The following is a 144,179-nucleotide window of genomic DNA, read 5'->3' on the forward strand; positions in this document are numbered from 1 at the left end:
CGCTGTCAAGCTGAAAGTTAGGCTGCATCTCTCTCAGTTTACTCATCATTCACCACCACACCATCTAATTAAGTGGGTTGAATCTTGGCCACATTGCATTGAAAATAAGTCATATAAAGCATTTTCTAACACAATTCTTTTAAGAATGGCTGGAATTTTGAGATATTACAGTGTGAAAGTCAAATGGTATCTTAAATACTTTTGATATTTACATGAGACCTCACAATTTAATAGCTTTCCTGTCTAAGAAAAAATAAGGCAACTTGAGCATGAAGATGTAACGCAGCTCAAACATCACCTCTTCCTTTTTTTCTTCAAGTGATCTGTCAAGATACTTCTCTAAGTGGTTAGGAGAAAACATGAAGGCATCCAGTTATTTCAAATTCTGGGATTAAAACGCATGAGAAGAGAAGGGCAAAAGGTCCATGAATTTGGGTAGCAGGTGGGCCTGTACCTCCACCCAGCACCCAGGAATAACATGTCCTGCTGTGGAGGAAATCTACGGAAACGCCAGTCCTCCTGCCCTCCTCCATGGAACAGCCCCTGCTGCTGCGCCTCCACAGCAGGCTGAAGTCATCATTAACCTGTCATGGGCATTATTGCTGTGTTACATGCAGTCGCACACATCTGAACTGCAGCAGAGGCTTCTTCATCAGGGAAGAAAGCCTCAGCAGTTTTAGGAAAGATGGTGAGAATTACATCATCACTCCTAGTTTCAAAGGATTTCAGAGCTTCCAAAGTGTCTGGGCTAAGAGCCCTTAGGCTACAAAATGCCTTTGCATGAAAAAATAAAAATAATATCTACAGATGCCATGCTTTCATCTTAGTAAAGGTCTTTTGAATATTTCAGTGACTGTTTCCCCATTTCTGCTCAGGCATGTTCCCTGGTCAACTCCTTGCTTTTGATATCACCATGTAGGAAGTAGTAAAGGGAGTGTATTGAGGAATAGATTAAAATGTTATGGGGCATGGTGGCTTGTCTCTTTTCATCCATGGAAGCCCAGAGTTAGATGAAGTCCTACTCTTTTGGGAATGACTAAGTTCAAACAAACATACCTTTCTTCAAGCAGAGCAATTTCACGCGAGCAGCTCTTGCACAGAAGCTCGGAAACCCTGACTGAGAAGCAGGTTGTGAGTGGCCCATCAGATCCAAATCTGCAACATCCCTTATTACTAATGTCAGGGAGATATGAGGCAGGGACTGGAAGCCAGGGCCTGTCCCACCAGCCCAGCCAGCAGCAGGGCAGCCAGGGGCACTGGCATAGCCACAGCCCTGGGTATCAGACACCTCCATAGAGAAGGTGATGGGCTGAGGATGGGCTATGACATGGACTCATGGATGGATCCAGCTTGGCAGGGCATGTGCAGGCTGTGAGGAGCTGATGACCAACCTGCTGCAGCATTGCTGATGGTGATGGCCCCAGGGACTAACATGGTGTCTTGGGCAATGGGCAGGGTGAGGGGATCCCTGAGGGGCTCCCGGTTTCTCAGCTTTGTTAATTACATTTCTGACTGCAGGTTGCTGAATCTTTAATCTTAGTCAGGTGTGACAGTCCTGCAAATATGTCTGTCTGGGAATACGACAGAGGAACCACTCTTCCAAAGAACTGAATTCCCTTTGCAGACAGACTCGGCACTTCCTTGTCTTTTTCTGTATTTCAAGAGTGGCTGTGACAAGAGGTCATGCAGCATGTTCAGGCAGCAAGAACATCTACACCAGCAAGAAGGTTGTGGAAATGATACCTATGTAGCATAAATGGACACAGCTTTAATAGTTCAGCAACAGGATCGTCAAGGGGCATCTTTCTCCTGATACTTCCATTCAGAAGTTGTAGTTTTTCCCATTTGCCACTTAACTAACTGTTCCCAGAGGGGCCAAGGGGAGCAAACACTCCAGAAAACATATAGCTGTTCATTACTTAAGAGTCCGTGGCAGTAAGAGCTTGAGAAGTTCCACCCTACATCAAAGGAAGGAGTTTGCCAATGTGTCAAAGGCCTTTCTGACCTCACTGCACAATGTCAATACCAGGGTAGCCGTGGTAGATCTAAACCCAGTACACAGACATTTTGGGGGTTCAGACCCACAATGAAACCGTGTCAAGCCCATTGTGTGCCAGGAGAAGGAGCCCTGTGTTGGTCCCTCTGCTTCACCATTGAGTACCTCAGGGACCTCATTCACCATCTGAAGCAGCACAGGGACACCACCAGACTGGTGCTATGACGCATGTGTACTGTGTCCCTCCTGGAAGGATGCCAGGCTTTCACTTGAGGCATTCACACGTTTTATTTGGTTGCATCAAGCAAAAGCACATCCTTAAGAATTACAACCCAAATACTTGGAGGTTCAAGGTAGATCTCTGAGGGGGTTCTCTCTTTTCTAATGAAAAGGAAACTTGGTGACAGTCCACCTTTGGAGAATCATCTTTGGACCATGACTTTCTGTCGTCATGCAGCTCATCTGCTTATTTTCAAGCCTTGCAGTACACATCATATTTCATTCATTGCTCCTCCTAGGGAGTCTTCAAAGTTTTGGTCCATTTCTTCATTTTGAGTTTTAGAGAAGAGGTCTCTCCAGTTTCCAACAACCCCTGTGTACAACAAGAAGTATCGAAAACTGGGGTAGTCGCTCCTAAGAGAAAATAGTACCTAGGCAGCAATGGGGCAGAATCATTGCCCAGTTGAGGTGGAAAGGATCTAGTCTATGCCTCAGAGAGGTCTGATTGCCTGGGAGAGGCAATGTAGCATAGGTAAGAAGTAAAAACTGCAGGCAGGCCACAGGCAACATGTCTTCCCTTCCCACAGGGGGTTTCCAAGGTGGTTTCATGAAGCTTTTATACATGGAAGAGAGGGGAACCTGGCTTTGTCACAGGGGAAATCTCATTCATGAATGCCTCCCTCTGAAGAGGGAAGCTATTTAGGTTTGTGGGGTAGGTGGTAGAGTCTTCCTTCACGGAGTGGTGAAGAAAAGCGATTAAAGCAAGCCCATGCCCACAGCAGTTAGAAACTCAAGACCCTTGATGCTATGCAGAGAAACTGGGCTGCCAGAGCACTGACCCTGGCTCCAGGTCTGACCATCTCTGGGGCCACCACTAACACATCCATTAAGAGTTAACCATATCAAGACTGTTCATCAGCTCTCATAGAGTACATAACAAGAAGGTGCCTGTGAGGCCAGCTCAGTAGTAAGCAATGTATTTGTTTGAGGTTCAAGAACCACTTGCCCCATTAGCACACCTCTTCCCAAAGGGGAAGTTCATGAAGTGATACATGCAGCCTGGAACTGTGGCCAAAGGAACATAGCAGAGGTGAAACTAAAATACTTGACCCTGTGGCTGTTGCATGAAACCAGCAGCAGGTGGGAAGCCTAGCAGATGAGGCTGTCTCCCACACTGTCACCAAGGGATTCTAGGAGCTCTGTCAGAGAGGGAACCTACACATGGTGGCCTCAGCTTCAAGGTCTTTTCTTTTCTCCCAAAAGTAACTGTGCCTGTGCCAGATATGACTCCTTCCATAAAGGGGCAAGTCTCTCCTCCTCCTAACGCCCGTGGGCCTCCCCCAGACATAAACAAGTAGCTCAGAAAGTCTGAAGGGGCAGACAGGATTGATCCAAGTGTTTCTTCTTCCCCACAGTCATATGTATCAAGAGGGGTGCACAGTGCCCTCATCAAGGAAGAGCTGGGTGACATGACACACTTCCTTGAGTTCCTTGTAGCTTACCATCATGATGTTGTCGTGGTCAATGCATTTGTTCCATTCCACTAAATGGTCAAAATAGGATCCCCAGGTCACTGCAGATGAAGGAACAAAGCTGTGTAGAGTATTCCCCAAGACAGGCCCTTATCAAATCAGAGGAGTCAGCCCAGATAGCTTTCTAAATGTGACATCAAGATGATGAAGTGGTGATGAGTTCAACATGTCTGTTCTTTGGTTGAAATCAATACAGGATCCCCCAGCTCTGGCCACTAGGTAGCACTGAACCACAAGCTTTGTTGTGGGAATGGAACTCAGGCTAAAGTTTTCTAGTGGTATCTTTCCATTCTGAATTAGAGACAAAAGAAACTCTGATTCTCTGGTATTCCCTGATCCTGCCATAACATGGGCCTTTCTGCCTGTCCTCAGAATGCCTTGAAAGGTATGTTGGAGTAAGATTGTCAAGCACAGTATCCCGTGTAGGCCCCTCATATAAGGAGGAATACCAGAGGATGCAGGACAAATTACATTTTCCCTTCATGAAGGCTGCAAAGTACTCATCCCAGGAGACAAAGGACAGCAGCACTGGCATGTTGTTGTAGAAATGGTAATAGGAAACAGCTGTGTCTTTGGGGTTCTGAAGTAGCACAAGAATCTAGAGGAAGAAAGCACAAAATATGGTTCTGATTTGGTGACTGACAAAAATGTCATCTTTTCAACACATCACACAGAATCATAGAGTCATAGAATAGTTTAGACTGGAAAAAAACTTTGAGATCATCAAGTCCAACCCTTAGTCTAGCACTGCCAAGTCTAGCACTGCCAAGTCTACCACGAAACCGTGTCCCTAACCCCCACTTCTATACAACTTTTAAATACCTGCAGGGATGGTGACACAACACTCCCCTGGGCAGTCTGTGCCAGTGCTTGACAAACCTTCTGGTGAAGAAATGTTTCCTAATATCCAATATAGAACCTCTGGTGCAACTTGAAGCCATTTCCTCTTGTCCTATCACTTGCTACATGAGACGAGAAACTGACACCCAACTCGGTACAACCTCCTTTCAAGTAGCTGTAGAGAGCAATAAGATCTTCCCTGAGCCTCCTTTTCTTCAACCAACCCCAGATCCCTCAGTTGCTCTTCATAAGACTTGTGCTTCAGGCCCTTCACCAGCTTTGTTGTCCTTCTCTGGACCATCTCCAGCACCTCAATGTCTGTCTTGTAGTGAGGGGCCCAAAATTTAATTGAGAATTTGAGGTGCAATGTCTCTGGTGCAGAGTACAGGACAATCACACCCCTAATCCTTCTGGACACAAGCCAGCATGCTCTTGGGCTTCTTGGCCACCTAGACACAAGCTGGCTCATATTCAAGCAGCTGTTGACCAGCATTCCCAGGTCCTTTTCTTCTGGGCATCTTTCCAGCCACTCTTCCCCAAGCCTGTAGTGTTGCATGGAGTTGTGGTGGCCCATGAGCAGGAGCCGGCACTGGGCCTTGTTGAAACTCTTACAGTTGGCTTCAGCCTACTGATGCAGCCTGTTCAGATCTCTCTGTAAAGCCTTCCTACCCTCTAGCAGATAAACACTTCTGCCCAACTTGGTGGGGTCTGCAAACTTTCTTGTCCACTAACACACACCAGACTATACAATGCTGGTTTAATTCCTTTTCTTGAGTAAGAAAGAAATCAGAGCATTCACAGGCCACTTGCTGCTAATGTGAACTTCAGGCTGAAAATAACAAGTTTTTCAGTGATGCCCTTGGGACATACTTCTGAGATAGTTTCATTTCTGACAAATGGGCTCATGGGCTACTGAACAGGAGAGCCATAATCAGGCTGTGTGTGTGTACCCTTGCTTCTTTCTGCAGCAATTCCCATTAAAGACAATCTTAGCCCTAGCTTGTAATGAGCTTTCCACAGGTACTGTGGTCTTGGAAGCAAGTTAAAGCAAGAGAATAACTGCTTGCCTTGCTGCATTTTCTGATGCGAACCTGTAAGCATCTTTCTGACGGAGATCAGAAGGGACAGGGACACTCAGCTCACCTCTTATGTTAGCAAAGCTGCTACTAGGAGAGGATGAGAGCCTCAGCACATAGCACTCTGCCTCTTCAACCTTGGAAATGTGCCTATGCATTAGCCAGCCCAGATGAAAGTGCAGAAAACACATCTCACTCAGACACAGGAAAGCTAATTTGGAGTGAAAAAGCTTTTGCAGTGCAATGCAATCAGAAGACTCACCTTAGGCTTACTTTGGAGCATGGGTGGTTGAAGTAGATGAGGTGGCATATGGATTTCTATAATTTTTCTTGAAGTCAGTTTCTTCATCCTCTTTAAAGCAAGTGGGAAGAAATATGGCAGGACAAAAGTAGCTTATTCAGTGACATGCGCCTTTTCAGGAATTATGGGTAATAAGAAAAGGTGAGCCCAGAGAAGTATCATATCCCTTAGAAAACCCACAGGGATGCACTGGTGGTGCAGGCTTCTACCAGCCTCTGCCACAGAGAACCATTTCACATGAGACAGGCTGTAGGACAGAGCATCCTAAAAAAGTTCTCACTGACAAAAGCCACTGGATCCAGTGGTCATGAGGTGGACCCTTGTAACTTTAAAACATTTCTGCTTGTGCACAGCTCTACAAACTGCACACAAAGGGGTAAGGATCAGTAATTCCTCATTTCAGAAGGAAAAAAGGATGCTTAGGTGAACTTACAGGAACATTGTCCATGAAGCTAGGGATCAGGTCTGTAGCGCTAAGAAGGCCCAATTAGAATTAAGTCTGGCTAGGGACGTCAAAGATAACAGGAAGGGCTTCTATAGGTATATCGCAAACAAAAGACAGACTAGGGGTAATGCAGGCCCACTCCAGAAGCTAATGGGAGAACTGGCTACCCTGGATTTGGAGAAGGCTGAGGTTCTCAATAACTTCTTTGCTTCAGCCTTCACTGGTGAATGCTCTGACCGCACCACCCAAATCTTGGAAAACAGAGGCAGGGACTGTGAGAATGATGACCTTAAGCCCACTGTAGGAAAGGATCAGGTTGGAGATCATCTTAAGAACCTGAATGTGCACAAATCCATGGGACCATGAGTCCTAAAGGAGAAGGCGAATGAAGTTGCTAAGCCACTGGTTGTTGTATTTGAAAAATCACGGGAGTCAGGTAAAGTTCCCAATGACTGGAAAAGGTAATATAACACCCATATTCAAGAAGGGGAAAATGGAAAAACCAGGAAACTACTGATGAGTCAGGCTCATCTCTGTGCCTGGGAAAATCTTGGAGCAGATTCTCCAGGAAACCATGCTAAGGCACAAGAAAAACTTGGGATTGGAACTAGATGATCTTAAGGTCCTTTCCAACACAAACCAATCTATGATTTTCTGTAAATAATCTATTAAGATATTTCTCTAAAGTGAATATGGAAAAAAATAAAAGCATCTAAAATGTCCATAGCGGAAGAAAGAGGAAATAATCTAAGAGTTCTGGTGGCATTCGTGTCTTTCCCTACATTTACATACAAGGGAATCAACTGCATTCTGCAATGAAGTAAGTCTATGGAAGTAGTAGTTCTCCTGCCCTCATTAACAGGGTATACTCCCTGTATTGCCCTTACAGTGAGTAGGGTAACAACATAGAATCATAGAATAGTTAGGGTTGGAAAGGACATTAAGATCATCAGGTTCCAACCCCCCTGCCATGGGCAGGGACACCTCACACTAAACCATGTCACCCAAGGCTCTGTCCAACCTGGCCTTGAACACTGCCAGGGATGGAGCAATCACAACTTCCTTGGGCAACCCATTCCAGTACCTCAAAACCCTTACAGTAAAGAACTTCTTCCTTATATCCAATCTAAACTTCCCTGTTTAAGTTTCAACCCATTACCCCTTGTCCTATCACTACAGTCCCTAATGAAGAGTCCCTCCCCAGCATCCTTATAGGCCCACTTCAGATACTGGAAGGCTGCTATGAGGTCTCCCTGCAGCCTTCTCTTCTCCAGGCTGAACAGCCCCAGTTTTCTCAGCCTGTCTTCATATGGGGATTGCTCCAGTCCCCTGATCATCCTCGTGGCCCTCCTCTGGACCTTCCCTTATTAGCAAGAGTGGTCAGAATATCAAGGGTTGTAATTATCCTGTTTTACCCAGCACTGGTGAGTGCCCTGGCTGAATACTGTGTGCACTTCCTGCGCTGAAGCACAATTTTGAGAATCTGGAGGGAGTCTTGCTGAATTTCTATGAAATTACTGGCAGCTGGAGCAAATGTAATGCATAGAGAGGTAGAAAGACTTGGTTTTCTTAGGCTGGAGAAATAAAAAGTAAGGCAAGGTGGAATATCACTGCAGTTTTTCGTCACTAGACTTACTGGCCAGGAAATTACAAAAGGGGCATATTACATATCACAACCAAGAAGTGTCTGACTGTATAAAAGTAAAAAAATATAAACAAACAACCCCCACACTAAAGTGGGAAAACACTGCAAGAGATTTCCAGTGGGTGGTGAATTTCCACCCTCAAAATTGTAAAACGTTTCTGGACAAAACCTTGAGACACAAAACCTGACTTAGAAGGTTGGGTCTTTCCTCTGCTTTGAGAAAGAGGTTGTATTATTTGATGCCTTACAACTTCAATTCATGATCCATGAGTCTTATGCCACCATAAGCTTTTCTCGTGTATTACTGCAGTGTAAATGATGACACAATCTTCTGGATTTCAGCATTGTGTACTTTACTACTTACCCAGAAAAAAACACTCACCTGTTTTAGGATAGCCTGCTAGAATCATGTTGCCACTCCAGGTTTCAAAGGATTTCAGAGTTTCCAAGGTTTCTGGGCTAGAATACCTCTGTAGCAAACAGTATGATTTCTGGGGGAATCTTTTCACTCTGTGAAGAAGAATTGTCCACTATTTCAATGACTCTCTCCCTATTTCTGTTCATGTTTGTTTTCTTGTGGAACTCTTTCCAAAGAAACAGATACAGGCTGCTTTTCCAATGCAGAAAACATTAATGCAAGGTATTAGCAAAGCAGATAGGGTGCTTACTCAGGAATGAAAGTACAAGTCACTGATTAACTCTGTACTCTGTTGACTCCTTTTGAAATTACAGGACTGGAGACTAACGATAGTGACATAGGGTCTTTGCTGCAGCTAGCTACTGCTTGATTGGTGTTCACCCATTAAATAATTGTGCCTCAGGTTTCTCTTTTCTAAATGTAGCGGTTTACACTTACCTTTACTGAACTCCATGTTCACCACTAACAGATATTGGTTTAATTGCCCTCCCAATGTTGTTGTCATCCAGTATATGCAGTCTGATCATGAGCACACTATTGAAACCAAGTTCACAATAGCCATGTAAAGAAGTAGATATTCCTGAAAGTATTGCTGCTGATGACCTTACTTCTAAGTGTCTTTTATCATTGCTGCATGAGTTTCTAGGAACACAAATCTACTTTCAGTACCTTAATTTCATTAAAAACCACATTCATAAGTTGCCATCTCCACATACAAAGCCATAAATTTGTTGATCTAGATTATATGTTGTCATACAAGTGCAGAGCCTTTCTGATGCTGTCATCTATTGTATCTTCTGTCTATGGCTTATTCAAGAGGTAAGTTTTCTTTTAAAGAAAGAACACAAACAGCTTTGACACAGTTTATACTTATTTCTTGGTTGGTTACTTAATCAGTTTTGCTAGTGAACGTCCAGGTATCAAATTAAAGTGACTGCTTTATTTGGATTCATTATTCTCCATTTTTTAAATTTATTATTTATTTTTAAAATATATGTATGTCCTCCTCTATGCATTTGGTACCTTTCTGGGTACCAAATAATTTCTAGTTTTTCAAAGATGGCTTGTGTCAGGGCTTTCACATAATCTGCTTTTGAATCCACTGATATTTTCCAAATATTTTATGTATTATTTCTATGCAAAACACTGCATGTCTACATGTCCAGGCAGAATTAACCAGCTTTAGAAGAATGAAGCAAAAAGTCATTGAATACTTTATTCTTTCCTGGTCTTTCTTCTGGTTTTACTTCTTACCTGCTTAGGTGAGGGATGTATAAACTAGGTGTGGGTTTTTCCTATTTGCAATTCAGCTATACTTAAAGAGTCTTATCTTGCTGTTTTCCAGAACAGGTGGCTGAAGTGTCATTTGTCTCTGGACAGGTCTAAAATGCTGTGTCCACAGGGCCAAATACCAATGCCAGTACAAAATACCCGAATATAGTAATATCCCACACCGTTACCGTTGACAAGCCCATTTTCCAATAAAGCCAGTTTCACCAAATTTTGGCACCTTCAGTTTCAGAGAATTTCCAGTTATGGAAAGTAATTTCTTTTACTGTTTAAGTATTAATTTAAGGTAAAGCTTAACTATAGGTGCATACTTAAATGAAGAATGAATGCAAGGAACAATAACTGTAGTTTTGTGGTAAGAGCACTCCGCTGGCATTAATGGTGGGAAACATCTTCTGTATTCACTACATTTCTTTTTCCTGTTTTATGGTTGGAGCATAGAAAACATAAAAGCAGTGCTTAGAAGTAGCAAATAGCAAGTAGTATAGACTAAGAAGTCTATTCAAACGCCAGAAAAAAGACATTAATTCATGATTTTGCCTTTGACTAACCTTTATACAGACAGAAACATGGTCTTTAGTGGAACAAGTACAAATTTATATGATACTAAAAAGAAAATTATCTGAGACTTTTATGATACAAAGAGAGAATTATTCATGGTTATACATAATAATAGAGTATTCAATTCCCGGGATTCTTGGAGAGTAAGGAGGCGGCTCAGCAGAATTGCCACCCTGGACTTCCAGAGGGCAGACTTTGACCTGTTTAGAAGCCTGGTTGACTGAGTTCCTTGGGAGGCAGCCCTGCAGGGCAAGAGTCCAGGAAGGCTTGACATTCTTCAAGAAGGAAATCTTACAGGCATAGAAGCAAGCTGTCCCCATGTGCTGAACAGAGAGCTTTGGCTGGAACTCAGGAAAAAAAAAGGAGTTTATGGCCTTTGGAAGAAGGGGCAGGCAACTCAGGAGGACTACAAGGATGTAGTGAGGTTATGCAGGAAGAAATTTAGAAGGCCAAAGCCCAGCTAGAATTTAATCCTCCTGCTGCAGTAAAAGAGAATGAAAAATGTTTCTATGAATACATTAGCAACAAAATGAGGGCTAAAGAGAATCTCTCTCCTTTACTGGATGTAGGGGCAAACAGTGTCACAAAGGATAAGGATGAGGTACTTAATGCTTTCTTTGCCTCAGTCTTTAATAGTAAGACCAGGTTTTCTCTAGGTACACAGCCTCCTGAGGTGGAAGACAGGGACAAGGAGCAGAATGAAGCTCCTGTAATCCAAGAGGTAATGGTTAGTGACCTGCTGCACCACCAGATAGAATCCACCCAAGCGTACTGAGGGAGCTGGCAGAAGTGCTCACTAAGCCGCTTCCAATCATGCATCAGCAGTGCCAGATAACTGGTGAGGTCCCAGTTGACTGGAAGCTAGCAAATGTAACACCCATGTACAGAAGGGCTAGAAGGAGGATCTGGGGAACTACAGGGCTGTCAGTGTGACCTCTGTGCTGGGGAACGTCATGGAGCAGATCATCTCGAGTGCCATCAGGTGGCACATACAGAACAACCAGGCAATTAGGCCTAGTAAGCATGGGTTTATGAAAGCCAGGTCCTTCTTGACTAACTTGATCTCCTTCTATGACAAGGTAGTCTGCCTAGTGGATGAGGGAAAGGCTGTGGATGCTGTCTATGTAGACTTTGGTAAAGCTTTTGGCACCATTTCCCACACCATTCTTCTGGAGAAACTGGTTGCTTGTGGCTTGGATGCATGTACTGTTTGCTGGGTAAGAGTGGCTGGATGGCTGAGCCCAAAGAGTGGCTGTGAGTGGAGTTAAATCTAGTTGGTGGTCAGTCACAAGTGGTGTTCCCCAGGGCTCAGTGCTGGGGCCAGTTCCTTTAATATCTTTATCAACGATCTGGATGGGGAGGTCAAGTGCACCCTCAGTAACTTTGCAGATGACACCAATTTGGGTAAAAGTGTTGATCTGCTGGAGGGCAGGAAGGCTGGATCAATTGGCTGAGGGCAACCATATGATATTCAGCACAGCTCAGTACAAGGTCCTGCACTTGAGTCACAACAACAACCCCATCTAAAAGCAGAGGCTTGGGGAAGAGTGGCTGGAAATCTGCTCAGAGGAAAAGGACCTGGGTAAACAGCTGCCTGAATATGAGCCAGCTTGTGTCCAGGTGGCCAAGAAGGCCAAGAGCATCCTGGCTTTTATCATATATAGTGTGGCCAGAAGGACTAGGGAAGTGATCATCCCCCTGTACTTGGAACTGGTAACACTGCACATTGAATACTGTGTTTAGGTTTTGGGCCTGTCACTACAAGAGAGACATTGAGGTGCAGGAGCAGGTCCAGAGAAGGACAGCAAAGCTGGTGAAGGGCTTGGAGCACAATTCTTACAAGAAGCAGCTGAGGGAACTGGAGTTGTTTAGCCTGGAGAAACAGATGCTCTGGAGAGGCCTTATCACTCTCTACAACTACCTGAAAGGAGGTTGTCACAAGGTTGGTGTCTTGTCTCTTCTTCCATGTAACAAGTGATAGGACAAGAGAAAATGGCCTCAAGTAGCACCAGGGGTTCTAGATTGTATATTAGGAAACATTTCTTCACCAGAAAGGTTGCCAAGCACTGGCACAGGCTGCCCAGGGAAGTGGTTGTGGCATCATCCCTGGCGGTATTAAAAAGTTGTGTAGAAGTGGTTGTTAGGGACATGGTGTAGTGGTAGACTTGGCAGTGCTAGGCTAACTTTTTCTTCATGGTCTCAAAGGTTTTTTCCCATCTAAATGATTCTATGATTCTATAATTCTGTTCTTCTCAGGTCATACCTGGAGTACTGTGTCCAGTTCTGGTTTCACTCCCAGGACTGGATTCTGAAAAGAGGAATGTAACATACTACATGACATTAGAACAAATTACACTGCTTTCAGAGTTGTTTGCACTTCCCTGTATCTCTGCTGGCTACATATATAGAGTATCCGTAGAATTCAGCAAGACTGGAGTAGTACATAGTGTTTCCTCCATAGTTATTTCAGACATGTGAGCTGTCATCCTATAAATCACAAAAGTTTGTGTGTGATTTACAGTTGAGCAAAATCTACACTGTTAAATATGTAAAGCTCCCCAAAAAAATTACTGGGGATTTTGATTTAAAGTGATTCAGGAAAGAGAAAACAAGAATCACTTTCACAAACAAAATTTTGTAAAGACTTTCATGTTTGAATTTCATCTTTCCCTCCCTTAAAGCAATAATCTATCTATCTATCTCATACAGCAATTTGAATACACTACATGAATATAATGGTTAGTTGGTTTGAAGCAAAAAGTATTTTCAAATATTGATAACCTCACCTCCTTTAGCTCTTCATAAGTTATTGTCATAACATTTTCATCAGCAACATATTTATTTCATTTGGAAAGGTACTCAAAGTAGCATCCCCAGGGCACTAAGTAAAACAAAAAATTCCTAAGATGAAACATAAATGAAAATTAGACAAGCTTTTTATTAAATAAACCAATTTTTACTCCTTAAGTTGATCACTCAGCTATGGTCATTACTAATAATGTCTATACCAGAGTTTACACCCTTCTGTGGGAATTATGGGGTTTTGCTCCAGGCTGTTCTGACACATGTACAGGTCTTGGTAAACTTCTTAGTATTTTAATACAAGTGTGAGTCCACTAAAGAGCTATAAGCGTCTTCTAGACTCCTTTAATCCAGTTTAAAACCTTGTTTAACTTCTGCTTCATGTGACAGAACCTGGGCATGTGACACGCCAGACTGAAGAATTCATGCAATTTTAAGCAAGTCGGATTATTTTCTTTCTTATTTAATGCACTAAACGTAAAACAAATCATTCCTCTGGTCCAGCTTGGCAAGGTGTTTAGATGTCTGTGTGTGCACAAGATGATGGATGTTGGACAGGATGGGTAAAGGTGATCCAAGATAGAGATAAGGAGGAACTGCTTCTTCCAAAAAAAAATCAATTTGTGTAAGTTGAAGCAGTTTGTGGAAGTGAAGTTTTGATAAGGATTTATCTGCAGGCATAAGACAGGCACTGTAAGCTTCAGTTCAAATGTCCAACTTTTTGTCTTTAATCTGGTTTTGCACTGTAGACCCAAAATCCTAATGAAGTTGATTTACAAAGTACAATTTTTTTAGACAAAGTCAAGGCATTGAATAATTGACACAGACAGAATTATATACTGTACTTTTCTTTGTCATGAAAGCTATGAAGAAGTCATCCCAGGTCTCATAAGAGGGAAGATGAGACATGCCATTGGAAAAATGGTAAAAAGATGTAGCTACCTCTTTTGGATTGCAGATCAGCAACAATATCGACAATAAAATAAAGTATTTTATTTGTAGAGAAAGACATAACAGACTATAATATGAAGAAAACAATAATTTACAATTTATAAATTTATAATTGCAATTTCTAATATCTCGTATACTACTTGCAAAAGTAGCTATTTCATTCTAAATTCAGAAAGTGAAGTAGTTTAATTTCCTTCAGTACCTTGTGAAGATGATTGCATATAATTATTAAAATATCTTTTACAGATTAATCAAATTAATTATGCAAAATCCATGTATGTTTTGCTTGATACAAACATCATTCATCATTTAGGTAGTGGGAAAAACCACAAAAATACAAATTCTTGACACGCTGAAGCCTTCATTTGTGACAACACCAAAAGATTCATCCCCATAGGAAATTGTGTCAAAATACTTTCTACTGCTTTGTTCCACCATCTCGCTTGTGAAGACTGACACTAAATTGTCAATAAGGCTGAACTGAGATTAAGTGAATTGAATGGCAGAAATTAAACCAGGCTAAACACTTAAGAACAAGAGTTATTTTACAGAAAAATATTAAATTGGCTTTAAAAAGAATCTGTTGGAGTGTTTGCTTTCAAGATTTTAAAATCAGCATTCACCTTGGCTTTATTTCTGAAGATAGAAGTGGGAAGATTTTCAGGAAGGAGATGAGTAACCATAACTCTTCGAAAAGGCAATTTGTTCATCTGCTTTAAAAATTGGAAGGAAGAAAGTGGACAATTCAGTACAGGTATTCGTTTCATCAGCCTATAGTAAAATATTGTCTTGTTAAACTTAACAAGTTATTGGTTGATAGAAGTACTTATTTTTTGTGAGTGTTATCCTGGGATCTTAGTAGACTGCTCTTAGTAGCTCTAACTTTCAATAATGCCTGAGAATGTGTTCTTGGAAAAAGATTAACCATTGCTAATTCTCTTCAGTGACAATTAATTTAACATATTCCGTTAGACAAGCGATCAAACCTAAAGGTAAGATTCAAGCTGTAACTGGCAGTATGTGAAAGCCAAAGGATCTCAAGCACAGAGAGAAAAGGTAAGGAAGAAGAGTTAGTATAAGAGACAAAAGCCAGTATTCCAATACTCGAAATTTCATTAAACTCTTCTCAAATGCTAAACATGCCACATCAATGAATTTCTGCAGTTGTGTATCTAACAAGTATGTACTCCTCCAAAGCCCCCTGAAGTGTCCACTTATTACTCAGCATATGGCAATGCAAATGAAATTCATCCTGACCAGATGCCATATACAGAGAGGTGGGGAAATTCTTATCAAAGTGGACTATTTCACACAGCATATATTCAATATTTGAAACACAACATTTTGACAACTTACTTACACATGTGTTCTGTGCCCACCTTATATTTCCCAGTATCTCCCATTTCAAGGTAGGGGAATTCTTGTATTTCCTCATAATTCGCACTGCTTTCTTTCTTCTGTGCTTTCTTTTCAAATATGGTTCCCAGACCATTTAAGATTTGACCCAGCCAGTTTGTGCCTGAAAGGGGAAAAATGCAAAATTGTTTGTAAAACCTTTAGAATAAACAGAAATGGATGTGCCAGGAAAGCCAAGAAGTAGATAATACTACCGGGTGAGTTGCTTGGTCTCCTGTCATGTGATAGAATCACATATGACTATCTGAACAATCACCTATCAGGGTCTTACCTTTGTTATTTGTAAGAACAGACTTCTCCAACTCAAATAGCTTAGTACATTGTAAGTTAATTTGTGTATTGTAAATTAACTTGTATGTTGTAAATCAACTAAGACAGGAGAAGAACCACCTATCATTCAAACAGGAAAACATACAATAATGTTATACATTTTTATTGTGACAAATATAAGTGGATTTGGAATGGCTAACCTGTACCTCAATACCCAGTATAGTATATATATTTTCTGACATGCTGCATAGGATTATCTTGGGATGAGTGGTGAGTCACTGAACTTGAACACAGGAGCAGAACTAGATAGGAAAGTCATGTTGTATGTGCTCATTTTCTTTACCAATTAATAAAAATTCTCTAAAGTGACATTTCCTATACACATTTACTATATTTTTATTCAAAACATCTTTCATTTATTATTTTCTGACTTCTAGACACCGGGTTCCTACATTGTTTCACTACAGTCTGAATAACTGCTTTCTGTGGCATAACATTTCTTCCAAAAGAAAATATGATAAAAAAGCAAAAACCTTACAATCCTCTCAGTTGTGGCTGGAAGACAGAGTGCACCCAATTGATGGAGGAGAGAAACAGCTACATTAAAATAGGTATGAAACAACCTTATCCAAACCTGTAGCTCTGATATGGGCCAATACAGGGTGTTTTCAGGAAGAAGGAGCGAAGATGTAAACTTGCAACCCTAGCAAAGATCTCCTCTTGATTTTCCAATAGCCAAAAATCAGTGTGTTCACTTCAAGTGTTAAAAATATTTCAGATATTCTTGACCTCTATAAAACTAAAACAAACAAACAAACATGCAAGACTAAAGAATATACAGCGCAGCATGTGAAGGTACCAAAGGCCCCATTTTGTGTAAAAATGTAAAACTAAACATTGCAAATATAAATGTAAGAGCTCCTGCAATATCAGGAGATCTAGTTACCTCTGGTATGAGAACTATATTCTAATTCTCTCTAATTTGTGCATTTAACCTCATAACTGCAAAAGGTAAAGATAACAAAAGCTTTTACATGCTATAGAAAACCAAATCAAATATCTTAGTCATTTGAACAATTCCCTATATAAAATCTTGATAACTAATTTTGTTGTGCTTTTTGAGAACAAAATCAGTTCTACATTTTTTTTTTTAAATTCTCAATGTTATTATCTAGTATAATATATATTGTTATATACCATATAATATATATTTTATATATTTAGTACAAACGTACTTATCTGTCATTACATAACTTTATTTATGAAGGAAGCAAACTATATTCACCAGATTTAGCACATCCTGCCAAAATGATATCATCGCTTCTGGCTTCAAGGAAGCCCATGCAAAAAGTAGCAGGGTAGAGAATCCCCTTGTAAGAAAAAAGCAGTTTGTCACAATCCATTGTGTTAGCAGCCACCATTGCCTCATTTATGATACCAGCAAATGTTTTCCTGGACTTCTCCATTCTTCAATCTCTGTCATGCACACAGGCTTCCTCATGGTGTGAAATACTATGCAGAAAAAGAGACAGAGATTACCTTTTAATAGGGATTTGATTGTTTGTTTTTTGGACCCTGTGAGCGATAATTTACTACTCTTTCTGAAACTATAAAGAAATATGCAGCTCCAGTCAAAGACCTTAGTTCATTTGAACCCCTTGAAAGTAACAGAAGTTGAACATAAACAAAGAAGAAAAAACAAGAAAGTGTGATTGCATTCTAGCTTATAGGGCTTAACTAACTTCAAAATATGCCAAAAAAAAAATAAAATCTGCAATTACAATACAGAGTTTGTAAGCAAAATATTTCAAAATAGAGCATTGTGAACTGCAGGCTGGGGTTTAAATAGCACAACCACATTCCTTATGGGAATTGTGCTCTTTCCAGCACTCAGTCTGCTGGGATTTCTTTTTGTTGTTGTTGTTGTTGTTATACCAGTGATCATTCTCAGCAAAATGGGATCAAATGTATTGGAACTGGGAGAAAAACTGTTCATTGTGCAGGAGGAGCAGGAGAACCAGCAGTTGCATACCTGCATACTTTTGCCATTTACTCACCCTGATGGATTCATGCCTGGTCCTTGAGGTATGCTGCAGTGCTCACAGGATGACCTAGTCCTACATTTTGACATCAGTTTTGTTCAGCCCATAGAAATCTTTTGCTTTTCCCTTCATGTCCTCTTTTCTGGAAAACTCTGTCAATACACAAAGACCACCTGAAAAAGTGGACATCATACAGCTCCTCCTCAGTCCATTTGTTGAATGAGATCTGTGCCAAAGCACATCCAGTTGGCACTACCTGCATCACTGCATTGATGTTATCTAAAAATTGCTATACCGTGAAATAGCATCTTTACTGATTTTTGAAGGGTAACCAGCAACACTAGCAAAACAAAAAAACAGCCTCCCTTAATGTTTTTCCTTTACCTTCCCTTAGTATTAAACTGTTTTGGACTGAAGCTAAGAAAATGTGTTTAATTGGTATTTTTACTTATGAGGAAAAAAAAAGGGGTTGGGACAGTAGACATTCCCTAAAGAAGGAAAAAAGGGGAAAATGCTATGTAAATTATTGATGTATTTCATACAGTAGCATAGTGTTGGAATAGGATTTCCATGATAGAAAGGCAGCTCATGTCAGTCCTACACTTCACTCGTCACAGAATAATCCAAAGAAACTTTGGTAGAGAAAACCCAGATTTCCAGTGTATTTTTGCCAGAGATGGCAGTCAGGCCAATTATTCCTTGGACGATGTTTTATCCTTAGGAACTGAAAAAAAAAAAAAAAAAAAAAAGTATTAGTGGAGAAAAACCCATTAGAAAAAGTAAGTCATGAGGAGGGATTTTGAGGGGAGTTAAATTTCTTGGTTTAGTAATTTGAACCTTTGATACAGCCGTCTGTCACAACACCTGAGCCAGGAGATGGGAGGAGTTTCCCTTGCACCATACATGTTACACAAGAAGACCCTTGGATCTGCCAAATACTGAACCAGGAGACTGATGGAAAACATCAGTTGATTTAAAGTTTCTAAGAAGCAGCTTTAAAAACATAGAGGTTAAAAACAGATTAAAGTATTCGGTAATCTCCAGATTAATAATACTTATTGTTCAGTGCCTCTGAAAGTTCCTGACTTCCCATACTTATCAGGCCTCATCTTTCCTGACTGTGGAGCTTGTGGCCTTTAATGTGTTAGCAACAGAATACTGTCAGCTTGCAGTTGCCTAGTGAACTGATCTCCTTATGCACATCCATTCCCCGTTAAATAAAACAACAAAGCAATACCCTCAAAACTTCTGATCTTGGGTGGTAAATGAGAAGAGGTGGGGTTTTTGTAAGTATTCCTATGAGTTGTGTTAATCTCAGTAAAACTCTGGAGAAGGCTTTCATAAATTAGTCCTCCGAAACGACCTAATAAGGTTCAAGATGGATCCATTAAAATTGATCCATTCATGAAGGTACTCTAAAATCCCCCTGATCATCCATCTGCAAAAAACCCCCACAAACTTCAGGAGGGGGACATTCCCTGGGATCCTTATGAATGAGTCCATGAAAAGTACGTCTTAAAGTAAAATTGGCTCTACATTGGAAATGCCATATGTGGCATTTTTTCCCTTTGAATAATTTAGCAGAAACTATAGAGGGTAAACCCAAACAATGCCCTGCCCACATAATCCCAGACCCATCAAAGTAGCCATCAGCTTGTCAAAGGCCCAGAGGAGCACATGGAGACAAAGGCAGGCAGTTCTTCTAGTCTTGTTCCAGGAAAGCATCAGCCCCAGTGTCCTGCTTTGAAGACGATCCATTAAGATGAACAGTGCTGGAGCACCTTTTGATGATTGACAAAGCTGCTACCTGGGGGTATAGGCACATTAAAGGGACAGGACTTGTGTCAGGAGTACATGACAGGAGTGAGACAAAGGCCACAAAAATTATTTACCAGCCCGTATGACACTATTGCTATTTACTTAAAGGAAATACTAGAACAGAGACAAAAAATAATTAATCCTCAGTACAAGATCTGGGCTCATTTTCTTGACTACTCTAAAAACCTGTTTGAGCTGGAGCCCAATCTACTGTAACATTTTCTAGGATCCTCCTTCGTCTTTGGTTTTCCTCTTGAATTGTAGAGTCTTATCCCTGATGGCCCCTTTCCCTGACCACAAATATGGTCACAACATCAGATTAGAACAGTATCCCTTGGATACAGAAATATCCCAAGTGTCTCTTCTAAACTTTTCCTCACGCAGCCTTTTCTTCAGACTCAGCTTTGCTGTCTCTTCAGAGTTTCCACTCCCGTAATCCCCCCTCTGGAACAAGGTAGGAAATAAGCAATTTTCTATGGCTTTCATCATCTCTGTTAATGTATTGGCTAGTTGCCAAAGTACAGATGCGAAAGTTAACTGCCCTCTCCCTCGTGTTAATACTCCACTAGGTAACAAGAAAGAGTATGCCAGTAAATTGGAAAATTTCATGACACAATGCTGGAGAAATAATCTTCTTATACTAATCTGAAGATGTCAGCTGTATGTCAACAGACTCCTCAAACCTCAAATCACCAAAAGATTTATTTCCTTTCTTATCTGATCTTTCCCAGCCGTATGAGTGAAATTAATTTTTAAAGTTGGAAGCCCCTGATGAGAACTTTGTTACCAAATAAATGTGCAAACGGAGGAGTCAGGCCAGTGACCTCAAGTCACCTGTTGCCTTACTGTGTGTCTATACGACTTGACATTACAAGAGGAAGTGAAAGAAATAGGGAGGAGAGAACAAAGAATAACGTTACAAAACACTCACTGGTGTTATGGAGGATTTTTTGATTCTTGCTAATGCACTGAATGTACTATGTCCTGCAAACCTGTCATTAATCCCATTATGGTCTATGCCCCTCAAAAAGTCAATGCTCTGGAGCCCTTAGTACAGAATTCTGTCATACAAACAAAGTGTAATGTAGCGATACAAATGAGGCCAAATGCAAAATGCAAATGTAAAGTATGCTAAATAAAGCTGATTAAAGATGTATCTTGAAACAGGTCATCCAGATGCACTAAAAAATTAGTCCTGTCACATTCATTGAGAAAAAAAAAACACAGTTTTAAAGCACATGAATTTGAATGCGCAAAGCAAGATCATTAAAGCAAATGCAACTTGCTCAGCAGGGCATATGAACATCAGTGGATATATTCCTATAAGAGCTGGAAGTGTGGAGCTTGGGTCTTAAGCATAAAGTCAAAATAGTGCATTTCACAAGAAGAAGACAATTTGATTTCTTGTCTGAAGACTGTTTTTTCACTTAACTTGTCAAAGACCTCTAATTGTATTCAAATATTGTAGCATCAGGACTGGAAAGTCATACAAAAAGAACCAAAAAAAAAAACCAACCCAAAAACAAAAACAAAAAAAAAAGAAAACCGAAAATGAAACAGAGTGGTTTTCTCCGTTTTTTTTGTGTTTTTTTCAATGTGTTTCTCCATGGATTTTGTTGAGTCCCAGTTATGACACTATTAATTAATGTTCTAGAAAGTTTAAAGAAGGACTGCAGCTAATAAACTGTGGGCTAATTCAGATGCTGACTAGCTGGCTACCAGGCCAACGTGGGCAACAATACTGTCGTGGTTTAAACTCAGGCAGTAACTTAGAACCACACAGCTGCTTGGTCACTCTCCCCTTTCCCTCCCCTCCCCAGGCAGGATGGGGAGGAGAACCAAAAGAATATAAATCCTATGGCTTGAGATAAGAATATTCCAGTAACTAAAGTACAATATAATAATAATAATAATGAGAATATAAAGCTAAAAGGGGAAAGGAAAAAAAAAACAATAAACACAAGTGATGCACAATACAACTGCTCACCACTTACTGACTGATAACCAGCCTGACCCAAGGAGCAATCATGCCTTTGGGGTGACACCCCCAGTTTATATACATGTTTATATACAGTTTTACACATGACGTGTTGTGGTATGGTATTCCCCTTTGCCTAGTTCAGGTCATGTGGCCTGACTCTGCTGCCTTACGGCTTCTTATGCCCCACTTCCCTAGCAGACCATGAGACTGAAAAGTCTTTGATCAGGGTAAGCATTAACTTAGCAAAAACTAAAACATTGGTGCATTGACAGCATTGTTCTCAGACCAAAGCCAAAATACAGCACTGCACCAGCTACTAGGAAGAAAATTAACTCTATCCCAGCTGAAACCAGGACAAATAACAACCTATTTACTCTTGGCCTATGATCTACTGCGTTCTTTCACCTTCTGTTGCCCTCTGAAGGACTAGGCAAGCTGCCTGTGCTCCACATGGTGGGTTGAGGAGGAGGACAAGGGCTGTAGTGTGTACTGGTGGAAGCAAAACTGGGACATGGGAGGAGGACATAGGGGCTTGTATCCGTACCCTCCTACACTTATAGAGTGTGGAGGTGAAGGTACAGGAGAGGCTAATTGATGTAAAGAAATAGAGAGGGAAATAATAATTTGAACGTGTCTTCCCTAGAAGAACCCAGTACACAACTATTTATAAGCAGTTTAGCCAGATTGAAGATTAATGGTAGCCAGTGCAGGAACAAGAGTTAAAAGCTCAGACATCACTGTGTGATAAGTACTTTTCGGATGCTTCCAGGTAGACTTAGAACCATAGCTCTTTTTGGTAGCATCAGCTCTAACAAACGCTGAGAAACATGAGATGGTTCCATGCAGAGCTTCTCCAGATGTCTGTGCTGCATTTCCTTGTCGTCTGAGTGCAGTGAAGGACCCAGGCTGGTTCCAGCATTTGTGCTGCACTGAGCTTTAGCAAACAATTTTTCCTAGAAGAAGCACATGGTGCAGAGTGCAGAGATACCTAACCACTTCCTCAGGGACCAAGCTGATGCCAAACAGGCAATTCAAGCCCTGCAAGACACAGTCTAACAAAGTCACTGTATCAGTATTGGGCTTCTCAGAATGTCTTCTGGTAGCCATATAATCAGACTTCCCCAGTGTGAACACAAAAATCTAATAACTGCCTGTTTCATAGAATCACAGAACGGTTTGGGTTAGAACGGACCTTAAGATCATCTAGTTATAACCCTCCTGCCATGGGCAGGGACACCTCACGCTAAACCATGTCACCCAAGGCTCTGTTCAACCTGGCCTTGAGCAATGCTCTGCTGCACACAACATCTCACTGTTTACAGATGACAAATTCCTGCATTGCATTTTCTTCCCAAGCAAACCTAGTTCTCATGAATAAGGAATTATTTCTGCAAAGGCATGTGCCAGAGTAGCTGACATTCCCCTGCAATTTCCAGGCAATCTGCATCAGATGTAACCAGAGGGAAAAACCTACAGCCAAGCAGTGAGTCCACTCCTGTGGCTGCTCATCTCTTGGCCTACCTCCCAGGAGTGCTCTGCTGCTTTCTACTGAGGGACCCTGCTGAAAAGCTTTCACAATGGGCCAAAAGTCAAGTGCTCACCATAAAGTTTCTACAAATACTCCTTTTTCCATGGTCTCCTCATGATTTTCTCTACCTTTTCTTTCATATGGTCAGCAGGTTTGATTCATTTAGCTACTTCATTTTTTTGAGTTCCAGCAGGACTGCTTGACTTTCATCTTCCCTAATTAGATTCCATTCAGTACTTCCAGATTCACTCCTAGAGGGGAAAGGTGAACTCATATTTCACTTGATGTACCTGATATTTAACTATTGTCTTTTCAAATCTCCAGTCTGAGGAACTTTTATAGCTTAGAGATAATCAAAATCCACAGTCCCCTTTGATCTCATGAGAAACACAGATACAAAACCACAAAAGCTTCTCACTCTTTCTGTTCTACCCTACTCCTTAGTCTCAAGGCTTCCTCATCTTCACCACTCTCTTTTTTGATCCTAGCACAGTTCCCCAGCAGTCACCTTTTTTTTATACATTCCCTAGGTCAACTCTGTTTTCTCTATTGAGTTTTGCTTAATTGTGTAAAGATGAAGGGATTTTACATCCAAAACAAGATAAAAATAGTCAGCAGTGACACAGCTCACCAGACCTACTAATCAGTCCATGAAATATATTTCCACATGTGGCTCGGATAAGGCAAAACTTCTGTGCCTTTTTATTTTTAGGTGGGTAATTTAACTTACTGAAGTCTTTTTCTGCCAATAGTTAATGGCTGTTCTATATCATAGTAACCCCATTGTTGCTGCCTTTGAAGAGTGAAAACAGGTAGTTAATGACAAAACTCCTAAATACCTCCAGCTTTTACCATCCTGATTTGAAGTTTTCTTAAACTGATGGCATTTTCCTAGATGTACCAGAGATACCATTCAGGAGCTGCTACTGAAGCTCAGTCCTCCATACTTTGAGGACAAAGTATGCGTCCTCCTCATACTTTGTCTCCCCCACTACCTCCAGCCAGAGATGGTGAAGTATTTCATTCTGGTAAGATAGACCTAGTTCAGTTTTAAATCTAACTCACCATATGGCTTGAAACCCGTGTTTCCCATTTTTAATAACAATTTTACAACAGCTGTAACTGCAGACTTTATCAGAATTGCTGGGATTTTAAAGTCAGTGCAACAAGACAACAAAAAGGCTCCTGCTAGTATAGAGTGCCAAGTCAGTAAATTATTTTTCACTCCTGATTAGTTCCAGTGCTGTTCCCACACGTAGTCTCTGTCTTGTGATCAGCAACAGAAGCTGTTTGGTAACTGGGATCCTTGAATCCCTACAGAAAGAAGTGAGACCACTAAGCAGAGGCCACCAAGACTAGCTTTGCTGGATCACCCTATTGGATTGATGATTTTTAAGGTTATAAATGGATTTTATTTGAAAGCAACATAGAATTTTATTTGAAAGAAACATAGAATTTTATTTGAAAGAAACATAGAATTTTATTTGAAAGAGACATAGAATAAGAATCAAACTAAATCATACAAAGAAGTTCAGATTGAATAGCACAACTCTTTAGTGAAGGCTTTATTATAAAGAGACCAGATCATACTGTGAGAAACTACCATTTCACTCATTAGGTTTTAATCCCTGCACTTACCTTTCTTCCCAGCTGAGTTCATACTAACCTTTGGGAGCTGCTGACTTCGGAAAGAGCAGAGTAATCTCTAGTTAAGGTGGCACACACCAAATGAAAGGAAATTGTGGAAGAAAAAGTGGTAGAAATGCAAAAAATGTCCTTTTTTTCAAACCTGAGTTTCCTCCCTCACCGCTTGGGAACCAGCAAGAGAAAAGCGTTTCTGGAACCACAGGCAAGGCAGACAGGGTCAGAGCTTTGTCTTACCAGGGTCTGTAGCAGCCAGTAGCAGGGGAAAGAATCTGTCTGAGAGTCTTTAATCCTGGTCTGGAGGAAAATGGTGCTGCTCAGTCTCTGCATGAGCATAGGACATGTTGAGTTCTGTCAAGTGCATAAGGCTGCAGAGATGCTCCTTTACTCTCCAGGGAAGGCATACACATTGACTCACATGTGTATGCAGACCTCAGAAAACCAAGTGACTGTACAGGTGTCCTTTAGGTCAGCGCACTGACTTCATGGCACAAGCAGCTGTTACAAGCCTTGCTGTGGTCAGGCAGAGTGTGCTTATGAAAGAAGAGCTGAAGTTTAGCTGGAAAGTTTCTTCTGAGCTTCTATGAGAGCCCCAGAAGTAAATACCCTGAACAGACCTCAGCAGACTTCCACAGTCAGAGCAAAGACACATCCCTCCCACAGATAATTATCTACCACAGACGCAGCACAGTGCCTTGAGTCCCAGGACTCCCAAGTGATAGCCTCAACATTTGGGACCAGTGCTTTACTTTTGACTGCAAAGCAGACCTCAATGGAGAGAAAAGTAACCAAGACCCAAATTTAGGGCTGGAACATCTACCCACCACATTTCCACATTCATGCCAGTCTGTTCCCTACAGCTGTTGATTAATATATAAAGCAACCACTAGAGATTACAAATATCTCCAACATTATCAGAAAAGATTTTACCTGTGAGTAACTAAATAACACCACCCAGAGATGTAACCAGTGCAATTATGGCTAAGGATCCATCTCTTGCTTCTCTGACCAGAAACAAACCTCACAACCAGGCAGGTCTGGGAAATGTTAGAAATCCATTAAGCAAAGTCAAAGGCAGCTGTAAACTGTAGCTTTATTGCATTCTGATGAAACCAACAATAAAAGCAGCATCTAGGAACGACACACATAAACATGATTTGTTTGGTTTGTGACAACCATTTTTATTAGGAAAAAAAAAAAGAAATCTGGAGGCTTAAGCTGTTATATTATGTGTCAATGAGATTCAGATTTCTGCTGATGCAGACTTGCAAAAAAGCACAAGGCCTGGCAGAGAATTTACAGAGCAAACTTTGCTAGTAGATACGCATCAAAATTACCCAAAGATGCGGAGAGAGACTGATATTCTGCCTATAAACAGATAACTATACTTTAAACAGGTTGAGCTACTGATGTATTAAAAGCTTCTTTCTCCTCAGTGTTTAATGCAGATTTAATTTAAATTCCAATTAAGCCAATTAAAAAAAAATCCATTCATTTGAATCATAATTGGATGAAAGCTCAACTATGGTAAAAATCTTTTTGTCAAGAAATGACCTGAATTGGCAGTCTTTAGAAAGGTCTCTAGGTATAAAATGCACTTAAGCACTCTAGAAAGACTTAAAGAATTCATTAATAAAAGGGGAAATAGAGTATTCCTTCAAGAGGGCATATTGTGAAGCAGGGTTGCTAGATTCCTCTGTATGTGATTAATTATAATGCTGTTCAGTAATTGAAAAACTTCTTAGGATGCCAAAGGTCTTACATTTAGCATTAACATCTGATATGCGCTGCAGTCACTATAAAGGCAGCTGTAGGCTGAATATTACAACACTTACCTGCAACATTGACTTTTGTGCCGTGAACCATGCAACTGCAATCCAGTTCAGAGTTCAGGGAATGATTTCTTGAACAGCTGTTTTATTTCTCAGGCTTGGCAATACACATCATATGTTAACCTGGAGTGGTGGCTGTATAGTGTTCCTTGTACATTTTCTTAATTTCCAAACTGCTTTTCCTCAAAAAGATTTCTCCAGTTGCTAACATCACCTACAAAGAGCCCTCACTGGCACTGTAAGATGTAATGTGCAGGTTTTCATATTCAGTGTATTTATTTTCTCAGGAAACATTATTTATATCCCTCTCTATTCCTTACTTTTTTAAATTATTATTGGATTTGATTCCTTTCCAAACCTGAGCAGTTCTCCTGGTCTGCAGAGATCCACTGGGTGAGGTCAATCTGCGGCCAGCTTTCCATGTTGTAACTACAGATAGAGCTTCTTTCCAGGTAAAATCATGCACTGCTTCTACAAAAAAAGCTTTAGAAATTAATGTGTCTTAACTGCCTAAGAAATACAGAGAAGATGATTAGCTCAGGTCATTGTTCTAAGAAATAACTGTTTATTCGATTCAGTAGATACGTTGTTTTGGAAATAACTCTCACATTTCAGCCACAAAATAGAATTAGATGTTAGACATGCAAATACTTGTGGTTTAACTGAGTTTGTGTTATAACTGCTGTTATCACTGCTTTCTTAGCCTTAACCATATATTACCTTCATGTTTGAAAATAATGGACAGATACCTTTTAGCAACCAAAAGCCATGGTGAGCAGTGAAAACTCCATTACTGATTCTAAAATTTTACCAAAGGTATGTCTTCACTGCTCAGCTGAGTTGGATGAAGTGCAGGAGGTCCTCAGAAGTGGCAAGAGCCTAGCCAAAATGAGAGCATCCTTGGAGAAAATCCATTTCTCTTACTGGATTAGGAGAGCATTGCAGTAGGAATTTGATTATGCACATCTATGTGCAACATCCCTCTAGTAAATATTCCCGGTCAGCTGGGGCAATTAAAGAGCAATTTATGAGAAGGCCATTTTGAAGGCAAGACAGTGTTTGTGTTAGGGACTGTTCTACATTGGTGGTCAAGAATAAAAGAGTGAGATTAAAACACCAGTAACCATGAGTGAATGTATCCATTAAGAAAGAATATAATACCTCTTCCAGCTGAAAAGTCTTTGAAGAAACTATCCCAGGATTCATAAGATGAAAAAGGAAAATACTAGGGAATAATCATAATAAAATATCACTAAATCTTTTAGATTTCAGAGCAATAGCAGTAGCTGAAAGATATAAACCAAAATCCATACATGGGTATTAGAAAAGGGCTGCAATGGATAAATAGCAATGTCCATTTTAACTACCACTGCAAAGGTTTCTTGGACCATGTACATTAATCTTGAAATACTGATTTCATCTTATAAGCAGAATTCAGATTATTTCACTATCCTTTACCTTGAGGAAAGTTTTTAAAATATATTTATTGAGCACATGTAGATCAAGTATGTAGAACTTAAGTATGCTTTGTTTGGCATGAAGTGTTTCAGATATTTATGGTGAAGAGTTGTTTTACTAAAATAGACCAGATAAAGAAATAAAATTAACAAGAAGGGTGACATTTGGGTAAAATGCTAGCATTATCTGCAGGATGACTTGAACTCAAAGTCCAGCCTCTTGCAACACCACAAGAAAATGATTCCAGTTGGAGACTATCTTAAAAAATCTAAATTGGCTTGAAAATCCACTGAAGTCAGTACATGTATAAACCATATAAAAAGCACTCTAATTTTTTTCTTGCAAGTTGACTAAGGTAAATTTTGAGAAGCCATATAGACACATATAAGTCTTCTTGGGGGTAATTTCTTTACCCACAGCAATAAAATCCAGAGAAGAAAGAATGTAGAAAGCCTAATTAACATAACATTTGTCTTTTGAAACCCTGTGCTGATGCAAAGGATTGAAGCGTATGGTCACTACTTTGATCCCAAAGGTAAACTGAAATGTTTACGTTCTGTAAATAGTGGTCCATACATAAGTGTTTTAAATGGTGAGCTAACAATTTAGACTTGGAATCATTCCAAGTGTTACATAAATGATGAACTGCCACACTAGAAGCAAGAGGAGACATAGTTCTTGATTCATCGTAAAAGTTTCTAAGAAGTTTAAGCAAAACCCTGCTGCAGGCAACTGTGGTACAGAAAGCTAAGAAGCTTTCAAAGGGCAGCAACAACTTCATGGAAGAGAAATTCTGAGGGCTGTTAAATACAAGTATTTCCAGATTCAGGAAGTCCTTAGGTCACAGACTGTTGGACCCTGGGAAACTATTTTGAGGAATTGTCATTATATGCTGGATATTCTGTGAGGCACTTGTATATAGGATGCATAGCTAAATTCAAGGTTTTGGCTCATTTGGGCCATTCTAGGGTAGGACATTAGGTTCTCATATTCTTTAAAGACTTAACTTGGCCTCATGTCACAGGAGTCTAGCTAGAATCAATATTTATCCTGTAATGGATCAATAAAATATCTGATCTAAAATAAGGCTTGAATGTCTATATATGTTACATTATACGATGTTTATTTAAAGAACAGAGTTAAGCTTGTTCTCAGGTTACAGTTGGCAAAAGGATAAGTTTTCAGTCTTTCATTTCACTGTTTTGTTTGCTTAGCTGACACTTAGCTGATTACTTAAAAATAGAGGGGTATAGCCTATTCCTGATGGATGTACTTGTAGGGCCTGTGAATATAGCTTTGTATTATTTTATCAGGAATGAATCACATCAATTCTGTCAATCATCTTTCAGACTCAGAATCTGACTTGTTGCCAAAGACTATATTTTCATGAGAATTTGAGTGAAAATGATCTTGCCACTTTTAAGTATGAAAAAAATGGTTGGGAAAAAAGTTTATTGTCCTTTTTATGTCCATTATGATTAAAACTTAGTGAAGTCATAACTCAAGCCTTGTTTTAGTTAGAGCTTTAGTAGGCGTGGTATAATTCATATGAGTTTTATCCACTTGTATTTCATTCTGCATACTCAAAAGAGTAAGATAAAAATTTTCAAGCCTTACCCTATTTGGAGCTTTAATGGACATAGTATAAATCATATAAGTTTTATCCACTTCTATTTCCCTCTGCACACTAAAAAAGAGTAAAATAACATTTGTATGCAAAGATACAGAGGAAATAGTATTATTACAAGGCATATTATTTTAGAGCATTTTCTGATAAAAATTTGTTTCATCAGGAAAGTTCTCATCAGTTGTACTGCTGATACCTTAAAGAAAAAAGCAGATTATGGAAGACACATGACATGAATGTTGTATTCTGAGACAGCAGATCTACCTGCTGTCCTCTATAGTGAAGATCATGAAGTTGGAGAAAGTTTCAGGCACTTTGATTTTTTAAAAAAGTGAAATAGAATAGGACTGAGAATGCTGCCTGGTTCCAAAGACAAATGCTAATGAATGTATTTTTTATGGGAATTGAGCAATTTTATTACACCCTGTTGATATAATTAGGCTTAGAATTCTTTAACTCACTGCAGTGCATTCTGGAAACCAAATCAGATGAATTACTTTGTTTGAACCTATTATTGCCGTGAAGTTGATATTGAGGAAATCAAGGACAAAGTATTTCTGAAAAACACAACTGTTTTAGCATTAAGTAAATAAAGGATTTAAGCTTCTTTTCTTTTTTATTCTCTATCATTTTTGCCCAGAGCCCAAAGGTTTATCCACTTTTTATTGTGATCCAATATAAGACCTTTTTCTAAAAAATATTCTTCATCTATGTATGTAGAACACCATAATAGCAAAGCTACTATTGATCTTTTCAGAATTTCACATCTATAAATAAATGCTATCCAAAAAACTTTAATTTCATTAACATATTCACATGTTCAAAAAGACATTTTACCAGTATGCATGAACAGTTTTATCTTTGGCAATTTGTCTTTGCAGAAGAAAGAATATTCTCATTCTCCATGCTTTTCTTGGCATCATTTTCCAAGTCTGCAAGTTACTATTTACAACAATGATTTGAACACTTTTCCCTGTTATTAAGAGCTCAAAAAATTCAATTATATTTTTGACACCCAGAATCTGGTTCTGAGAAGTCATAGGTGATTGATACACTGCAAATTACTGTCATTGAAAATATCTTCTCTCAGTCTATAGACCAGCTGGAAATACCTTTAACAAAGTTATGAGAAATTCAGATAGACTTCCCAAAACATTTTCAAGTAGCTTGAATGCTCTTATTTGATATCCCTGCTTTCATAATTGTGTAAATTGAAGCTCCGAGACATTAACCAGACTGCAGCTCAGAAGTGTGGAGCCCACACAGTGTTTGTTTGCTTCACTGGAAATCACAGAGTGCCAGTACAGTTCTCACTAATGTCTCATGAATGACAGGATTTTAGCAAGGTTGACACTGCCTTTACATCGTGTAAAGTGCTTTCTAAATAGCTCCTTGTCCACTACATATTTTTTTTGGACTGAAGCAGCCGTTCCAGAATTTTCACAGCTTATCCCACTTTACTCCAACTTCTTCAGGAACAAAACAAGTTTTTCAAACAGCAGAGAAGAAAACACACACAGGACATCCAGAGAAACTTTGGTCTCCTCTTTCTTCCTGTAATTAAATGAACAGCTGCCTTGACTTTTTCTAATGTTCTGGTATCATCTAAGTTGGGAGTGGAAAAAGGGGTTGGTCTCAGAGTTTAGAGGGTGCAAAGAACCGCATTTGTGAAACTGAAGAAATGAGGGAGGAAGAGGATAGCTGACACTAGCAATGGAGACAGGCATGGTGAGTTTTATGAGCAGCCTTGGAAAACACAGATATTGCAGAGCAAACACCTAGGCAGGTGGCTGCAGGAACAAAGAAACAGAACGGGAGCAGTAAAACAACATCTTAATGAAGATTTTGCTATCACAAAAAAAAAAAGGCTACGTTGCTTTATGGGATCCATCCATTAGTTAATACTACTAGCAGTCTGTGAATAAATGATTGTAGTTCCTTCAAGCTACGAGACCTCTGATAGGCCAGAACTACCACACAAGTGCACATTTTCCCTCCACACTGAGCTGGACTCATCAAACTCAAAGCTTTTTTTTTGTACAATAAAGTTGCTGTTTATTCCAGGTTTAAGAAGCAGGCACTGGGATCCATTTCAGCTGGTGTCCTTAACAAAGAGCTATAGCATAGGCACAGCTCTCTATATGAGTTGATTCCCCAAGGCCTCCATTATCATCAGTGAAGAGATGTAGTCACTGCCAGGGCGTCATTCTTTTCATCCTGAAACACATAACTAAGATGAGTCACATGAATTGCCTCCCTGAAGTACCATGTCTCTTGGCACGCTTGTGGAACAGAATAACCATTAACCACTCAAGAGCATGTCTTCATCTGAAGAGCTTTCAGCCACCACCATCAGCTTGTCTCAGGGCTAGCAAAGGGGCACGGCTGCTGTTGTTTGCACCCAAGTAGTGCAAAAGCAGCTTTCATTCTTGGCAGCGTAGTGGATGAGGAGGTTCAAAAAAGTTAGAGTGCTTGTAATAATGTGGGTCTTTCCTGGATGTCCCCAGTTCAAGATATGAATACCCTGTCTTTTCCGCATTTTTCAGCTGTCACATCTTTGTTTATCTTTGCATCTATTGAGAGTATGCACTACAATATCTGGAAAATATGTTGATTCAGTATAACAGATGAGAAATGGCTTTAATAAAAACACCAGTGAGCAACTGCATCACCTTGTGCTGAGCTTTCTGAAGAGTCTCCAAAGGGAAAAGAAGAATATCTGACATTTTTTTCTATATAAGGAGGTTATGGAAACAAAATGGAGAAAGAATAAATTATGAAAGAAGTAAAAATAGAGTATTGGAAAGAAGAATGGTCTTGGCTGTTGCTACCTCGAGTGTATAAATCCGATCCCTCTCAAAAACTGCTGCAAGCAAATATGGATAACACTGGAATAGATTTTGAGTCTTTGTGATGGATTCAATCACACTGAGCTTACAAATTGGACATATACTCTATGATAATGCGTGTGTCTGCTGAGAATTTGTTTCCTCCTGATGTGCAGCACAGCTACGTGTAAGTACCTGATGAGAGCACTTGCCCTTCTTTGGAATTAATGAACTTCCTATCAGCAAACTTTCCACTGTGTACCAAATACACAAGGAGGCTGAATTTTGCATTATTAACAGTGGATGCACAATAGAGGAGAACTCTGTTTCGTCAAATGTAAAATGCCTTCAAAGACAATGTCATACATTCAAGTTTCCAATTTTTGCGTTATTATTTCTACTTTAGTGTGTCCCACCTCATTTTTCTGAATTTCTTGCTACATTATGGCACAGTGCTCTGACTAACGTTACATTTCTGTATCTGCTGCTGCTGCTTGCAGTGCAAAGCTATTTCTGGTCTTTTCCCCTCTGAATAAGTCTTTCTACAGCAGGCTCAGATGCGACATTTGAGGTTTCTGAAGAGCAGGGTCTTCAAATGGGAGAATAATAATTTTCAAAAATAATCAAACCAAAAATGAGCACCATAAGATTAGTTTCAAAAGTGACATGTTCATATGCCCCGTGATCCTACATGGGAATTATGGTACAAGCTGTCACACAGAAAATGCCTTTCAGAGCTTTATGACTGACTGTTACAATTGCATCAGTCCCCAGCTCTAGTCCTTTATGCTCAGAGCTCTAATTGCATTTAAGCCTGGAATACAAAGCTAGATTTATGGGGGTTTTTTTAACTTCACATACGGACATAAGCCAAATATCTGGGGGCTGTTGTTTTGATGTTCAGATGTGCATTGTGCTGTTTAGCATACGGATTTTCTTTATAATCAGCACACACCCAACATTTCCTCTCCAGATGGTAATGAGAAAAACCCTTAAACAACTGTTATTAGTTACCTCCTTTATCGCTCATTTTGCAAAAACACTTAGTTATCATGCCAAGAGGCATAGCATGAGACACAGAGAACAGCCCTTCTCCTCTTGCTGACAACTGGTTATTAGATGGAGCACCCCAGAAGAAATAATTTTGAAAACCCCTGTAAAACGCAGGGTGAAAAAAATCCTGTAAAAAGAAGAAAAACAGAGAAGCATGAATCTCCCATTTTATGGACTAGATAATCTTCCCCAGTTATGTAAATGTTGTATAATGAGAGTTACTTCACATTACTTTTACTAATGGATTTGCTTGTTCCTCTCTTAAGCCATTTAGGTGTACAAATTCATAATCATAGCATTATACTAACAGAGCTTTTCTTTTCTTTTAGTTTTTCTTCTGGAGTGAAAGTTAATAAAAACATACACCTGATTGGCCACATGGTTTTCTCTGTGTTTTTTTCTTTATAACTTGTTGTTCTTCCAGTTTCTTCTTCTTCCAGTTTTGTGTCACAATGGATAATCCATATTTTGACAATTAACACCTGACATCTTGATTCTGTTTTCCAACGTGAAAGAAGATCATGAATGTTTGTGCTGTTACCTAACAATCTGGACAAGTTGACGTTTAGTATTCATTTTAAAGCTGCATTAAGTAAGCAGTAGTATTTGACGCCTTCCCTATGTTACATGAAATTTCAAGAAGACTCCATTTCTGTAAGTACTTCAAAAGGTAAAAAATGCTCTTCACTCCAGTCATATAAGCATTTTCAAATGAAACTGCTGCCTTCTACATTTATGTGCAATGGGGAGAATTGTGGCATATTCATAACTACTACTGAAAAAGTCCCATTATGTGCAAAGTGACAATTGTTAAATAATTATATTCACTAAGTGAGCAATAAAAATTCTGGTTCACCACTATTTTTCAACCAGCAGCAGTGGTCACTGAGGAGAGAAATGCTGGGAAATTCTTCAAGCATATGTCTTTGGAGCAGATCACAGTGTGCAATGTAACACAGGGCAGACAACCCTGCACCCGTGGAGATTAAGCATTTAAATTCATAATGCTCTATTCAATAGTGTAAGGGCTCACATGCATGGGTACACAAACAAAGTAACTCTGCCACTCAATGAAAACCATATCCCCAACTGCATTTAGTACAGCCCTACCCTTAATTTCCCCCCAGACCTTCCGCTGCCAGAAGTATGATTTACTCTCCCTTATTCCTATCAAGTCTGTTCATGTGTATGGAGGCACCCTATTCCCTATCCATCTTCTGCAGAAAGCATTTCCACAATCAATCTAGTTCCACCGGTATCCAAAATAAGATTTATTTTGAAGTCCAAAAGGAGCAATTAAGTATCTGGTCTGACCACATATACAGAACATTTACCCAGTTCCCTACAACTACAGACCAACAACTTGCTTTGACCTGAACTATCAGCAGTGATCACCTACTTCTAATTCTGTTTCACCAAAGTACAGTTGTCGAGATCTATTTCTGGACTTCACTGCACTGGATTTTAATTACTCTCTTCCCTTATTCAGCAGTTCTGTACCAGTGCTTGAGAGGCAGCGCTAGCTGATTCCTTGAGGGTGGATGCACTTGTAATGAAAGTACACGTAATTCTGCCTTCTTTCTGGTTTTTAAGTGTAGTATGCAGCAAACAGTTGCAAACAGTGAAATTATTCACATTTCCTTCCAATTGTTAAAAAAAAAAAAAAAAAAAACAACAACAACACCTTGATGTAAAGTTTATTTAAAACAAAACCATGCAATACCAGTGGAAAAAAGTGCAAGTCAGTAAAATCCTTTGTTGAAAGAAATATCATGAGGAGGCTTCTACATTCCTTATTTGAGTCTACATTTGGCAGATAAATTTATTCACCTATGACCACTAATGAGCAATAAAATCCCAGTGACACAAACCCTGTGTTACAAACTCTGACACAAACCATGGAACAGTGTCAAGGACGGTGGTGACATCTCATTATCTTACATTCACAGCCCACTGCAAAGTTACCTGACCAGCCCATCATTGTTCTAGCTCTCCCTGCACAGAAATCTGGTACAAAGGAAAGACAAACAGGCTCCGCTGTCAGAGGAAACTCTTCCTGACATGGCCCTGGCACATGATGGGTGCAGTGGAAAAGAACTGAGCTACTCAATGGCCATGCCCCTCACACCCCTTACAACCACAAAGCTCTCCCCCTTCAGTGGAAGAGGTAGTGGATTTGGCCCATATTAAATGTAAAGAGGAAAAAGCCATTGAGTACCACATACACCATGACAGTATGGCAGCCAGTCTAAAAATGCTTTGAGCACATTAACTTTTCATTGCTTATTTTTTACTTTGCATTACATCAATTATGAATTAAAGAAAATATATTTTCCAAACACACACACACATGAGTTTATTGAGCATACTTTTTATTAGCATTCACTTAGCAGCAGATAAAGATATCTTTTCTGTTTAGTTTTATTTAAATTTTTCATTCCACTCCTTTCAATTCCACTTCAAATGCTTCCTGATAATTTTATATACTGTCATTTCAAGCTGAGAAAAATTGCATATTCACCAGATTGAGTATATTTTGCTAATAACATATCATCATTCCTGACTTTAAAAGATTGAAGAGCTTTAAAAATTTCTGGCGTCTTATCACAGGATACAAAAGACACTGGAAGAAGAATATCAGCTTCTCTGGGTACAGATTATCAAGGGCAGTTATAACCTTGACCAGCATGTCAATGGACTTGTTCTTGGCCAGGTTTTTTCCCTATGGTTGTGTAACTCTGTGCAAGCAGTGACATGAAGGGGTAGTTGGATTATTTGTTTCTTGGCAATTAACTAGAAAACTTGTCTTGTATATTTATAAAGATAACACTAACTAAAGATAACTAGTGGATAGTTTTGAGGACTAGCAACAAATTTGTATGGCTTTGACCCCTGTAGTAGGAGTGCTGGCAATGACACAACTCATCTCCTTGTACTGTTTGCATGTGGCCATGCAAACAGATGTCAGCAAATGCTGAGCAAGGGATCTATCTCACTTAATAGAGCAGGGTGCAATGACTCCCTGACCAGATGTGGAAGCATGAGAACCAAAGCATGGATTTATCATCTCAGATATGATCCCATACTAATGATTTTGGCCACAGTCTGTTGTCTCTGCATAGCATCACACTATCAGGTGGATGAGCTAGCTTGGATTAGCACTAGTTAGAGTTTCTTTCCACAGACTTCTGTTACTCAATGTAAATGAGGCTGGAATCAAGAAATGACATATTGTGGATATGCTAAGAAGAAACCTAAAAGCTCTGAAAACATCTGGATAGCAGGGCTGTCCAATAGCCATAAATTCCAGAAGCTTGAGTTTGCCTCCAGATAGCCTGGAAAGAAACCACCTCCATTTCACCACAAGTTTGTTGAAGCCAACACATTATTAACAAATGTTTCCATTGGAAAACTGTTGGTTTCCAAATAAAATTTGTTTCATCAAAGAACCTCTTATTGCTTCCAGCCATTACCCAGGGCCTTTGTCAATGTACCAGGCAGGCATCCACTTCTTCAAGCCCTTCTTCTTTCCATGTCTTTCTGCAGCCCAGCATATTCAACATCGTTGAAGTGTGTTTTCTCACTCCCAGCTAGCTCCCAATGTACAAACACACTAATACTCTTTACAGTGCTTGACATCTCCTTGGTCCTCCCCTTTTAAAGAACCATCACCCTAAAAGGCATCCACTGTCTGTGTGCAGGCAACATCCCTAGCATGCCTAGTCCTCTTCCCATAGCTGCTATTTACTGCCAAGTTCACTCCTTCCTCTGTAGGAAACCTGTCTTTCCAGCTCTTTCCAGCTCTTTCCAGCTATACTCACATCTGCTTCCTACCTTGGCTCAATTTTGAGCACCCCCCAGCCTCCAGAGGTGCCTTTTCTGGAAGCACTTCTATCTATCCTGACATGCTGCCTACTCTTAGCTTTCTAAAGGAGATGACTTCCCAGACTTCTCTTTGCCTCTTCCCACCAAGCTGGCCTTACATGTAGGTACAGATTTTCCCTGATTTCTGCCACTCACCACCATCATACCAGCCCTTCCCTACTTCCCCTCCTGCACCCCAGAAAAAGCCCTGCACGTAGTACAACTGCCCTTGCATTTCACTGTCTCCTACCTCAGAGCAATAGCATGAGGAGCTGTTGTCAGCCCCTCAGAGTAGAGGATGCTAAGTGATTGCAGAGCATGAAGAAGAAAGTGCTAGGATCAATTTGGGGAGAGTGTTTTGACCTAGAGGAGAAAATTTCTGTTCCTCTTCATTTAAGCAGTTTTCTTCTCCCAGCCACACAGTAGTGGGAAACCATGTGGGGAGTCTGGTGATGATTCCTTCAGACTGACATATGTGTAAGGCTGTGAAGAAGACAGCAGCTCTGTGGAGGGCTATGGAGGTGCCCGGGCAAATAGTAACTGGCAAACTCACCAGCTCTATGTACTCCAGCCATGAGTAGACCCTGTGTGACTTCTGCTTACCCACAGTTCCATGATCATAGAGCCAGGGGCTGAAGTGGTGCTGGAGTCCTAATTCCCATATACCACCAAAGCAGGGAAATGCCACAGTGCTCTGAGAGCTGTCAGGGGAGGTTTTGTCAGGAAGTGCTGGATCATCATCGCTTTTCATAAGGATTCACTTGCTCCGCCAATACATTCACACCTAATTTTTGTTAGGGAAAGTTTCTCAGCTCCAGAATGAAACTTTAAGTGGGGAGAGATGGAAACAGACTAGCCCACCTCAAACTGGCTAATAACTAAGGCATCCGATGTACAGAGCCTGGAGTAAGGACATAGGGGAGATTGGAAACAAAGGAGTTAAATGTGCCTCTCTTATAACCTGGGTGTGTGGGAGCACTGCATGTTAGTTCATTATTTTGGAAAGCTCTGATGGCTTTGCTTCATCTCAAGGCAGAGAGGGAAACAGTGAACTTGAATGACACAACAGCTAAAACCAGACACACTGGAAAAAGCTACAGAGGTGTAGGTGGGGGCGTAATGTTTATAAAACACCCATCAAAATATTTTAGCACATAGCATTCGCAGACAATTCACTTTAAAGCAGCGATGTGTGGCACTTGTAGATTGCATTTCCTTCAGTTCTTCCCACACATGACCCTTGTTGGATTTTGAGCAATAAAGCCGATACACACCTATTGGAATCCTCTTCCTCTTGGCAAGCTCACCCTAAAATGTCTTGGAGCGTGATAACCAACCACAACGAAAACCCTGTTGTTGCGGCGTCTTTGCGCCATCTGCTGTCTTCCACAGATCTTGGCATGCAATTCATACATTGACTGCACAAGGCACTGATTAGCTTTCATAGAAATACCTTTTCTAATTATATGGTCTTGCTCCTGAGAGGTGATAGTTGCTCAGAACACAAACCCACTGGTTCCCCACCCCCAATTATCACAGTCAGATTGACCTCCAACAAATCTATTCAGGATTTCTCCAAATTATTTCCAGCCCTTTACTGTGTCACCTCCCTTTGGTTTTAAAATGTTCCAGTGCTTCATTTCCCCTGATTAAAAAAAAAAAAAAAAAGTCTGCCTTCTTTCTAATGACTTTTATCCCCAAATAATGTACTGTTTTTCCCCTGAGATGGAAAAGGCTCTTTAAGAAGCCAACACAATGAAAAGATAACATTCTTTGGTTTTCCACAAAGAAAGCCCACAGAGTACTCCGTGTATTCCCAGGCTACTTCCTGCATGTGAAACGATATATAATTAAACACCTTCCTCAGAGCTGAAGAAAGGACCAGCACCTAAAAATATCACCTCCAGCTGCTGGATACCAAATGTTTTGTGAGAGAAAGGCTCCTTGCCTGAAGGCTGGAGATGTTCAGCTGAAGCAATATACAGCAAAAGGAAGCTTGAGGCTATCAAGCCATTACATTTCCAGAACTGTCAGCTTAATAATTGTGTAAGATACTGGATATTGGGTTAAGGTGACATGGCCATAACAGTAACTGATTTATCTTTAAAACTACAGCCCCCTTACACTTTAAGGTAAGCAAATGCTTTTCCAGTCTGAATTAATATACTTGATACTTCAACACAACAAAACAAAAATTCAGATTGTTTCTGGTGGGAGAAAACAATAAAGACAAGGAAAGCTGTTACTGGAGTTTCATGGAACAAAAAATCAGCCATTAGAACAGCCATAGGGCAGCTAGCTGAAATGCATTTCTGACAGTAACTAATACTGCATGCTAAAAGAAATAGTACATGGAATGGCACAGTCAGAAAGTAATACTTTTCCCCTGTTTATACATCCATTCTTCAAAAATCAGCAGCTGTGAGTTCCTGAGGTGATGGATGCACTCCAACTGCATTTAATAGGCACCAGTGGAACAATCCTTCATGATTTTCCCAATCTTCTTTTGTCTAGCTATGTGAACTTTAGTCTCCACAGCATCTTGTAGCAGTGAGTTCCCCAACTGAATTTAGTGTTGTGCAGAAAGGAATTTATTTCTTTTTACTGCTCCTTGACTGTCACAAGTGTGTCCATATTTCAGTCACCCTATAAAGACTTCTGGGTAAAAGGGTAGGTAGAAACTCAACTTCCTAATCTAAAAGCCCATGAAGAATATAATTCTTTGAAAATAATATATAGGCATTTTAGAAATCACCTTTTAAAAGGTAAAAATTAATTCCTTTTCCCTTGACATATTATTGCTATAATAGACCATGCAAGTCTAAAGGATCAGAGGAGGAACGCGATACCAGCAGGTCATGATTAAGGATATACAAAACGCACCAAAGCCACCTTCTCCCTGGATTTACCATATGCTGTGCAGCCTTCTTAAGGACAGAAACAATAGTTATTTACATGTCTTAAGTACAACTAGGTATGGTTTTGTTTCTTGGATCCATACAGGAAATTAAAAACTTACCTTAAAACTGTGTGGGATATAATTCAGGCATTGACACTCTTTTAAGTGTACTATGGATAGCCTACTGTGTTTTATAGACCAACATACACACATATGTGTATATAGATCTAATACAGTCAGGTTTTTCCTTTTAATTTGGCAATTCTGAAACTATTCTAAATGGAATATCATTCAATGCCCATTACTGCAGATAAAACTCAATAAATTTAAAGAAAACAAAGAAAGTATTACTTCCCTAAAAAGTTAACCTGAATAATTCCAAAGCTTTTCTTGCTATTGTTATCCCTTATTTGGGATTACATGGTTTAAATTTTGGCATTCTACAGTTGAACACAACACATACAGTATTTTTCTTGCAACATTAATTAATGGTCCAAAATTGCCTTTGCTGGTGCCTGAAAGGGAACTCATTTTTTTTATATATATATATATAAAAATATATATATTAATTATATATATTATATAGAATTATATATAATATATAGAATTAATAATATATATAATATATATTATATATAATTAATATATATAAATAAATGTATATAAGTATTATATATATAAAAATATATATATTTTATATGTATATTTCTGTGTTGGTAAGATTGGACAAATCTGTGATCTACAATTTGCATAGTTTGAACCAATGATGCCACATGTTGAAATGTGGCACTGGTTGAAAATATCTGATGGAGCATACTTTATTACAGTATGCTGTTTCTGGCAAAACAATTTGGTAGGATCTTGTAGTTTTTCATGAAAGCAATTATATATGCTATATATATTACGTGAATGAAAGATGTACCTCACCTCAAACTCTCCTTTCTGGAATATTGTCCTGACTTCTTCCTTTCATGTTGTTCAAACTCACTGATACTTAATCAACCTAAAATAACATGTGAAACATTTTAAGTTTTTACAGGCAGTTTAACTCAGCCACTTCCTACATTTAGTCTACTTTATTTCCCTGCTTTATTCAGGTAATATATACCTAAGTATGGCTACAAACAGTGTTAAGTTTAATACAGTTCGCTTGTTTTTTCACCCCCGACAGAATTTACCTTGCCCTTGTCACTTGGTAACTGGTTTGCAACTATAGCTTTTTGTCCACTTAGCTCTTCACAGATGTGGCGCAGTCTGGTACCGTGCCATTAGATGTCACTCTGGACCATGCAAAAGAAGATCAAAGCCCGAGCTAGCATCTTCCCGCAAGCAAATAATGACAGTTTCAAAACAGGAGACACATCTTCCAAGACTTCATCTTACCCATGCGCCTTCTCTAATAAGGACACCCTGGCCTCCACCTCCACGTTCCTCTGTGGCTACTGGCTGTGTTGACACAACAGCACACGCTGGAAATCAGGTCTTTCTTTCATTTCACGGAAGAACACTTTCTAAGGTCTGTAGTTTTCAATCACATGGAGATACCATGAAAAAACACAGCTGTGGGGTGCCTCTGGGAGGACCGAAGGGCAATGCTGAGCATGGTGCCTGAGCTTAGAGCAAATAATCCAGCTAATGAGATGTCTGGTGTTTTGGATCTGAAGCCAAACGACTAACCACTCTGTTCCTGCATTGCTTCTTATGGGCTCTGCTTCCTTTAGTATTTTTGGTTAGTTGTTTGGTTTGTTTGATTATAGTTTTCTCCTGACTGAATTGTTCCCGGTGAAGCATTTCATCATTTGTTGCACCTTCCCCAGGGGAAGGGGGAAGTGATGGTAACTTTGATCTCGCAGGAAGTAATAGCAGTGGCAAGGTGAGGCACTCCCACATCTGCTGAGTGGATTCTGCTGATGCTAAAATCCTGGGGGCGAAAAACCCACATATTGAGTTCTCATGGCAGCAGGATCAGAGTCCAGCTGCATGTGTGGTGTTCACTGAATTCCCAACCTGCCAGTCTAGGGCAACATGGAGTGTTATGAATTTTTACATATAAACTGTAGGGAGCAGAGCTGCCATGTCAAAACAGGGCAAATTTTAAAGTCCCCAGATTTCATGCTGACATGACTATTGCACACGACAGCTGTGGAGTTTTGGGCACATCCTGGAATTTCAGCCAAACGGAAAAGTCCTGCTTCGGGTAAGATTTTAGACTTAGTTCCACTAATTATAAGCAGCTCACAAACAACTGAAGGTGGGACATCTTTGAAGTACCTTGTAGTCCAATCACATTTATTTATGTCTTTTTAGACAGAGCACCTCATATGTCACAGCAAGACAGGACTGAATTAATTTCAACGGAAATGAAATTAAATAAAGGATTATAAAACCCCAGAGGTTCTGCTTTCCGACAGCAGAGGCATTATACCCTCTCAGAAGCCACACTGCATACACACATACAGGTGGAAAACCAAAAGAACAGGGAGTGTGGGTGTAAGCCCTGATAGCCAGGTAACTAAAGTTCACTTTGAATCAAGTGAGAAGCACAGTGTTGTCAGGCTGACAGCTCACATACCAGAAACGTCAGCCTTCATTGGAGAACTGAGCCAGCGTTCCAAGTCCAGCTGGTGTGTAAATATTGACTTGATATCAGCATCAGGTGGGGAAGAGTGTTCTTCAGGGTAGGAGTAAAGCATTTCAAACTGAGGCGTTTCAAACTGAGGGGGCCCATTTTCCAGCAGGAACTTCTGACTGTCACCGTCACCTTCACCATTACAAGGGGCAAACTGCTGGAAAACGGACAGCTGAAGTTGCACTGCAACTGTTCTGCAAAAAACCTGTTGTATGATTCAGCTGGTGTCCTTGAAGGCTCTGAGGGTTTGTCAGATGGTTTTCTTTTCAGCCTGCAAGACAGCAAAGAGTGTCTTTTTGTCACGCTTTCATCCTCTTTGGCAACATTAGAAAGGGAAGCGAATATCTCATCCTCTGTTACACCTTCTTGAGTCTCATCTTCCTTCCTCATTTTCCTACATTTATTCAGGGGACAACCAGAACCTCATACCAAATCTCTGTCATAGGACAGATAGTAAAGTAACGCCTGCGTCTGCATTTCACCTGAAGTGATGGAGAGAATACACAACAATATGCATTTCAGCATGGCTTCCAGAGGACTATAAAGACAAAGATGGTATCTTAATTTGATATCCTGAGAGGAGTGGATTATTGTCTTCTAGTCAGGATGGATCTGCAATGGAATACACTGACTAGCAAACAAAAAATGTGCATAAAACAGATCTAACCTTCCAAATTTTCTCTAGGAAGAACTTTACAGCATTTACACAAGAATATGCTTGCAGGGAAGGAGATTTGAGCATCTAATTTAAAACACCCTGTTCCATGAAGATGGAATATTTCTTTGGGTTCCCACACATGCAGAGATGCTTTGTTTTTTCCAAGTGTTTCTGTGTTCTTCCTTAATCTGTACTGCAGCTGGTGCATCAGTGTTATTTTACAGGTATTAAAAACATACAGCAGGGTAGCTGCTAGCTGAGGTTTCAGACTCTCGATAACAAATGGCAGATGTTCTTCCTGATAGCAATGAGGATAGCAGCTGCCTCTGTTTTGGTAGTGAGGATGGAGAAAACTTGATCCACACTGATGTTTGGAGAGGGCTGGTCTTAGGGTTTCTGGCATAGCTAGCAAAGTTTAAAAAAGCACTAATGTCCCACTTAAGGTCAGAAGAAGAGGACAAAAGGTCTACCTTGCTGCTAATGTGGGTCTGGGCACTAACTTCTCCACCTTTGCAAGCAAATTCTGGGTAAGGATTTCTGCCACATATCTAGTCTGTTGAGAAAGAGCTTTTGAAAAACTTTATACAGAAGAGAGAGGAAATTTATCAGTGCTGCAGGAAGCAGGAATCCAGGAAGCAGGAATGGAAATGACCTAATGGACAATTTCAGTCCAGTGAAAGGGAAGAAAAGAGTGTGCTACTTGGTCATACTTTACTCAAGTTTCTGCAGAAGGCATGTATGTGAGAGCTATGGCTTCTCTCCAGCAGGCTTGCACAATGCTCTCAGGGGGTGCCCAAGTCAGCACCACAATTACAAACAATGTGGCTGTGTTAGAGTAGTGCTTGAGGCACAGAAATGCTAGGGGACACCAACACAATGACACTCACACAGTCCTGTCAGGACCTGAAGGAGTGACTCTGGACAAATACCTCACTGATGTAGCAGCTCCCTTCAGATATCCAAACCAGCACATGGTCAATGAGAACAGAAACAGGAGCAATCTCTCATGAGAGTGAAGAATGTCAGATCTGAGAGATTATAAGAAAACGTGCAAATAGGAGGACAAGCCACCAAATCAAAACATGACCTGAATAATTTTTCTATGTTCAGTTAATCCTTAAGTGACTTCTGATTTCCTTTATTTCTCTCCATGTCATTAAGGATTCCTGATGGTGTTGTTGTTTTTTTTTTTCTATAATAATTTTTAAATATCTACTTATGGAAACGCTGTCCAATAGATGCTGTAACTTCAAACCCCTTCTCCAAGCTCCAAGTTAAATTAATGTAGTGGAGCAGTCAGTCAGGTAAAGTTTTGTCAGAGATGTAGAAATGCCTGCCCCTCGCTGACATAAAACTCACGCTTACTTTGTGGCAGTGCTGTCCTTTTCTGGTTCTCACACCAATACATTTGGCAGTAACTGTGTATCAGTGCACCATGTTGTACAGTGTTGTATAAATACAATAATTACAAAAGTCAAACGTTCCTCTGGGGCAAATGCTCCTCTGAAATTCCTTTGACAGCTCTTTGGCATTGGTATTCAGGAGAACATATGTGCCCACACCATCATGCACAACTATCTCAGTCAGTGGAACAAGATCACTAGCAATTCCTGCAGTTGTGCTGCACCCACTCACAATGGCAGCATGTCTGTTGTCCAGAAAATCACTATAGACTGTTTCATAGGCAATCGGTCAAGCTCAGAACAAACTTAATTCCCTGGATATTTTTCAAGCTGGATTCAGATATGTCCAAAGTGGACCTCACTCAATAGCTTTAATAGATAGATAATTTATGTTTAGAGAGTAGTGAGTCATCACCATGCAAAATTTCCTAGAAGAGCCATAACTGAAATACACTCTAGTGTTACTTGTGCTTCTCTAGTAGAGGGTGGCATTCTTTGGGATAGTTTCTCTGCTGTCTCAGTCTTGATGCGGTTTTAACCCAGCACCCTCTTGACATAAGCTTCAAACAGTTCTGTAAGCTCCTCTCTTCCTGGTCCATTCAAGCAAGCCCTCCACAAAACCTCTGAAGCTGAATATAAGAATGTTCAGCAGGAGGTTCAACTCAAGATGCTTATTTTATAGCTTAGCAGGACAGCAAGACAAGAGATGCCTTGTATGCTCACATCAGAAAGACATGTGGAAAGAGAATGGGGCCATGTGGGGCTCCTGTTGTGAGGGATGAGATATTATGTAACTGTAGTATGTACAGAGCATAATACCATGTATTTCACACAATCCCAAGTCATCTCATGTCCAGTTAACTGTGTTATATGTCTTTGTGAATCAAATTATGATTAAGGATTACTTGGCCATGGGTTGCTGATACTAATTTACAATAAGTGATTTTAAGAACCCACTATTTTATAAAAAGCTCTATACAATTTCCTGTCCCCTGTCTTTCCCAGGTGTTCATATGGCAACATACTTTGCAGTCAGACTAGCTTAATAAAAAATCCACTTAAGAGTGTAACCAGGGAATCTTCACAGGCACCTGACAATAAACACAAAGTTGCTGAAGAGGAATAATTCGAGGAGAAGATGACATGGCAAAGTCAGTGCACAGATTATGTATATGTGTGTACATTTGTTCACAGACTATTCACACACAAAAAAAAATGGAAAGAGAAATGCACAAACTCCATCGTCTCAGTAGCAGAGGAATTAGAGATCAGCTATGCATCTCCCATTCATCTTCCCCATCCTGGAATGCGCAATATGTGCTTGAGCCCATCCCATTGCTGAGCACACAGTGTCTCAGCGTGCCTGTAAGTTTTCCATTTGTTTTTCCACAGCTCACTAACAACTTATAAATGCCCCAATCACCACGCTGCTGTAAAGACCATGATGAGTTCAGCAGACACTATATGCAAATGGCAAAGCAAGCACTAACTGTTGGTACTGATACTCAACTGGAGGTTTGCAATCCTGAAAACACACTGAGAAAATAATCTCACAGGATAAGCACCATCTTCCTGCCAGCACAGCTCTTCTGCAATACGCCTTAGAGCAAGGAACCATTGCCTGTAAAGTAATTCAATTTTCTTTCTTAACTAGTGTAGTTAACCTTTATAGGAAAGAAAGAAGTGAAAAAGAAATAAATAACACTATTTTAGTTTGCCACTGCTCTTTTTAGACATGAAAAAATGAAGCAAAGGCTTTGTTGATGAGAAATGTTTGCCATATTGTTCCACCGATGCAATTCTGCAGTGGTGTGATATACACCAGTAAATTTTGCCAATTTATGATCCTGAAGCAATCTCTGCTATAGTTTTATCAGTGACCTCACTCTGGGACCCCGACAGGCCCCAGTTTTGGGAAATGGAGACACAATTGGAGTTCTGTGATTAATTCTTTCAGGGTAGACTCAGCAGGAAGGCATGCTCCCCAAGGCATGTTTTCTGTATGTCTATTCCTTCGTATAAACAGGGGCAAAGCAATAGTGGAAAAAACAGGATTCAGTATATGTGTTTTCACACACATCCGTCCTAGTGAAAGGAAAGGATTTAACATTATGGGAATGAAATGAGGAATTTGATAAAGGCTTCTTCTCCCATCTCAGATGTTGCTGTCATTGAAGTGCTTCTGTGGGGATGCACCCATGTAAAAATCATTTAAGTGAAAATATTTCCCAGTCGCCACAGTGCTCAGTGTGATTCTTATACACCATCAGGTAAATCTTATTAGCTCACAGAACTCACAGAAATATCCCCACTAACCATTCAGGTCAATGGAGCAAACTGGATCTGCCCCATTTAATCTTTCCTAGAAACAGGAATGCATTTTAAAGCATACCAAATAAAACCACACTTTCTACAAATCAGCAGGTTGTTGGCTTGATTTTTCTGCTTTTTAGTGGAAGAATCCAAAAGGAGGAGGCCTTTGAGCAGCCAGCAAGCTAAGGGCGCATTATCTAAACACATTCAATGCCTGTTAGTCAATAAAAGTACATTACCATGTCATCCTCCGCATTGCAGTCTAACCCCCACTACCTGCACAGATCTCCAATGCAAATATGTATGAACCACAGCTAAATCAGCATGCTGTGAAACTATAAGGGGAATTCCTCTTTCATTCCATGTTCCTCCTGGATATCCTTAATCTAATTATTTTAATAAAAGATGTTTTGTTCTGAATGCCCTCACCGAGAATTTGCAGATGTATTTGGCAAGGTTACAATTAGTGGGTCCTTAGGCTTCAATTTAGCAAGATATTAAAGCATGTGCCTAACTTTAAGCACAGAAGCAGTACTTTTGAATTCAGTGGGGCCACTCACTTATTTTGAGTTAGGTGAGTGTTTACATATTTTGCTGAATAAGTGCCTTGGGGCTTTCTAACCATATGCCCTGAAAACTTTTGCCATCCTTAACTAAGCTCGTAGATACATCAACCACTAAAGGACTTTTCTTCCTCCCTCTTTTTTTCTCGCATTCTGTTCTATTCTCATTGGGAAAACTATTTGAGGTCCTTTTGCACTAACTAAACTTTAAACTACATCTACCCAGAAAAAATGTAGTGCCCTTCCTCTATAAGAGCTCAAGTTAACCAGTGGAATCTACAGCAGGGTAGGTGCAATACTTTTTCATCTGGAACTACACACTGGTGTGTAGCTTTGCCTGCTGGAAATGCATTCCTTTTTCAAAGAAATAGTCTCAGACCTTACACACACCAACTTTTGCCTTGTTTTGTCAGAGGACTATGGAACTTTGGAAACAGGAGAAGATACAGTTACACACCCAAAGACTTGTGAAAAGACAAATCCACATGCAAATGCTAGTTAAGAATCTGATGTGTAGCATACAATGTGAAGCAACAGAACAATTCTCTGACCAGTGTAACTATAAAGGCTGTGATGGACTTATTTCTCATTAATGCTGAACAAGAGAAAGAAGAAAACTGGGATCCCTTAGGCTGGAGGAAAAGAAATATGATAAATGATTGCATCAACAAAACAGCAGAGACTCACATTACGAATATTTTTAGAAGACAGCTGTGCAATCAAAATGTATTCCCAATATTAGCAGAAAAGCCCATAAGTAAAAACATGTATGTAAGAATTAGAGGAGATCCTGGAATGAGGGATTACAAATCACTTGGAGTAATCTGGCATACCAACAGCATCTTGGTGGCATCTTTGCCACCAACATGGAGTAATCTGGCATACCAACAGCATCTTTGGTGGCATCTTGGATATGCAAACATGATCACCTATATTGAAAAGCTATTGAAGGGAACAAAGTAAAGGGAAAGCAGTAAGAAGAGCAAGTCCCAGAGAGGAGTGTCTGGAACTGTACTTCAGTGTTGCTGGAATTTGTGCTTAACATTAATGATCAGAAGAGTTTTATGAGACACTAATGAAGAAAGCTTTAAACAATATTGTAACAAAATTACCAGGTGATGTGCACTTGCTAAGCATTATGAATGATACTTAGGGCATTGACCTGCAAATACTTCCTAGTGGGAGCTGAGGTGAAAAAGGGTAATCAGCACCAAGTGTGTGCAACGTAGTACAAGCCTACAAGCCATATCAGAGGAAGGCTAGTGCCAGTGTGGACACAACATGCCTTTCCTTAGCAAGGGCAGCAGAATGACTGCACTTTCATTTCCACTTTGCCTGTGCCTCAGCCTAAGCAGCCAGCCTGGCTCCTTCCATCGGAACGGAGAAGAGACTTCAGAATGATGGGGAAGGTCTGTTGCCCCTCTTGGCAGCAAGTTACTGATAGCTCCTCTTCAAAAGTGACCTTACTCCTATATCTGTGGGACAGCCTTCTGACCCAGCTCCTACAGCAGAAGTACCCAGCATCCACTTTCGGCATCTCATTCTTAGAGAAGCCAAATTAAAATTTCCTTTATTTCCAAAGAGTTTTACACCAACTTTGTGTCAATGACCACGAGGAGGTACAGCAACTCTCTAAGAGCTGGCCCTAGGCCAATTGTACTCACTGCATGTGCCCCCCAGGAACCTCTGGTTACAATCTGTTGTAAACTTAGAGCTCTTTCAGTTGAAATGATTTCTTTGTGCTTTGACTTCTTTCCTGTTAATTTAGGGTGGAAATGCTTTCACGATCCCTGTCAAGAAGCCATTATAGCCACACCAAATTGCACCTTTTTTCCCCACTCTCTATTAGGTTCCCACATCTCCCATTCTTTCTGAAGATGCCCTTGACTCTGCTTTCCAGCTTAACTCTCAGGACTCTGTCCCCAGACTCACCCTGGCTATCGTGTGCCACTCTTTCTGCCTATCTGGATTTCTGGTCCCAACCACTTTCTCCATTTTCCTGTATATTCTGTGCTTCTTGAGTCCCCAACCCGTCCCCCACCCCCCCAGTTTGCCTGTCTATTTGCAGATTGATGGATATGCACACATTTTCACATGGCCCAGAATATGAGCTTTTAGTTACAAATATTTCAGTTGGAGGGCATAAACTGAAAAAAGAATGAGCACTTTGATGCTAACCTTGTAAAAATCCTCAGAAAAGCCTCCTCCCTTCCCTGCAACCCCCACCATTGTGCTGGGAGTGCCACAAGAGAATCAATCTGCAACCCTGCGAAAAATAAACAGAAATAAGCACAAAAACAGATGGACATCTCCTAATCCCTGGTAGCTGAAGGCAGGATTTTACTGTATTTTTAAAAGATTCCTTTCTAAAGACCTCCATCAACTCAAATCTGGTTTTGTAGCAGAAGCTGTATCTGTCAGCTGCACTCTCAATTCTTTTTCCCTATCCATTAACATGTAAGCTAGAGTTCAAAAAGTCATATTTTTAAATTCAAAACAAATTTTCTGAACTCTAGAAAGAAACCTTCCCACCAGTGTTTTGCATCTTACTAATTAAATATAGTTATCCTTAGGACATCAGCCCTTGAGAAGAATGTTTTCAAAGGCAGCCTTTCTGCTAATTAGAAGGAATGCCTGGGTGATGCAAATTTACTTTACAGTCACCTCACAGAGGGACATACAATACTATACATTCTCTGAGAAACAGCGCTAGCTCAGAACTACCACTACCCACTGTGGACAACGTAAGGGTTTAGCCCATTTTCAGGATATTCTTAATGGCTGAACTTAACATTTCCAAAAAATGGCAGGTGGCTCCATCCCACATTGCAGCAGAACCTTTTACCACTAAGCAATGCCTCAGTCCTTTTACATGCAAGGATATGCTCAGTACACGTCTTCTTGGGCATGCAACTAACAGGAGGGCAGGAACAAGAATTGCACTTACCTTGTCTTGAGGCTTGTGCTAGGCTTGGTTCAATCTACATGTGGCTGCTCTGCATCCTCCAACTAACCTTCTACACATCTGACAGATGTTAACAGCTCAGAAGATTCCCTTAGACAGTATTTCTGCATGATACTCTCAGTGGGATTGATGGCAAAAGGCTTCAGAGGCTCCCAGGAGCAACAGGACAGCACAGACAACAGAGAGGCTGGCTGGCAAAGAGAAGATGCTGGTGCATGCACCGAGTTTCTGTCATGTCAAGATATAGTTCTAAACAAACAGATTCTTCCTCAACTATTGCTACACATGGCAATGTCAGTACAGGCTAAAGACACAACTGAAATACAGGCTGAAGCCTACATGGGGAGACTTTATATCCCTCCACAAGGTGATGCTACCAAAAAACCCTCTGAATTATTTTTCACAACAATACATAAGCAAAAGTGGAAAGCAAACTGCAGTTTAGCTGTTGAAGTTGTCTGGTATACAAAAGCATTTTGTTTACTCTGGACTTCATCCAAAGCAGACATTCAACTACTTTTCTTTTAAGCACATCTGGAGGTCAATACAAATTGTCCTACTCTTAACATTAGTACCACACAAACTGGCTAATATGCATCCACAAAACAGGGTGTAAAGTCATTTTTGTGGTCACATGAATGATTCGGCTTCACTTTCAAGTCCTACCACAGACTTCCTGTTCGATCCTGCATAAAAGGGTTAACCTCTTTGTACATCTCTATCTGCCAAACAATGTAAATAACACCTGCCTCTGTTCTGGTAGTTTATGAGGCTCTGAGAGCATGTCTCTACCACAGGTGCAGGCACACCCAAGCTGGCTCCATATGAGGAGCGCTAATTGTGTTCCTCATTTTTATAGGGATTCAAATTAAAATGCCTAGTATTCAATTTACCAAAATGCTGAGTGCTCAGAACTGCAACTGAAGTCAAAGGGAACTCTGCTTGGAACAATGAAATGGATATACATATAACGGTATAATTCTAAATACGCAGGAAAAGTCAGGCCAAAGGCATCTCCAATGGGTACCTAAAATGCGTAAGCATGTCTGAAAGGAAACTCAGAGCCTTGGTCCCCTCCTAGAAAACAAAACCAGCTTTATACCCTTTGGGATGTTGTAAAGACATTGTTTATTCATACGATAAGGCAATTAAAAGCTAGAATTCTAAGTATGTTTAAAAAAAACCAAAAGGAAATTCTATCAACAGTGCACAGCTTAAATGATCTGCAGTAAGTAAGGCATGGGCTGGAGCATGAGGACAGAGGACACTGAGTAGCTGCCCACTGACACTCATCTTTCATTGTATACGCTTATTGAGGAACAGACCTGTGGTACAACACTGTGTGATCACATCATACAAATTGGGACCTAAAACTAGGTTTTGTAGACAAACTGTTTTATTTCCTACTGTTTTGGTGTCTAATTTTGCAACCATATCATTCCTTTATTACAGCTTTTTTGTAAAATGTAATTTACCCCAGGATCTGTAGATGGAAAACAGAAATCTTATTCTGACTGTTGCAAAAATCAAGAATAGTGTCTTCAAAATTAATGGAATTAAAGTAACAGAAGTGAATAGTCAAACCTTTTGTTCCTTGAGAAGCACAAGCTACAGGTCAGAATTAGGATTCACTATACTAAAGAGCAAAATGGGATATTAGCTATAGACTGCTCTGTATTTTTTCAAGTCATTCTTAAAATCTAATGAAACTTTACAGAGCATAAATATCAACATTTTTCTCTGTCAGACATTAAGAATAACAGGAATTTTGAAAGTCCCTAACATGAAGCTTTCACCTTTACCGCTACTACTATCGTATGTAATCTCATAGTTTCAAATTTGGAGGCGATTCACACCTTTTATTCTCTTCTCCAGAAATTAGATAACACAAGCTATTTGTTGAGTTATCAGAAAAGATTAAGTGATATCACAAGGGTTCTGGGGAAGAAAGTAATCAGTACAACAGAGGGGATAATCAGGAAGCTGATTAGAATAAAAAAACTGCTGTGATATAGCCCATTTGGGATTTAATGTATGAAAAGATAAAAAAGATGAAAGAAGAGGAAGAACAAAAGAGCAAACGATAACAGGCCCTTGTAAAAGAAGGAGGAAAAGAAAAAAAAGTATATATGACCTTATATTATCTAATTCTACTAGCAAGAATTTACTAACTGGCATGTGTCAGTGCCTTGTATTTGGTCATGTTAGAACATGGTTTGAATAAAATAAGGAACTGTGCTGTATGTCTGTTTTAACAAGTGCCAAGCCAAGTGGTTCACAAAAACACTTCAGCTCCTCATACCTGCAATAGCATTTTGCAACATTCTTGCCATGTGCAACACATGCCATGGTTGCTTGCCACCCTCCATGGGAGAGGTGACAGATAGCATTTCATGCTGTCTTTTGTCAGCATCTTCAAAAGCATCTCAGTTTTGAGCTCTTTTTCTTTTCAATTTGTAGATGAAGTGTTCAGTCAACCTGGCACTGAGGCAGGTATAGCTCTGTACAGGGAAGTTTACTGAGATGAATGGGGAAGAAGTGCAGAGGCATATTCATTAAAAAGAAAGGAAAACAAAACAAAACATGCTTTAGATGATGTCATTCATGTCATACCTTATACACACTTTAACTAAGCACTGTAGTGCTGTGACCTTTGGCCACTCCAGTTCCTGCAGTTCCATCTGCAGCTAGAGACATTTGTGAATATTTGCGCTTGACTTGACAGAATAGGACTTCTCTGGACCCCTTCCAACACAGTTGAACCTTGCTGGGTAAGTATTGTTCTCAAATCTTCAAACTACATGAAAGCTGTAACATGGTGAAAGCAAGACTTGGTCCTACTGGGACCACCAAATAATGGTTTTGATGAACAAATACGTGAATAATTTGCCCCCCACCCCTCAGCAGAAGCTGGATTTGACATCACTCAAGTGTTTCTGACATTCCTACATATAGGGCTTTCTCTGTGGCAGAAATGGCACACATGGTGTTGAAAGAACGCTACTTGAAGAACAGATGACAGAGCAACTTGTCCCCCCCACTCACCCAATTTGTGTATCCCAGCACAAAGTCAAATTAAACTATGCTAGCTTTTAAAGGTACACCACAGGGTGAAGAGAAGATAGCCATGGACAGATGGTGTGTTTGCTCACTGCTTCATGGAGAATTGCAATCTCTTCCTGAAATTCTTTCAGTCTCTCAAGTATGGTACACAGTGAGCTCAAGATCTGTGGGATCCAAATGTTTCCTATTTCCGTGCAGGCAGCAGAAAATTAGTCTCCTGTAGCATGGCTTCCACTGTGTTCATCAGGCTTTTGCTATCAGAGCTGCTTCTACTCCTTTGCATCACTACTTTGCTTTGCTGCCTGCTGACCTCCTAAGAAGCTGAAGCTGCCTGTCTCGGGAGCTTTAAACACAGGTATTTCTTGGTAGCAACAGCACCATAGACTTGGATTTCTATGACCAACTGTGTTTTCAGGTCCCATTTAAAGCAAATCCTGAGCCCTTCAAAAGACTTTTTGAGGGGCTGAGTCACACGTTGACAATCAACAATTCAGTACAAGAAAGCAGATTTTTGCAATTAGATCCCAGTCGGGTCGGTTTCTGGAAAGCAAGGTGAGGAGTGCCAGTGCTGTGCCTGACAGGAGACATCAGTAAAGAAGGGAAGGGATGGAGTCACAAGCACCACGTTTTGGTGAGGGCAATATTATACCTGGGAGAGCTCTCCGCACCACATCCTCGCACCATCCCCATTTGCGCACGGCGGCAGCACGGCGACGGGCTCGGCTCCTATTTCCGCAGCATCCCTGGGCTCCCGGCCGGGACCGGCACCCTCGCCCGGCGCTGCCTTCTGCCTCTGCGAGGGAGGGTGGGCACCGCGGGCACCCCGGCCCTCCTCGGGGTGGGGTACGGGCGAGGGCTGCCCCCGGGAAGGGGCCGCCCAGCACGGGGCGGAGGGAGCGCACACGCAGTGGCTGCTCTCCGCGCGTATCCACCCCGGGAGGTGGCCCGGCACTTCCCTCCCCTCCCTCCCTCCCTCTCACCCTCCCCCGTCCCCACCTCTCCTCCAAAACCGCAGGAGCCGCGGCGGCCTCGCTTCACTCGCTCCGGTGCCGGGCGCGGAGCGGGTGGACGTCGCCGCAGGCACGGCCTGGGGCGGGCACGGCCCCGCCGCATCCCCTCCGCCCTGCTGCCATGGCTGGTGTCGCTGCACAGCATTGACGATGCTGCTGGGCGCCCCGCGGGCGGGCGGCTGGGATCGCGGCCGGGTGGGCGAGAGGCTGCAGGCGGCCCTGGCCGGCCTCCAGGAGCTCCAGGTGCTGCGGGAGAAGCAGCGGGAGCTGGTGCGGGCCGCCCTGGCCATGCCGCAGCGGCCGGTGGCGTGCGGAGCAGACCAGCCCCTGTCCGCACACAGCAAGGAGCACCGATTGGAAGCCACCCTCACCGCTCTGAAGGAGCAGCTGGTAAGGGACTGGACGGGACGCCCCTCCGACCCCGGAGCCCGTTACCCGGTTCGGGCTATCCTGTGGGGCCGCGGTGCTGAGCGCGGGCGGGCGGGCAGGCAGAAGAGAGCGCCTCCGGGCTGTCCCGCACCCAGCTGCCGACACCCGGCTCGGGAGATGCCGGCGCTGTTCCGGAGCCGAGAGCAGGCAGGGCGCTGGAGCCCCGGCCGCCCCTGCCGCTCCTCCTGCCCCGCCGGGATCTGAGACCGGCGGGGCCCGGGGTTGTCGCTGGGGCGAGCTGCGGCCACCGCGCCTGTCCCCGTCGCAGCCGCTATAACGGTCGCTTGTTTTCCTCAGGGAAAACCTCAGCTGAGCGCGTCTTCATCGCCCCGAAATGCGTGGCGTTGGTAGAGGGCTCTGTGCCAGGAGGAGCGCTGGGGAGAAGTTGCTGCTCGGCGTTGCTCGTTCATCGGAGCCGAGGAGCAGATGATTAACTTCAGCAATACATGTGTCACGCTTGTGGGCGCTCGGCTCTTTAACTGCAGCAGCCGCTTCAGTAGGTGATCGGAAGACACACAGAGTGGGATAGATTAAGCGCTCAGGGCTTTGGGCTTTGATAGGGGTGTGCGTGCATACACCTATGTGCTTCTCACAGCTGTGTGCCGGTGAGAGTCACTCTGTGAGGGAGGGGTTTGTGGGCCAAGAGCACTTTGTTCTGGCCACGGACTGGGTGATCAAAAGAGAAGAAATGAATGCCAGGCCTTGTATTTGAAGTGTCACCCCGACCGCTCACACGGGGGTTTTGTGAAGGAAAAAAACACATTCAGAATTGTGACTGAAATGAATTTCGTAGGTGAGACAACAATCAAAGGGTAAAGGGCTTTAATCTATAGTATGAGCAATTACACGCTTCAGTAAACTCGGACTTAATTCAGAGCCTTTTCCCTCCCTGTACTGGTGAAAGGCTTGGCCATCAGTTACCAATCAGGTGTGAAAACAGTAACGTTATTTACTTCCCTTAGACAGCTTTATCAAGCAGTATCTTGGAATAAAATTGGCTTGAACCTTCAGGGAAACCTTGCCACCACATGTGAAAACACAGCAGCGGGCATATCTTGATTAAAGTAAGAAATGCAGGACAAGTGGACTGCCAACAACTTGATAACCTGTCACTGATAATTTTAACTAATGGCTCTACTTTTATTTATTTTTTATTTTTTTTTAACTAAATGAAAGAACTGAAGGCATTTATTGCCTGTCTGGGGCCACTGGGTTAACAGAAACACCCAATGACCTCTGACCATAGTGACTGTTCTTTTTTCATGTCAGCTGTTGTGCTTTAATTACTCATTTGTTTATACAGTTTTCAAATATGAAAATATAAAATTAGCTTGTCAGGAATTTGCTGGCATTTTATAAGGCTTTCAAGGCACCAGTAGCACCAAAGTAGCCATTAAAATGGAAGAAAAAGATGGCCTTTAATTGCTGCCCTTAGAAACGCAGGAGTTGGGCAGATGAGGGTAATGCAGCACATAACCACCGGAGTGGGATGGATTTCGCCAGTAGGTGCCAGTGCAGATATGGGAAAAGTGTCTTCTGGGGGTGCCTGGGAGGGAAGTGTTGATAAAGCTTGAGAGGGATGACTCAGAACTACATAAATCCATGGGCAGGTTCTTCAGCAAAACCAAAGTTGTACTGAAAGATGTGATACAAAGCTCTTCCGATTGACCCGTTGCTGATGGAAGCTTTTCAGGCTGGCATACCTGGTACCTTTATTGTTTTTTTCCACTGCAAATGCAACCATGTAATTGAGCAGAGGTGCATACCTCAAAGCTGCTTAACAGCAAAGTAGACCCAGTTGAAAACAAGCTGTTTCACAGTCTTGTTAGAAGTAGTCCACATATCCTCGGAACTCAGCTGTCACAGGCTGAAAACTGTTTCTCAGTGGCTCATGAGCAGCATATTGCAGTGAAAACCCTTTAAAATTCTGTTCATGATCACAGGAAGTTAAGTTAAAACTAAAACCAACAGAAAATGCAAAGCACAGCATTGTTCAGGGAGTGTTACATCTTTGTTGTTGTTGTTCTTGGCCCATGGACAATAAAGTATGTGATTGCTGCTCTATAAGCTTTCAGATTGAGAAACTCATTAACAATGTAAATGTAGCTTTGCCTCACAGTGTATCTTGATCCAAGCTTAAAGCAGGGCTATAGCCCTGGGCTTTAACATGGTCATGGTTTAATTCATAAGGCTTGGTCCTTGCAACATGAAATGGGGAAGGTATATCAGCTGGAGCTGGCTCAGAGCATCTCAGCAGTGAAAACAAGGCAGATTAATACTCAAGCCAGGCTTCTCCTATAATGGTAAGGTGATAACAGAAGAGCAGAGGTAGCACCCTTAAGGAGCCAAGTGCCACTGGCGGGACTGGGTGGAGCAGAGCCATCCAATACCATTCCGGCATCCTAATCTCTTCCTCAACAACAGGTACCACTGACAGCCAGCAGCTGGCCTTTCCAGCAGTCTGCTGTAGGCAGCAAGGCTTCAGGCTTTCTGCTGCCTCTGGCAGTCATGACCTTTTTTGCCCTAGACAGTGGCTCTTATTGGTGGCCAGGGGCTCTTCTGGCAGCTGCAAGTTATATGGTGTAGGCAGGATCAACTCTCTGTAGCAGAAGAGAAGCAGCATTAAGTGATGCCATCTACTGTCGGTGATCCCAAAGGTGACAAACGATATGACACAGAGGAAATAGAAGAGGTGCAAATTTGAACAAATATATATCTATGATACTTTCACTGTCAAAATAAATAGATATCTAAGGCTGTAGCATCCAGTATTTTCTCAGCTATTTCCTCAGAGAGTAAGTTTATAAAAATTGGATTATTTGAATACGATTATTTTGTTTTGCAAGCTTTCAGGTGGCTTATGATGTTATAAATATGTGAGAAGGAATACATTAGGCTGAAAAAAACTCAAGCAAATGAACCATTCAGTACCCTGTACAGATTCACACACACCATTTAGGTAGTTTTAAATAGAAGAAAACATCTTTTAAACTTGGATTTTTTTTATTATTGTTTTTTTATATATTAAACTAATTTAAAGTTTGTGTAACTGCGAGAAAGAGGTGCTTCAGGAAGGAATTCACCTTACTCTAGAGTAAGGACTGGGATGGGTGAGATTAATTTTCCTCTGAAACTGGCAGCTTTGCACCATCGGTTACAAAAAGACAATAGATTTTTAGATGTGCAAAACTAAATAAGGTTAATGCTATCATTTCTCCATTCCAAAATACAATTGGATTAATAAAATTACCAAGTGCTAATCTATGACAAATAAATGTCAGCCCCTCCCTTTGATAGTTGAGAAGAATAGTGGAGTATGAGCAGTGGGTTTTGATGCCTTGATTTGGGGTCCAATTTGAGTTAAAAAAAACCTGCTTTTTAGAGAGTATTTTTCCTTCTCAAAAATGAATGATGATATCCGGGTTTGTGTCCCAAAAACTGTAGGCCATTGATAGTACAAGTTGATTTGGAAAGTCTAGTCCTGCTTTGTGCAGAAGTCTTCACAGCTGCATTGCCCAAAGCAAACAGATGGTTTCACCTGCAAGGTTTTGTCTCATGTAAAATTCATGTTGTGAATTAAGAAAGAGTGTATTTAGGGCTTATTGTTCTGGGTGCTGCTTAGCGTGGTTATTAGAGCAATAACAACCTCAAACAAACACACCAGAAAAGTCATCCTTATCCAAATGGTTTGAGGAATGCCTCTTGTCTTGGAATGCAGAAGGAGTTAACTGAAAGATCAAAGCTACAAAGTCTGCCGGAAACACGAAAACCCAGTGGTGTGAGACACCATAAAAGGGTTAAAAACGATGATGTAAATCATGTGTGTTGCTTAAAATGCTGTGAAAACGTAGACAGAACCTGGAGGTATAATAAATAATCTTTGAATACCTGAGAGCCTTGTGGCCTCTCTGTCATTAATCAGAAACCACAGACTGAGGGATTGGCTGGCAAAACATTAATCATTAAGCAATTAATTCCAGCCGTGAAAACAAAACTCTGTGATTTCCTGAATAGGTGGGATTGGAGGAGGCATGGCATGTTTTTGCTTTTTCACTATAAAGGAAATAAAGAAGTACTGAGGAGGTCACGCATTCATCATTCAGATGGGATAGAAAATCTCCTTTATTATCCAGTTCTTCACTTCCTTTTTGTTTATATGAAACCGGAAAAGAGAAAATCACAGTTTTTCCTAGAAAGCAGTAATGAGCCTCTTGAGCTTAAACCTTTATATATGTGTGAAACTAACAAAAAGGGCTGTGTTTCTTGTGTCGTATATGTTCCTCCAGTTCTCCATAACAGCATGCTAGAAATACCTTTTTATTCTTCTCAGCAGCATCACAAGCTGGAACAGCTGTCTTGTGGGATTCAGGACATCTGTCTTTTTCCTCTTTCCTCAAATTCCAGTTTCTAATCATTTACCAATTACCTCAGGATCTTAGCTTTCCTTGCTTTTAGTGTTTATAGTTACGGGGAAGCCTAAAAATGCAAATACTAAAACCTCAATAATCAAAATACAAGGACAGCAGAGTGAAAAAATGTGTTCACACTGATTTTGATTTTTTGTGTGTCATTTAATTTGCAGATACTTTAATTAGTTTAAGGAACCTAGATTATATTTTTTGCAGATTTGGGGTTGGAAATGCTGCTAGAACTGCCACTTGTATTTTTAAATCTGACACATACACATAAAGAATCTTACTCATGTTTTTCTTGCCATTACTGAGTGGAAACCTGTCCCGTCAAGGTCTGTGAGCACAACTTTACAACCAACTTCAAGCGACCACCTTTCTGCAAAGTACAGTTAGATGGATAGTGAGGTGTGATATAATTAGAAGCTGCCTAAATAGCAAAAGAGCCTAGATAATTTGCCAAGTCCCACATGAGAAGCCCATGACAGAAACCAACTGTGGTTCTTTGGCTGGTACCTATCGCCTGGCCATCTGCCTCACCAAGCTGACGGCATAAGTACTGGGGGAGCAACTGTGGGAGTTGTTACCTCAGGTCAGCCTGGTCAGTGATCACAGAAGGCAAAGGACCTTGTTGCTGGCTTCTGAAGGATTGCTCACAAGCTTGAAACACCATTTATTTTAAACAAAGTCATTTTCACAGCAGAAGTATTCAGATGCCACCTTCTCCCTGCATAAAATGTGTGGGAATATCTCGCCACGAGACATACAAGGAAAACCTTCAGCAAAATAGATGTCATAGTTTGTGCTTTCAACTATAAAGACATGTCATCAAAGCCAAGGGTTTTACAGAAATGAGTATGCTGCTTTTACTTTGTGTGGCAATAAGATACCTTTACATACAGTGGTTTCCTTTCATCAGGTGGTATCCTGAGTTCATGAAGACATTCCATAACATTTACCTCATCCTCTACACAGAGGCACTGTATGGCAAAATGCGGTGAATATACAATAATACACTAATTAGTGAAAAGATTGCCATCCTCTTTAGAGATGCAGTTCCTGCTGTAGGTATAACAAAAACCCAGAGGTTAAAATAAGTATATTCAGTATGAAGAGTTTTGAGAAAAAGTTCAGCTGGACAGAAGACAGTATATACTGAGAAACAGAATGTTTTGTACTTGTCCATTATGTCGGTCCCATTACAGAGAGTGAGTTGCAACAGTCCCTAGCTAAGCAAAACATTTAATGAGAGCAGAATCTGTCCGGCACAGATGGCCTGAATTCATGTATTGCCACTGAGATTCTAACTGTGATTATTATTCATTTCCTCCTTCTTCCCTTGACTTGTGAATTAGTCTCGTTTGAGGAGACAGGATGTCGGGTTGAAAAGCCACCTGGATCAGCTAGACCAGCGGATAAGTGAGCTGAAATTGGATGTCAATAAAACCTCCAGTGAATACTTGGATAGTGACAGCCGGCCCAGCTCAGGTAATGTGCTCTTGGTTGTTTATTCCCAGGGCTGCGGTTCTAGGAGAACTGAATGGTGTCCACGGCCAAGCAAAACCCAGTGTGTTGTTTGGTCAGAAACAGTGCCCCATGGCTGAGATGGAGAATAGTCATCTGGCACAGAACACACAGAGCTGGTGGGAATTTTCCTGCTAAGTTGATTTAGTTGGAAAATACACTCAAACAGTATTATTTCTGGATTTTTTTTTTTTTCATTTTTATTTTCAAATGGATATTTTAGCCACAGATGGCAGGAGGAGGAGACAGTTTTATTAATTACCTTGTCCAGTGCAGAATGACCGTTGGCCAGAGTGGCTAGAGTACTTATTAGGAGTGAAGGAGACCAATTAATGTTAATGCTCTGCCTAAATCCAAGAAGGGTCCTGAACCTCATTAAGGCTTTGAAGATTGTTATCACTGCAGTGCTCTGGCCAATTGAATGTTTGATCACTTATATAAAAATGAAGCAGCTCTATTAAAAGACACTGGGAAAAGCCACCCCAACAATTTGCTGACTAAAGCTCTCACAGAGTGGGTTTCAGGTTCCTGGTCTGATTCACAGGGCGTGCTGTACTGCAGACTTGTATAACTAGGTTGTCTGTTAAGACAGTTTCTGTTACCTAGTCTGGAACAATGGGAATCCTTAAATAGAATTTTGAAAAGCCTTAAGTCTTCAGTGAGACAGGGAAATGTTTGGGGTTTTTTTATTTACAGCACACAGATTTGCAGCTGGTACTTAAAGTGGGTATAAAAGCACAGGTTTCTGTTGAGTGTTTAAGTTCAGGATTTGTGTGCAAATTGCTTCTGTAATTAATTGGCAATGATTACAAGACCTGGAGAGGGAAAATGGCCTCTGTTCTCTGCCCTTAGAGGTATCATACACTTGGCGGCTCTGATCACAGGCTAGTTTTATTCTACTTTCCCAGCCAAGCTGTGCCTGTATGCACCTCACACAAGTTACAACAGCGTTAAGACATAATAGTTCTCAAAGACGTTCTCCAGTGAAGAACTGGGAGTGATGGTGCTGCACTTCACCCCATCCCACCCTCAGAACTAGGCATGCATGTGCGTGCCAAGCTGGCTCAGAGCCTAAGTAAATATGCAAAAGCCCAATAAAAGGTGTTTGAATTAGAGTATACCTGTGCTATGATCATAAAGTTAGGCCTGTGGCACATAGTAAATGAAGATTTATTTTATTCTTTGCATTTTTCTTCTACAGAGCATGTTTAGTTACTGTAAATAAGAAATATCTTCATCTTTATTTTAACTCTGCAGGCTTCTATGACCTGAGTGATGGTGGTTCTTGCTCACTCTCCAATTCTTGTACCTCTGTGTACAGTGAGTCCATCTGCTCCTCCCACACCAGTCTGTTGCCCAGCTCTCAACACCCTAGAGCAAGGCTCAGTGTGTTTGATTACCGACCCAAGTCTGCAGATGAAACTACTGTGCACACCACCAGCTTCCAACAGCAGGGAGCCTATGTCAGCGATGGATGTCGGATTACAGCTAGCACAGATGTTTCTGGGACCCCTGCCAGGTCCCGACCAAGACCAGTTTCCACAGGTAATTGACTGCAGAACTGGATACTCATTCAGGAGAAGAGCAGAATCCTGGCTAATGCTTTTAGGACCTAATATACCAATGTGTAATCAATATATAACACTCATTTTCAGTATACAAAAGTGAGAATTAATAAAAAACCCAGAGCCAAACCATTTACTGTCCAACTTTAACTTGTCTCCATACTCAGATACTTTTAAACAATAACAAATACGAGGACATTTGAAAGTGGAAAAAAAAATTAAGTGCAGGAGATAAAATTGTACTGAATGATGAGATAATTTTGTGGGGTTTTTTTAGCTGCTTGTGAAATCAGAAAGATTGCAATATTTGAAATACCTTGTAAGAAGGAGCCAGGATGTGTGAAAAATATAAGGTGAATTCAGAATTAGAGGTGATGCATTTTACTGAGAAAGATTTTACAGAAATCTAAGGACAGACACTTCCAGACTTGGTGCCTGTTTTCTCAATCTGTTGTAAAATGAGTATGATAATACTTGTATATACCCTGTCCTGTTTATTCATATTAATGGGGAGTTAAATTACTCTCTTTTTCATGATTATTATGTTAAGGATAACAGACAGCAAAGGTTAATTGACTATCTAGGAACCAGTCATGGTCAATCGTGAATATACATCATATCTTTAGACAAAATGGACAGATATTCCAAATTTCTTGTTTACCCATCTGTGAAGTGACATCATACCATTTCTTATTTTGGGTCCTTCCATGGCCTCAGAGCAACCTTGTGTTAGTGCAGCTCTGCTGGTGACCCAGCCAGATGTGTCGTAGTTGCATTATAGACACAAGAAAGTCATCGGGACCATCAATTCAAGTACCATGTCACTCTGGAGTCATTCCCACAGCTGCTTGACCTGAGCTAACTCACCTCTGGCTTGGTTGGAACAGTAGCAAAGACCATCTGTTCTGTACCTAGCTGAGCAGACACACCTGAAACTGGTGGTAAATTATAGCATAAAAGCAAAGTCTGCTCAAGACTTCTCAGAGGCTGGGGATGGAGCTGAGTTTAGTAATCCATGGCTTCCATGTTCAGATTACAGATTCAGTGTTCTGTCAGAAGCTTTTCTGCCTTGCAACATTTTGCTGAGACTGCGGGGGCTTTGTGCTTTTTTGGATATGGAGGTAGACTAGCAGAAAAAGGGATAGATGATAAGTAGGGTGTGGGAGTGAGGATACAGACCTCCTTCAGCTCTCCTTCCTTTTTCTACCACTAGCTCCCTTCTTCCTGACTAAAACCCCTTACGTCCTTCAGTGTGAGAAACGTAAGTAGTGGAGTAGTAGTGGGTATAGTCTTGAAGAAACAATTCTCGCAAAGTTGAACACATTGCAGGAAGTGAGACAAGTTGCTAATTCAGAAAAGTATCATTTAGAAAGGGGAAGAAATTTCTCTTTTCCTCTCCGTAGCTTGTATCCACAGGTAACTGCAGGTACAGCCAATTGCATTTTCTTTCAGTGGCAAGCAGAAAGCTTGCTGGAATACTGCAAGCACAGCATTCTTTTGACACCTTCCTGGTTTGTTTGCACAAGAGAGTACCACTACAAACTGCCAACAATTTCCTAAAGAATTTTCATTATGAACATACTTTGTTTGAGAAAACATCATCCTAACCTTTGCTGTAGCAGGTCTGTAAGTGTCTTAGGTAGGACACTGCAGACAATGCCAAAAATCTTTCAAAATCTTCCAATCACAGGACAGAAATAGTCCCTGTGAGTGAAATATAAGGTTGGATTTGATGGTTGGGTTTCCTGTTAGCATGAAGCAGCCAGGAAATCCGTTAGCTGAGGATTTGTTGGCACTGAAGTTTTCACTGTTATACAGAAAAATCCAACTGCAGATGGTTCCAGTACTCTTGGTACTAGAGGTAATACAGCACCATAGTGCTCTAAGAGGTGAATTGACTGGATGGAACAGCCTTGCTTCACACAAGAATACAGCCTGTCTTCTCGGCGCACAGGAGATGCTCCTGCAAGGTGCTGCAGTCAAGTGTAACTTACAGCAACCTTGACAGTACTCCAGAATTTAAGAGATCTGAATTGGTGGACGTAAATGCCATCAGCCTCCCATCTGCCTGAGTCATTATCCTTAGGTTTGTTTTTTTCTCTGTAAAAGTAAAGGTTCTTTAGTCCATTTTCCTGTGTCCTTAAGGTTGACTTTTTAAAAATCCACACATAGAATTATGGCAGTCCAGGTTTTCTACCTTTTAATAAAACCTCTGACTATTTATTTCTGGAGTTAAATACTCAAAAAATTACTAACTTGAGAAAAGCATGAGACTGGTAATGTTGTTATCAAACGAAACGAGAGATCCAGTTAGGAGGTTTTGTTGGATTTGGGTTAAGGAAAAGCAGAATCACATGACTGTGACCTATGGGACACAGGAGTCTTAATGTTGGGTTGGGTGCTTCTCTTTACTAATGCCTTACTAAAGCAGAATGCAAAAGAATAAACAACTACAGCTTCCAGCATTTAAGAGGTTAAGAAACACTACAGTCTAGTGTCTGCTTAAGTCCTCTTAAAGCGGCTGATTGAGTACTATAGATCTTTCCAAGATACATGATAGAAAAGGGTTGGAGGAAAAGCTGGAAAAACAAATTTAGCCAATTAAAAAAAAAAAAAAAACCAACCTTTGACTCTGCATGTGGGAAATATCATGAATTTCTGAGTTACAGTCACATATCCAGAGAAGTCTTTATCCTATCCTGGAACAAAAACCTGTTTGAACTGTGTTCAAAAACGGTATCTGTTGTACTGGGTAATTTTACATGACATTCAGCTTCAGGCTTTCTGGTTGTTGGATTCACATTTTATCTCTGCTAAGGAATAAAAATAATCCCTTTATTTAGTTGGTTGAGTTCCTGTTAGTCTGTGACATTCTAGAACATTTATATATGCACAGATTTACTTTCATCCAAGTAGCACAATTTAAATTTCCTGCAAAGGCATGAGTTTTGTTATTGGCATTAAAAGGCATTCTAATCTCCATCATGCTCAGGTGAATAAAAGCCTTGAAGTTATTCAGTGGTCTTGGAGGACTGAAACTATTTTCTTCCTTCATGCTCCTGATTTTAGTAAAAGCTAGCACATCCCTCTGAAACAGCATTTATAGCATAAGCCAGTTTGAGTGTAATTGTCTCTGATTTAATTAGGTTGTTTATTTTCATCCACTGTGTAGGTGACTTGGAAAGACTCATTCCAGCAGATGCTAGATTTCAGAAAGAGACAGATCCCAAATCCATGTTGCCTCTGTGCCATGCTGGAGACAAGCACTTGCTAAGCGTGGACCCCAAGTTCCAGAACGACTTGGTCTCCAAGAATGGCATTGATGTGTATCCTTACCCAAGCCCCCTTCATGCAGTGGCTTTACAAAGTCCCCTTTTCTCCCTAGTGGGGACATCTCCAGAAGCAGACCTCCATGCTCTTCCCAGCAAACCCATGCCTAGTGCCACAGGTCCCAGCTTGATTAGGACTAGGCCAACCACTGAGGCCAAGCCAGGGGGTTATATCAATAAATTACTGCAGCTGACGAGATGCAAAGGGAACAATCGGGCTGATGCCAGTGAGTGGGTTTCAACAAAGAGCCAGCCAGCCACAATGCACCAGAGACTCATTATAACCCCCAGCACCGGTGGAGTGAAAATTAACAGCAGCAGTAGCCAGCTGGAAAAACAAGCGAGTTCTCTGGAAAGTAACAAAGCTGAAGGGAAGCTGCAGAGAGAGGTGCCGGAGGGGGAATGTGCCAAGCAGCAGGAGACCATGCACTGTGTGAATGAAGAACAGCCATCCACTCTGCCTGACACAGAGCCATCAGCTGTGAATAGTTGTTACCCTGCCAAGTCAACAGCAAGGGGCTCTCCTCTGGCAGAGGCAACGGAGAGCAGCACAGAGCACAGTTCATCCAGCTCGCAGCTGTGCCAGGAGGACTCCAGCCCCAGCATCTGGAGCACTAAAGCTGTCCCACCCAGAAAGCTGCCCTTCAAAAGGTGTGGCAATGCCAAATCGGCTAATGCCGGAGGTCACGAGCGAGTGGCATGGGGTGAGTTCGTTCATGCGCAGTTTGTCCCTGCAGAATCCCACCAGGTCCGAGTCAAGTTTGCCAGCTCCAAAACAAAGGCTGTGAAGATAAAAAGGAGGAACAGTGAAAAAGTACTACGGACTGGGAAGCAAGCCTTTGGCATGGAGAAGGTGAGAGGGTCCCATGGGGCTGCCAGGATGCCTGCTGAATGGAATCAGCCCCAAAAAACACACGGAACGAAGAGCCTTGTGCGGAGACCTTCGTATTCTGGTGATGTGACTGGCAGGTCTTGCTCAGAGTCTAGCCTGTTGCCTGTGCAGGTGAGGCTCCCCACAGTGCCATCCAGGCCAGAGCTCTGCAGAACTTCTGCCAGTGCAGAATTGTATTCCCTTGAAGCGGGCAGTGCAGACACAGCCAGCAAGAAGAAGCAGCGCAAGTGGCAGTCCACAGTGGAGATCTCTGCCAAGGCTCATCTAGCTGGCCTCTCTAGTAGCTTTGGCCTGGGAGCACCAAGGCAGTCAGCAAGGAGAGCTGGTGTCCTGCGCACTGTCAGTATGAGGGCTCGCTCCAAGAGTCAGCGCCATGGAGCTTATGCCAAAAGCGAGTCAGACCACTCTGAGTACTCTGCAGAGTGCGCATCCCTCTTTCACTCCACCATCGCAGAGACCAGCGAAGGGGAGGTCAGTGATTTCACAACTAACCGTTTTGGGGACAGTGAGTCCAGTGAAAGTGACTCGGAAGGCAGCAGTAACAGTAGCAGCCTTACCCTTGACTATGATGAGGGGGATGAAAGTGAGCTGATTTGGCCTGAAGGTTCAGTCAGACAATCAGGGGCTGCCCAAGCCTCTTCCAGGCCTCTTCCCCCAGTGCCCAAAATCTGTCGCATCAAAGCTTCAAAGGCACTAAAGAAGAAGATTAGGAGATTCCAACCTGCTTCCCTGAAGGTCATGACTATGGTTTGAAGGAGAGCAAGTGAGACATCCTGCTGGCTCTCATTTGCAAAACAAGAGAACCCATGTGCAGAGAAAAGGACTTGCTTAAATGAGCTATGAATAACCCCTGAATCAACACAAGGGATCTTGTTTGTTAATGCTTGGACATAAATGTCACTGTATCTAATTTCCTCTTTTGCCATTTATTCTGTAGATATGGATCTATGTATATTGTGTGATGCCTTTTTTTTACTATGCAGAAGGGTCACCATGGTGAAAATGAAAGCAACCCCTACCGTAAGGTGGGCTCTTTAATGGATTGTTGACTGTATGCACCTGCAGAATCAGTGCCAGACACAAAGGCTTCACAAGAAGAGGGGCTCTTTCCCAAGTGGATATTTGGTAACATCCCTCCCTCTTGTGAGGAATTCTTTGCAGTCTGAAGTCTGCATTACCCATCCAGCTGTCACTGTGCTCTTATGGAAGAGCTGTCAGTATTCTCCATAGTTTTATTTTCTTTCACATCAACCATCCCATACCTTCTCCCAGGCATCAGCAGGACAAGTCTGTTCTTCTGTAAAAACATACTGTGTTTAACCAAGAAGGCAAATGTCTTTGTGAACGAGAACAAGACTTCAGTTGGTTTCCAATGTTCAAAATTGAGGGTATATGGTTGGTTTCTTTTTTTAACTCTTTATGATGTTCCATGTTACTGTTCATTTGCTGAATGGGTGAAAGAACATGAAGGCTCAGTGCCACAGTGTGTCAATAGTTGGGACTGAGATTATAGCTTTGCCCCTGAAATTTCAAACTCAATAAATATTATTTAATGTACTTCTGAAAATTGTGTTTGTCTGACTTGATGTCTAAAGAAAATTACTCTGAATTCTAATGTCACATCAGGAATGCAGAGGATCTTTCTTTGGTGAAAACAGACCTGTTTTCATTATCACTGTGCAGAGGGGTTCTTTCTTATTTTAAGGAGGGTTTCTATGGCTTGGTCATAACCAGGGTCCTTCCAGCCTTTACCTCAGGAAACCTGCTTCATCACCTGATTCTAAATGCATGAATTTAAAATCAGTACTTGTATTGAGGACGGGGTGGTGTTTAACTGACTCACTTAAATTGATGCAATTTTGTCACAAGACAATTTAAAACGTATACTTATGTATACATAATGTGTTTTGAATGCATTTGAGAACACCTGTGTGAAGCTTTGAACTGGTTTCTCAACTGATGAAGTGATTTTTTTGTGTTCAAACACTCGATTCTTTCCTCTAAGCACAGTAATCTGGAAGCTGAGCTGAAGTTCACCCTGTGTTTACCAAAGAGCAGGTATTATCCTTCTACCCTGTTTCAGTGCCCAATCTGAATACATTCCTGGCCTAGGAGATGTAGGCATTACCTCATTCAGCCAAGTGTGTTGGGTCCGAAACAAAAGGCAAGTGCTTTGCAGAAACTGGGTAAAAGAGTGCTTGTTTACTCCAAGGATTCATTAGCAAACAGAAGCATTGAAAGTCTAAACTTTTACCCAGTGCCTTCTACTCTTTGGAAGCTATGATATGTTTTTAAATCAGTCCATTTTCAAATCGTTTATGGAAAATAAGGTAAAAGTTACATAACGTCATTTAATTCAAGTATTTGAGCTAGTGCATAACACCATTGTTACTGCAACTAGGAAAATAGTACATACTAGTCAGTGGAATATGTTCAAACTTTTTTCATGGTTCCTAGAGGATTGAACATAATCACTCCAGTAGGATTAATGGGAGAATTTCACAGGTCCAGTGGTGGTTTCTTGTTCAGCATGTCTAGCAACAGGACAAACAAAATAGTGATTTATGCCTTGTTGACTTTCTACACGACAAAAGGATTCTTTTTCCCATTAACACAAAAGGCTTCGTTTGGGGGAGTGTGCCAAAAGTTACATATGAACCTTTAATCCATGGATTTTCTGTATTGGGGAGGGGTTTATTGGTTAGAAAGGAATTTTGAGAGTGTTTGTTTCCTCAGGGAGGAAATTGTTCCTAACTAGAAAGCTGCTTTGGTTAGGAGCATTCTGAAACCTGGTAAAAACCGCCACCCGGTAGCTCCCTTCGTTTTTATCAAAGCAAGCTCTAACTGTAAGTCTGTGGTCCCACAACTCAGTAAATCCCGCTTTAGGGCTGTTAATACTCTGTCAGAAATGTTGCCAGACATGATGAAAGTGCTTATCCAAAATGAACTCACGCTGCCAATTCAAATAAAGAAAAATGATGGCTTCATTTTGTACTGACAGGTTTTATGCCAGATGAGGTATCACTGCCTCTACTGCTCACACTTTGTGCCAGGTCAGGTAACGTCTCTCCTCCCCAAGCCAGTATAAAGCCAACATAAAAGCATAAAGCTGGCACAAATGTCATCATCCTATGCCTCGGTTGATTTGATAGGTATATGATTATGTGCCCACACTTGATCCACGGGAAACCTGTGATGCTGGAGAGCCTCAGCAATTCAGAGAATCTACTGCCAAGTGTTGGAGTATCACCATGTGCAGTGATGCTACTGAGGTCTGACTTTTTGGGGAGGGCAGAACGGGTGGTGCCACCCCTTCTTATCCCGGTATATTAGACTTTCTCCCTAGCACTGCCCTTTGGAAACACTCTTCTGCTGAAGCAAAAACTGCACTGGGACCAAAGCACTGAAGAAGACAGTGCAAAGCAGAGCAGGAGGCTCAGATGGCCAATAGTCCATCAGTATTGTCACCAAAAATGTGATTGCGGTTCATTACACTGGTAAAAATGAGTACATTTTGTTGGCATTACACTGAGAATTCTGATAACAATTGGGTATGAGTGTGACACTTGCCAGTGCTCTGACCATCGCAGACTAACGGCTAGTTCTGCTAACACCACTCAGCCTCTTAAGCAAACAGATCATAAACATATTTTAAATCAACAAGTACCAGTAAATACTGTAATACACTATTAAATGTAAATACTACACATTGTAAAAACAGCCTTCAGCTCCATGTGAAGCCTCGCTGTGAAAGGAAGGGGTGCCCAGCTTTGCTCACGGTCATGGCATTACAAAATAGAAATATTTACTGTCTGTTTCCCCTCCAGAAGAAAACCACAAGATCTTTTTTACCTTGCAGCATTTTGTACTATAAAGGCCTAAAAGAATGCGAAAAATGTCAATTGGTGATACAATTAGAAGTCTAGCACCAAACCTAATACACTTTAGGAGTGAGAAGTTCAGCACTTTCACTGTGACTTGATTAGCAAGTGTATAGATCTGACCGCTATTTCAGAGCAGCTTAATGCAGTGTCTCTGTTACAGGAGCTAACATCTGTCATCATTCCTCCAAGCTCTAGTGAATCAAAATCATCCACGGCTGAAATCTATGCACTAGATCAGCAGTTTCCTTTGTCAAAAGCAGACATTTACATGTTGGTGTAGAAGCAAATTGCTCCTACACCACAAAGGAAAGGAAAAAAAAAAAAAAAAAAAAAGGAGGAGAGAATAACAGGGAATTAAGGAAGCTTTAAAAGCAATTTGCAGAACAGGCCATAATTATGATTTTAAAATTCATAACATTAATCCTTTTATTGCTTTAACATTTTGGAACTGGATAATTGCCTTGCTGGCCTTGATGCAATCTTTGTTTATCAAGTCCACATCCAGTACTCAAACCATGGGATAGAGTCAGAGAACTAATGTTTTGTTGGAGACAGCATCCTTCAGAGCAGACGTTCACTTGAAGTGACTTCTGGTCAGGCAGGGCACTAGTCAAAAAAAATGCAGCTGTCATGGGATAAGTCTCACACCAGCTATGGATGATTCTCATGGTGGTGAGTTTGAGTGCAATGGACACTGTAGGGCTGTGCTGGCATCTGTTTTGTGTTTGCTTACCCGTTCTGGTCCAAAGCTCTGAACGGGTGAGAGCTGAAGGCAAGAGGTGCAGCTGAAAGGCAGGTGACAGCGGAATCTCTTTGGGAAGCAAGTCACTGCCTGCAGGACGAGGCAAGCTGAGCATGGCCCCAGAGGGCCCCAGCAGCCTCGGTACCTTCTTCATCACTCCTAGGATTCTAACTCAGGCCCTCTACTCCTCGTGGGGCAGTGTTGAGATTTGGATGCTGCACTTGAGATAGTCACAGGCTATCTACACCCAAAGCCACAGACCGATCAGTCCTGAGCTACAAGGGCAGGGAGCACCCCAGCTCAGAGCATTCAATAAACGTAGTTAGGTAAGGGCTGCTCAAAGGAGCTGTGAAGCAAATCAAGGCATCTGTGACTGCTGCCTCAGACACAGTGCAAGGCAACAGCATGGCAGGGAAATATTGCCAAATTGCAACTCTGAAGCAGTAGCAGCAGCTTTCATATCCACGCCCCTTTTGAGCCCTCCTCAACCATCCAGAGACTGAAGGGGTCCCCCCAGTTGTGCTCAGTGGAAGAGAGTAGCTCAACTTTTAACTACAGCAGCCCCTCTGCCCTCCAAACCTCAGCAAATCCTTTGGCTCCCACAGGGAGATGTAGTACCTATTTCTCCCTAACTATAAACTTAACACTTCTTGCTGAATGTGGTCTCCAGGAAGCTGCCATGAGATGAAGAGTAAAGGAAAGAACAAACGTTAATCTGGAAAACAAGGAGTCCTATGTCTGAAACTTGCCTGTGAGGAACACAAACATACAATAACACAAATACAGCACCTAGGCAGTCTCCCATATCTCCCATATAGATGTGAAGGAGACATGGGATTCTACCATTAGCTGTTACTCTGTACACACAGCTACTGTGATACTGTGATACAGGTGAAGAGTGATCAACAGGAAAATGCTCAGCTAATGGCTGTTTTTTTGATATTTGTACTTCTCAGCTTTAAAACCATCACAGTATGTCTAATTCTGTCACAATGCAGAATGTCAGCAGAATAACAGCTGAAATGAGCTGGAATCCAACCACCATCAGTTCTATTAATTCCATGTGTTATCATTATAATGAAGCTGGGAGATTATTATTAGCTAATACTGGGGTTGTTTTTTTTTTTTTTCAAACATTCCAGTGTTTTTCCTTTCTTTTCCAGGATCAGCATTTGTAACTAAAGATCAGTGCATCAAATTCACCCATGACATAATTCCTGGGAATTCACTGGAGCTACCCCACAGATTCATTTATCCCCTCATGCTGTTCTCAAGATGTCAGGAAGTGGGATGATTGGCATGACAGATGGAAAATAAGGAGGATTTCAGACCTCGCTTTCATTCTTGATTGCACTGCAGGAAGTGGAAGTTACTGTGTTTATGACTGGTTTGCCTGAGGAGAATCTTGCTGCTGTGTCACATCTGTGTTAGTGGAAGAACAGGGGAGATGGTTAGGGCTGTGCATGGTGATGGCATTTCATGTTTATTCTGGCTTTCAAAAGACAAAAGTACCAGCAGTCTGGTTATCCTGTAAAGCTACAAACCAAGAGAGGAGAAAGCCCACAGATCAAATTGACCAAGCAGGGCTGTCTAGGCAGGCTTACAAGCCCCAAAAGAAGAATCTCAGTTTCAGCAGGAGACTTGAGCAGCTGAATGTACTCAAAAGCTCTGTGAAATCACTCAGGGTGCCTAGTCTTTAGCATCCAAGATAGAGACAACAGGCTAACAAGTTGCTCTGAAAAATATTCATTACTGCAAAGTTTCACTCCTACATGCAATATTTTCCATCCATTCGTAGTGTCCCAAAAATGAGTCTAAAATTTAAAGGTTCAAATTCACTCAATACATTATTACTATTAAGAATCTAGCAAACTCTTCTACAACTTCCAAGGTGGAATGATACGGATACATTGACTCTTGAGACATCAGGAAGTATCTTTCAGTGGGAAACTTGAACCCATGTGACAAGTTGTTCCATTAACAAGAGTTTTGCTACTTAACATATAGAAGTTCAAGACTTCGTCTTGACCACTGCAATGCTAAAACACAAATAAAATCTTAAATCTACTAAGATTATTAGCGTATTCACTAATGAAAGCGAAGAAGTTCAATGAGGAAAACAGTCTTCAAGTTTGACTACTGTCTGGGTCTACAGAATTTGTTAGAAAATGCCAGTAGTATGGCTTTTCATGCTCTTTTTTATTATTATTATTTTAATTTTCTACTTGATCTTCCCTAAAGAATAAAATCAAAAGAATAAAAACAGAAGTTCATTTTCACCCTCTCCATCGGGAGGGTCATCTGACAGCCTCCCTTGATGCAGTTGGACATGCAAAAGGGCAAAAACAGAGACAGCTGCAATCAGGGTGGAAATTGTTTATATCTTTAGCATGCAATGTAGAAACCATTTTTCAACCTATTCAATGGGAAGGAAGTGGAAGAAATTAACGGGTAGGGCATACCCCAAGTCTCTTGTGCTGAGATCATTGAAATGAAATAGATTCCATATATAAGATGAAATTTATGGCAAAGGGCTACGTGGACATAAATTATTTGCAAAGGGAAGGAGATTTTCCTGATTATAAACTACATGTGCTCGCTGTGCTGCTCACCATCCTTCTGTGCCTAACCTAATCAATATTTCTTGTCTCCCCAGTATTGATATTTCACTGTAGCATTAGTGGAAGAACGCAGTGCTTATCAGCTACACTGTGGCCTCTGATTGCTGAGAATTTCACCTTGGCGTTGAACTCTCTATACTCCGTAAGGACTGAGGGCTATGAAGTTATTTCTTGGAATGTAAAATTGCCACACATTGTCATCGTATTAAATGTATATACGGGTATTTGGGAAGAGTCAGTACAGTGAATGGATGAATGTGACTACATCCGCAGACATTGCTTTGGAGCAAAGTAGAAAGGGTTTAGGACTACATTGTAACTTGTCACTGAGTAATTTCTGAAGGAAATAGGTCTCAGTACTGGGGAGATACTGAGAACAAGGTGCTGGTGATTAAAATTAGTACTGTGAATATTTCTCTTATTTTGCTTTAATCATACCTACTGAAGCTAACGAGTTTGGGGATGGCTCTATCAAATCTGACTTTGGAGTGGGTTGAATTTCTTGAAAACAATTCTGTGATGTACTTTCTTAAACCAAGATGTTCAGGGAAGCTTCATATGCACTTACCTGATTTGCACCTGAATTCTGACTCATCTGAAATGTAGTCATAACTCTCTATTAGAAAATTCTCCCTATCCCCAAAAAGTAGACATATGTTGTACATGTACAAAGTACCTCTAATAAAATGAGCATGACTGTTAGAATGGCTTTTCTAGTTCTTCATGCTACATTTAGATTCTGTGGTTTTGATTATGTTTGCATCCTGGGTCTCCTTTGTTGTCACTGGGGCACTGGAATTGATATAATACTTGTATGCCTACAACCACAGCTTTATAACCAGTATTTATAGAGTGAGGACTGCTTCTAGGAGGTCAGAGAAAGGTAACTATGAATAGAAAGCCTAATGCCAGCAGGCTTAACTACACTGTACCACAGTACAGACTTTCATTTCAAATTTTTAGGAGCTCACAAATCAAAAAAAAAAAAAAAAAAAAAAAAAAAGGAAAAGGCTGAAAAAAGACGTATTGTCTCCTAGGTACCCGAGATGAAGAGAACTTCAGAACAAGGAATCTATAAAGCCAGAAATAGGAAAAATTCCAGGAGAGCTGAAATGAGAAAAAAAAGCAATTTCACAGTCTGATAATAAGTTACTGCAAATCAAGGGGAAAAGCTCTCCACAGATGGTGTTAAATAAGTACAGAGGACTGAAACAGGCTGCAAGGTAGGCAGGGAGAGTGATAAAAAGCAACACTTTAAAGCTCTGTTATTATAGGAGGGTTAATAATTTTCTAGCAGTGTGGTTAGTATATAATCACAGCGGCCTCCCACATTAGGTAACATCAGTGTGGTTGTCAGGGAGGTGTGTGTGCCACAGAAACACGCCAGAGTTAGCAGCCAAGTACCCCACAAGCGTTTGCTTCAACCGCAGCTGAAGGCTTCCTCACAAGATCAGCCTACGGTGTCAGCTACCTGGGGGTCATCTTAGTGCCTGGCTGCTCCTGCACCCCATCCCTTCTACTCAGCCTCTGTCAGTTCCCCAGCTGCTGTGTCCCATGTTTGTAGCTGGGAACCTTCTTCCAGAGGAATTCCTCTTTTGCTCAGAAGACTCATACAGCTATAAAGATTAACCTCGGAGGACTTTTAGCAAGAAAATATTTGGCCACCTCTCCATAACCAGCCTGCAGAAATGTACTCTTATGGCTCCTGTTCAGTCATACATCTGTGGGAGATGTAATTTGGGGACACTGGAGGTTAGCTACCATAGACAGTGAGGGAAGCTACTGCAGAGAAGGATGCAGCCTGGGCTAGAAAGCAACAACAAAAAGGCAACAAACAGACCCTCCACCTACTTTTTGTCACTTGCAACCAGGCACTTCATGCAAAGCAGACACCATGCATGTTGGTTAGCACATTGGGTCCATGTTATGCAGGGGAGAATGACCCCATGCAAAACACCACCTCTCAGTTACTCAGTACATCAGCTGCTTGGCACAACTGTACATGATTTTCACCTTCACAAATTAGAGGAAGATCAAGCCCTCTGTGGTTGATACGGGCTGAAAGCTCAACAGGAAGCCATAAGAATTAATAGAAATTAAATATGGCTATTTTCATACTAACTTTTCTCTGTATCATCATCGATAATTAGATACTTTAACTACAGAGCTAATTTCTCCCATTTTCCCCTTTACACAATTCTTTACCTGGCTTTTCCAAGATGGCCACCCCAGCCTGTAAAGGTAAAAATATGCCCTGTGGAAGCCAGGCTCCACAGCTTTTGGTGTCCATCTGTCTTAACATGAGCTAAGAAGCAGAGACATGAGCTGCAGTTTCTTTTATCACAGCAGACTTTGCTTCATGAGCTGCCTCTCTTTAAATCTAAAGTTACACTGCCTAACTGTCTGATGAAGAATACTAGTCTTTACATATTCCAAGACCAATTTCAGCACAAATTCCTCTTAATAAAATTGTGGTTTATAACAAAACTCAGTGTAATAATGTGGTTTGCAACAAAGGGCCAGTGTTTGTATTTCCCTATGGATTAAGTTCACTTAAGCTTCCCAGGTATAAGAAGGCCAAGTCTGTCTCCAGACTATAAAGACTATACTATATATATAAGTATATACTACGTATGCTATAAGTAGACAGACTTATACAAGACTATAATGAAGACAGCTAGGATAATTATTGTCTTCACTAGATACATATTGCTAAGAGAAATCCACAGCATGAAAACAATAAAGTATCTCTTGTAATATATAATACAGTCATTGTGTGTTGGGTCTGCGTGGCTGGCTGCACAACGGTATGTCAGTTTTAATCTCTCTCATTTACTCAAACACCCGTAGGAGAAGCATCTTGTTCCTGTAAAGCTAAAGGTCTTTCTCTGAGATACAAAGCCTCCTGTCTATGGTTTATTTGGCTTCCTGAATTAACCAACGTTCTGTTCTTCCTTTAATAAAAAACTCTGGATAATGGTTGTGGTTTGTTTTGAATATTCATCAGAAAAAAAATACAGAATTATGTTTAAAGAACCAAATAGATAATTAAATCCTTCCCAAAATAAACCTGATTCTTAAAGAGACTCAGAGCCAAAATTATCTCTTGTTTTAAATTCATGTCTAACACTTCAATAAGCGTTTGAGTTCAAGCCAGATCAAACCAAATCTCTAGAAGAATACCATGCTTTTTCTAATTAAACATTAGGAAGAAGATTATAAACTGAAGTTGTGCTTTGTCAGGAATTTGTTTTCAATGGAAATTATTCCATTATTTCATTAAAAGCCCTTTCTTACTATAAAAGTAACACTTTCCATGCTGTCATTATTAAAAAAAAAAAAACAACAAAAAAAACCACAAAACCAAAAAATCGTTCTCTGTCATCTCATCTGTAGTCTGTGGTTCATAATGTGCAGGAGGTCAGACTAAATCCTCCTTTAATACTTTAGAGCTTTAGACTGTATTAACTTTTATACTGGTTCCTATACTGTATTTCTGTTTTAAGGGGAGAGTGACCCCTCTAGATTACAAAGCAATTTCAAAATTTCCCAGCAAGCTAGGGGAAAAAAAATCTCTTTCAATGCCTTAAAGGCAAATATCAGTGGGTTTAGGATGGAATTTGTTACGTCTATCTTAAGGCATCTAAAAGTTAGGAATCTGGGCTAAACCAGTCTCCTAGGCACCTTGTATGGCCAGTGGAGAGTGAACACCACCTCTCCCAGAAGGGAAATTATCTCATTCCAAACAAGGTCTCCCAGATAGGTGGGCTGAATCATTTTCGGGAAGTGCTGACTCTAAGGAGCCAAACTGTCTCAGTTCAGCAATACCTGACTTTTGAGTATGTAACATCAGATTAAACACTTCTGATTTCTGAGGGTGTGGGTAACTGCTCTTGATTGTATTATACAGCTGTCATTGAGATATCTAAGGAATTGTTAGAAGCAATGGAAGGGGATTAATACATTTCGGGTGTTTTATAAAGGAGTTATTTTAGGCAGTACTGGCAATGCTGGCAATAGGTTTCAGGGTAGGCAAGGCACATTAACGTATGTATGATACAAGTAAAGGCAAGCAATAGCACATGCACAGAATAGAGCTGTGACATTGTTGCAAATTACATTCAAGCCTTGGATTAACCTAAGAACAAAGAAATAAAACAGGATGCTATCAATAAAAAATTGTTACTTTAATGATCCCTTAGACCTATGCTTTTTCTTCTGATGATTCTTTTTTTTAGTCCAGAGGACACCAAAGCTTGAACAGACTTGCAAAAAGTCAGCAATATCTAATAATGCCTGGAAAGTTGCAGCATCTACTTTTTTAAACATTAGCATGCAATGCTGTGTCCCTGCTTGGAGCTTTAGTTGCTTTTCCCTGTTCAATAATATGTTTCAGAAGCAATGAGGCCAGATTACCATTCCTGTGCACCTTGTATAGTCACTTAAATCAAATCACAGGGAATTTGCACAGAATTGGTTTTCACAGGGTTTGAAAAGTTCCGCTGATTTTTAAAATGGCTGTTTTTCATATGACTTCACATTGTTCCAAAAGCAAAGGAATTAAAACTTCCATTTTTCCATAGACAAAAAATAAATAGGTAAAAACAGTGACTTCCTGTCTGAAAGACAGTTAAATGACCAAACAACCTTTAATTCAGAGTAAAAAAAAAAAAGAAAAAACCCAAACCTGAAGCAAGAACAAAAAATATTCTCCGTCTCTGTCAAGGCTGCCCGAAACCAAAATCCAAGGCATGACCAAAGCTTCCTCTCTACTTGTATAAAACTGTTCAGTGGAAATAGAGTATGTCTTTGGCAGCCTGGATGCCCGCTAGATCTAGACATACTCTATTAACAGAAGAAGCGCTTGTTTCACAGGGACATATCCACAACTGTGATTGTCCTGGTTCCTTCATATTTCTGACCTGCTTTCATAGTATTTGTGGTATTCCAAATTACTAGATGCAGGATAAGAAGGAACCAAGCCATCAGACCTCTGCAGATTTACATTACACAATTTCATGCAATGAACCCAGAACTCCTATCGCAAATATCCTTCTGAAAAAGGGACTATAAAGTATTGCATCTCATTTCATTTGCTGATATTAAATGTGTAAGTAAATAAATGACTTCAGCTCAGGCATGCACACATATTCAGTTTTTGAAACCCTGTGACTTTCCTAGTTAATTTACAGTAAAAACAAAAAAACAAACTTTAAAGAAAAGAAGTTTAAAGGGGGAAAGCTGATGGCCCCAGAGCCAGGGATTTTCCCAGCAGGATACTCTGTTGGGTGGGCTGAATAAAGGTAACATGCATTCTTTTTACTTTAGTAAGAGGTGCAGTTTCGTAACCCATAAGGGAAATTGCTGAATAGTTTTGTCTGTTGCACTGCTGGGTTTGTTTCAGCTCTGGAATGTAATTCAGATATTGTTAAGACAAAAAATAACAACAAACTTCAGAGCAAGTTCCCGTAAGCTCCATGAGCTGTTAGTGTACATATGAATGGGAAGGGACAATTTTCCTGCATGCCAGAGAAGGGTAGCTTTTGATGGCAGGTCATTCAGCTATAGGGTGCCACAGGACTTAACTGTATCTTATGCAAGAGATAGCTTCCTCTGGTCTTGACTGAAAGCTCCCCACCCAGGGGGTCTGGTAGGAATCTCAGTAGCATTTCCATTTTGTTCAGCAGTCTGTATTTGGTTGACCAGTTCAAATGCACCTGTTTTCATAGAAACTGCTCTCTTTGTTCAGTGTACATTCCAGCACAGCGTTAAAAAACACCAAACATGGTCAAAAGGTCACTGCTTGTACCTCAGCTCTGCTCTAAGGACTGATCAAAACCTGCTATTTCTCTCAAGTACCCTGCAAAGCATCTAAATCACAGTAAAGAAGCTACAGATGCTTGCATGGGACTGTTGGGGAGGAGCAGGGTTTTGGTCAGCTTTGCCATAGCACTAGATGCAGTGTACCTGGGATAACCAAACCTCGGCCAGCACAGTAATTTATCACCATGTTATTACTCCTTGTATAGCTTTTTGGTTATCTGTTGGTCAAGCTCCTGTTCTCCAGAGATTTCCCATGTGATTTCATGCTGAGGGTCTGCCAGGTTTGCTTCCCCACACACACCCTTTCACATGGATGGATAAACCTACCTTTGGTTTCATTGCAAGCTGTTGGATATGCAAGTCTCCATCAAAGTGCTCTGTGAAGCACTGACAGACTATGTATGGCCTTAATCACATAGTCAACAAGTGTAGGAGCAACCTGTGTTATCCTTCCTGTAACAAACTGGGGTTTATGTGCACTTTATCCATCTCTTCCTCTTCCCATGCTCTGTAGCTGCAAATAACTCCACAAGGCAAACAACTCCACGCCCAACCTCAGCACTCCCTGACACCACACAATTTAGAAAGGCTGGAGTGACTATAAAAGCAAAAGACCTAATAAAACAAATGAGAGCAGCTGAATTGCTGTGCACGGAGACCCTGCATTTTCAGGGCTGCTCTGATAGCTCTGCCCTACCCAGCATTTCTCATGCACTATGGATGAGCCAGCTCCTGCTCTGAAAGACATGTGGATCCCAGTGTCCCTCAGCTGTTTGCTAAACTTTTACCAGCCTCAGTTCTTGTCATAAATTTCCCTGGCATCTGCCCAAGTCCTTCTGTCACTCGTGGTAAGTGCTGTGGGGCAGAATCCCCCTCTTCCTCTTTGCTTGCACCTGCCTCTGCAGGGTCTTGCCTACGGCTAGCACATTCATATCCTCCCAGTAAACATCCATGTAATAATAACAACAACAATAACAACAACAGGGATTTGATGAAGGGTGAAAATGGGATGCTAATGGCATAAGCAAACATAACAAACTTATATCTCCCTTGCTGCTTCCGGAAAACTTGTCCTTTGCAGGTGACACAATTCTGTCTTTCACACTCATTCTCCTGTAGTGCATATTTAAATCCAAAGGAATAAGAGTCCAGCTGCAGCTTGTCTATAATAAGCTACCGAGAAGCTTCAGAAACCAAGTTAACCACTGGACCTTTGTTCTGTGGCCCTAGTGTCCCCATGGCTCATGCCTCACCTATGAAGTCCTCTGGCAGCTTTATTTGCAGTCACCCCCTGCCCAGTGTGCCGGAGGACTGAAATCCCCAACAGTCCCATTTTGGCGAGCAGAGGGAGAGAAAACCCCTTAAAATACGTCTGGATCTCCAAGTGGACACAGTTCACCTCTACACTGTCGCCAAGACCTGCTGTGCAAACACTAGACAGCCCCACCCAAGCTGGGAAAGAAAGGTTTGGGGCTCTTAATGAGTGTCATGGCCGTTCTCCCATTATTTGCCCACTCACGGACAAACCCAGCTCTTTCCCTACTTTCTGGCAAGCTCATTGTATGTCTGCTTTGCACCCAGTCTTTTGCAGGACATAATGGTATTGCTAAGTGGATGCCTGGTTGTTGTTCGTAAATTAAGCGTCTTTTGTTTTTCCACCGGGAATCTTGGAGTGTGGTTCTGATTGTCTGTTATCTGTCAAGGCATCAGTCAGCAACCCAGCAACTCTCTGCTGGAGACTGCCCTGCTTTTACAATTAGCAATAAAAAGCTTTTGTGGCTGCACAATAATGCTTCTGAGGTCTGGTTCAGGGTTTCAGAAGGTTTTTCTTAATCAACAATAAGATCAAAACCATACATATTCTGTTTGCTTTAACAGTGAATTGGAAAGGAAAATATTTAGCTCAAAGAGAAAGAAACACTTCTACATGCCAGAGTAATTATTCTGATGCATCTAAATAAGGTTTCAAAACCTTATTTCCTACTTTTTTCATGCATTGCCTCCTCGTCTCTATTAGTTTTAATGTGAAATGTTTTGAAATACAGTTCTACAAAGGACATGAAAAACTGAAATAGCAATTTACACCATTTTAAAAGAAAATCAAGACACATTTCTCTTCACGGAGATGTGTTTTTTGCACAAACAACTCTTTTAGAAAAAAGTCAAGCACTTAAACGGACAAACTGGATACAATTAAGGTCACTTGATCCTTCTCCTAAGCGATATTAAAGCCTGCACATACTAATCATGAATCAGTCAGGGGATAGCAATGTTAATCCTAATTATGTATAGCTTATTTGAGTGCATTTAAAATGCAATTTAAGGCTACATCTGTCAAAGCAGTTCTATTTATATTACTAGTTTATGTGCAGCATTACAGATTCTCATTTCCATCAGCTACGACGACAGGATATATTGGGTTTTGTGTATGGCAAAATATAGATTATACAACCTGTAATTCTATCTTTAAAGAGCCTCTTATTTTGTGAAAGCTTAAATTTGTACCAGATGTCTGGGACTGAGTGTGGCTGGTGAGGGCTTTGACAGAAAGTAGTAGGTTTCATTTTCTTTTTCTCTCACAGCATTATACTTGTTCTGTGATAAACGTGTGAGTAAAGTGTTTGTATTGAGGGTGTAATTAAAGGGAAAAGGCATAAACAACAAGACTAAGGAGAAGTAATAGGAATATACTTAGTAATAGGAAAATAGTAATAGGAAAATAGTAATAGGAAAATTTCATGAAGATGTCAATTAGTGTATTACAGCTGGTAAAAAAGATAAACAGTAGGAAGGTGAAGAGAAGAGTAGAGGAGGAAAAACATCTTTCTATTTGGAAAACATTATATCATAGAACTTGTCAAAATCAAAAAGCAGTCACATCAGTTTTATTTTTTACTTTCATGATGACCTGCAAAAATAGCTACAAAAATACTAATTTGTGGAAAACAAAAAAAAACAAACCTTTGCAAATCTGGTTCAGGGCTTATATGTCATCTAGAAGACTGGTGTGACTCGTCTAAAGCTCTACCAACTGAGACCATTAAAAAATGTGCCTTTCATGAGAACATTGCTCAGAAATATAGTTTATTGAGGAAATTAAAATATGTTTCACATGCAACCTGCAAAGTTCTTTGAGACATCTTCCCCTTTTTATGGGTTCAAATTCTACCAAATATCTGATGTATTCTATGTAATGGTCATAGAAGAAAAAACAAAAATTAGAACACACTGCTGCTGTTCAAATATAAAACACTCTGTTGGGATTATAGTGAGTTTCCAGGAAATACAGCAGCTTCAAAAAGCAGCTTCAATTTTTAAATCATCTTGACAGAGTAAAGCTTTTATTAAACACAAACTCTCCTCTAGATATACTGTTTATCATGGGCCAGAGCCATCACTCATTTTTCAGCTTGGAACAGTTGTATGTGAGTTCTGTATTTTTATACTTAACTATTCAATGACCCATGCAAATTTTGTATTACATTATTCATAGTTTTTTAAGTATTTGTATATGTAAGTCAAGTTCATAGACACAAACTAAATTTTATTTACACAAAGTTTGTTCTCTCTGTGTGGTAGACACAGGGGAGAAAGTGTTTTATCCAATTATGAAGAAAATTTGAATGTTTAGAACATTCAAATGGCATACTTCATACCCAAATCTTTGATTCAGTATAAGTTGCATGTGAATTTGCTTTCATTTATTATGCTTTGCCTCTACTATTTGAATACGTAAATCAAGTAAATCAGATTTTCCCTACCTAATCTTCAGTAATAGGCCCTTCAGTCATGCATAGTATGAGATATTATAGTCAGGCTTCCTACACAAAGTACTCCACAAAGAATATCCTTTGTGATTATGTTTTAGTAAAACTTACCCAAGCCAAGAATTCTATCATTAAGTAAAATTTCAGCTTGAAGAGAAAGTGCTTGATCTGCTTCAGACATGCAAATAAACTGCTAAATCAATATCAGTATGCCAATTCTGGAGAGCAGAGGAATTGGCCTTCAAAAGAATTAATGCTTAAATGGCATCAGCAAATCTTCAGATGAAATAGGCCTGACGTATCCACTCCTTACCTACAACCATCTTCATCCATTTCCTTACCATTCCCTAGCTATTTCTTTTCAGCTGTCCAACAGATTCACATTCCCCTCTTTGGCCCATCACAGACATGCATTTTTAAATGGGAGTCAATTTTTATGTGTTCCCAGTGGGACTTAAGCACCTTGGGGTGTGCCAGCACTGCCAAGTAAGTGTGGCTATAAACCTCCTTTGCAAATTTGCCTCTTTTACTCCCCACACTGAAAACCCTCAAGACCTCATTCAGAAAGATGCCTCATCAGGGCTTCAGCCTGCCTTTTTCGTGGGTATATGATACAACAGCACATCTTCACCTCTCATCGGCATGGCCTGGCAAGGATATGTCCACTTGTATTCCTACATGCTTTCGTGGTAAATACACCAAGATTCCTAGAAATTGTGGATCCCATGAAGCTGCAAAAGCAGAGAGGCCCCAGACAACTTTAGACCTGTTTTCCATGTCCTGGAGAAAAATTAACATGAGTGGTTTAGGCCCTTTAGGATGCCTGCAAATGGAGGCAGCTATTTTAATCACAAGTGCTGATGAAGCAGGGGTGCAGCAGCAGCCAGGCTCTTTACCTTGTGCTGAACAGCTATAAGATTATTTGATGATGATGTGCAGGTGTAACAAAGCCAGGGCTGACTTTGCAGCTGGGATTGCCTATGCATTTTTTACAAAGGAGAAGTACCTTAGGCTCCTAGTAAATTATTAACTAATAAATGAAAAACAGTTTTTGAAGTAGGAAGGGAAGATGTTGTCACTCCTTTTGAGAGGAAGCCATTAGGCAGTTGAAAGGAAATAGGTAAGGACCAGAAAAGCAGATTATGGGTTTTGAACAAGCCTATTAAGAGATCATTGTGATTGTTATGTTAGGTAGGACTCCTGAATTTAGAATGAATTATTTTTGTTGATTAATATAATATTAAATTCACACTGGTATCATTTTTTTTTAATCTAGTGTAACAAGACATCTGTGCTAGGCTGTTCCGAAGGTCACAAGGGACTTGTGCCTTAGTCTATTCTTTCTGAAATTCCTCTCCTAGATCAATCAGATGTTTTTCTTCTGTGAACAAATAACCTCACTGTATTTCGCGTTCTCTGGCTGCAGTCCTCCTCCTGAAAAACTCAACTAAGGTTATCCCTGGTGCAAAATGTTTTGGAGAAGGCTACGCAAGGCTGCTCTCATTTGCTAGTGGAATACTGGCTGTGTTGCTTCTCCTCTTGGCTCCTCCTGTCCAGCCACATCCTGCTCCAGAAAGTACTCAAGCCCAGGGCAAAGACCAATTATTGTTGGTCTCAGTTAATTTAATCCACTGAACCACTCTGCTCTTGGCCAAGGTGAGCACTTCTGGAGTGATTCTCTTCTCTTTCTCTTTGAGATGGAAATGCTTTTCTGTAACCCCTGTCCTGAAGAAATGCAGCCAAAACGAGCGGGCTACAACAGAAAGTCTGTTTCGATAACCTGGCATTTTCCAGTGGAAAAAAGTGCCATTGTCATTTATGGTGAGGAGGGAACTTGTTTCCCCATGCAAGTATGGGCCTCACAAAATACTGTTGCAATGCTCTTTCCTGGTTTTCGTACCCTCCTTTGATCCTGACTGCAGACTTGAGGCTCTGCTACGGTCCATATAAACTTTTCTGTGGCTTGACCATAGTTTTCTTGCCTACAGCAGTAATTGTCTTTGAGCAGATGATTGTTTTGACTCTACCTAAATGGGGCTAGACTCAGTTGCTTTTCAGATGGGCTGGTCACTTTGAGGGAGCATGCTGTACATTTTATAGCAGTACTGTGCTTCATTTGCATCCTATCTCATTAATGGAGCTGTCTGTGTGTTTTGAAAGGTTCTTACCCTCAGGAACCTCTACAATTAAAATACCAGGTTTTATGCTTCTTTTTAATAATGTTTTCTAAGCTGACCTACATAGATTCAAATACTTCTGCTCTGACTGACCATGGATGGCTCTCGTCTTCCTCCTTGGGAGTATTTAAGTACTCAGGGCACAAGAAAACAGCCATGTAATTCCTGTAATTTATAGCAGAAGTTAATGTCCTTATGAGAATGTAACCTGTTATTAAGATATTATAAAAATGAGAAGTGTTCCTGATATATTGAAGCTACCTTCAGTAATAGCCTCAGACCTTGAAAAGTCTATGATCTGCAGCCAGAGATCTTGCAGGGAGGGAGCATAGCAGCTGTGTCTTTCGTGACATTTCTTTTATTCTCCTTAGGAGCTTACATGGTTTATATTTACTTACTTCCCTTTTCTTTTTCCTTCTGCTACAAATATTTAGTGAGGGAAAATTGCAATTGCCACCTCCTACCTGTCATTTAAATAAGTATGATATTACGTCTCTATATTTCATATCAACCTACCAGACCACTGTGAGACTGAATATATACACAGGGTAACTTCTTTCCTATGGTAGCACTAAAGCTTTTAAAGAGTGTTCTTTCTTATTTCCTTCCTTCTCTGTTCAGAGAAGATGCAGAGGAGCAAAGACTGGACAGTCTAAGGCCTCATGCCAGGAAAAAATTGTGTGTGGAATTTAAATTTACTTACAGAGTATTCTCGGAGGAGTGGGGCAGTTTTCCCTGGATTCAAAGTCCAGTCCCTAGCTATTGCAGCCACCACCATCATATCATCCCTTATTGCAGTGCAGTGTTTTGCCCTGCTACTTCCACACAAACCTGGTCCACCTTGGGTACCCCCCTTATCATTACTTACCTGGTTTGTACATACATGTCCTTGTGTCAATATTGCCTTTTTGTTTAAAGGCTTAAGGGGATTATTTCTAAGATTTGGTCAGTCTTTCAGCTTTCTTTGAAAAAAAAAAAAACAAAAAAACTGACTGTGAAAGTCATATAAAGAGCAGCCTGGATCAATGACATGATTATCTTTTATGCACACAAGGAAGGAGACTTTCCTGAATCAATGATAAACTCTTACATAGCTGCTAAATTGTTTCTGAGATACATTTGTGGTCAAGTCAGACTACACCCTAGCACCCCAAGTTAAGGTTGTGTGTAAACCTATGCAAGGTCAGTGTTTCAGCTGTTACATGATGCAGTGCCTTTTCTTCCTCTTTCTCCCTTTTAAAGTAAGTCAGTGGAAGGAAAGGAGGAACAGCATTAAGATAGTTTCCTTATACACCCCGTGCTGCTCTGTAACAGACAGTTTTATAGGCAGGCTTAGGTTTCCTGACACCATCATACTGATGCCTCATGTTGCTGGAGCCGTGCGATGCAGACATGATTGGCTATTGCATCATCTCCTGTCACCGGTGCCTGCATTTACATCAGTGAGCACAGCAGGACCAGGGTACTGGCTCAGGAAGCGGCACGTGTTTCTATCAGGCTTCTCAGCCACGGCTGGTGACCAGCCTCTCCCAGAAAAGCGAAGAACACACTTTGGGTAAAGGGCATGGGCCAGGGGCTGTTCCAAATAGGCAATTTAGACCTGGACAATTTGTTTAAGGATAGAAGAGTTTAACCGTATGGCCCCAAGCAATGTGCCCTTTCCTGATCTGGTTAATTCACCTTTGAACTATAGCTACTACATTCAACAGAGTTAGCATTTGTTCCACCAGCTAAGAAAACCATTCTTTTCTCATTTGTGACCAAAGTCTTGAAAACAGCTGCCTCACTCAATAGCTACAACTGCCTGTGAATGCCACAAATGTGTTTATTGCTTGGATACATCACTTTTGCAACCATCTGAGTTTTCCAAAGTACAAAATTGCCCTGAAAGGTTAATCTGTGGTCACTGCTGTCTAATTGCAGGCAGAGATTGGAACATGAATTCGCAAAGCTATTTGCAGAGGTCACTCTGCAGTGTGCTGCCTCCTTGTGCTATGTAAACCTGTAAAAAAACAAAGCAGGCCATGTTACAGTCCTGAGGTTGCAGTGATGAACAGACAGGTCAGAGGCAAATTTAAAACAACAGTGAGTAGTTAACATCCTCAGCCAAAATTACTCTTCACACCACTGCAGACAGCATAAAATCTCTCTTCCTTCTCTTTCTAATAACACTCATGTTCTTTTAAAGTCTATATATAGAGAAACTCATCTGAAATATGATTGCAAATTTTTTGGTTCTGTTCTTGTTTTATATTTCATTTAAAACCACTCAAAGCTAATTGATTATGGCTGAAATTCTCAGTGGCTTCTCATGGCACCATGTATTTCATGTGTGTGAATTTGCAGTACACAGTCTTATTGGTCTAGATTTTGTCTGCTTTATCCCATCTTCTCCCACTGATCCCTTCACTCTGCTGAGTTTTGCTGCCAGTTGCGCAGCACACAGCAATAGCTTGTGCTTGTCCTGGTGAAATCAGTTATTCTTCAGTTTAAAATACTTTTCCTCGAGATAGAACTTTATTTGAGATGAATGTTCTTGCAAACTTTCAGCATCAAAGCTGTCTAGTTCTTCGCATTTAGAGAATACTTAAAGTAAGCTAGAAGCTCATAAAATCAATCCTTATCTTGTAATTACCTCTCTGGACTATTGTTGCTGACATCTCTTTGGCCCCCAGTCACAACTGCATCTGAGAGCCTTGCAAACTTTGCTGTGCAACATCTCAATTTTGGGGGAGGTATTATCCTTCTCGGTTTAGGAAGGAAATGCCCTGAGGCACATTCACAGTGTTTGGCCAGCAGGAGAAAATTCACTGTGTCCACACTACAAATCAGACCAATGCTGCACAGTTGCATAGCTCCAGGCCCAGTTTGAATAGCCTGTCATTCAAAAGGGATGTGAACAATTTGGGGTGCCCTCAACAGCATCCTATCCTATCTGCATGTCTGCAGCTCCAGATTTAGGAGGCTTCCCCCTCCCAGAAAACAGGCCCTGTAAATATACATTTTGTATTCCTTTAAGCTCAGGGCTGTTGTTATGGACCAAAAGCATAGCACAGACAAACAGAGGAAAGATAGGGTCAGCTTGGGCAGTGGGAGGAAGCAGCTACTCCATTTGTGCATAGCTGGGGATAACATTGGCTGCAGATGCTCAGAATATCAAAGCAGAGCTTGGTATATTCAGTCATCCAGAAATGGATGTTTGCTATATGTCAACAAAGTGGAAAGCATGTGAGTATCGTGGGAGCAGACCTGTGAGTTAAAATGACAACGGAGTCTGTTGGCTGTAAAAAGCACCCAGGAGCAAAGCTGTGCCATTGCTCAGCTCAGAAACCCACAGCAGCCTCTCTGCCTCCTTGGAGCAGAGCACAGCCAGGAGGTTGGGAAAACACCTGAAGGTCCTGTTCCTCACTGTCCCTTCCTCTCAGCATCCTGTCCTTGCTGCAGTGAAGCCCATCCTGGCCTGGGCAAAGCCTTGAACCAGTGCCCTGCAGAGTGCAGAGCTAAGCACACCTGCACATAGAGCTGGTACAGAAAAAAACATCTCTCTGTGCTGCTTTCTTTGTCAGTGAGATGCTGCGGAGCCTGAGCACTGAACAACCATCTGAAAGTCAGTCTGTAAAATGAGTATTGTTTAACTAACTGTAATTTTCAGGCAGACTTATTTTAATAGTGATATTATACCCAAGACTACTCATAGTTGAATTTCCATATGGAGAAATTCTTACTGTGAATTGCCTGCAGCAGCAGTGTTTTTCACTTCATTTATACCAGCTCTGGCACACTGCAGCCTTCAGAGCCAAAAGCTCAGCTACAGGAACACCCTCCACTGACTGCTGGAAAAGGTTCTACAGATGTGCTCCATAAGGCAAGATCATTGGCTCTGTATCGGCTTAGCAGGGCATGGGCTCTGGGTCCTCTGCATGTTCTTCCCACCTTACTTTGAAAAAAGTGAGAGGTAGTGAGTATTCCTGCTAATCCCATTCTGCACAGAGGTTTATCAGCTGCAGTCAGGGGCACAGATAACAGCAAGGGCTGGAATTTCAAAGGGTAATGAAAGGTGTGATGGCAGCTTCTAGACATCTCTTCCTCAGCCCAGGAACCAGCCCTTGAGCTACAGGTGATACACTCTTTGTACCAGTTTTCTTCTTGTGTTGATTCCCTGATTATCAGAATAGCCAAAATATGTTTCATTTTACAGTTATTTTGAGAGAGATTTAAAAAGTAAGACAAGTGGAAAACTATAACAAGATCGATTTTAAAACTCAGCAAGAAAGGGTTTTACCACTAAAATAAAATGTTCTCAGGTTATGAACCTTTTTGTCTTCTCCATGAGGTACATTTTCACAAGAAGAGAATCTGAACCAATTCATCAAAAATGTCACTCACAAGAGAAACTTCCTGAGAGTGCTGGGTGACACTGCTACTGTATGGCATTAATAGTAACTATAAGCAGGGTCTAAGGAAAAAGACAGTAAACATTTGAAACATCACCATTTCATAAAGGACTCAAATATTTCAATAGAAGGTATGTCTCCCTCCTACTTTCACTGAAGTGGTGTTTACTTCAGCTAATGGGAATAGCCTAGCTAATGCAGCCTTTTCGTGTGTTGGGTGGTGAGTGTGCAGAGCAACTGGGTCAGGGTGTGCCTCATGCCTTTTCCGTGAAGTATGTCCTTTGTTTATATTGTATTGCCAAATTATGTCAGAAAAGTTGTGTGTGTGTGTTTCTGACACTGATCAGGACAGCCTCCTCCCAACATGGTCCTCTGTGATTAAAAAGAATTCTCTTAAAGGTCAGGCATATGACCACAGGGTAGCCTGGCAGCTCAGGAGCAGCTCCAGATATGGGTGTTCTCCTCATTCCGCATTGCCTGAACCATACTGATTTAACAATATGTGTATAAATATGTTAGTGTCATTGCTAGCAAGTGAGTGCAGGGAGTTGTCTCACCTCTTGGGATACTGAGAGAGTTGTTTTCTCTGAGGGTTCATGATGACGTTTGGGGTGGGAGTGAAGGAGGATTTTCTTACCTGCAGCTAAAGAGATAACTTAGATGAACATCTTTAGTGTTATTTTTCCCAACGTAGTTTGTAATTTACTTTTACAACTTCTTCATCCAACAGATACAGTGGCAGCCTCAATATAGAATCATAGAATCATAAAATAGTTAGGGTTGGAAAGAACCTCAAGATCATCTAGTTCCAACCCCCCTGCCATGGACAGGGACACCTCACACTAAACCATCACACACAAGGCTTCATCCAACCTGGCCTTGAACACCGCCAGGGATGGAGCACTCACAACCTCCCTGGGCAACCGATTCCAGTGTCTCACCACCCTAACAGGAAAGAACTTCCTCCTTATATCCAGTCTAAACTTCCCCTGTTTAAGTTTTAACCCGTTACCCCTTGTCCTGTCACTACAGTCCCTGACAAAGAGTCCCTCCCCAGCATCCCTATAGGCCCCTTGAGGTACTCGAAGGCTGCTATTAGGTCCCCACGTAGCCTTCTCTTCTCCAGCCTGAACAGCCCCAACTTCCTCAGCCTATCTTCATACAGGAGGTGCTCCAGTCCCCTGATCATCCTCGTGGCCCTCCTCTGGACTTGTTCCAACAGCTCCATGTCCTTTTTATGTTGAGGACGCCAGAACTGCACACAATACTGCAGGTGAGGTCTCACAAGAGCAGAGTAGAGGAGCAGGATCACCTCCTTCGACCTGTTGGTCACACTCGTTTTGATGCAGCCCAGAATACGGTTGGCTTTCTGGGCTGCGAGCGCACACTGAAGTTGGCTCATGTTCATTTTTTCATCAACCAGCACCCCCAAGTCCTTCTCCACAGGGCTGCTCTGAATCTCTTCTTTGCCCCGTCTGTAATTAGTAAAGCAACCTCCATTTAGGTCCAAAACTTACTCTTTTTGTAAAAACCTTCAGAAAAGTAATTCTCTCTTCTACCATCCAGGAGAGCTCCAGGATGTTCTTCTTGCTGTGTAGGTCTTCAGCAGCTTCTACTCTGAACTCACATGGCTGTGAGAGGATGCCCCAGCCTCACACAAGCTCCTTGCTAAAAAAGGGTTTGGGCACATACAAGTTTCTCAGATGTCTGAGCAGGAAACCCAGGCATTCAAGGAATTACAGCACACTGCAGCCAGACCAGGATATAGATAAAGGACTAAGACAGGCCTACAGTCTAGATGTAGTCAGAGGCAAATTCATGCACACCTCCATCCCACCTCCACTAAAAATGAGAATTGTGAGGCCTCATTATCAACAAGCAGGAGAAAAATTTCCCCACCTAGTTCCAGGAGCTATGTTAAAGTGAGATAAAATGCGTATATTTGAGGAAAAGAATTAGTTAAAGGGATAACTTTATCAGAAAAAAAGGAAGCCTAGGCCTGTGTACATTCAGGAGAGGCTGAGGGAGATGGGTCTCTTTAGCTTGGAGAAGAGGAGACTGAGGGGTGACCTCATCAATGTTTACAAATATGTAAAGGGTAGGTGTCAGGATGATGGAGCTAGGCTTTTTTCAGTGATATCCAGTGATAGGACAAGGGGCAATGAGTGTAAACTGGAGCATAGGAAGTTCCACGTTAACATCAGGAAGAACTTCTTTACTGTAAGAGTAACAGAGCACTGGAACAGGTTGCCCAGGGGGGTTGTGGAGTCTCCTACACTGGAGATATTCAAGGCCCGCCTGGACAAGTTCCTGTGTGATGTACTGTAGGTTACCCTGCTCTTGTGGGGGGGTTGGACTAGATGATCTTTTGAGGTCCCTTCCAACCCTTGGGATTCTGTGATTCTGTGATTCAGCTCTGTGAAGAAACGTTCCCTGTAAGATGGCTGTGTAGCCTGCTGGCATAGAAAGTTGAAGACTTCACATACATTTGCTAGTCTGTATGGCCATATGCATCAGATTTGAGACCTTTCATACGAAAGAAACTGACAAATAAGCTAATGAAAAGATTCAGTTCAGCCATAACAAGCCCTCTCATTTGGTCTTGCTCATACTTCAAAAGTCTTATTCAGCCTAGCTGGCCTTGGCTCTTGATTTAAGATCAGCTAAAATCCTGTCTCCTGTCAGATTGATTATATGACACCTAGATCTCTGATGCAGGACACAGCTGGGAAAGAATCCCTTATTTCACAGAAGGAGAAATGAGGCACATCCTGAAGGGGTCTCATATATATGGGTTCAATCTCTGGCTCTAATCTTATAGTGAGACATTACTTACTGAACTATGTCCTAATTGTTCATTGATTAACCAAATGAGCATCTAAATAGTATTTTTTCTGAAGACTTAAATAGTTTCAAATATCACATCAATTTAAGGTCTTCTAGTGCCAGCAATGTAATATAAGGCTATCCCTTCATCTACAAATGTGATTTTTAATGTAAGAGTGTCTTGATAAGCTACAACTGACAAGTAAGATTACTTCAGAAAGAGAGAAAACAGAAATGAGCATATGTTTCTAGCAGAAAAACAGACCTGCTGCTATGAAACAGTAGGTCAGCAAGAAGTCCCTTTTACGCCTTATATCAGTATCTCTGATACGGCTTTCAACATCTGCTCAGATGCTGTATTGCAAATTGACACCTGAATACCACTAAACACCCATGATTTTGCCCATGGACATGGACAAGTTTCATTCTGACACCACCAAGCTGTTCAGCCACCACCAAGAGACCAGACAAGGCCTGAAGGGATGCTCAGACACTGGTTTTCCGTCTCTTGCTTGAAGGACAAGCTCTACTTTATCTTCTCAGAGGGCTCCTAATAGCAAAGAAGCTGTTTTCATTGTTTTTCCTTGCTAGCTTAGTGCATTCTCCTACAGTTTAGGAAACCCAGCATTAAGGGCCTATTTCACCTTCCTCAGAAAGGGGCCAGCAGCCAGATCTGGTAGGAGATGTAGCATTTAGCCTGTGGGAATCCGACGTGAGCTCTTTCTTTGAAGTAAGTCCACTCTTCAAGAATAAATAAAGATTAGTGAGATCAGAAACCTGCAACTCCATAGTACAATGGTTAATGCACTTGTCAGAGTTGCAACAAGACAAGCCAAGTATCTTCCCTAAATTTTGAGTTACACAAACTTGAAACAGGTTCAGGCAAGAAGAAATGCAGAAGTGAGGGTACTCTCTATCAACGTGAAAAATCTGGACTCAAGGTCCTGATTCAAAGTATGTGAGATGGGAATTCCTGCACAGCTCAGGTCTTTGTGAAGGAGGGAGCCTTCACCCTGTAATAGGGATCACAGAATTACTGAATCATTAGGGTTGGAAGGGAACTCTGGAGATCATCTGGTCCACCCCCCCTGCCAAGGCAGGACCACTTACAGCAGGTTACACAGAACATGTCCAGATGACTTTTGCATGTCTCCAGAGAGGGAGACTCCACGACCCCCCTGGGCAGCCTGTTCCAGTGCTCTGCCACCCTCAACATAAAGAAGTTCTCCCTCATGCTGACGTGAAACTTCTTGTGTTTTAATTTATAGCTATTGCTCCTCGTTCTGTCACTGGGCATGACTGAAAAGAGTCTGGCACCATCCTCCTGGCACCAACATTCCTTTTGAATACTTCACTGGAGCTGGTTTGAGGAATCGCTGGTGGCAGCAGATGCCTTCCCTATATAGTCTGTCCATACCTTGGCACACACTGCCTTCTTAACAGACCTTGCTGCCTAGCTTTGCAGGTCCTTGCCAGCTTGCTGGGGTCTCGGGGTAGGACTTGCTGCTCCAGTACAGAAATCTCTGGAAGACCATGGGGAGCAAAAGCAGTCAAACTACAGTGCTCAGCAGAGGATCAAAACCAGCAAAATACCCTTCCTTTAGACAAGGTATCTATTCAGTCTGCATAAAGCTCCTCAGCGGGTGGGTTGAAGCCAGCTCAGGTAAGTGTGTGTGCTGTTGCAATGGCAGGTGCAGTATAGACAACTCATTTCCCTCTGTACAGCATACGGAGAGGTACAGGGCTAGGGATGTCCCAGGGTGTCAGGCACGAAGCACCACAAAGTCACACAGGGCTGATAGCTGACTGCAAACAAAGGTCTCTCCAGCAACAGTGGAGCTGTGTGCAGCCGACTTTCCAGCCTGCTTCTCCACATGGCTAATTTGTGCATGACACCACTGTGCCTCTTTGCTTCCATGACTCTTACTTGTCTGCACACAGGAACGTGGGATGCTCTTGCTGCCTCTGAACCACTCCAGACAGTGGGTGCTACCTGCCACATGCTGTAACCCTGTGGGCACGTTTCTGTTTGTGCATTGAGGATGGGAGGAGCAGGCTGACATCTAAGTCGACACAGGGGCATTATTAGACAGCAGAGCTTTTGAAAATGAAGTGCTTTACAAGCACTAATCTTCTTCCTAGCATCTCAGCAAACAAGAGTGAAAAGAAAGGCTGGAACAGACAACTCCTCCCAGTCCCGTTAGCAAGCATTGGTCCCTCTGTGCTGGGGAGTGAGTGGCTCTGCAATGCCCAGCCCTCGCACAAGCTCTGACAGTGAAAATTACACGAGGGTTTGGGAGTGCCTCAAGCCCAGACCACAAATTATGAATAAAGTGACTTCAGAGAGACTTCAATCAACTTTCCTGTACTGACACCCTGGAGATAAACTGGGAGGGTCTGCCTGCCTTAGCCAGCGATTACAGTCTGGAGTCAATCTCTTTTGTCAGACTTTTTCTGTCATAGGAGGCAACAGCCACAGGCCATAGTTTTAAAATGATTCGTTTCAGTGATGACTTTGCCTCAGGCCACCTTTCCCTCCCTGTGCTCCCCCTCTGCCCAGGGGACACAAGGCATTCCAGCTGCCTTTCAGTTCGAGGATTAGCTCCAAAACCTAGCTTTGGTGAGACAGTGTTTGGTGCTGATTTTCTGTGGTCCATTTTTTTGAATACGAAGTGCTGCGATGACATGTATGAACCTTCCCCTCCGGCCCCAGCCTCAGACACCCATGTGGGGTGTGCAGGTGGGCAACTGGCATGTTTCTGTCCTTCTGACCCAGGTTAGCTTTCTTCGAGCCAGTTCTTAAGTTAGTCCTTGGAGACAAATGTGGGGAAGAAAAGAAGAAAAGAAAAGAAGGAAAAAAAGAGCCTCTCAAGATTTAATCATCCCAAGGGTAAAGCAATGTGCAATTGGCAAGAAAGGTCACTGAGGGTCAAGAGGATTCAGTGAAGAAAGTGCCTTTCATGAGGAACTGCAAATGTTTACTTTAAACAAGCATTTAAAAAGTCAAGATCCTGAAAGAAGCCATATGTTTCAATTTTGAGGCCAATTAGTCTGCCTCATCTGCAGTTTGTTCTGTGGACTTTTGGCCTCTCACTTCTTCTGAGGGCAAGCAGGCTAATGTGTCGGCACAACCTCTGATAGGCAAGAGAAAGCTGGGGCAGCTGCCTGAAATGATTTTTGGAGATGCACTTATAAATGCTTTTCAGAAATGATACAAAAACTGACTTCACAAATAAACCAGGAATTTGGCTATGCCTCTTTGGTGGGGGAGAGCTCTGGCAGTTGGCAAACCACAGCACTGATCTCTTCATGTGTTGTAACTGTCTTTGATAACAAGAGTCCTTAAGAATTCGCTAGGGCTTTGTTTGCATATCTGATCAATCTATTTTCCCTCTTGCTTTTCCACAAGGTTTATTTGATATATTTTAACTTCAGAAAGGCGTTTTTCAGCATGCAGAATATCATGAGAAAATGAAAATGTCATGAATAACTGATGTCACTCCATGCATCCCACTAGCAGCCTTTAATTTGATATTTGGCCCCTGTTTCAGAGCAAGTAGTCTCTAAAAACAGCTAACACAGGACAAAGCCAATACGAAGGAGTTGTCCTCTTCATGAATAGGTGTTCCTTTTGCACTTTTTACATTGTTCGTGTGTACCTCAATCAATGCCAAATGCTCTGAAAGGAGGAACCAAAGTCTTTTGATTGCTCTCCACCAGTCAAGAGTATAGATATGGCATAAAAATCAGATAATTTGCACATCAGGAGTGGAAAATGGCACAAAACTAGGTGCTTAAGCACATAGCACTACCTCCATTTCTGCAGAAAGTATTCTAGGACTGAGCGGCAGTTTTGGTTACAAGTCATTTAAGTCCAAGTTGCTGATTGCAACCTCACACATTTTAATTCATAGAATCATAGACTATTTCAAGTTGGAAGGGACCCATGAGGATCATCGAGTCCAACTCCCTGGTCATTGCAGGACTATCTAAAACTAAACCATAGCAGAACCCTTTCCATGAATTCAGATGAAACTTAGAGTTGAGAACAGAAGTGAAGTCCTGATCCCACTCAAATCAGCAACAAAATAGGGTAGCACATGACCAGGTTTTCATTCAGCATCCGGCTTTCCTGACTGCCAGTCCTGTGTCATAAATCAGGTTGCACTTTACCACTCAGATCAATTGCCAGAGCAGGGATAAAATTCCTAAGAGTCTAAAAGCTCAGCTTTAACAGGTTTGCTGATATTAGAGGAAGTAAATATGAATCACTCATTTAAGGGAGAAAACATGTGAAATGTCTAGCTTTCCTGTTGTTTGGAATTTAATATCTGAAACCTCACCAAAATTGGTACTAAAAATTGGAATGTGTTTTATAGGGAAATAAAGGGCAGTGATTTGTCTGAAATATTACAATTCTTATGAGGCAGAAATCCACATAAACTGCAAAAAACACCTGCTTCTTTTTATCCTACTAAAAACAAAAAAAAAACTTGAATTTTTAGTGCCAAGCAAATATATCAGACCTTCTAGATTCTCCATTGAGAAGTATTCTACTACTTTTTCATCTGAGGAATCCTAAACACAGCAAAGCTTGAAATCACATATGTTTATAAATTACTAGATAAAAGGAGTCTTCCTGTGAACCTAATATTTATTGCCTGTATAGAGACAGGAAAATGGAACTGAATTAAGGGAAGAGTTCGGTCTAACATTAAAGAATACAGGATTTCTAAGTGAAGTTCAACTTCATGCTTTACAGTCTCACAGTATTGAGGACTGAAATGAAATGGAAAAAGTATGTATTTATTAAAATTACAGAGACATGGATGGAATAGTATAGTATCACCTAACCATAAGTATTCTGTGAATAAAAGTATAGTCTGGAAAGGGAAAAAGTCCTTCAAGATCATCTGGCAATGACATAGACTTTTAATTACAGTATCTATTTCATCCTAGATTCTCCATCTTATACCTCTGAGATCAATGGCATGTGTGAAAGTGGAAAAAAGCCACCATCTCTTTGGGCAAAAAAACCTCACTCTGAAATCTTTATTCTAAAACAGGTGCTGACTTGAGATGTTCAATCATTAAGGTAAAATGGGATTAATGGTTTTCAGGTTAACTGAAAAATTAAAAAAACAGTGCAGAAAGATAATAAGTTAGTTTGCAATTTACTTAATAAGTCAAGAAAGAAAGATTATTTTTCTCCCCAAGACACGTTAAAATCTGTTTTGAAGCTTGCCCAGTTCATTAAATTGTTTAATAAATCCAGGAACTGCAACTTCCAGTCCAAGGAAGCGCTATTGTATAAGCACTAAACATGATGGCACTGGATAATGCACAGCAGCTTCCAAAAGCAAATGCCCTAAAGGGCTCATCTGTTTGCTGCGGACTCTGTGGAGACACAATGAAGTTCCTGAATGGGAGGTTGTATTTTGGACCACTTTTGTTAACACAGATGTTTTCTATCTTGGTTTGAACCATTTGGCAGATGTTTTCGAATGCCTGGCCTTAGTTTCACAATATTTGTATTTGTTGGTGTAGGTAGAAACCATAGGTCCAACCCTAGGTCCAACTATAGTCCTACAGTCAGATGAGGTTTACCCAAGCTAAGATCTAATTCTGTAATGCTTCCAAAGGGACAATCAACCCTCACACAATGATGCTAAATGGGCAATTACAACTGTGAACTCTAATTATATAGAAAAGTACAGGAGAAAACGGAAGTATTGATTAAGTTAATATATATATATGGAGATATATAAATAAATAGGAATTGCAGTATGAGCATGACTAAGTATGAATGCATTGGGGTGTGAACTGTGATCACAGTTCACGTCTACATTCCTGTTAAGGGCTGATATTGCAGACTGACTGGTTTCTTAACTTTCCTGAGCCTTTCTGCTCAGTAGTGAGACGAAACTCCAGAAGAGATCAGTCAAGTGAGCTTTTATCCCTGCAGCAGCTGCTATCTCTCCCTTTCACCAGAACCAGCAAGTCCAGTAGTGGTGGATCTGCATCCTGTGGCAGCTGGGTGGTACATACGCAAACAGGCACAGCATGACCATGCATACAGAGCAGCACCACATTGCTCAGACTGTGTTCATCAGTCCAGGACTGTTGGATGTCTATCATTCATGATAGCCAGATGTCAGGGAATCCGGCAGGTCACCAAAACAGAAGCTGGCAGATCACCAAAACAGAAGGGCAGTGGGTTTTCTCTAAGAGCAACTGTTTGCTAGCAGACCTGGGCAGATAGTTCAGGTAGAAGCGATGCCAAGCTCCCTCAGGGACCAAAACTAGTTGCCTAAGGTGAGCAGCAATGATCCCAAATGTCAAATGTTTGTTGCTTCCCATCCAGTCTGGCTCTACTCTGACCATATGAAGTCAGAAAGGAGTTCAAGTCAGCATGATCTTTCTGGTCACTGTGAAGGCGCATGCTGGAGCGTGCCAGTTGTCATAGCCCAGTGGCACTTTTGCTGCTCATCTGCTCATGTATATGCACTGACTGGCTCTTTACATAGATGTCTGAAGTTAATACCATCAACACTTACAGAGCACTCTTCTGACCCATAGCTCAAACTGCTTTATAGTTACAGCAATGTTACCATATTTTACTGAATGAGGCATATAAGGTACGAGGAGTGGAAATGACTTATTCCCATCACTGACAGGGAGGAAATCAGCCCTTCTCCTGAGCTGTAAGCCTTTTATTTGATAGACCACACTACCCCATCTGTACTTCTCACAACACTGCAGTGCTCAGGTTCCAGATGTGAGTTGAACTCATTGCCCACTTCTTTGCTTTGAATTCTAGTAGCATCTTGCCCACAAACCTTAGAGAAATTATACACAGATAATCTTTGGAGAAATAAATGTATTGCTCTTGGATTTGGATCTGTCCTAACATTTACATGGATTACTGTGCTGGCTCCCCTCTACCTTATTTCCCTTACCTCCCTGCTTGGAACTACAACCCTTATCTTAGTTCTCATCTGCGACTTCTCTTGTGTAGCTCTGGGCAAATCCATCAGCAGTTTACACCAGCTTTCCTTCCTCTAGTGAGTATGAGAAGGTGCAGAAGTCATGACCAGCAGGTCGAAAGAGGTGATCCTGCCCCTCTACTCTGCTCTTGTGAGACCTCACCTGGAGTATTGTGTGCAGTTCTGGTGTCCTCAACATAAAAAGGACATGGAACTGTTGGAACAAGTCCAGAGGAGGGCCACGAGGATGATCAGGGCACTGGAGCACCTCCCAGATGAAGACAGGCTGAGAAAGTTGGGGCTGTTCAGCCTGGAGAAGAGAAGGCTACGTGGAGACCTCATAGCAGCCTTCCAGTACCTGAAGGGGGCCTATAGGGATGCTGGGGAGGGACTCTTTGTCAGGGACTGTAGTGACACGACAAGGGGTAACGGGTTCAAATTTAAACAGGGGAAGTTTTAATTTGATATAAGGAGGAAATTCTTTCCTGTTAGGGTGGTGAGGCACTGGAATCGGTTGCCCAGGGAGGTTGTGAGTGCTCCATCCCTGGCAGTGTTCAAGGCCAGGTTGGATGAAGCCTTGTGTGGGATGGTTTAGTGTGAGGTGTCCCTGCCCATGGCAGGGGGGGTGGAACTAGATGATCTTGAGGTCCTTTCCAACCCTAACTATTCTACGATTCTATGATTCTATGATTCTATGATTCTAAGTCACTCTCATTTCTATACTCCACAATGCATGGACTTGCCCATTGTGGTTATACTTCTACCCTGCATCCTCTATTTGCTTCCCTAATCATTTATGAATGATGGACCTGCTTTCCTTGCTTTCCCTAGATGAAGAAAGGTCAGATACTTGAAGTGGTAAATCTCATTCACTGCTTCTGCTTCTGACCCTCCCCCAAGAAAAGAGACATGCCACGCACTTCTTCATTTTTCTCCACTCTTCTGTTAGCCACCTCCTCCCCACCCCAGTGTTATTTATACAATAAACTTGCAGCCAAGGGTTTCCTTGGCAACACACATGCCTTTCTGCTATCTATTTTACAACAGTCTTGAATTGTCCTGCAATAGCTTAGAGGCAGCAATTTAACACAGCTGGTGGCACAATACTTCTATTCTGAGTATGTTTCCTTCACTAGAGGTAACTCCTGTGCTGATAACTGAGCTTTCATTCATCCGTAATGACAAGTAAAAGGAACGTGTTGTAGTGAAAATAGAAGTAAAGTGAAAGCATGATGGGAGCAGTCAGAACAAAGCATCCCAAGAGCTGCACTTATTTTATATTGCAAATTAATCAGTTACTGAAGAGCAATAACTGAGGTACCTAAGTTTGTTTCTTTTCATGAATGAAAGAAGACATTGTGCTAACAGCTCACACAAAGGTGTAACAGGTCTCTATTGGGTACTTATGCTATGTCATTCTCAATAGTTATGCTTGTTTCAATTCTTACAACTTATTTTTCCCTCTGTAACTTTTTTCAGGGTGCAAGGTCTTAAACAAGACAAGGTTTGCAAGGGAAAATTGTGTTTTGCCTGAGCTGGTTAGCATACTAGGCATAATAGAGAATTCTTGAGTACACACTTCTCCTATATGTTAGAGCAAGCAGATAAAAGAATTGTTGCCACAAACCTTCTTTGGTCTCTAGTCAGTCAATCCCTGAATAGATGCTACTGAAGTATGAATACAAGGATCCCATTTTATCTATCTTCTAATCACTGAAGCAGAGAGTGGTTGGGTTTGGGCTTCATGGGTGCACGTACAAACTATATACTGCATATTCTTCTGCCTCAGAGCAATCCTTCCCTTAAGTGGAGGGAGATTTTGACTGTGAGAAAGCCATACATCTTCACCATGCCTGCAAAATAGCTCTTTTACTATTTTTGTCTCAATTTCTCTTGACTTCACCAGCTCTGAAAGAACTAAGTAAGCTTAATGCTGTATTTGCAATAACTGCTTTAACAATTCTAGCTTATTCCTCTAATAAATTGTATGAAAACAGCCTGTACTGCTTGTGTGTGGAAACCCATAAAACCTGACTTGAGTTCCTTTTCATGCAGAACAAGTTCAGTCAATAACTTGCAAGCAATGAAGCAAGTAAGCTCTTCAGTCATTTTCACTGTTGTCCAGCACCTAGTGTTGCCCAGTTATTGAAGCTGAGTAAGTTTTGCTGCCAATTGGGGTTTTTTTTTTGAGGCTATCGTCTACAGTGTTTCCTGAAGCCAAGAGTGAGTGAAGGCTGCTTCCAGCTGAGCAGAAGCTTAGAAATGCTGATAGCACGAGCCAGGGCTGGAAAGCCTTGCTGTGAGGCTGGACATCCCTAGCCAGGCTCAGCTCGTGTGCCAAATTGGAGCCTGCATGGAGCAAGCTGACAAGCAAGACTGGTATTTTGGCCACAAAATACCAAGCACTTTTAAAAGCAAAGGACTTCAGCTAGTCAGCTTCTGTCAAGTGTGTCTACACAAGTGCTTGCAACACTTCTAAACATCTTGGAAGGACTGGGGAGATGTGGTTGCATTTTTTGTGAGAGGGTATGTCCTTGTCTATGTTATCAAGACTGCTAGGGTTGTGAAACTGGGGCTTCTACTTGCTTTCTTGAATAAAGTCTTGGTACCAGTCACCTGAAGAAGTACTTGGCACTGTATTTTTTCAGGGACCATCTGCTGTTGTAACAAACATAACCTATTCCTGCAAGTGGAAAGGGAACAAAATTTGTGGCAAGTGACATCAATGCCTATTTACTCATTTCCAAAAATATTTTCTGGTAGGCAGATTCTTACCTGTGGACACCAACTATTCTCACCAAACCAATTCTACAACAAAGAATTGGTATAATGCAACATAAGGCAGAAGAACATGCCTAATGCATTACCCAGAATGGATAGTCTTAAGTATGAAATGAACACTAAACCAAACTGTAATATGCTTTAATATTGAGTCAAATTGCAGGAGAGAATCACATGCTGACTGAAAAGATTCAAAAAGGTGTTTTGTTTCAGTATAGCCCTTTTGGAAGCATTGAATTTATAATACCTGCTGACCTTGACAGCAGCAGTGCATGGAGATTTATTGGTAGCAATTAAAGCCCATGATTTTTATTTAGTTTGTCTCCAGACCAATAGGAAATTCAAACAGAGGTCTATTTACTTAAGGCACATGTTTCTAGCAGCATATTCAGCTGGGCTGGTTCCCCCTCAATGATAAAACGATAAATCTGGTGGATGATGGAATCATCTCTCACTGATATCAAACCCCACTTATAAGCAGCAGATGTGCTGATCTGAGCTCCAAAGGTGGGATGCTAATAGTTTGCAGGTGAGTTTTTGTGCTGGAAAGGAGATTGATAAAAGCGAGAGCTGAATATTAGTAAAAAAACAATGCAGTGCTTTTGGAACTTGGATCTGCATGAAAGCCAAGAAAAGCATTCTCTTCAGCTGAATTGGTTCAAAAAGTCATTCCTTGCAGATTTTTGCTTTTAAATCTGAAAAAGGATTATTTGTTAGGAAAAGGAGAACATGCAAGTATTTGTGGATGTTCTTGCCTCAGGGCAGTTGGCATGAAGAGTTTACATTAAATCTACAGTGGCAGAGGTTCATTCACATCAGTGGGAATTTTTTCACTATCAGAAATCAGAAAAAAAGAATTCTCAGGCACATTTCTCTTCAGCCACCTCTATGTCTTTCTGAACAGTGTTAGCTTCAAGAAAGGCCTCCATATGCAAAGAGTAAAAATGAAAAAAAAAGATGCCACAAGACATGGCATCTTGTGTGTGTGTGTTGAAAGATTTAGACGCCTCTTTTTTTTGCAGTGTAAACAACCAGTGAACACTTACAATGACTGGGAGGTCAGCCCAGGAGTGGCAGACGGCATTCCCTTCACCTACCGCAGCACTCCATCCCGCTCAGAATTTACACTTATAGCTATGCTGCCTTTCAAGGTCTGTCCTCAAAGAGAGACTTGGGCTATATCTACAATAGTCAATTAAACAGTGCCAGGGGACATGCCTGAGTAATGTAATTCAACCATTCAGAATGTTAAATTGTTAGAGAAGTCCCTGGGCTCTCTGTGAACTGCAAAGAGCATTAGGGCTCTATTTTACAGTGGTTCTTAGAACAAAACATGGAGGCTACTTAGCACTGAGCAAAGAGAAGGCACACAACAGCTAGGCAAAATCACTTGGCCACTTGGGTTGTTCATTAAGTATCACAGATGTTTTGTTGTCATCAGTCAAGGGCTGCTAATGTACATGAAGAGGACATCTTTGTCTGCAACAACACTATGCAAGACTGTCATTGTTCTGATGTTTGGAAGGGTTAGAACTGAACACTGATGTACTTCATGTGTGCTCTCAACAGGCCAGGTACTCAGGTAAAGTGATTTGCTTGTCTTCTAAGAACATTGAAGCTCTCAGGATTAAAAAGTGCGATATGTAAGTACTAATTTTAGCACTTCATTCAAAAATTATCTTGTAAAGAGTCCTCATTAGAGGCGTAAGATGAAACTGGGTCACTGTGAACCATGTGTAGGCTTAATTCTCTGTCATTACGGTTACAGCTCTGGAAGGTACTCTAGAAATGAGCAGCATAAGCAGTTTTTCAACATAATATCTTAATTTCTGAAAATGAAACAGCAGTGACAAAGAGCTATTTTCCTTTTTCTTCTTCAAGTGCTGCTATTTAAATTGTTTGTTCCCAGTCACAAAAGGCCACAGAGGTTACTTTCTTCTGTAACCCCAGGTGATGAACCCACACACTCTGTAAGCAGAGTCCATCCACATACATTTCTGGTTGTTCTTTGTACCAGTTTTGGTGTATATCTGTAGTGCAACCAAGGCTACAGTACCATCCCTCAATCTCTGAATTTACAACATTGTGTGATATGAAGAGGAGGAGGGAACAAGGGAATAAATCTCCCCTCTCCATCACAGCAAGTTTCTCGTAGGATTGGTTTATCTAAGCCACAGCCAGGGATCAACTTGAGAAAGATTCTTGTCTAGGGATGCAGAAGATCGTTGGCTTCAAATTCCACATGCTAAGAAGCTGGAAAGGGAATTCTGGCTGGCTGGTCAATGTGGACCAAGATCAGGAGGTGGAGGTTTGATTCCTGTGTACACTGTAAACTTTGTTCTTTGCTGGCAGCATGAAATAGGAATGCAGGTATTGACCTACTTCAGTACAAGAGCTAGACCATAGTCTTTCTGCCATATATATTCAGAAGCAGGTATCCTGAGGCTCCAGTCTGTTTGGAGCTTAAGTGTTCTTTCTTGCAAGAATAAAATCTAGTATATAAATACATGGGGAAAACCATGTGTTTGCACAGATAACAACTGACTAATAGCAATTCAGTCTTTCAAGAGAACAAGTATCAAACTGACATGGCTTGCCCATTTGTTTTCTTAGTCTAACTATGTTTTAATCAGTTTTCTCACACCAACATCTGACTCATCATATTTTTCAGAATGAAAAGTCTTGCTTTTTGAAAATACCTAATTAGGAATCATGGATGTCTTTATGTTGTAGACTCTAAAAATAAATACTAGTCCAGCAGTCAGCAGCTGATACTTCAGCTACATCTAACACCAGGCAGAAACTGTCAGCTATCAAAAAGTTGCTCAGAAATCAATACCCCTTTGAGTATAAAGGAATAGGAATACTGTTTTCTGGCATCTTGTCACTGTGAAGGCAAAAAAATCTAAAACACAAAAAAAAAAAAGTGTGATAACCATCCAGAAAATAAACACTGTAGTAGCAGAAGGAATAATTAAACAACATCAACTGATGCCCAGTGCACATGGAAAAGAGTGTTCTAGGCATGTCTCAGTAACCTCCTTCCGTCAGGCCAGCTGCAGGTTTAAAGTCTGCATTGCAGGCCTTTTTGGTTCGTAACATTTTTCTTGCAGTGAAATCCATCTGAGTTCTGAGAAAAGTTTCCTGGTTTGTGATGATCACATACCTTCAAGCTTTCCCAGAAAGGTACATTAGAGCAAAACAGTAGACTAATCACACATGTTTTTCCTTGCAGAAGATATGAAAGAGAATTGTCATAGGGAACAGTGAATGAAGTGTAGCCAAATACACCTGGTTGGAATTTACAGAGTGTAGTGTTGTATTTTTTAAAGTAGAATCTCATACATTAGATTTTTCAGTGACAGGCTATATCCCTCAGGATTGAACAAACATATTAAACAAAAGGCAAAGGCCCATAACAAGTAACATAAAATCACAGAATCAGAGAATCAGAGAATCATAGCATCAACTAGGCTGGAAAAGATCTTTAAGATCATCAAGTCCAACCATTACCCCAGGACTGCCAAGACCACCACTAAGCCATGTAATTGCTTCTCTATAAGCCTCCTTACTAACTGTAGAAGCCCTGCCATATACTACTGGTAGCGAGTAAAACCCAGCCCATGGGATGGGTTTACCCAGCCCAGTCCTGACCTAATAGAGACACAAGTTTGCAGTCAGGAAGCAGGTAACTAGTCACTGCCCTGGCCACCTCAGCTAGATGGCACGACTGTACTGCTTCAGGCCACATCTTCAATCCTAGCTGTCATCAGGTAGATGTGTTTCTTCAACAGGGGAAAAGAAGAACAAAAACTTCTCTAAAATCCAATAGCTTAAGGGAGTTTTATCATCTGAAACTGTGATTCTACTGAACCCCTCTTTTTGACACAAATCTGAGCATCAGAGGAAGAGACTGCTTCTGTCATATTGGTCAGCAGCTATATCTTTGGAAAAAAAGAGGTTTTGCCCATTTTATACACTACTCCACAGATCTTCTTCTTTCAGAGTATTGAAACATTAACTTGTCTTCTGTGAGTTACAGGTACAGAGGGCTTCTAAGCTATGTAGTACTCCCAGTTGTGATTAATTTTAAAATTATTCAGAAAAAAAAAAAAAAAGAAGTCTACTGGGGGGGTCAAGAGTTTTTCTTATGAAAGACTCCAGACTTTCCTAAAAACCAGGTTTTCTTCTCTTGTCTAAGGCTGGGAGGGATGAAGACTCAGACAAGCTGTGAACCTGCGAGACTGTTACTGGTATAATGTAGCCTTGTTCTGGGAAGGCCAATCCGGGAGACAGAGGGTGGGCTGTGGCAGGACAACGTGGGAGCTTGCAAGAACTACAGTCACTCTAAGGCCATTTTATACTGTTTGGTACTGCCGCAGTTAAGAGATGGGTAGTAGCCACAGCCATTTCCTACACACCATACAACAGATGTGGCAGCCAGGTGTCACTTCAGACATTAGAGCAGAGAGCTTGTCTGATGTCTCCATAGTGGAGTGTTTTAGCCTGGATCCTTCCTCTTTCTCAGAGCTTATGTTTGGAGGCTTTTAAGACGCTTTACAAATACAAACCCTCTCTGGCTCATCCTTATGCCTGGGGCTTCAAGTCTGTTGCACGATCTGAGGCAGGTTTCCAAGACGACTCCAGGCAGATTATTTTGATGTGTTTGTCCTTCAACCTGCATGTGTGCAATAGAGATAATGCTGGCTCACAGGTTGTAGTGTGAGGCAAAAATAACGGAACTTAGTGATGTATTTTGAGAAAGTATCCCTGCAAGACAGAAAGTAGAGACTCAGATCAGCTCAGGAATAAAGGAAGGAAGTGTAAACGAAGCAAGATAATGGTGGAATTGAAAACCCCCCAAACCAACAAACTTCCTCAGCTCTCAAGTATTCTTTGAATGAGTAAAGTACATAGCTACATAAAGAGGCAAATTATCAGGTGTAAAAGAGTGATAAAGACGTTAATTGACTTGCATGCCTATAGGCCAGCTAAGCCCTTGGCCCAAGGTTGTGTGTGCTGGAAACCTTCACTTCCAGTTTGTAACTCCAGCTTGTCAACTCGGTTTTAATGGCAGCATTCCTTATAGTCTGAACAGTTTTTATTTCTCATAACATTCCAGGTGACAAATGAGTTTTCCAAGGCTACATAGGCTTCTACACAGCCTTCTTAATTTTAACTATTTCTAATACTTAATTTTAATTATTTTAACTTAATTTTAACTATTTGTAATACTTTAAGCACTAGTTCTTTGAAAAGGACCTTACTTTAGTCTTGTGCTGTTCTCTGAGCATCAGGCACTGAAATAACTTTGCTGAAAAGTCTATGTCTTAACAATAATATAGCAACTGGCTCGCTGATGTTTTTTACTGAAGACGCCAGAAATTACTTAATGGCTTCTCTCTTGTTGTCCACCTACTGGCTCTAAGTAAGGCTGACTACTCTTTCCACATGACACTGCCTCTGTCTCCAGGGCAGAGCACTGATCATAGGGGTGTTCTGTCTCCTTCAGGAGCTTCAAGTCACCCTTGGAATAAAAACGACTTTTCAGCCTGGAAAAAGTGTTCATGGGCCATGAGAAAGTTAGAAGCTCTACAGATGTAAGGCATCCATTTGCACCCGGCTACCACCATACCAAAAACCAGAAGGAATGAAAAATGATGTGTTAAGATTGTCTGAGGCACAGCCACAGCTCACTTGGAGAGAAACCTGCTTCCAAACATCTGCTCTGTTCCTGCCTATGTTACAATTCACAGGTTTGTTCTGATTAAGTGGCAGTTGGAGTGGATTATAGAAAATTAAGTGTTAGACAAGAGAGGATGCATTGCATCCTGTAAGTGCAGTGGCAGCTGAGAAGTTCAGCAGCATGAGCTCATCACTCTTCCCACCAAAGGAAGATGAAGTGGAAAAAATCAGAGGTTATGCGTACATTCCTGGCACTTGCTGCACTCTCTTGGGCCAAAGCATTACCTTATCTGCACCCTGCTCCTGTTGCCTTCCTGCTGCCAACAGACTCCTCTCAGTTTTAAGTCTGAACCGGAGAGAAGATTTCACCTGGGGCACAGCTACTGCGCTGACCAAGTAAGCACAGAGCAGCCTGGGTCTGTGTCACTGAACTGTCTCAGCACAGGGGACTGCAGCTGAGCTGCATGGCAGGCACCATCCCCAGCCCCATGCTATTGCCTGAACTGTGCCTGGGAACAATGTTGATTGGCACAGCCCCAAACCACCCCTGGACCCTCTGAAGGACGTATGGGCTGAGATATCAAGTCCCAAGGACTAGAGCACTCCAGCTTGGGAGATGCACAGCCCTGGAGAAGGACAAGGAACGGAGGTGGGGGACAGGATCACTGAGACTGTAATCACTACTGTTGTCCTAAACTACGTATCTGTCAGAGGTCAATCAATCTGTCATACCTATGAACATTCCAAAGCTGTGTCTTGCTCTTTGCCCTACCTGTGGGCTGCCTGGAATGGCTGCATGACTGGACATGGCTGTCATGATAATGTCACCTGTGATACAGCCCCTTAAGTGCAGATGCAGTAATCTCAGTTATGCAGTAAATTCAGTTAAAACTTTCAGCACAGTTGAGGACTGGTATTGTTACTGAACTGCTTGCAGAAGAAACATTTTTTAAAGCATAATTCCTTTGAAAACATGGCTACAGATTCAAGAAAAAGACAGATTTCATGGGTATTTTGACAAATCAGAAATTAATTCCAGCATCAGACACAGATCCCATAAAACTACATGTACCTACAGAGGGTTCTAGTTGAAGCAGTGTCAAGTGGTTTACAGTACTGAATAGTATTTTCATTGATAATTTAATTTCTTTCAGCAATTAGAGTATTTAGTTTCCAAGTGTCTCCTTTTTATCCTTAGATTTCAAAGATGTTCCCAGATAGGAAACAATTCTGCATTCACAGATCATGTGTGCTGTGTCTGGAGATGACTGCACAAATCATGTTTTTACTGTTCTAGCTGCGCTGTAGAATGTGCAGGAATAATCATGATCTTTTCTTTGTAAAAAAGAATGTAGTAAGATGTGCTCAGATAATGACTTCAACATGTACTATAACTTTTCCTGTTTGACACCTCCGTTTTTAATAAAGGTTAGTAAGGGCTTTATCTTGGTTTAATTAATTGTTTGGTTGGGTTTGAAACGGACATAATGGGAACCTACTTGCAGCCCATTTTATGTACAGATATACAATGTACACACAACTCCAAGCTTTGTCAATGCAGAGTGTGAGCTAACCTCTCCTGGAAACTGGCTTATTTACTCAATTTGGTAAATTTGAGCTTCTCAGGAAATGTCTGTTGGTTGCATTTCTGTAGCTTTCTGAGAAGGCTTTATTTTATTGACATCCTTGTCCCAGTCTGATTCAGGCTAGGAACTCAGCTGGGTCTAGCTGTGTATAGAAAGCAAGAATTGACCCAGTGTCTGGAAAACATTAACATGCTGCTGTAGCAAGGTGCTTCTCAAAAGCTGATGATTATGACTTAGGAAATTGCAACCTGGGAGGAAGTAAAATTGCTAATTAGCAGCTACTACCACTGACAGGCACCACTGGATGCCCTGCTTTCCAAAGCAGCCGAATAATTCATAGACATGATAGTGTCAGCCAAGATGCTTAAGACTTCTTTTCAGATTTCTTTTAGCAGACAGATGGTCAAATGAATGTCTCAGATACTTGACACATATAATTTGGAAGGAGCTTTGTCTCAGATCAGTTATATGACTAATTTAGTCCTTTATTAAATTTTATATTTATCATGCCTTTCACTTGAAGGCTCCTAACAGTAGTCTTGATTGTTTGGGTTGTTTCTGCCTCCCAGCTGAGAAAATACATTTATCCTCTAATCTTGCTATCCTATTTAATCAGAGAAACAAGTAACCCACTTCCAGATCAGAAAATTGAGAAATGGTGTGATACTTATGACACAAAATCTGTAATTTAGTTCATTGCTGCTCACTTTAGTGGTTTTGGGTGGTTTGTTTGGTTTTGTTTTTTGCCTTTTTTTTTTTTCAATTCGTGGTATGTTTATACTCAGCCATCTCTGCCCAGGAATTCATCAGCAATCTCTCATGTGTGAGGACTTCAGCTGTTGCTTGTAGACTTAGAAAGCATCAGTTGACTAGGAAACAAACATAAAATGTTACTGCTCAAAAACAAGTGAGTTCCTTTCACTGATGGTGACTCAGAAGGCAATGGCCCTGTGGAAAGGTTACTTTTAAATGAAGTTTCCTACAGAGACGAAGAAGCTCATTTTAAGAACAAGAAATGCTTCTGCAAAAGAGCTACAAACTCCAATAGCCTGGCTTGCACAAGAAACTTAAAACTGAAAAATAAACAACGTAGCATATAGTTGCTTTTTCTCTTCTTTTTTTTTTTTTTTTTTCCAAGCACATGCTCCACCTGTTTCTATTTTTCCTTCCGCTTTTCATTTCAATATTGAGGCAACTACCCAAAGCTGGACACAGTGAAAAGCCAGTCCTACTGTAATACCTAATCTTCTTTCCAGAGGCAGAATTTCACTGAAACACCTCAGAAATAAGCTGCTCCTCTAAAACTGTATTTTCTTCTTTACAATTTATTTATTCACAGCAGGGATCCTGTGACCAATATGCAGCATAACTATGTGGATTGTTCCTCCACCCACTGTAAAAAAAGAAATAACTACAAGCCATGTTCTCTGAAATAGAATCTACTCTCTCTGAAGAGCTTAACAGCACTCGAAGTACTGCATGACTCTATTGATTTCATCGCATCAGATGAGTCAGTGTTTCTTCCCACATCATCTGTACTACAAACAGCAATATCTCAGCCATGGTCGTCAGACAAATTCTGAAGTTTGGGGCAAATACTTTAGATGTTTTCTTCTCCTGCAAACTTACTTTGCTTAAGATTATCTGCTCTCTTCAAGACACCTGCAACCTTTTTTCACCCCTTCCCGGCAGAAGCTGTTGCAGTCATGAGTTACGGTCACCATCAACGCTGCCTTTCTAATATGTGTACTGTGGTGTTAACCCAAAAAAAGAGCTCTTGAATGGCAGCGTTTGCTGAGTATTTGAAGCTTTGCTGGTTTTGTGGATTTAAAAACTACTTCCAAATCCCTTGGCTAATTGTCCATTAGTATGATCCTTCAGACATTAAACAAAACCTTTTATTTACCTTCCCTGTTGCCTGATAGTCCTCCAGAGGCAAAGCTGCTTCTGCCTTAGCGACTTGAACCTATGTGACCTGAATAGTCATTTGAGATGTTAATTCACTGAAGAATGAAGCTGAACAATGATGGATCGAAGAATTTCCCCCACCCAGAAGAAAGCGTGGTTGCATAAGCTTTGTGTATGGAGCAGCTGTGTTCAGTTTCATTCTCTCCAGAGCTTCAGTGCTAGCCAGTTGCTAATACAAAAGGAAATTTCAATCTATTTTAGGAAATAACTCTGACTCTCTGTGATGGTAGAGCAGTCTTTTCCCTGGAAGTGTTGCCAGAGGAGCCAGCCAGACTCATGTGCCTGGTACCTTTAACTCAGAAAAGTAATTTAGTTGTCATTTGGGTTGCAGAATTCTATTGATTTTCCCCACAGTAACTTTTCTGTCACCATGATGGGGTCAAAACACACCAGACCCCAAACTTCGATTTTTCTGCTCTCTGCAGGTTTCTTCTAACACTTCAAGTATGTCATCAAAGAAACGAAATGTCCTTAGGAAAAAGAAAATAGTGCATTAAAATAAATTCTGTGCTACTTGGTTGCTTTAAAGTTTTGAAGGTGGCATCCAATTGACCTCAACAGCAAAATTCATATTGTTTTTATTGAATTACAGCCTTACCTTACACCTTCAGCTAGTATAAAACCAGGTAGGTAGCACAAATTGTCATAACTGTTCAGAAATATGCAGAAATGTCCCAATTTGCCACAGTTCAGAATATGACTCTGTCTCCTTTAATGATCATTAAAATGTTAAAACCCTGCTGAAGCCTGGGAGATTGATCCTGCTTCTCCTAGCACCCAGATTCCCTAGTGATGGCTCTGTCGGTGACATCTGAACCTGTCTGGCTCTCTTGAATCTAAATAGGTGTAAATGAGGAATGAGCACATTTGAAAACCACAATGAATCTGCAGGCAAGTATTATTGGGTGATGATATTATCCTGTTTGGTAGCTTCAAAGGGCCTTATACACTTTTAAAAGTTCAGTAACAGCCATTTAAAGAAAAAACTTTTGTTTCAAAAGCCTGCTCATAAATACCCATGAAGCTGGCTTCACCTGAACAGAGCCTGATGGTGGCTCAGTGGATAAATCAAAACCGCATTAGGAGGGCACTCAAAGCTGTATTCTCATCTTGCTCCCATAGGACACAAGTCACTTCTCACTTCTCTCTGGAGAGGGGTGTCTCAAGGCAGCTCTGGAGAGCGAGGACTTGTGAAGGGAAACGTCTTCTAATGTGTTCCCTTCCTCTGCTGCTGACATGGGGGACATGGCCTCTGGCACAACCTCCCCAAACCCTCGTACTCCTGCAGGCAGATTGTGGTGGTTACGCGCCTTCAGAGCAACCTTTGTGCAAAATGAAGCATTAGGTGAGGTCTTCTGAAGCAGGCCTATAAGGATGCTGGGGAGACTCTTCGTTAGGGACTGTAGTGATAGGACAAGGGGTAATGGGTTAAAACTTACACAGGGGAAGATTAGATTGGATATAAGAAGGAAATTCTTTACTGTGATGGTGGTGAGGCACTGGAATGGGTTGCCCAGGGAAGTTGTGAATGCTCCACTACTTGCGGTGTCCAAGGCCAGGTTGGACAGAGCCTTGGGTGACATGGTTTAGTGTGAGGTGTCCCTGCCTGTGGCAGCGGTTGGAATTTGATGATCTTGAGGTCCTTTCCAATCCTAACTATTCTATGATTCTGCAGTGGAAAACTCAGAGATAGGGAGAATAAATTACATAGCTCAAGGGCGCACTCAGCACAGCATCTCAAAACCATGTTTCTCTCAGGTATCCCATAGTCTGCCTTCCATTTAGACTTCAGAAAGCATCAAACGGCCCTAATTAATGGAAAATTAATGCATCGTGCCTATTTGAGGTTCTCTTGAATTGCAAACACTTGATCTATCAAGGTCAAGGGGCTCGCTGGGTTGTGCCGCGGGGCTCTGTGCTGCTGGCCATTCAGCTATGGGGACAGATAGGAATGTGCTGCCATCCTTGCATTGCAGGCATAGCCAGGTTCTTCTGCGTGCAAAAGGTGTGCTGGAGAGAAGGGAAAGAAAAGGAAGAGGTGAGATGTACCCTGACCTGCCCTAGGAAGGGAGTGGGACACATCCATGTATGACTGCCGGCACCTAGGCACTAGGAACACCCCCTTATTTGCCAGGTTATTTAGTCAGAGCTCTTTATCTCGATGTCAACCCTTTTGTCTTGTCCTTTGCTACCTTCATTACTGTGTATTCAGAGCAGAGTGGTATGTACCTTAGTTTATAAATTCCCGGTTCAGTTTATAAATACTTTAAAATGGTACTGATCCTGCATTGTATTAATTAAAAAAAATGCAAAGTAATAAATCTTCATACAGTCCCAGCTGAAAATCCCTCCGTTTCAGTGAGATAAGCAAGCTCTATCCATGCTATAAATGACATACTATCGTTCCTTCTTCCCCTGCTTTTAATGCAGAGAGATGAAGAGGGCAACACAACTCTGGCTCAGCAGCATTACCATCCCTTATCTCTCTCTCCCACTTAAACTCAGTTACCTCTTCAAGCATGCAACAGCTGAGCCTGACCTTAAGCATCAGACATCTGGTTTGAAGCCTTGACTTCTGCAGACTGTATCATGTTAGGAAAGTCACCTCAACTTTGGGTCTCTGTCTGCAAAATGGAAATTACAGTGGCCATCTCTAGATGTAGCCTCCACCTCCATAAATGAGGGTGCATGACACTGGGGTGAAAAAAAGAGCATCTGATTCTTCTTCCTCAGAGGCATTGCATGGCCCTCAAAAGCAGCAAATGCAGTGCAGGACGCCTACTAATACATTTGGTGGAGTGTGAGTTTTCCTGGACCAGTAAGGAAAAGAAAGTACATAGAAATGTGTGGCTGCTTGTAAATAATTTGGGGTCAGTTGCTTTAAAAACACAAAGTCTTTTTGCCAAAGGAGAGGAAGCCTGTCATCCTGGTAAGCAGTGGCAGGCTCACAAGAGTGTTTTCCACTTAGAGCAGGGCAGTATCAGCTAATAATTTTCTACCTAATTTGCTCTTGTGAGACCTCACCTGGAGCATTGTGTGCAGTTCTGGTGTCCTCAACATAAAAAGGACATGGAACTGCTGGAACAAGTCCAGAGGAGGGCCACGAGGATGATCAGGGGACTGGAGCACCTCCCAGATGAAGACAGGCTGAGGAAGTTGGGGCTGTTCAGCCTGGAGAAGAGAAGGCTGTGTGGAGACCTCATAGCAGCCTTCCAGTGTCTGAAGGGGGCCTATAGGGATGCTGGGGAGGGACTCTTTGTCAGGGACTGTAGTGACAGGACAAGGGGTAATGGGTTAAAACTTAAACAGGGGAAGCTTAAATTGGATATAAGGAGGAAATTCTTTCCTGTTAGGGTGGTGAGACACTGGAATCGGTTGCCCAGGGAGGTTGTGAGTGCTCCACCCCTGGTGGTGTTCAAGGCCAGGTTGGATGAAGCCTTGTGTGGGATGGTTTAGTGTGAGGTGTCCCTGCCCATGGCAGGGGGGTTGGAACTAGATGATCTTGAGGTCCTTTCCAATCCTAACTATTCTATGATTCTATGATACCTCATCTGTTATTAGCCTTGCACATGGATCATCCCATGTGCTTGTCTCTGCAAGGGGGCACAGTCTTGATGGCAGCAAGGGCAACTCAGAGCAATAACCAGCCCGGGTTGGCAGGGCCGGCACCTACAGGGCAGCCTTTAATTAGCAGGGAGAGCTCCATTGTGTTTTGAGCTGTGGAGTCATCAGGCAGCCTCTGTGAGTCCTTCCCTGGTGACAAGGGGCTGCAAAATTGGGGTAGCAGGATAGCAGAGAGAGAGGAAAAGGAGCCCAGCTCAGCAGAGCCCCAGCTCACCACAAGAAATACCTGGACCAGTACCTTATGTTCTCATTCCTCTCAAAATCTTTACTAAGACACGTAGGCTGGATTGTAAAATGCAGTACAGTCTGTACACAAATAATGAGTGACACTACACTTCAATTTTACATTTATCCATTTGTCGATCCTTAAGATAGGTCTATTATGTCAAGAATGTGGGAGTTTAGACTCAGTTTCTGTAAGTCCATGTTATGTTTAAACAGAGATAATGGACAGATAAATACATTTGAGGGTGACAACAATAGCATTTGTTTTGTATGCAAGATCTACAAAATTACGATTTGCATCTGAATGTGCACATAAACCACCAGGCAGGGGTGGAAGAGGAACAAAGAAGGGGAAGGAAGGCAGAAAGAACAGCTGACTGGATTGGCAATGGGAACTTGTCATAATCCATTAAAACAAGGTGTTTCTTAATTTCCAAATGTTTAATCTTAATCCTATTGGCCTTTTTATTAATTTTGTGTCTTCAGAACACATACATTCCTCTATGGTTCTTTGGAGCTTCTCTACATTTATTTTCCTTCTCATTTAATTCTGAGTTACTGATGCTAATAACACAGTAGAAATAATGTTCTCATATTAAGTCCCATTTAGTCTTCCCAAAATTACCTCTGCCAAGGAAGCAGATGACAGCTTGACTGCCATTCTGAGAGCATATTTAATGCAAAGCTTTTGAACATTAATCAGAATCGTTTCCTTGAATTGTTTCTAAAATAATGAAATGAAAATATAGATCTCCAAGGCTGGAAGGTATACAACAGCTCTCCAATTCTTTTAACAGAGGAGGAAAACAAAATGTAATACAGGTTTATAACAAAATGAGACCCTTACTGCTGCTGTAACTATGTATAGTACAAGATATTAAAAAGCTTTACAGTGGAAATAATTTTCCTAACATTCTACAAGAGTTAGCATGGTGCTTAGCTCATGTCTCAGAGTCAGCACTGCTGCAAAAATGCAGTTCTTCCCAAATTTTCATCCATCTATTCTGAGTATTGTTGCTACACATATTTTTCAGTTTGACAGTCTTCCTAAATGGTTTGCTTTAACAATAAATACTTCCTACAGCAAATTCTGCAAGTTCATTATGTACTGTGCATGAATAGCTATTTTTCTGTCTCGGGATTGTTAGTCTTTACCAGATTCTGCTCTTTCTTATATTAAAGCTGCATAAAAACTGGTGGGCATTTCTTTATTTCTCATGAGCCTCTCAACTTTTGTTCCTTCCTGTTAAAGTCTTCATTGATCTTTCTTGGTATATGAAAAGATTTCCTTGTTGGAAATCATATTGATTGCTTTTAGGAAGAACTGATTTTCTCCTCTGGCTACATTTTGGTAAGGACTGGCTGACTACAACTGCAAACACCATTAAATGTGAGAGGGTGATGGGAACTAACGTACAACAGCCTTATAGTATTCTTCCCTGTTCTTGCTGCCCCTTAATATCATCAAGACCCTTTTGCTTTTCTTGGTATTAAGCAAAGGGTTCTTCTGGAACATCTGTAATAATTTGTAAATCTTGCTCTGAAACTGTTATCGCTTTGTTTAGAATACAGTCCAGTGCTGCAAGGAATTTCATTATTTCTTTTAATGCTTATGACTTCGCTTTTGCTCATAGCAAAAAGAGAAAACCAGAACAAGAACTGAACGCATAATACATCACCCAATGGCTTAGTTTTGTCATGTCTGCATGTCTTAATTCCTGCCCAATCTCAATCATTTAGCATCATCTGCAAATTTTGTTGCTTTACCCTGTTGCTGGACTATTAATAAACAGCCTCAGTCCCAGCAGATGCTTTGCAAACACTTGCCATTAACCTCATTTCTAAATGAAAGCTGGCTCTTTATTCTTTGTACTTGCTGTCTCCCAGCCTGGTTTCACTGCACAGCAGAACATTTCCTTTCACCTTCTGGGTGCCTGGTTTTCTTTAATAGCCTATTTGAGGGACGTTAAGAAAAATCTGAATAATTATACCTGCCAGTGCTTCTTTACCACTAATTTGTTGACACTTAAGTGAATCCTTATAGTTGGGAGCAAGGTTTTCCTTTGGCATAAATCAGCTCCATTTCTGTAATCATCTAATTTTCATCTAGGTGGTTTTATAGCAGCTGCTTAAAATATCACACTTCCCACTAAAAGCTCATCAGTCTTATTACTATCCCACAAATTTCAATTTTAAATTCACTACTCTCCAGACCTGCAGTTCAGCAATTGGTTTTAATGTTCGGGCTTTTTTAGAAGCTTAACAACTTCTTTTACAGCATCCTCTGCGTTTGTGGATGATTATATTTCCAGTCACATTAGTTTCAGCTTGTCAGTATAAGAATTTAACTCCTATCCTGCACAATGCCGTTTTGTCATGTATGCATTGATGCGTGGAAATTTCCAGAAAATCCAACGTATTCAATGCAATATCCATGCACAGTCAATTGGAAACTGAAAAATTATTCTCAATAACTAATTGAACACCTTCTATCTTAACTTTGTCTGTAACTGGCTGTCAGTTACATCTAGTGTCTTTTTCTCTAATTCAGCTTAACTATCTCTCCACCACCCTTCAATATAGCTCAGCTGTTTTTATACTGTGCATAGCAATGAAGTTACCAAGCAGCATAAAAACTCCTTTGATGCATTTATAAATGGGTTTATATTTCATGGCTGACTATGATAAAGAGGGGATGGGAAGTGATGAGCTAAGATATTTCTTCCAGTCTAATATTCAAAGTTTCTGCAACCCTACTGGACATAACATCCAGTTTGTTGCTTACAACATCACATACAGTCCATAATTGACAGGCTTCAGCTGGCTTTGGGTCAGGCCTTGAATTGCAATATTATTCACTGGGTCTTAGATAGACCATTAGATAGATTCAGTTTTGACTTCCTTTGACTTTTCCTGAAAACAGATTTGCAGATTTGGCTCAAAACACTGAGTTTCCTCATTTTCTTTTTGTCTTTTCCCTACCCTCGACCTTGCAATGAGCAGTCAAGCAGCAAAGCGAACCGGCTAGCCAGATGTTCTCCAGGGTTTTCATCTCAAAACGTTTCTGTAGGGACACACATAATAGCCAAAAATTGCTTTTTAACAGACATCCCTGTTGCACAGCCCTCAGCAGAGACTCTGTCTGAAGACCATCTCTTTTCCTGGCATTGCTTTCCTGTCAAAGCAGATTCTTCTGTCCTCGGTCACCTTCAAAGCTGACTGCACACACACATGCACCATGGGCTTTGCGGTGGCAGCAACTGATGTAACCTTCAGGACATTTCAGTGTTTACTTATCTCATGGGTGCTTGCACATCCCAACTGGATTCCCTTTACACATCCTGCAGACTGAGCAAGTTACAACTTCAATGCCATTATCGCATTCCCTTTTATTCTTAGATATCGTTATGGCTTTCATCTGGACGTTTTCCAAAACCAAGGACTTCAGATGCTGGGATAAGGTAAAACAGTATCCAAACCAGCATACTTAGCCTTTAATGAAGGCCAAGGGGCTTCATAAATTATAAATGAGTTGTTCTTTCTTTAGTTCTTTTAAGCCATCCTCAGCTGGTCTCTGCAACTATTTCATTGCCTGATCTTCTTTTTTTAATGTGAGGTTGACATTGGTTCTCCCAGGGTTGAAAATGGCCCCATTTACCGCTGACCCAACACCTTTCAGATAAGCATCTAGTTAGTGACTGGAGATGCCACAAAATTTTAACTTGCTGCCATTCATATCAGTACCCTGTTACACTGTATGTAGAAAAAATTTCTTGTTCAGAAAGAGCATGAATATTTTAACGTATATTCGAATTGCTTTGATTTGCCTAAGCACAGCTTCTGGAAAGGGTCACTGCATTTAATTCATGGGTATTTTAAACTGTGAAAGTGAGATTTTTCTGTTGCATCTCTATACATGAACCCATGGCTAATATCCTGGGTTTGTCTCTTCATGACATTTTCTGGCCATTTCATGTGCAAACTCATTGCAATCTGTTTGCTGAAATTTTGCTCTTTGAAATTACATGTCTTCCAAATGCCATCAAAAACCTTTAGAGACATGGTATTCCTAGGAGAAGAGACTTTGAACACAAATGCTTCGTTACTTTGTAAACTTGTTGAATCCACTCAGGAAGGAGGCACTTTGAACTGAAGGACCCATCTTCTAAACTGACGTGTGCTGTGTTTCTTTGCCTTATGTCTGTAATTCCATCTGCAGATTAAATTTTTTATTCACTAATGGGAATGTAGAAAGAAAGGTTTTTTAAAATGTTTGGCATCTTCCTGGCTTACAGAAAAGAGCAAATCAATGTAAGAAGAAGGATATGCTGAGGGTCTTAAAAAACTTTGATTTCTTAATAGTGGCAATCAAATGTGGAAAATCAATGAATTCATTCTCCTAAGGAAATTAAAATCCTCCCTTACACAGGTCTGTGCTTCTGGATGTTATTGAACCTAAGATGATTACTTGCATTCTGCAACAATAGTAATCATCTGTAATGTAAATGTATTCAATATTGCATTATATAAATAGCAATAATTTTAGTTGGCATTCTTTGGTTTTCCCCAGCTGTATACTCACAGACAAGTGAATGTTCAGGAAAAGATTTTAAATTCTGACATCTTTGGCCCTGTTTAGTTTGAGCCTTGACTTAAATATTATTTGGTTTTGTTCTTCTGAATTAATATTTTTTTAACTCAGTAATAGGCTGCTCAAGGAAATTTATTTAATGGCATTTTAAAAATAGTTACTTTGTAGCATATATTTATATCCATAAGTATATATACATATCTATACCTATCTAGTTTTAGGTGTAGATATTATGCTACATACACAAAACCAGAGCAGGATGAAATATTATCAATTAAACCTACCTTTAAACAATACCTGTGATCACAACTTAAGACAGGCAAAATATTATTAAAGAAGAACTAAAAGAGAATACACCTCTATAGTGGACCAGATTCCCTGGTTCCTGGGACTTTCTGTGGTGAACAGCTTGGGAGGGTGCCTGGAATCAAACCTGGGAAATGCCTGAGATAAGATTAGCTGGAGGCTGCGGGGACAGTAGGGATCAAACTGCAGATGCTTGTCATATTCTTACCTGTGTTCCTGGCTCCTGTTGGCCACACAGGAGATACTGACATCTGATGTAGCCCAGTACTGCTTTTTACATGACTTTTTGGTACCATCCTTATAGCATGCTCAGACTATCCCTTCCTTTTGAGTGTCTGCTGAACCATGCTGTAGCTCTGCCCATTCCTTTCAAGATTACACTTTTTCCCCTGCTGTCTACTCCTTGTCAGCTGTCACTTTTGTCCTTCACTTCATAAACCCACATCTAGGGGCTTGAGACTGAGATAGTCTTATATTCTGTAGCTCTGTGGTGGTTGCTGTAGCCTATCCTTCATTTCAGATTTTTTAACTCCAGCTTTCCTACTGGAAGCTCAGGCACTTAGTCATGCAACTATAAATGTGCTAGCTCCCTCTTTGTTACCAGACAATGCCACATGCTTTTTTCAACAAGAAATCAGGCACAAAATTCACTTTGTGCGATGCCAGAGAAAACAGCTGTTGCCTATTTTATTCTGTCATTTCTGCCTACTTCAATGCTAACAGCATTTCTCTAAGAGTTACCATGTAATATTGATATTTGGCGAGGCAGGTGGCAATTCTAAAATTAGAGTTGGTTTTCATCTGTGGAAATAAAGCAATAGTGACATGTCACTGCCCATGTAGATCTTTCTTATTCAGAAGTACAGTTGCAAACTCTCCTCCAGAGGCACAGAGGAAAATAAAGTACTCATAAACCGCTTGAGTACATCCTAAATGCCCTGTCAGTCCGCTGTAACCACACCGCTTTTAAAATCACCAATCCAAAAGCACATTAATTTTGGTCATCCTGTTGAACTGATGGGTGAATTATGATTAGATTTAAGAAGAAAAGGCCTGACACATACAGATGTTCTCCTATAAATGTTTTCACCATTTAAATACCCTTTTTTCAGGGTCCTGTATGACACCATCCAATGGCCAAATGAGACTCCACAGCTTCCAAGTTACAGTGCTAACAGCTGTGTCAGCACAGTCACATCTCCTTTGTAGTTAGGCATTACAAGCATGAAATCTCCGAAGGCAGTCTAGAATTTTTTTATTAGACTAGTTTATCTCATTGGGCATAACAGGGCTGTGGATCATCTTTTCTTGGTCCTCTCAAATATTTTCAGTGCTGTTGGAGAATAGGGCAGAGTATAAAGTTTCTGTCAGATTAACCGGGAGATACTCAGGCCAGCAACAGAGCCACTCACAGGGCTGTGGAGGCTTAACTCACAGACAGGGGTCTGCACAGTAACTGAAAGAGGCATCAGAACAAGCAGAGAAATGTCTGGGTGTCCTGGTTTGAGCAGCAGCAGTCAGTTTTCTCCTTCTTAGGAGCTAGTACAGTGCTGTGCTTTGATCTTTTGGCCTGGGAACAGTGCTGATAACGCTGATGTTTTCAGTTGCTGCTCGAATGTTTGGTCTGGCCAAGGACTTTCTGAGCCTCATGCTCTGCCAGGGAGGAGGGGAGGCCAGGAGGAAGGAGAGACAGGACACCTGACCCAAGCTAGCCAAAGAGGTATTCCATACCACAGCACGTCATGCCCAGGATGTAACTTAGAAGGACCTAGAAGGGCTAGAGGGACTGCAGGGTTGGAGGAGGTATCGGTCGGTGCTTGGCTGGGGGGAGTGGGGTGAGTTATTCGTCGGCTGGTGTTGAGGTGTTGTATTCTTTCCTCTTGTTATTTCCTTTATCATTATTATCATTGGTGGTAGCAGTAGTGATCTGTGTTATACCTTAGTTACTAAACTGTTCTTATCTCAACCCGTGGGAGTTGCATTCTTTTTGATTCTCCTCTCCGCCCCTCCAGGAGCAGGGGGAGGGCAAGAAGGGGGGGAGTGAGTAAAAGAGGTTTGTGGTTGGGTTCAAACCACGACACTGGGCAATAAAAGAAGGGGAGATAGACAGACCTCCATACCTTTGAGGGTGCTTTCTGCCAGAGTCCACCAGCATGACAAGGGAGCAAGCCCTCGATGCCCAAGCATCGCATAGATTCTTGGGTAGAGCTGAGTGAAGCACTGTGCCATCTGCCTGAGCTTCTGCCAGCTCCTAGAGTGGCAGACCTCCAAGGTGGCTCCTTGGAAGAATCCCAGGAGCTGTCTGGGTGCACACTCTTCACTGTCTTTCCTGCAAGGCAGCCACTGCCTAATCTTAATCTTCAAAGATGGTCCTTAAGTACACTGTCAGCCCTTAGCTTTTAGTTGTTTATGGTGCCTGCCAGGAGCTTGGATATTATCACATGCCACAAAAGCATGATTTTTTTAGTTATACAGGAGGGAAGCTCTCCCTCTCACTGACTAGACTTAGGAGATGTAGGAGCTCCCTGTCTCGGAGCCGTTTCCTCTGTATTGATGCCTCTTTGCTCTTCTTCCATGTTAATGGGGTAATCCATGTATATAGGGTAAATCCAATTTTTCAGTGCATACCCAGGAGCCCTCTGCAAGTGAGCTATACCTTTTTAGGCAGCTCAAACTGCCCTCTACTTAGCAACAGACCTTCGTAAAGGCTGCTGATCTTCCATCCTTTTGCCCTGTTCCAACATCCAAGACCAAATCTGTCTTAACCCAGAAAAAGGCAGTGGAGACCTGCTATTATTACTGTGAAACCTTATGCCTGATCTTAGATGTAGGATGCTTGCTCTGACCTATAATGCTCATCACAGCTGCCTGAAGGAGGTGTTGACATATGTATGTATACAATGGAATACCCTGAATTTGTTAACCAGATAGTATCTGTGTGTACAAGGCTAATGTACTCAAACAAATTACATGAAAAAACGACAGTAAATTGTCATTTTTTTTTAATTGACAATTTTTTAAACAATTTTTTTGGAAATCTGAGTGGGGCCTCATGACAGTGATGCATGCTTCAAGCACATGATCTTCTTTAATTAGATTCAGATTTCACAACCTAATCACACTTTGGTATTTTGAGAGGATCTTCATGATTTCAAAAGAGATTATGGCTAAATAATGGAAAAAAATGCTAGGAAACAGATGCCAGTTTGTTCCTTGGCTGCTTTATTAAAGCTAACATAATATGGAAAGTAGTTATTCCTTTGAAATTCTTGTTTGTGATGTTAGAACTATAGCAAGCTGGAATGGCTGCCTGGATGTATAAAAATAGGCTCTTGTCTACCCAGCTTGATTTTACAAAGACTTAAGTGACAGATTTTGAAATGTCTGAAACTCCGTTTAGAGCACTCACCTTTGGCACAAGATACAGTAACAAAAGCAGAAGATACTGGAAGAAAACAAAATAATTCTGAAACATATTTAATTTTGGAAAAAATCAGGATATTTAAAACTTGAAGAAGATTGTATCTGCTGCTACACAGCACTGCTATCCAATAAACCATATCTTAAAAAGAATTTACTCCAGGTTTTCAAAATGCCTCAGAAATTCAAGTGTCCTCTTTTCCTCCACTGCCTTCAGCTCACATTGCCTGGAACGTCCTACACATCACTTGTTCTTCCTGATCAAGGAAAACACAGAGCTCGCTAAGGCTGAGGGAGCTGGGTCTCTTTAGCTTGCAAAAGAGGAGACTGAGGGGTGACCTCATCAATGTTTACAAATATGTAAAGGGTAGGTGTCAGGATGATGGAGCTAGGCTTTTTTCAGTGATATCCAGTGATAGGACAAGGGGCAATGGGTGTAAACTGGAACATAGGAAGTTCCACGTTAACATCAGGAAGAACTTCTTTACTGTAAGAGTGACAGAGCACTGGAACAGGTTGCCCAGGGGGGTTGTGGAGTCTCCTACACTGGAGATATTCAAGGCCCGCCTGGACAAGTTCCTGTGTGATGTACTGTAGGTTACCCTGCTCTTGCAGGGGGGTTGGACTAGATGATCTTTTTAGGTCCCTTCCAACCCTTGGGATTCTGTGATTCTGTGATTCTGTGATTCTGTAAGGTCTGGAATATGTAGCAGTATCCTTGCAGTTATGTTAAACACCATCTTTATGGTCCCATCTCCATGGGTGGAAGCAAGCAGATATGAACTCACTATGCCTGTGCTCCAGGCTGGTTGGCCATGAGCCGGCTTTGGTTTGATAGCAACACAACTGTATTAGCTTCCTAGCAAGGTAAGTCAAATTGAGCACAGCATTAACACAGCTCCATGGTTTCTGAACCAGATGTAGGCAGAGCAAAGGAACTTGGACCTGTTTGCACTCATCCAAGCAGGCCAGTTCCAAAAATCCCAGTGAGTCACTTCTTGTAAATCATGTGAACGTCCACTCCCCCGAAAGTACAAAAGATTGTCTCAGTTTTCTGTGCGGTGCCTTTTGAAGCCTCTTTGTGCAAATGCAGAGTGAAATATAAAGGCCATCATTGACAATAAGTCTCAGCTCTTGCAGAGCTACCCTGACACCAAATGGGAACCTGAACTGCAGGTTAGAAAGCAGCTGGTAATCTAAGTCTAAGGTTGAATAATTCAAATCTCAAAGTGTAATTGTATAATTTTTGATGTGTTTCAACCTCCTTTTCTCAACTTACACTGAAAATAGTGAGATATATGTACACATCTCTGTAGAGAAACTCAGCCAAATGGGAGAGAGGCATCAGTCCCTTGGTCTCTAACATGTCTTCATGAGGTGAGTATCACTGCTATTCATCATCTCGCCTCCTTTAGTGAGGAGCCATTGCATTTACACCCCCTCATTTGCATTTGTACATAGGAAAGAATAAAACTGCCTTTACTATATAACAGCGCCTAAAGGCCTGCTCAGGATAAGGGACCCATCACAGAAGTAAGCATATCCTTGCTCTGCAGGGCTTAAGTCACAAAAGAGGGATAAAAGCCAGCTTATCTGAGGGCCTGACATGAAAGAAAGAGCAAAGAGATGGAAGAACAACTGCAGTACCTCTCACACTTGGGCACTTCTGAGTGCAATGCGTAGGGTGGGAGACCATGGTCCAGCAGCACCTTTAAGCACTGCTTTGCTCTACTGTTAAGGATTCACTATGCTCATCCCAGATTAAAGCCAGGTTGCAATCAGCTTACTCTTGGCAGCTTCCTTCTGGGTCTTATATGGGAGAAATTAGCATTACATGTCTCCTGAGGTGTCGCTATGTTGTTGCAGTGGCATGGGGAGACAACATTAGCTTTTCAAAAACAACAACTTCATCCAGACTTTATGCCTGAGAAAGTCACAACTTTCAAATACAGGCTCTGTGGCAAAAGTCTGCCTGATAAAAGTCTGCCTGACTGCAAACACTGGTTAAATATAGCCAACAGCAGGGCAGCATCACAGAGTAGCCTGGTTTGCAGAGTTAGCTGCATTATTTGAGCGTGTGTTGAGTATAGCTTAATGCAGAATAACCATCTCAGAGCAAAGCCCATAGCCTGGCTGGAGTACTCCACCCTATGTTTTGGAAGGTGTTCACTTGAGAAGGGAAGTAAGGGTTAGAATCAACTGAAAGAGAGCTCACTCATGGCTCCCAGAGACTTCACCATAGGCACAGTATGGTTGATGTATATCACTGCAGGAGAGTGCTAAGAGGCTGTTTGCTGCCTCAGGTAAATCACAACAAAAGAGTGATGGCAGGTGAAATCCAGCTTTCCATCCTCAGCATGGGAATATCAGTATTTACAGCCTCAGAAACAGAGATTCCAGTCATGACAGATTTCATCTCAGGACTTTGATGAACAAGGCATGTTGAAATAATTGACAGTTACTGCATATTACATGTGGCATTCCTCTTTTCAAGATTTCTACTGTGAGATTGATAAGAAAATGGGTAGAGTAGTATTTCATTTTAAAACACATTCACAGAATTAACTAATCATTTTTACAATCAAAAACACTCCAAAAGAACCTGATTCTGGTGTGGATATAGCCAGTTTGCACTGCTTTGTGGATTCACAGATATGGGGAACTTGGTATGTTCAGTTTTTAGCAAAGCCTGCGTAGAAGAACGTGTCAAAGAGACAGAAAAGTGAGTGAGGTTTTGAAATCTACTGGGGTTTTTTTCAGTGTTGGTAAATGGAGAAAACCTTCAATGACAAAACCTCTGGAGAATCCACTGTTGACGAGTGGTCAGTCAATATGACTGTCAGGAGCATGGATTCTGTCTAAAAAGGCAATATGATTTCTGCAAATTAGCTGTTTCAATACCCTGTAGCTTGTTGTCACATTCTTCTGTTACCTCTTAGATGAGGTTTGTATCAGAAACATTTTTAGTAGAAATAGACTTTGCGCTGGTTTTTTTGTTGATTTTTCTTTAGGGCTAAGCAAAAATAGGGCTCCGGTGTCCTACTGCTACTGTAACACAAAGAAACAGCAAGAAATATCAAAGGGTGTTTAGGAGCCACTTTCTGTAGTTGCGAGTGACTGAGCAAACACGTTGATATTTGTACTGTTTTACTTCTTTCATGCGACTTCAAGATTGTCTTACTAGATAAAAATCAAGCAGAACAGAAACTTTCCCTTTACTACCTTTAATTTTGACTTTGTTCTGTTGATCTTAGTCAAGTGACAAGGTGAAAGAAAGGCAAAGTATCAGGAAAAAAACTTCTGTTATCATCTTCTGAGTAGGAGTGTCAGTAACAAACAGACTATTCTATAGTTGGGGGTTTTTACTATACACATCAAACACCCAGCGCTGAACTGTGTGAACAATTGATGTTAACTCAATGCCAAATACTAATAACAGCAAAAAAAGTGTCTGAAGGGTTTTCGTATTGCAGCTGGAGTTCTTTTAATGATATCTTCAGTCACAGCAAAGTAGGTTATTATATTTTAAGCTCTATATTTGTTAGACGATCTTTTTAAATGGAAAACAGTCTGGATAACAATACCTTGGATTTACACACTGCTCCTCATTTTTTGCTTTATCTGCATCCAGTTACCACACCCCTGCTTACTAGTTAAGCATTGTCCCTTCTTTTGTTTGTATGTTTTGTTTTGTTTGGGTTGGGTTTTTTTTCTCTCAACCATTTTTCTTGTTGGTCTTCCTGTACCAAGAAACATTAAACAGATGAACCCCAAAATAACAATGGTTAGGCTATAAAGTCCCTAAATTGCCAGCTCCACCTTTATCACTGACCTGAGCTTATTTCTTCCTAGGGAGTGGTAAAGATGTCCAGGTAGACACTGAGATAAGCTTTTGTCAGCATGCACATGGATTCATCCTCGAATATGGCACTCCTAGAGCTGTGCCTGTCCTTTCTGAAATATGTTGCTGCTCCATCTGAAGTGGCATTTGCTTTGTGCAATCTCTCTTACACAAGCAAATACGCCTCGGGCAACGTACATTACCTAGCTGGTCATTACACCTTCTTGATTCACTATTTCCTTTTGCAAAGCTGGGGAAGAAAACAGGAGAGGACTGATAGCGTGTCGTGTGCTCCCAGCACTAACTAGCATCTCTTCCTTGACAGGGAGTCTCCCAGACTCCACCACCCTGTGCGCATACCCTACGCTAATCTGTCCATGCACAGACCACAAGTCTGGGAGCCATAATTAAACTATCTGCTCTGACCTCCCGCATGGTAAAGGCCATTCATTTTTACCCAGCTACCACATATAAAGCAAAATAAACATAACCTGTCCAACCTTGCTGTGGACAAATGCAAGTAATTCAGATCACGGGTGTTATTTCATCTGTACAACCTGTTAAGCACTGGAGCCTGTCCCAGAGCCTCTGAAAGTTAATAGGAGTCTTTCCAATGTCAGACTTCATGCTTAACAATGGCTTTCAACTGTAGATTCATGAGATTAAAGTAAACAGAAATATGACTAATTATGTATATACAACATGCTACTTGTTTCAAAGGATCTCAATCGGTATCTTTTAATTTAAATGACAGGCTTTCCTTTGATGTCTAATTACAGAAGAGGAGAAAAGTCTGTGACTCTGCAGAATACTAAGAAACTTACTACTGAAACCTAATTTTTGGCAGTAAATGCTTTTTACTTTGCAAAGGCTTTCAGACAGCAATTGCTGGCCAAGTGTACTTTCTGCACCACTTAAATTCCAAGTGTTAAATAGAGCATAAGTGGTTGTCAGCACAGGGGATAGCTGTGTCCTTCCTGAACTGTAAACTGTTACCACTGTGTGCATTTTGTTTATTAAATAAAAGGCAGAAATTTAACAGAATGTTCAATCATTAATTCTTTATAATTAGTCTGTTCTCAATTTGTCTGACCAGAGAGATTCTCCTCCTTTTTTTCTAGTGGATATGGTGCATTACTGACATTTTGTACACCTTTGTAATAGACATTATGACTTGTCTTGCTGCAGAGAACTCTGAGAAGGATCATTTCCCACTTATTAAAAAGTCTGGATTGAACGGTGCTGCTGTAATGTCATTAAGATACTTCTAATGCCACGATTAGCACTGTGCTGGGGCAACAGTTCTCAGAATAAAGTAGCTATTTCTCAAAACCCTGTTGGTGTTTTAGACCCATGTTATAAGAGGAGAGAGAGAAATTTTTAGTCTAGGTCTGAGGCAAAACAAATTGAGACATTTCTGCCACAATGCATCTGTCAGTGCCGTACTCATCCCTCACCAGGCTCTACACCAAAGTGTCTGGCCATTGCTGCACCTCTTGTCCCAGGCACTCTGGTGAGCTCTTTGCCTAGAAGAGCTGTACTAGGCAGTCACTGCTTCTGTGCCCTCCTCTGACTGATGTCTCCAGCTTGCAGGGATTTCACACTCCAAGTCTGTGAGTTCAGCAGCCAGCTACAGGTTGGAGACATCTGAGCTTCCTAAAGCACTTTGCTAAAGATGCAGCTTTTTGAGCCACCTAGGTGCTATTGCACTTCTGATGCCTTTTTGCCTTGGTAGTAAAGAATAAAAAGACAGTATTTCAAGGGCCGTGTGATAAGGCTGAACGTGGAAGCCACTCAAAAGCAATGTTAGGTTAGGTCTCTCCTTAAAGTAGTTGACACATTAAAACCTCACAGCACAGAAAGGAAGTGAGCAGAGTAGGGATTTCAGTGAATCCTGGTAGTGTTTGGAGCCACAAGCAAAGGACTAAGGGGCAAGTGATGCAAAGGTGGACAGGACTGAACCTGTCAGCAAATGTAATCCAGCCTCTTGGGAGCTGAGGGACCAACGTTATTGAAACTACCTATTTTCTGCCCTTGTGCAAGTTACTTAGATGACCAAATAAGTGTTTGCAGTCAGATAACCTCACTATTTGAGATATTGGAGGTATTTCCTACAGTAAATATAAGGAAGTGCTGAACAAGGGCATACTGGAGGTACTGAGGAAACCCTATCTTTTTATCTTAGGTTCAAACGCTTGAATGACACCACTCCGCTTCAGCCACTTCCGCTCAACACTTCCCTCTGAAGATAGGGCACAATTGCTTCTCCAGCAGAATTGCTTTACCCTTATTCCACTTTCACAATTGAACAGTTTTTCCTGCTCTGACAGTAGGTTTGTCCCCTCTCTCCCCTAAATCCATTTACCCTTTCCCTTATCACTCGCAGACCAGAGGGCAAGTTGTTCCCTACCTGCGTGATGAAGGGTGGGTTAGCCTCAGCCTCAGCACTGGGAACCCCAGCCCTGGATCTGGCTTCTGCCCTTCTCTCCACCTCCCATCCACCCAGCAGCAAGGGATTTCCCTCCCCAGCCAAAGCACCCTGCACTCTGTCTGCCAAGTGTGTTGAGATGAGTGGAGTTCTATCATGCTACAGTTATCCTAAGCCTTCTCAGTGAAGACCATCACTAATTTAAGCAAGCTGCTTGCTCCAGAAGACACCAGCTGGAGCTGGCAAGGGCACAAACATAATGCATGGTATGTCTCCCCGCATCCCCCAGTGTGTCACATTTTACAGCATACAACAGTGACCCCTGATGCTGCCGCCTTTGTCTCAGAGACTCCCTGCAGCCTGTCCTGTTTTGATGGATGCCCTTCAACCCCCTCTCCCCAGTGGGAGATCCCCATCCCCAGCAGCAGCAAGAGGGCATGGGAGGCTGCCTCTCCTGCCTCCTGTTTCACTTGCTGTTCAGTCTGCCCCTCTGACACTTCCACAAAGGGAAAAGTCAGACAAGGTTTTCAGTGCAAATTTCAAAGGGCAAAGCTGCATGTCCAGTCAAAGGCAGGGACACTCACACCCTCTCAGCGCCCCAGCTGCACTAATTCTGTATCTGTCAAGGGGAGGGTCAGACAGAAGCTGTGACAAGAGGCTGGTGACAAGATGCCTGCCGCCTCCTATGCTTCTTGCCCTCAGTGATATACAGCTGTTTGATCAGCTGGTAATTGCATTACCACGTGTCAGGGGATCTGAACACCCATGACTCTTTATTTTCCCTGCTATTGTGTTAACCCACTGAACTGTTTCAGCCCTCTGCGATGCCTGTTTACAGGAGGTTTGAGAAAAAGCAGGATCAGGGTGTTGGAAGGGTGGCTAACACAGCAGCCTGGAGACAAACAGCAGCAGGAATATGCCCGTGCAGAGTAATTCCTTTTGCAGAACCCTGGTGAAAGTGATGGGTCCCAGTTACAAGAGCACCCACAGCCACAAAGCTAGCTAGCCCCCTGGAAACTGGCACTGCTGACAGAAAGAGAAACCACTTTATTTGGCCGGGAGGGACATGGGACACCGAATTCTCTGCTAGTCAGACGCTAGAAATGTAGAAATCTATTACCTTGAATGAACTGAGTCTCTGGAAAGTTCTAGAAGTGGGGCTGTTTCTCCTGCTTGGACATAGAAATGCACAGTTGGCAATAGTTCAGGCTTCTCCCTTCCTGTCTCTCCACAGCGCCTCCAGAGACCATGTCCAACACTTAGATTTTGGGCTCATTTAAATGTTGGTTTCTTATATTAAAAATTTTTATCATTAAATAATGCTGCCTCCCTTCTCCCTTTGCACTCACGATCATGTTGCAACCAAAACACCACCACTTTTACGCTGCCCTTAAATCAGCTTCATTGATTCTGAAGGGTGCCTTCCATCCCTCCCCTGCCCATAGAGAGATGCAGGGTATGCTGCTGCATCCATCGCTGCCAGCTCCAGCTTTGCCTGGGTGGCAGCCAGGCTGCAGAGCCCTGCAGTGCTTCAGAGTTAGGTTTCTGTTTGCTGGCTAAAGTATCTTTTTCTGCTCATGAAAAATGCCAAGCATCTCCTAAGCTCTGCCATAACAGAGATGAGGAGGAGTGAGAGAACTGCATTCAAGACCTGTGAAACTTCACCCACAAACTGCCTCTTTTCAGTGTCTACACTTCAGCAGCTGGGCTGTTTAATCAGGCTGAGATGGCATCTTCCACTCCGCTAGTTGCCTTCTCCAGCTGTGGATTTCTTACTCTGACCCTGCAATATCTTACTCCCTGCACCGTCCCAGCACAGGTATTCAGGAAGCTTTGCACCATAATCAGCAGGGAATGGAGATAGTCTATGGCCATAGTGTTGTCTTTCAACATCTCTGCTCAGCTGCAGTCTAAATCTGAAAGCCTTTGAGGTCTCTGAGTGCCAAGTTAATTTGTCAGTAGATTTACCTTGCATGGTTTTAGGAAGCACAGACATTCTGGATTGGAATCAGCACTTCTGTCTCTCCAGATAGGACCCCTTCAATGGACCATAGGCACACTGAAGATGCAAACAAGCTTTTTTCATCCTAATGCCTGACAAATGCAATTGCAGAATGTAAAGTAAGGCAGATCTATTCATACATGAAGCTGAAGGGTTTGTTAATCTCTGGGATTATTCCCAAAACCAAAGCAATACAGAGTCCATAGTGGGCAGTCATCCACAGAGCAGCACTTCAGGAGAGCAGAGTTTAGAACAGTTTAGGCCATCTTCAGAGACCAGCTGCCTAGTGAAGTGGGGCTTCAGGCTTGGGCAACATGCCTCTCGTTAGAAATGTGTCAGCCATTTCCAGATATGGCACTGCTTACTGCTTACTGCTGTCTAGCTTTTCCTCACCAGTTCATGGCAGGAAAGACAGATAACTGACATTTGAATGCTTATATCAAGTGAAACAAAAGGAATGGGCTTATTTGTGACTCCAGTGCATGGTGCAGAAGGGAAAAGATAACTAAAAATGTCATTGCAATATGGGAAATGTTAGGAGTAGCAATTCAGGATCTTGCCAAAGCAAGTACATTGGGCTTCACAGATCACAGTGCCTTTCTTCTTTATCACAATCCTCTATAATACAGAAACAACCAGCGGAGTGAGGACACCTATTGTCTTTTAAGCAATGATGGGCTATGCCATAGCTAGTATATTCTGTTATGGTTGTTAGCAGTACTTAAGGTGAGGGAATGACTTAAGGAACACAGTCTGGGAGAGGAGTCAGTGAAATGAACTTAAAACATCTGAAAGGACTGAAGGCAGATCATTAAAAGAGATTACAGGAGTTAAATATGTTTAGCGTGGCTAAGTGAGAAAGAAAGAGGATAATACAACTCTAATTCTTTCCAGAGCATAAAACAGCCAAAAGACTACTCAGTGTGGGGCACAGCTAGCAGCCCTGGGTTGAAGTAGAAAAAAGAAAACATTGGCTCGATGTCAGCTGGAAAAGAAATGGAAGGATCAGATCTGTTAGGCTGTGGAGTAGCCTCCTGAGGGGAACGTGGGAAGTCCATTGCCTATTCATTTTAAATAGTCTGGACAATCTGATGAAATGTGCACACTGGGGAAAAAATCTTGTCACAGCAGAAAGCACAAAAATAAAGAAAGAAAAAGGCACAAAAAGAAAACTGACCCCAAATTGAAGCGCCTCACTAACATCTGCTCAGTTTTGTAGAGAATTTCTCTAAGTAAGTTCAATTCTATGTGGTACAGAGTGCCTTGCTGAACTTTCGCACATTATTTTTGATCAATTGCCTGGAGCAAGGCTGGAAGATAGCTGTAAGGAGTTCAGCAGTTCCTTAGCCACTGAGCAGGCTGTAAGTACACAACCGTAGTCTTAAAAGTTTTGGCAAAATAGACTGTTCTTCATCAACACTCCTCTGCAGCATGCAAATGCGGGAGAGGCTAGTACACATCTGACATCTCATTTAGCTTCTCATTGTATTGCCTGACATGGATACAGCTACACACAGCCTCAGTGTTGTATGACTGTTGGCAGTGGTTGTGTCCTGCTGCTGTGACACCTTGGTATTAACTCTAGCCCCTATAAGGTTGCTTCTCCAGAGTCCCCAGTTCAGCAGATAATTTAAGCATGTCTCCAAACTCCAATGAAATCATAGAATCATAGAATAGTTAGGGTTGGAAAGGACCTCAAGATCATCTAGTTCCAACCCCCCTGCCATGGGCAGGGACACCTCACACTAAACCATCCTACACAAGGCTTCATCCAACCTGGCCTTGAACACTGCCAGGGATGGAGCACTCACAACCTCCCTGGGCAACCCATTCCAGTGTCTCACCACCCTAACAGGAAAGAATTTCCTCCTTATATCCAATTTAAACTTCCCCTGTTTAAGTTTTAACCCGTTACCCCTTGTCCTGTCACTACAGTCCCTGACAAAGAGTCCCTCCCCAGCATCCCTATAGGCCCCCTTCAGATACTGGAAGGCTGCTATTAGGTCTCCACGCAGCCTTCTCTTCTCCAGGCTGAACAGCCCCAACTTCCTCAGCCTGTCTTCATACAGGAGGTTCTCCAGTCCCCTGATCATCCTCGTGGCCCTCCTCTGGACTTGTTCCAACAGTTCCATGTCCTTTTTATGTTGAGGACACCAGAACTGCACACAATACTCCAGGTGAGGTCTCACAAGAGCAGAGTAGAGGGGCAGGATCACCTCCTTCAACCTGCTGGTCACGCTCCTTTTGCTGCAGCCCAGGATACGGTTGGCTTTCTGGGCTGCGAGCGCACACTGAAGCCGGCTCATGTTCATTTTCTCATCGACCAGCACCCCCAAGTCCTTCTCTGCAGGGCCGCTCTGAATCTCTTCTTTGCCCAACCTGTAGCTGTGCCTGGGACTGCTCCGACCCAGGTGTAGGACCTTGCACTTGTCATGGTTGAACTTCATAAGCTCGGCATCAGCCCACCTCACAAGCGTGTCAAGGTCCCTCTGGATGGCATCCCTTCCCTCCAGCATATCAACCGGACCACACAGCTTGGTGTCATCGGCAAACTTGCTGAGGGCGCACTCAATCCCACTGTCCATGTCAGCGACGAAGATGTTGAACAAGACCGGTCCCAACATCGATCCCTGAGGGACACCACTCGTTACTGGTCTCCAGCCGGACATCGAGCCATTGACCACAACTCTTTGTGTGCGGCCGTCCAGCCAGTTCTTTATCCACCGAGTGGTCCATCCATCAAATTGATATCTCTCCAATTTAGAGACAAGGATGTCGTGTGGGACAGTGTCAAACGCTTTGCACAAGTCCAGGTAGATGACATCAACTTCTTTACCCTTATCCATCAATTCTGTAGCCCCATCATAGAAGGCCACCAAATTGGTCAGGCAGGATTTCCCCTTACTGAAGCCATGCTGGCTGTAACCAAGCACCTTGTTGTTTTTCATGTGCCTTAGCAAGCCATCCAGGAGAATGTGCTCCAAGATTTTGCCAGGCACAGAGGTGAGACTGACTGGTCTGTAATTCCCTGGGTCTTCCATTTTCCCCTTCTTGAAAATGGGGGTTATATTTCCCTTTTTCCAGTCATCGGGAACTTCACCTGACTGCCATGATTTTTCAAATACGATGGCCAGTGGCTTAGCAACTTCATTCGCCAGCTCCTTCAGGACCCGTGGATGGATTCCATCAGGTCCCATGGACTTGTGCGCGTTCAGACTTTGAAGATGGTCTCGAACCAGATCCTCTCCTACAGTGGTCCCAAGGTCTTCATTCTCACAGTCCCTGCATCTACCTTCTAAGACCTGGTGGGTGCAGTCAGAGCCTTTGCCAGTGAAGACCGAGGCGAAGAAGTCATTCAGAACCTCAGCCTTCTCCAAATCCTGTGTAGCCACTTCTCCCGAAAGCTTCCTCAGGGGGCCTATGTTGTCCCTAGTCTGTTTTTTGTTTGCTACGTACCTGTAGAATCCCTTCCTATTATCCTTAACATCCCTGGCTAGGTTTAATTCTAACTGGGCCTTAGCCTTCCTAACATGGTCCCTAGCTTCCCGGACATCTAAGTTACATGCCTAAGTGCTTCACCAAGCTGAGAAGCTCCTTCAAAGAGGGAAAGAAAAAGCTAGATAAAATCTAGCCCCTTTGACATGAGAAAGAATAAACCTTATGAATGCATGAACTAGTCTGCCATCCATGAAAATTGTTAGCCACTTGTATCATTAATAAAAACAAAGTTTCTAAAACCATTCATGTGACACTTTTGGGTTTTTTAGCTTTAAATCTCAGAGTGCCAGTCATCCAGAGACAGGATATTTAATTTTTTTAAGAATATATATCTGCCTTTGAAGATCAGCTCAGGTAATTCTGATGCTTTTTCACCACTAATTATCACATTTAAATCCTTTATGGCATAACGTCATGGAAGGTAGGTGTTTGAATATGTTCACATATGTCCAGGTTATTGCTAGGCACAGTATATTTGGTACATTTATGCACACTATAAACTTGGAACCACTGTACTGCATTTAAGTCTTATGTTATAAACATGGGATAAAAGCTCTGTTCTTTTGTACCAAATATATCCACCATGGAAAATCTGGGAACTATCTATGATTCTAGAAACTATTCTATGATTCTGTCTTTTTGGAGTGGACTAACCTATTGTAATTGTGGGGAAAACATAATCTGAGCTTTCCAGCTCCCCTCACCCTCCTGCCCCTTCCCAGGGCTTTAATCTGTGAAAAGGCCATGAGGAATCAATCCAGTTTGCAAGACTGGAAGACAGGCTAAATCAGTAGAAACAACCCTTCTGATTTCATGGGGTTTGTACTGGTGTCAGAGGTTGAGGAACACTTAGTAGCTATATCCTAGCCCAGTTTCTCTCCCACTTTGGCAACCTTGTGGGTGCAACATGAGCCAACCATCACATGAGGGAAGAGACCCCAATTCCTACAACAGGGTATGACTTGAAATTAGGCCTTTTCCATTCCTTGCAATCAAACTGCAAGGCAAAACTTATTCCTCCCCAGGGCCCCATCAGAGGATTAATTACCTGTGAAGCTCAGAAGGAAATATCTAATCCCACCATGTGCACAGACACAGCAGGTACCGGAGCTGCAGACAAGCAGTGCTGATGACTCTCCTGTGAGGACTCACTCTTGGCTTGGCTGATGGGTGGGATCAGCTGTGAACATGCTAATGTAGACCTATAAGACAAACTCATCCCCCTGGAAATGGTCTCTGTGGAGCTCCTGGGGTTTGTTTGCTTCTTCTTTACTTACGGAAGCACCTTTACCCTCAAGTTCTTTTCCCCAATACAGAAATTTCAGAGTTTTCTCATCTTACCTCATTTTGGGGGTGTAAGGTGGCCCTGCACTGGTCTTGTCACCTGTCATATAGAGAAAGGACAAAAGCATATGATACTCGGGATACTTCGCTTGTGTTCCTTCTATACACGGGTCTCCACATACGTCAGTTGCCCATCACAACGTCTGTAATGCCAATAGCTAACTATAGCCTCCAGGTGTATCATTTTACCACTGTTGACTTCTGCTCTTTTCAGATTTAAGAAGGCACATAAGGTCAGGGAAGGTGGAAAGCCTAAGGAACATCAGAGGTGGACTATCCTGGATAAATAAAGTCTTTGGTTGTTTAGCTGAGAGCTGAATAACAAACAAACAAAAATCTGGGAGGAATGTCTTACAGTAATGCAATATAAAACTTTCAGAGGGTTTTTAAAAGAAAAAATTGTTTGAGTTGATCCAAACATTCTGTTTGAGTGAATTTAGTTCATTTTCAGACTATTGAATTACCTTACACTATTTAATTTATTCTCTTAATAACACTTGGTCAAGCTTAGTTGAAGAATACAATTTTAAACTTAAAATCTGAACTCTCATTATTAAAACACTGATGCAACCTGTTTAAGTATCTTTATGTTCAAACACTCTAGATGAAGATAACAGACATTTTAAAGGAAGTTCATTGTTTTTTTCAGCAGCATTTAAAACTAATTCTGCAATAAGTGGTCCAACAAAAACCAACAAAGGGATAAAGATAAGGGAATAATAATAAGGGATAAGGATAGCGGAAAGTCCAAGCCTCGATTTAACCACATCTACAATACATTTGAAGCTATGACTATAGCTTTTGTAGAAACATCTAAGGTGCCCCAGATAAAGAGTGGGGAACAAGAGCTGGAGAAACCATCTATAACAATAGCATGCAGCTACTGTCTATAGCCTATGGACAAACTTTCCATACAGAGAAAGTAAATAAAGCCCATTTTCAAATCTCTTTCTAGAACTGATCATAATTTCACCCTGCAACCTATTAATCAATTGTGGTGGGTAATAGGCTTGTCCCCAATGATTTCATCTGTAAAATGTCACTTTTTCACTGCAATAGTGAAGATGCTAAATAGACTCCAGATCAAGAGAATCCACGCAATGCCTAATACCTCCACAATAATTAATATCTCTCATCTAAAACCTATCAGGCTACCTAATGAGCACAACAACCAAAACATGTCTCTGCTTGGTAGTATTACTGCACAGACAATTTTACCTGTCTGCGAACTTTCTATCCTGTGTCAGAGAAGCTATTAAAAGTAGATAATGACACTATCACTATTCCACCCCCTTTATCCACCTCCTCAGTGACTACTAGTAAAAAGCAGTCAGTTGAACACTGACTGCTTTCTAAATCTGTGTTCTAGTGTCTGTTTCATAAATACACATCTACTTCAATTGTACTCTGTGAAGGAAGACAGGTTGAGATGTGAAATGAAATTATGTTGGATTTAGGTATTGCCTTACAAAATATCCAGTATGCATTTAATGTACAGAGTCACCTATACATTTAGGGTAAAGGTCCACGCTACATAATTAGATCAGCCATTATTGTAACAAATGGCTTCACAGGCATCAGCAGATGAGTCAGGCTATGTGCAGACAGCAAGCCAACTGGACTGGGAGAGCAGCAAAGCCAGGTTCACATGGCTGGGCTTAATGTGTTGATAGTACCTTTTTCTCTGGATTGTTTTACTCATCCTTTTCTAAATTGACAGTTGAAGCTGCATTTATAAATGTCAGTGAAGCCTGAACAGCAGTACTCCAATTTTATTTTTAGGTATTTTCTCATTATTCCAAAACTTCCCCTACTCTCATGTATGTCATTCCCCCTGTCCCTCAGCTTCCCCATCTAATTGACTATGAATATTTAAATATCAAGAGGAGCTGCTCACTTCTGAGTGGCCAACTTAAAACAGTTTTAGTCCTTGTTGATGTAATTGAATGACGTTTTTAGTTCAAATATCTTTTAAACAAACACTGTAAAGAACTTTCATCAAGCGGATAAGAACATTATTCTGGCCTTTGCTGAAATAATTTTTGCCATCTTTGGTTACCTTTCAGGTAAGATTCATGCTTTCAAATTTTCTGACTAATAACATTTTCTGACTACAAAGTTCAAAACCCATTATGTAAAAGCAGATTTTAAAATCTGTATTGTTTTAAACACTAAATATTGGCTTAAACATTGAATTATGACTTCCAAAACTCAAAATATTTTAGGCAAGGTATTTGGAGCTCCAGTTTCTTTTTGTTCCTAACCCTTTACAGGTCCTTGAAAAATATTTGTTCCACAGCTGGGAGAACTTCAGGGTTTTACTGAATGGTAAGCATCTTACAATCATTTAATTTCTTCAGTTGAAGATTTATGCAAATCACTTAATAACAAGGTTCACAATAACATCTTGGCATTGATGGCACTGGAGTATGAATATTGGCTACAAATAACGGATTCATGGAAATGTATTGAGTGAATAATGAGTACACTCAGGGGGATCATCAACATACACTCCAAGGTATGCCATTAAAATAACGGCCAAAATGGTCCAAAGCTACCCTGCAAAAATTATTTGCCCATCTTAAATGTTTTCCAGCAACTACAAATCTGTAAAAAGCATGGGGTGTATGAGATAAAAGAAACTATTGACAAATATTTATCTGTTATTTTACTCCAGTAATAACTAAAGAAGAACACCAATCTCACATATCTTTGTTCCTACATCTGTGGTCTTGGAAGGGCTAATGCTGCCATTATGGGCCTGAGGGGCTGTGACAGCCTTCTCTGATCTCACAGAAAGACCAACAATCCTATAGAGTAAGGATTCAGTCATCAAAAGAGATAAGATACAAAGAAGCATCTGTGCATCATTCAAAAACATTCTGGACGATGCTCTCAGTCCTATGATTTGTACATGTCCCCCTGTTCAGGGGACAACTTCTTGCATTATCTTTTGGTTCCAGTTGGTCACATGAGCCTAATCTCAGATGTTGCCTCGCATTTTCAACATCCTCAGGACTAGTGAGAGCCAGTTCTTGGGTTAATATATGCATATGGGTTAACATGTAACTCACTGTAGCACCTCCAATCCTGCCGGTTTCTAGAGTGCTGCTTTCAGCAGAAATTGTTCTTCTATTGTTTCCTTGCCTTGTCAACCCCTGTTTCCATTTCTGTAACATGAGCACTCTGTCCAGTCCCTGCGTAATGTCAGCTCTGAGAAATGGAGGCTTCCAAGCGCTCTGGTGAAGGATGGATTCTCCTCACTTGAACAGTCCCTCATAAAAGTGATTCATGACTGGGGATTCAAAGTCCTGCTACACCAAGAACAACAAAAAACTAGCCAAAAGTACAAATGATTAATTTAGATTTTGCTCCTTTTTGTGAATACTAAGAACAAAATGTACTGGGAAGTATTAAATTTTCCAAATTGGTCTAATGTTTTACAAAACCTGAATGGTCCATTTGCTTATATATTGTCTTCTATATACACTCCTTTCAGCACTAGATAGTCACAACTCACACCCTTATGTGCCTGATGGTTCACTTATGCTACGTAGAAAATGAAATATGTTAAAAATTAATTTAATTTATATTTTCTACCGATTTTCAGTTTCAAGAGAAGAAATGTTAAACTCTGGTTTGCAAAAATCAATTCTAATGCTTTGGTTTAATTCCTTTTTTTCTTAAAGACGAGATAAGTAGAAGTTAAGTCTGTTCTGATATCCTAAAATGTACTTTCAGTAAATATTTATATGAACAATGTAGCAAAATAAGGCTCAGACATAGTTAAGGCAGAATTTCATCTTGAAAACCAGTTTTTATTCGCTATCATCACCTCTAATGTACATTTTAGTGACTGAGGAAAAAAAGATGGCCAAAAGCACGGCTGCAGCAAAGCTAATAAACTGCAACAGTTTTGTTGAAGGAAAAAAATGCTGGTCCTTTTTATTATGAAACTTTCTCTGCACATAACGTGCTGGCCTGGGCCCCTGTGCAGTTCTCGGCTGTCAGCTGTCACAAAGCTGCCCTGCTCTCATTTATTTGCTTGTTGAGCCTGTTCTTCAAACAATGTATAGAAAAGTTTCTTTCTGTTTATTTAGCATTTTGGTTAAATTCAAAGCCAAATTCTCAGGTCAGTTTTCCTCTAAAGTGCCTTCTGTTTTTAAAAAGACTGGATTTGCCATTAGATCTTAGTGCTTTAACTGGCATGGCATCCATGTAATCGTTGAACTTCATGCCTACAATATCCGTGCTAGGCATTAAGTCACCATTTTGTACAGCTTTCTGGCATTAGCAGCAACCAAGGTCACTGTTTTGGCCAGGGTATAGGATTAGGGTTGACCACAGCATGGGTCAGCACCCATTTGGCAGTAGAAGCAAAAACAAGCAAGAGCCCGTCTTTGCAATGGACACCTCGCACTGATCGCTTCGTCCAAAGGAATTGCACAGGGCAGACACCTAGCTTAGCTGCCTCATTGTTTTCTGTAGTGCTGTGCCCTGAACACTGCACTGCACTTACGTGGTAAATCAAACAGCTTCCCTGTTGGAACAATGATCCAGAGCTTTTACACACTCTTGTCATAAAAATCCATCAGCTCTGCTGGATGGCCTGGCTGCTGTCAGCAGGCGCAGCCCTGAGGCTCTGCCTGTGGCTCTGAACCTACCAGCACAAACTGCTTCTTTGATTCACTCATGGGTTGGACCATCACTACAGCCCCTCAGCTGGTGTGCTGCTGGGACTGGAAGGATACCGTGCCAGCATGAGTGAAATTAATGAGCATCTCACACTAAGTTAGTATCTGAAAGTCTAAATAAGTAGCATAGCTCTTTTACTGTGCTGAACACTGAAGGGATGATTACACAGAAATGAGGCCTGGCATTTCCTTGGGGGCTCTTCAATAAGGTCAACAGCATCTGAGCAGCCTTTATCAAGTCTGAGAAAGAGAAGGCAGCGGAGCCTGGTCAAGACGGGGAACTCCTATAAAAACTCAGTGTTAAATATTGACTTTTATGTTGGCATTTCTAGAACCTAAAAGGCTAAAGGAAAATATATTATGTCAATATTGGAGCGTAGAGACAATGGGTACCTTCATTGCTGGGTACGTTAAACAGATCTTCCGGCCCACCTGGATCTTCAACAGAAATGTGCTGTTTCATTTCAGGTTCATCTTTCATTACACATTAGTGACGGATGTTTTTCTTTGTAGAAAAACATACACTTAGAGGGAAACTGTGATTTTTTCATTTGTATCAACCAGCATTTTCTTATCTCAGAATGGCTTCAGGCCTTTATAAAAAAAACACTTTTGCAACTTGGGGAATACAAGAAGACAGAGGGAGGTTAAAGAATGGCTTAATTCTTTAAAAAAGTACACTTTCAAGCTCTGATACGTAATACATGCCCTCTAAAATTTTCATGCTGCGGAAAGAACTATAGCAGATGCCCTCTCCTTACACCCAGTGTGCCTCACAAAAGTGTGGGATTCTTCATAATATATCAAATTATTGCTCTACTGAACCTGGTATACTGCTCCCTGCAGTTATTTCCAGAAGATTTGAAACCCACTAGCAGAGCAGGTACACAGGAAGCTGAGGGACAGGAACAGTCATACTGAATAAGATTAATGACCCATCTAGTGATGTATTTTGGGTTCACAATGAACCATATCAGGTTATGCAGGGAGACGCATTTTCCTAATAGGCAATTGCACCCACCAACCTGAGTGATTTGTTCACAGCACAAAGCAGCCTGGTTCTGCCTTGTGTCAAGGGACTACAGATCAGAAACCTGCTCCCTTTTCCCCCACCCCACATAGGTCAATTATATTTTACAATCTGGGCTTGTTTGTTTGTTTTTTTACAGAGTATTTTGGATAGACAATACTTCAGGATGCTGACATCTACTAGAATCACTTGTGCTGAAAATAAGCTGTCAGTTGGGTTGTCAACAATGCACATCCAGCTCCCCCTGAGCAGCCACAGCCCTCATCCAGGTCCCCATTGCTGCCCGCCTGGGGTCTGGGCTCCAGCCACATGGGGTGGGGCTGGGTGAGGAGCAGCACCCTTGCCCCACTGCAGCTGCAGCCAACTGGGGTACTCTGACACAGCCTCTCACACAAAGTTGGAGGGTGGGGGAACATGAGATCAATAGTGCTGCCAAGCCCTGTGCAGACAAATTTAGACTTTTTTGGGGTACTGTTCACCAAGCCTATCTTTTTAATAATATCATAGGGACCTTAAACACCACCCGTTTCCAACCCCCCTGCCATGGACACATCCCACTAGACCAGGTTGCTCAAAGCCCTGTCCAACCTGGCCTTGAACACTGCCAAGGATGGCATTTAGAGCTGTGCTGGAAAAAACATCAGAACAATCAAACTGAAATGGTTTCTGTATAGTCAAGCCCTTGACCACGTATCTGCACCATGCCTCTTACCATACTGATTTTCAATATCTTGTTTACATCTTACAAAGCCATCATTGAGACAGAGCTAATCAGGGCCAACTTTTATGCAGACCTGTCAGTTTTTGTTTCAATCCCTATTTTTCAAACGTGAGAAAATCTGGGAGCC

At 41.4% G+C, this 144,179-nt stretch overlaps 3 protein-coding genes and 1 long non-coding RNA gene across 4 annotated transcripts; 1 reads left to right on the top strand and 3 right to left on the bottom strand.

Moving 5' to 3' along the window:
- Positions 1–2,265: 2,265 nt before the first annotated feature.
- On the bottom strand, positions 2,266–8,655 carry LOC136015942 (sulfotransferase 6B1-like). Its single transcript, XM_065682592.1, is given in 7 exon segments — positions 2,266–2,499; positions 2,501–2,646; positions 3,655–3,788; positions 4,219–4,345; positions 5,926–6,056; positions 8,437–8,522; positions 8,524–8,655. Coding segments are annotated over 7 exon segments (750 nt in total). The 5' UTR covers positions 8,619–8,655; the 3' UTR covers positions 2,266–2,468.
- Positions 8,656–10,412: 1,757 nt separating this feature from the next.
- Positions 10,413–25,034, bottom strand: LOC136015943 (sulfotransferase 6B1-like). Its single transcript, XM_065682593.1, is given in 9 exon segments — positions 10,413–10,598; positions 12,587–12,631; positions 13,110–13,204; positions 13,971–14,098; positions 14,701–14,789; positions 15,456–15,595; positions 17,048–17,274; positions 17,820–18,528; positions 25,013–25,034. Coding segments are annotated over 7 exon segments (864 nt in total). The 5' UTR covers positions 17,229–17,274; positions 17,820–18,528; positions 25,013–25,034.
- Positions 25,035–42,561: 17,527 nt separating this feature from the next.
- LOC136014283 (uncharacterized) lies at positions 42,562–51,053 on the bottom strand. The gene is made up of 3 exons (XR_010612606.1): positions 50,850–51,053; positions 50,081–50,168; positions 42,562–43,236 (listed from the first exon to the last, which is right to left on the bottom strand). It is a non-coding gene; the product is annotated as an uncharacterized LOC136014283 (long non-coding RNA).
- Positions 51,054–54,927: 3,874 nt separating this feature from the next.
- On the top strand, positions 54,928–68,655 carry DACT2 (dishevelled binding antagonist of beta catenin 2). The gene is made up of 4 exons (XM_065680379.1): positions 54,928–55,330; positions 61,134–61,266; positions 62,560–62,847; positions 66,040–68,655. The coding sequence occupies exons 1-4, from the start codon at positions 55,091–55,093 to the stop codon at positions 67,839–67,841; spliced, it is 2,463 nt and encodes an 820-aa protein (XP_065536451.1). The 5' UTR covers positions 54,928–55,090; the 3' UTR covers positions 67,842–68,655.
- Positions 68,656–144,179: the final 75,524 nt, after the last annotated feature.

Source organism: Lathamus discolor, chromosome 5 (genome assembly GCF_037157495.1).
Source record: "Lathamus discolor isolate bLatDis1 chromosome 5, bLatDis1.hap1, whole genome shotgun sequence".
Lineage (NCBI taxonomy): Eukaryota > Metazoa > Chordata > Aves > Psittaciformes > Psittacidae > Lathamus > Lathamus discolor.

Bases quoted from the DNA above. Each gene is read 5' to 3' on its own strand.
- DACT2 (XM_065680379.1), top strand. From the start codon at position 55,091: ATGCTGCTGGGCGCCCCGCGGGCGGGCGGCTGGGATCGCGGCCGGGTG. The intron at 61,267-62,559 runs GTAATGTGCTCT...TTAACTCTGCAG, and splicing joins TGACAGCCGGCCCAGCTCAG to GCTTCTATGACCTGAGTGAT. The intron at 62,848-66,039 runs GTAATTGACTGC...TCCACTGTGTAG, and splicing joins ACCAAGACCAGTTTCCACAG to GTGACTTGGAAAGACTCATT.